The following is a 144,179-nucleotide window of genomic DNA, read 5'->3' as shown; positions in this document are numbered from 1 at the left end:
CAGCATTACTGTATGATTAAATGATGATGGTGTCCTCTTGGGTAAAATATTCCGGAGGTAAAATAGTCCCCCATTCGGATCTCCGGGCGGGGACTACTCAAGAGGACGTCATTATCAGGAGAAAGAAAACTGGCATTCTACGGATCGGAGCGTGGAATGTCAGATCCCTTAATCGGGCAGGTAGGTTAGAAAATTTAAAAAGGGAAATGGATAGGTTAAAGTTAGATATAGTTGGAATTAGTGAAGTTCGGTGGCAGGAGGAACAAGACTTTTGGTCAGGTGAATACAAGGTTATAAATACAAATTCAAATAGGGGTAATGCAGGAGTACGTTTAATAATGAATAAAAAAATAGGAGTGCGGGTAAGCTACTACAAACAGCATTGTGAACGCATTATTGTGGCCAAGATAGACACGAAGCCCACGCCTACTACAGTAGTACAAGTTTATATGCCAACTAGCTCTGCAGATGATGAAGAAATTGATGAAATGTATGATGAGACAAAAGAAATTATTCAGGTAGTGAAGGGAGACAAAAATTTAATAGTCATGGGTGACTGAATTCGACAGTAGGAAACGGAAGAGAAGGAAACGTAGTAGGTGAACATGGATTGGGGCTAAGACATGAAAGAGGAAACCACCTGGTAGAATTTTGCACAGAGCATAACTTAATCATAGCTAACACTTGGTTCAAGAATCATGAAAGAAGGTTGTTTACATGGAAGAACCCTGGAGATACTAAAAGGTTTCAGATAGATTATATAATGGTAAGACAGAGATTTAGGAACCAGGTTTCAAATTGTAAGACATTTCGGGGGGCAGATGTGGACTCTGACCACAATCTATTGGTTATGAACTGTAGATTAAAACTGAAGAAACTGCAAAAAGGTGGGAATTTAAGGAGATGGGATCTGGATAAACTGATTAAACCAGAGGTTGTACAAAGTTTCAGGGAGAGCGTAAGGGAACAATTGACATGAATGGGGGAAAGAAATACAGTAGAAGAAGAATGGGTAGCTTTGAGGAATGAAATAGTGAAGGCAGCAGAGGATCAAGTAGGTAAAAAGGCGAGGGCTAGTAGACATCCTTGGGTAACAGAAGAGATACTGAATTTAATTGATGAAAGGAGAAAATACAAAAATGCAGTAACTGAAGCAGGCAAAAAGGAATACAAACGTCTCAAAAATGAGATCGACAGGAAGTGCAAAATGGCTAAGCAGGGATGGCTAGAGGACAAATGTAAGGATGTAGAGGCTTATCTCACGAGGGGGAAGATAGATACTGCCTACCGGAAAATTAAAGAGACCTTTGGAGAAAAGAGAACCACTTGCATGAATATCAAGAGCTCAGATGGAAACCCAGTTCTAAGCAAAGAAGGGAAAGCAGAAAGGTGGAAGGGGTATATAGAGGGTCTATACAGGGGCGATGTTCTTGAGGACAGTATTATGGAAATGGAAGAGGATGTAGATGAAGATAAAATGGGAGGTATGATACTGCGTGAAGAGTTTGACAGAGCACTGAAATACCTGAGTTGAAACAAGGCCCCGGGACTAGACAACATTCCATTAGAACTACTGACAGCCTTGGGAGAGCCAGTCATGACAAAACTCTACCATCTGGTGAGCAAGATGTATGAGAGAGGCGAAATACCCACAGACTTCAAGAAGAATATAATAATTCCAATCCCAAAGAAAGCAGGTGTTGACAGATGTGAAAATTACAGAACTATCAGTTTAATAAGTCACAGCTGCAAAATACTAACGCGAATTCTTTACAGACGAATGGAAAAACTGGTAGAAGCGGACCCCGGGGAGGATCAGTTTGGATTCCGTAGAAAGGTTGGAACACGTGAGGCAATACTAACCTTACGACTTATGTTAGAAGAAAGATTAAGAAAAGGCAAACCTACGTTTCTAGCATTTGTAGACTTAGAGAAAGCTTTTGACAACGTTAACTGGAATACTCTCTTTCAAATTCTGAAGGTGGTAGGGGTAAAATACAGGGAGCGCAAGGCTATTTAGAATTTGTGCAGAAACCAGATGGCAGTTACAAGAGTCGAGGGGCATGAAAGGGAAGCAGTGGTTGGGAAAGGAGTGAGACAGGGTTGTAGCCTCTCCCCGATGTTATTCAATCTGTATATTGAGCAAGCAGTAAAGGAAACAAAAGAAAAATTCGGAGTAGGTATTAAAATTCATGGAGAAGAAGTATAAATTTTGAGGTTTGCCGATGACATTGTAATTCTGTCAGAGACAGCAAAGGACTTGGAAGAGCAGTTGAACGGAATGGACAGTGTCTTGAAAGGAGGATATAAGATGAACATCAACAAAAGCAAAACGAGGATAATGGAATGTAGTCAAATTAAATCGGGTGATGCTGAGGGGATTAGATTAGGAAATGAGACACTTAAAGTAGTAAAGGAGTTTTGCTATTTAGGGAGTAAAATAACTGATGATGGTCGAAGTAGAGAGGATATAAAATGTAGACTGGCAATGGCAAGGAAATCGTTTCTGAGGAAGAGAAATTTGTTAACATTGAGTATAGATTTAAGTGTCGGGAAATCGTTTCTGAAAGTATTTGTATGGAGTGTAGCCATGTATGGAAGTGAAACATGGACGATAACCAGTTTGGGCAAGAAGAGAATAGAAGCTTTCGAAATGTGGTGCTACAGAAGAATGCTGAAGATAAGGTGGGTAGATCACGTAACTAATGAAGAGGTATTGAATAGGATTGGGGAGAAGAGAAGTTTGTGGCACAACTTGACTAGAAGAAGGGATCGGTTGGTAGGACATGTTTTGAGGCATCAAGGGATCACAAATTTAGCATTGGAGGGCAGCGTGGAGGGTAAAAATCGTAGAGGGAGACCAAGAGATCAATACACTAAGCAGATTCAGAAGGATGTAGGTTGTAGCAGGTACTGGGAGATGAAGAAGCTTGCACAGGATAGAGTAGCATGGAGAGCTGCATCAAACCAGTCTCAGGACTGAAGACCACAACAACAACAACAAGCATTTTGTCATATTTTATTGTCAATCTAATAAGGTTTCTATTACTTTCTAAATTAAATTACAGGTCTGATGATGGTCATGTGATATGACCGAAACCGGTCACCTGTGTTCTTGTAGCATATGTGGTACGATCAAGACTGAATTTTTAAAAAGAAAATATCTCAGTGAACGTCAGAGAAATCTCAGACCGATGACTTTGTGACCGTCAGTCCTGGCACTCGTGCTGTTGCACCAGCCAGCCAGGCGCACGTGGTAACGTAGTCACATATGATTGCGGGGCTGGCTTCTGAACGCACGGCGAGAGTAAAGCGACAGGGCGGTGATTCCCACGAGTGCGTCATCCATCAGGCGGCTGACGGCCGCGTGAGTAGCCATGTTTGCAGTGTGGGGTGTGGGCGGCGCGCCCGCATGGCGGCGACCGTGGCGGCAGCAAACACGCGCCACTGCCGGCAGAACTCAACTCGCAGCCGACGCCAGCTGGGTGAAAGCCGAGTTTGCTCTGCATTTTGCGCGAACCACCAGGACAGCACAGCCCACACCCAACTCACTTCCATTCTCTTCTTCTCAGCTCGAACATATGGCTCTGAGCACTATGGGACTCAACTGCTGTGGTCATAAGTCCCCTAGAACTTAGAACTACTTAAACCTAACTAACCTAAGGACATCACACACAGCCATGCCCGAGGCAGGATTCGAACCTGCGGCCGTAGCGGTCGTGCGGTTCCAGACTGTAGCGCCTTTAACCGGCTCGAACATAATGAGCTACCTCGAACAGAACGAGTTCCAGTGCCAATCAGCCTGCTCTGAGGCAAGTACCTAAATTATGACCCCCTCTCCCATACCCAAATCACCAAAACATCACCCACACTTCCTCTGTCATAGCCAGAGGATTCCCCGTTTATCCCTTTTGCCCCTTTCCCTCTCCTGATTCACTCAAAGTAGCCATCACCCGTGTGCTGTCGTTCAACTTGGGAAAAATTGGAAATTTGTGGTAGATTCCTATGGGACCAAACTGCTGAGGTCCCGAAGCGTACGCGCTACTTACTCGAACCTCTGACGGGTCGGGGTGGGGGTGGGGGTGAGGTCATAGGTCCATAGGCTTACGCGCTACTTACTTGAACCTCTGACGGGTGGGGGTTGGTGGTGGGGGGTAGGCGAGAACCGTGGCAAGGCGCATGAGACCGCGCAACTACCCAGCGAGGCTTCAACTTTGGTCGAGAAGTATAATACGCCTGAACAACTTTTACCACTGACTGCTTATTTTGTGTGTTAATCAATCTAATATGGGCACATAAATTGGCTTTGGAGTTATAAAATTGATTCTTAATCTCCCTGCAGAAAAATATAATGGCTGAGAGATAGTACAAGTGTTTTCAAATATAGATTAAAGATTTTTCTCCTTATAACTCCTTCTACACCATATAGAAATCCTTCAACAAAAATAATTAGTCATCTTTATAGAAAAAGCGTTAAATGACCAGCATGTAGCCTTAAAAATATTTTTTTTGTTCTTTAAATATACAGAGGGCCGAGAAAATATTTCATGCACCTTAAAATATTTTTATTTATCTGTTCTTCATAATTGCAGCACATTATCTCAAAAGCTAAAATAGACCATACAATTCACATTTTCTTGGATAGTAATAAATTATGTATTAATTATTTATTTCTGATAATTAAAATATATATAAAAAACTACAACTACTTCTACTATTACAAAACTCTATTAAACCCTTAACCAATTACTCAGCGTCTAATCTACTTTAAACACTACAGAATTTGTTCTCTGTTTGTTGATTTATTTTGGTGCATTTAACTTGTAGATGGTTGTCTCCGCTTCTGGACCCGCCCTCATATTAACCCGGTCAACAGCCATAGTCTGCTGAATTCCTTGGGCGTCGGGCATCACGCCAGCAGCTTTTTCGCTATAGCAAGTAATTCCACCCAGCCTGTTACTTCTTAAAGTCCACACTTCCGTGATCACTTGCACAGATGCAATGTAGATTCTTGGGACAGTATTTCACTCGATGGTCGCCGACCTCAGTTGTCTTATCTCCGTCTGCAGATTATGTTGTCTAGCCTGGATGGCAGCATGCTGACTGATGGTTGAATGCCTCGTGAAGTCTTCCTTGGTCTTCCTAGATACTGCAGCTGCTGGATCGTCGAAGATGCGCCAGGTCCACTTGCTCCTTAGTGCTGCTTTGGGACCCAATATCCTTGATACATGACCTCCATTCCCCGCTGCATCTTAACCGACTGTGCAGTCCAGCTATGTGTGTTCTGCCACAAGCGCAGGTATCATTCAACTGTCTTCTGATGTTGTACAGTTACGTGGAATAAGGGCCATGGCCAGTCGGGTGATGTATCAATACACTCGACGGGTTAATAAATCTCATTTTTAATTTCTCCCTGATGTTAAGGAGAAATTCGTATTCTCCTGCCTGTGCCTGAAGTGTCCGATTCTTTTTGCCGTAGTTGTAATACGTATACCTCTTATTGCCTTTTTTCCAATTGGCCTCAGTTCCAAGCACTCTTCGTACTTCCATTTGACTGCCTTTCTGTAACCAGTAAAAAGCTCCCCTTTTTCCTAATTCAAAGTTTAGTGGGCACATTGCTAGAATTATTATCAAACCATCAGGGTTGATGACGTAAGTTGGGTTGGGTATCTTAAGCTGCATGAAACATTGTCTGGGTCCGTCTTAGTTTTCCCGCCCTCTGTGTATGTGTTCTGTCTTCATTCCATTGACACCTTCCACATCGTAATGTTTATCGTGACTAAGTAAGTGACTAAATTTGTTCTTAAGTTACTGTATGCTACTCGAGTCCAATTCTTACTAACTGTAGGTTGGAAAAGGAACGCTCAGGTCTCTCAACAGCCACAGGTATTGTTAGATACACGAGGACATCTGGGTAGCTCTCTGTCAGTGGACTATGTTTTACTAATAAACTGCTAAGCTTGTCTTGCACAGTCTTTTACATTATCCAGGTGCGATAAGCATGCTTAAAATTAAGCTCTTGTCAACAGAGTTATGGAAGAAGGGAGGTGGACCCCAAAATAATTACTTGTGAAGTCGATTGATTGAGAGTACAATGCAAGGTCAAATTTATTGATCATCAAACAGCTACTAAAATTTGGATTACGACTATGGAAATTTACGGACCTAGACTTGCTGCAGTAAAATATCTAGAAAACCCGCCCAGTAATTCAGCAGGCTAGAACATGCATATGGTGTGTTTTCCTTTTATAGAAGCAACATTACACGGAGTTCATCGGCACAGGTCGTGTTTTCATGTACACATCACTTAGACCCTTGGATCATTAATCTGCAACAGGCAAAGGTTACCCTCCGGAAACAATAACATTTCATCAGTGAGCCGTGTGCTGCTCGCGGTCATGCCGTTTATTGCTCGTCATCTTGTTTTTTTGTGGTTCTCTCGACTCGTTTTTCTTTTAATTCGATTACTGGCGTCACTAGGTTGCTGGTTTGCTTGCCCGTGAGTGGCAGCAGCAGCGCTTATCGATAAGGGCACTGTCGTACCATATCTGGAACGACCGCTAGTATTTCCGGGTCGTCGTGTGTCTGGAGTTCAGTCGGGGACGGAGCGCCAGTGAGGCGCGGACGGCCAGTACTCGCTGACCGGCTGCGGTTCACATGCACTGTCAGACGGAAGGAGACTGGAGCGGGAACGACTGTTGGTTGGTCGTTCGGTCGGTCGTCTCATTGGGCGACGTGTATTTGGTCGCCGACCGCTGATGGAAACTCTGTGTGTGTGTGACTTGTCAATTCTCCATGTTGTTCCATGGTGATTGGTTTTAGGATTGTCGGAGTTCTTGGTGCAACTGTTTACGTGGAACTGTGCGCAGCTTCTGCGATTTACACTGAGCAGATGAATGCTGTCTGCGTACTGGAGTAGTCTGTCGGTCCGTTGTGCAGAGGGCGGAAGGGAATTTATTATCTTGTTGGATGGTTCTTCAGCCGTCCCTAGGTCGTGCTGCAACCAGATTGTTTAGTGTTACGCTTGGCTGCCTGTCTCACCTAAACTGTGATTAGAATTCCTCCCCAGGCCGACCCTTGGAACACTTCTGAGCACCACTGTTTGTTGTTTGTGATTGCCATTTTATTTGGTCGCAGGTACTGTGCCAGGCCTCCAGCCATGTATCAGTATTGTCTGTTTTATGTTTAGTATATGGCCTTCAGCCGAACTTCATAACAACTTTAAGATTAGGCCTTCAGCCGTGTATCAATTGAAATTCTTGTTGCTCTGTATTTAGGCCTTCAGCCTCGTTTGTTTCAGAATATGTGGCTTTGATAAATAAATCCTTGTCTGTAACGTTTCTCTTTAAATACCTTGAATTCTTGGAACGACCTTCAGCCGTGTTCTGTAAATATCTACCTTAAGGTTCTCTTCTATTATTATTGAGTAATTGTTTGGGCCTTCAGCAGACAAGATACTTCAAGTTTTCTTAAGATGTTTTTCTGTTGTACTGTGTAAAAGCTTATCTTAAAGCCTCTCTTTTATTATATAAAGAAAATTTCTTCATTGGGCCTTCAGCCAAAGAATTAACTTGAATTTGCCTTGAATGAAATTTTCACTCTACAGCGGAGTGTGCGCTGGTATGAAACTTCCTAGCTGATTAAAACTGTGTGCCGGACCGAGACTCGAACTCGGGACCTTTGCCTTTTGCGGGCAAGTGCTCATTCTAGAAATATCCCCCAGGCTGTGGCTAAGCCATGTCTCCGCAATTCTTTCAGGAGTGCTTTTGCAAGGTTGGCAGGAGAGCTTCTGTTAAGTTTGGAAGGTAGGAGACGAGGTACTGGCAGTAGTAAAGTTGTGAGGACGGGGCGTGAGTCGTGGTTGGGTAGATCAGTTGCCGGCAACGGCCTTGCCGCAGTGGATACATGGATATACCGGTTCCCGTGAGATCACCGAAGTTAAGCGCTGCCGGGCGTGGGCGGCACTTGGATGGGTGACCATCCGGGTCGCCATGCGCTGTTGGCATTTAAAAAAGTCGAACGCTCGGCTACGGCAGTTGTAGGATCCTTCTTTGTAATGAAACAAAAATAAATCTATAAATATAATACAAAATGAAAATGTAAAAAAGAATTAAAAATGTTCTAAAAATTAAAGAAATAAATAAATAAAACAACATCGACAAACCCACTACATCCTCTTCCTGATCCTTCGATCCTCGAACTCAAAAAAAGTTGGTAGAGCACTTGCCCGCGAAAGGCAAAGGTCCCCAGTTCGAGTCTCGGTCCGGCACACAGTTTTAATCTGCTAGGAAGTTTTGAATTTTCCTTAATATGGCCTTTAGCCGTAATTTGTAAATGCTTGGCTCTTAAAGAATTTCCTTAGCTGCTCTGAAATATTATTTCGGCCTTTAGCCGAGAAGATATTGTAATTATGCTCAAGTAAGGCCTTCAGCCGTTATTTTAAATTATGGTGTTTTAAAAGCAATCATCTGAATCTATTCTGGAGAAGTTACTTGGGTCCTCAGCCGTGAACTGATCTTTGTTGTTTTAAAGGGAAAACAGTGCATTGTTTTGAGGAATAAAGCTGTGTATGTTCTTGTATAACTAACAGTAATTGATCTTGGCCCCTTTCCACAACCTGATCCGCTCTGTCCCGCGAAACCAGATTTCCAGTCAGTTTACAAATAATATGCAAGCACCCGTAACGAGGTCAGTAGCGTCAGACTGCCATGAAAACTATTAGAAAACCCCTGTCTATTACTCTGGCACCTTGTAAGGGTGGCTTTTAGTGTTGCTTTTAAAATAGCATTGACACATTGCAAAAGACTGTCCACTGTTAACATTAGCACCTAGTCTCTGAATCACAAAAAGTACCTGGTATTTCACTCTAGATGGACCATGGCAAACAGCGGTGAACAGTTCCAACACGCTTCATTAGTAAACTCTCAGCAGGGGCACAGTACAATCATACCATAATGCAAACGTCCGCTTCGTACGTGCTTACATCGCCATAAAATCCACTTATCACATTTTCCGGCCAAGTCCGGATAGTTGTACAATAACACTGCTTCAGCAAGGCACCCATCACACCACTTGTTCCTGGCTAGTATTCCCGGATCAAATGGTTCAAATGGCTCAAATGGCTCTGAGCACTATGGGACTTAACATCTGAGGTCATCAGTCCCCTAGAACTTAGAACTACTTAAACCGAACTAACCTAAGGACATCACACACATCCATGCCCGAGGCAGGATTCGAATCTGCGACCGTAGCGGTCACGCGGTTCCAGACTGTAGCGCCTAGAACCGCTCGGCCACCACGGCCGGCGTTCTCGGATGACCAACCATTCCTCGCCCGCTACGCTTCCGGCTTGCCTCCCCGCTAGTTCCCAACCTCCCACCGGCCCACACGCCATGTAAGCTCCGGAGCTTCGCAGATCGAAGAGTTCGAAGAGTTCATGGCTCCTTGATGCCACTATCGATAAGTGCCACCTTGGTACATCACTTCTACTGGAAACAGACCACGAACTTCAGTAGCAAACATCATAACAAACTTCAATGCCTCATCTGTATCATCATCGTTTCAAGTAGCAGATGTGAACAGAAGTTGGGTCCCTTTGTACGTGCCTGTAACTTCCTTCATTCCTTGAAACTGCGTAGGTCCTTGTGAATAACAAAAGTTGTGACACAAAATCTAGGTACTGGCTCTGTCAGCCTCTAGACCTCCCAAAGAACTTCTTTGCTATTTTCATTTGTATCTTTACAGAATTTGCACTCGATGACCCGTCTGCTACTCATGTTGACAGGTTTGGCACTGATATTGTCGAATGATTATCTGTTGCTTGGTATTTTAGATAGCGACGTTCCTAATAGGTCATATGCAGCTACAATGTCTACATGCTTATTCTCTTAAGCTGCAAGATCTTAGATGCTGCACAAGTATGTTTCTAAGACTTTTCACGGAATGATTAAAATCTTAAAAAAAACTGTAGGATTCAACTTACTAGTTAAGTCTAGTAATTTCTACAGTTCTTCCATTGCATATCCTTATGACGACAATTATGATTGTCAGGGCATCAAAAAAGTTAACTAATTTTTCTGGAAATGCATAGAGGACTTCATAACTTCCAGCTCAACGCATAGTTAGCGTTAACTTTGAAGCGGCCTAGGAACATGTTTTTAAACCATACCAACGTCACATTCCGTGTCCAAAAAAATTTTAGGTGTTCGTAGCGCTGGCGCACTTTCTCTCTATAGCCAAGAGCCGCTTGTTATCACAATTAACAATTTTCTCTTTTGAATAAAATTACTGGCGTCTTTAATACACTGTGCTGCGTCTGTGTGAAATTGCCATCGTATCCGCTGATGGCTTCCAGGATTTGGGTCTCACCAAACAGAATCCTGTTAAGTTCTCCTTGCAAATAGAGTTCCACTACAACTGATTTATTCGTTCCCTCCCTCAGACAGTTGCGTCTATGCCTCTCGATTCCTTCTACCAACGTTCTCTTTGTACATTAAATATTCAGTGTTTCCATGCAAGATATAGGTCAAGGATAGAGTAAGCTTGTAAATACATGTAATACCGTTTACCTGTTGGCAGGTGTATAACGTACTTTTTCCTAAGGGGCCCCAGGGGTACTGCTACGGTTGTCCCACGCTAGTTACACCCCTGCAATCACAATGGATTCCGAAAAAAGTCGCTCATGCCGTAACCTACTGTAATTGAAAATGTGATCATTTGGAGTATTAAATGAAATTTGTAAATGGACTGAGGATTTTTTAATTGGGGCATACTACCTTGGATGGAGAGTGATCGATACATATGGAAGTAATTTGAGGAGTGGCCCAGAGCAGTGGGTTGAGAGCCGTATTGTTCACGTTGTAGATTAATGATCTGGCATAGTATGCCAATACTAATCACAGACTTTTTCAAGTGATGCAGTTATTTGTAATGAAGGAGTGTCTGCAAGAAGATTCACAAATAGTCAGTTCGTGACTAGGTTTCAAAGTCTTCCAAAGACTGGAAACAAGCTTTAAATCAAAACTGTAAATTTTGCACATAATAACACATAGTATTTTATGCATACAGTGTCAGTGACAGTTGGAATCAGTGGACTTGTACAAATACGTGAGTGCAAAAATTTGTAGAAATATGAAGTGGATCGATCTCGAAGGCTCAGTCGTAAGTAGCAGATTTCGGTTCATTGACAGCACACTTGGGAAATGCAGTGAGTGTACATAGGAGATTGCTCAGAAAACTCTAATGAGACCTATCCTAGAATGTCTCTCAAGTGTGAATGGGACTAATAGAGTATGTACACTGTTCACTCACATTAATATGACCACCTACCAAAAGCGTGAATAACGACGCTTTGCAGGGCGGACAACTGAGAGACGTGCAGGAAGGGTCACTGAAGTTCTGGTAGGTACCGACAGATATGTGGATCCATGCCTTGGCCACTGCGTTAGGTTTCTCGGCTGAAGATCCGTGGTGCGAAAAGCCCGATCGAGGTGGTCCCACAGGTTCCTGAATGGGTTTAAATTCGGGAAGTTTGGTAAACTCATCCCGGTGATCTTCGAAGAACGCCCGTACAATGCGAGCTGTGTGACACGTTGAATTGTCCTGGTGGTAGGTGCCATGGCGACAAGGACAAAAAAAAAAAGCTGCATACAGAGGTAGACATGGTCCCCGAGGATAGATGCGTACTTGTGTTGACCCATTGTGCCTTCCAGAGTGACGAGACCATTCAAGGAATTCCACGAAAACATTCCCCAGACCATAACGCTTCCTCCTCCGCCCTGGATCCTTCCGACGGTTCTACCACGGTGCTTGCTTTCACACGTTTCACGCCGTACATGCCAACTACCATCTGTCCGATGGAGCACGAAACGTGACGTCGCAACTCAGTGGACCTTCAGTTGCGGTGCTGCCCTGCAAATTCCAGCTTTGTCTCCGATGAACAGCAGTCACGATATGTGCAAAGACCAAATGCCAGCTGCGAAAGCCCATAAGCAGAAATGTTCGCAGAACGGTCGTTGAGGAGACACTGTTAGTAGCCCTTTGATTCATCTGGGCCGTCAGTTGCTCTACAGTTGCACGTCTATTCGCCTGTACACATCACTGCAGCCGTCATTCTCTCCTGTCAACTATGGCCCGTGGTGCACCGTAGTGGTCTGGGTGCCTGATGTCCGATTTGGACAACGCCATTTTGCCATGAAAGGTGTACTTTAATCACGGCAGCACGCGAATAGTTTAGAAACTTAGCCGTTTCGGCAATGTTTCCACCCTTGGCTTGAATCCAATAATCGTACCCTTTTTGGACGTTAGATAAACATCTACATCTACATCTACATTTATACTCCGCAAGCCACCCAACGGTGTGTGGCGGAGGGCACCTTACGTGCCACTGTCATTACCTCCCGTTTCTGTTCCAGTCGCGTATGGTTCGCGGGAAGAACGACTGTCGGAAAGCCTCCGTGTGCGCTCGAATCTCTCTAATTTTACATTCATGATCTCCTCGGGAGGTATAAGTAGGGGGAAGCAATATATTCGATACCTCATCCCTAAACGCACCCTCGAGAAACCTGGCGAGCAAGCTACACCGCGATGCAGAGCGCCTCTCTTGCAGAGTCTGCCACTTGTTTGCTAAACATCTCCGTAACGCTATCACGGTTACCAAATAACCCTGTGACGAAACGCGCCGCTCTTCTTTGGATCTTCTCTATCCCCTCCGTCAACCCGATCTGGCACGGATCCCAAACTGATGAGCAATACTCAAGTATAGGTCGAACGAGTGTTTTGTAAGCCACCTCCTTGTTGATGGACTACATTTTCTAAGGACTCTCCCAATGAATCTCAACCTGGTACCCGCCTTACCAACAATTAATTTTATATGATCATTGCACTTCAAATCGTACCGTACGCATACTCCCAGATATTTTACAGAAGTAACTGCTACCAGTGTTTGTTCCGCTATCATATAATCATACAATGAAGGATCCTTCTTTCTATGTATTCGCAATACATTACATTTGTCTATGTTAAGGGTCAGTTGCCACTCCCTGCACCAAGTCCTATCTGCTGCAGATCTTCTGCATTTCGCTACAATTTTCTAATGCTGCAACTTCTCTGTATACTACAGCATCATCCGCGAAAAGCCGCATGGAACTTCCGACACTATCTACTAGGTCATTTATATATATTGTGAAAAGCAATGGTCCCATAACACTCCCCTGTGGCACGCCAGAGGTTACTTTAACGTCAGTAGACGTCTCTCCATTGATAACAACATGCTGCGCTCTGTTTGCTAAAAACTCTTCAATCCAGCCACGCAGCTGGTCCGATATTCCGTAGGCTCTTACTTTGTTTATCAGGCGACAGTGCGGAACTGTATCGAACGCCTTCCGGAAGTCAAGGAAAATAGCATATACCTGGGAGCCTGTATCTAATATTTTCTGGGTCTCATGAACAAATAAAGCGAGTTGGGTCTCACACGATCGCTGTTTCCGGAATCCATGTTGATTCCTACAGAGTAGATTCTGGGCTGGGCGGTGACTCAGATAAATGGCTACGTGTCCGCGTTATCTTCATCCCCCCCCCCCCCCCCCCGACACACTTTACATACCTCGACTGTTAGTGCTGGCACCTGCCGTCTGTGAGTGGTTGTTTTGCAAATTGATGTCGAACATAGGCGGTGGTGGCATCAATATGACTGGACCATATAGAACGTATACAAAGAAGGGCATCACGAATTGTCACAAATGTTTGAAAAATTTCATATTACAGTCTTGATCTGCTCGTAAAATTGTTTGTTTACAGAACCAGTTTCAGTCGTCTGACCATCATCGTAAAAGTATTCACACCAACATGACTGGCGAAATATGAACCTGATGATCGTCGGATGACTGAAACTGCTTATTATTTCGCCAAATATGATGCCATGAATACTTTTATGAAGCTGCTGGTGGTCAGAAGACTGAAAATGGTTCTGTTAATCAAGAATTTTACCAGCAGCTTAAAGGCGGTAATACAGGGTGTTGCAAAATGAACACATCAGTTTTAAGGCGTTGTAGCATTTATTACGTTCAACTTAACAATTGTAAATAATACACCAAATGAAAGAGTAACGCAAACAGTTTTTTAGTGTACCTGTGCGCAGTGGGAAGAGTATAGAATGACAAAGATTGACCGAAAAACGTGTTGAACACTTAGCCCCAAGAAATATCCCCGCGGAAAGTTTATGGGCCTTTGTTTTTCGGTGAATCAACTGTAACTGATGTTTCTTATCTTGATGTGCTACAGCTATGGCCCGTGCCTCAATGAGAGGAAGCTGAATAACACATCTTTATTTGAGAGCAAGATGGTGCGCAGCCTCACTGGCATAATTCAGTACGCGAATGGTTAAACGACGTTGTATCCGGCCGGTGGATTGGGCGCAAGGGGCCGGTTGACTCGGCATTTTATGCATGACCTACACGTTCATGCACGATCTGACACTGTCATGTGTATGTGCCTCCGATACCAGCTAACCTATCCGACCTTAGAAACAGTGTTATTGCAACAGTTACTCAAGACACATTGATCAAGGTTTCGGAACAACTCGCCTGCCGAATCGATGTGTGATCGGTGTTCACGCTGAATAACTGTACGAAAAACTGTTTGTGTTTCTTTTTCATTTGGTGCATTATTTATGCCTGTAAGGTGAATGTAATGTGTGCTACAAAGCCTTTTGAAACATCCCGTATCATATTTTTCAAAAGCATGAGAGCTACCGACACCACCTCCTGAAAATATTTTGCCACAGGTATGTTTCGCCAACGGAAGGACGTCACGCAAATGTTGAAAGAAATTAAATTGGCAGACGGCTGAAGAAAGACGCCATTTACTTGGCAGTTCCATCTCAATCGTTTTCGAGAAAACACTGCGAAGAGAAAAGAATACAGTGGACATTTAGAGTCGGGCGCATCGAGAAGTGTCTTCGCTCATAGCAGCACTTGAAATATGCACGTCTTTAATGGGCCAAATAACGCAAAAACAGGACGGTAGGTGGCGGGAGGCGTATAGTGTGGTCCCTTGGGCTGCTATTTTGCATCTTTTCGAGTGGTGTAAGGTGCCGGGTGTACCGCAGAGCCAGTTAGGAGTTTAACCCATATTATGTGGGCAGTGTAGCTTAGCCAGAAGGTGGTTCCCTGATGTTGTAGGGATGTTTTTCGTACGACGGCTCGGTAACTATGTATTGTTTTTTTTTTTCTTCACATCTTCATCGTGAGTATTCTGTGGGCACTACTGCCTTCCCAGATGAAAAGAGCAGGAGTTCACATGGGTATAGGCGTATGTTTTTGGTACGACGGCCACTCAGCCATCCTCACACCTCGATTGCCCTCTGAATCGCCTGATCTTAATCTCACTGAAAATGTCTGCGACTTTTTGGAACAACAGGTGAAACATAACCAGTCAACATCGTCGCAGTCTAGTCGCCATGTCGGATTTAATCATCAATGAGTTGCTTCAGCTGGATATCATTAATCTGTAGAAACTTGTGTATTCACTTTCTCACCGAACTAGCGCCATTATCAAATCCAGAGACAGTATATTAGCGTAAGGAGAGCCATGCATAAAGAATTCAGCTATCGAAACCATCCATCCAGACACTCTTGTGTTCATAATGACAGTAAACAGAGGACGACACAGAAAAGGCCAAAATACTAAACGTCTTTTTCCAAAACTGTTTCACAGAGGAGTGCGCACTGTAGTGCCTCCTTTAAATCTTCGCACAAACGACACAGTGGCTGATACTGAAATAAGTGACCATGGGGCAAAAAAGTAACTGACATCAGTCAACAGAGGAAAGGCCACTGGACCTTATATCGTCCCTCTCTTTTCTTTGCTTTTAAAATGTTTTGATTTTAATGTAAAATGTGGTCGGGATTGTTGGTAAAAGGTAAAGGATATTTAATACATGGTTGGCGTTGCGTATATATGGCACACTCGTAAAAACGGCTTATATATACGCCGACGATAATCAAGGTTGATACGCAGCTTAAATATTAGTAAAAATGGGTACAGTTTCCAGAAGGAGATTTTCACTCTGCCGCGAAGCGTGCGCTGATATGAAACTTACTGGCAGATTAAAACTGTGTGACGGACCAAGACTCGAACTCGGGACCTTTGCCTTTTGCGGCAAGTGCTGGGTACTGCTTGCTTGTAATGGTTTAATTACGTTATCTAAACTCGCTGCTAGCTCAAAGATAATCAGAAGTAGTTAGAAACTATTACTGTTTCGTCCGTTAAATTAATTGTTGCGAAGAGAGAGGCGATATAACTTCCAACGTAGCATAAGGATTTGTACTCACGATAAATAATTTCATTGATACCACACTGGCTTGATTTTAGGTTACGCATTACCTCGGCGGGAATAAATTTAAGAGCAAACTCAAAGATATCGTGAAGGAAACGTAGCCTTCCTTGTTGCCCACTGCAGTTAAATCTATCCATGCAATTCCGTAAAAATTCTGATAAAAAAAATTTCACAAATATTAACGTTTGAAAGTTATGATCAGTGTTCAAAGTATTTATTTTGTTAACTCGAGGGCGAAGCCCAATACTAAATATTTTAATTAAATTCTACGTAATGGCAGCCTCTGCGCCATTACAACAAAAGAAAGACAGATGGGATCACTCTAAATAATTACATTTCACTCAAATATTTCCACAGGGAGGCCGACGTTTTGAATAAGAACAGGAGAAATTCACTTTTTACCGTATATTGTAACAGAAAATACGTACATAAAATACTTATTGCGTCTGAATAACTAACCTACTTAATTCAGCAGACGAAAGTAGTATTCCATCTTTGAACCAACTCTTTTTTAACCTCAATCAGATAAGATGTCATGGTTACAAAGAATAACTTTACATTGTATAGTTACTTTGTAATACTAACATACATATTTTATTAACTTCTTTAACACAATAATATCATATTAACGAGTTATGGGTTTTATAGCTATCTCTCGTCTTAGCTACGGTTTTTATCGACAGAAATGCACTGAGTTTTGTACTTTCTGTACGCTCCACATTTACGCATATGGTATACGTTTAGTTTAACATAAACAATGCGGTACAATCATTGGGAGCAGCTACTTCCACAAAATACCAAGGAGTACGCGTACAGAGCGTTTTGAAATGGAACGACAGCAAAAAATAATCACGAATAAGGCAGATGCCGGATTGAGATTAGTCGGACGAATCCTCAGAAATGTAGACCGCCGACAGAGGAAGTGGCTTGCAAAACACTCGTTGAACTAGTATCTGAATACTGCTTGTCAGTATGGGATCCGTACCATATAGGACTGATAGGAGAAGTAGGGAAGGTCCAAAGAAGAGCGACGCGTTTCGTTACGGGTTCCTTTATTAAGCACGAAAGCGTCACGGTGAAGATCAACGAACTCCAGTTGCAGACGCTGCAAAAGAGGCGTTCTGCATCACGGTGCGGCTTATTGTTAAAAGTTACGAGAGGGGACGTTCCTAGAAGAGTCAACAAGTATGTTTCTTCCTCCTACGTACATCTCGCTAGACGCCGATGAAAATAAAATGAGGGAGAGAGAACCCACACAGAGGCTTTCCGGCAATCGCTCTTCCCGCGAACTGTTCGCGACTGGAACAGGAAAAAGGAGCAGTCACAGTTTTACACAAAGTACCCTCAGCCAAATTCCACAAGGTGGCTTGCAGAGTATAGTTGTAGATGTATAGGTAGATGTAGATGCAGATGTCTCCACTGTGTGTGTGTGTGTGTGTGTGTTAGGTTAGGTTAGGTTAGTGTGTGTGTGTGTGTGTGTGTGTGTGTGTGTGTGTGTGTGTGTGTGTGTGTGCGCGCGCGTGTGTGTGTATGTGTGGGTGGGTGCTTGTTTCCTTTATTGAAGGAGTGTGATCACGGGATGACTATGGTACACTTTCTTTCGTCAGTAATTACAAATCAAAAACAGAAAAATAACGTCAAATGAGGAAACACAATTTTAGTGCCATACGCGTTTCGCCTTTATTTTCTGCAAGGCATCAGCAGTGGCCTGGAATATGTACATATGTTAGCTATTTTATTTACATTTTTGTCACTGTGCCTATAGGTTATAAACAGTTCTGGTGGTTGGTATTTCCTATTAAGTAGTAATGTTTTGAACTGTACTTACAGGTTGCGTAGACAGTTTCTTACATATTACACTCCTGTTGCATTTTCGGTGTTGTTCTTCTTTCTATGAGCGCCAATTTGCTGTTTTTTCCACGTTCCACAGCACTATGCACTGAACGCTTGTTTTAATGCAATGTTTTGGTTTCTGTCGCCGACTGTCAAATGTTTTTGCCAAAGATCGAATATTACTGCCAAACTTATGAGTGTAACTATTGAAGTATCTGTGGTCTGTTCTTGTATGAATTTGTGTGTGCGTTTGTGTATGTATGTGTGTGTGTGTGTGTGTGTGTGTGTGCGTGCGTGTGTGTGTGTGTGTTTTTTGGAGTGGTATTAAGTTAATTTTATTGTATTTATTTATTTATTTTTGTTTTTGTCCTGTGTATGTGTGTGTGTTTGTTTTGGTGTGATATGTATTTTTTTGTGCTGTGTGTGTGTGTGTGTGTGTGTGTGTGTGTTATGTATTTTTTTTTTTTTTTTTTTTTTTTGAGGGGGGGGTGTCTTTGTATGTGTGTGTGTGTGTGTGTGTGTGTCTGTCTGTAGTTTGGTGTTATATATATATATATATATATATATATATATATATATATATATTTTATGTTATCATTTCCTTTATTAAGTGTAGTAGGGAGCCTGTGCTGATGTGTGTTTGTTCATTTATCACATGTTTGTTTTCTGCTATGGCTTTCTGGATGTGGAAGTTTTCTTGCATTTGTATAAGATGTTTGTCATGGTTCAATAGTTACACTCATAAGTTTGGCAGTAATATTCGATCTTTGGCAAAAACATTTGACAGTCGGCAACAGAAACCAAAACATTGCATTAAAACAAGCGTTCAGTGCATAGTGCTGTGGAACGTGGAAAAAACAGCAAATTGGCGCTCATAGAAAGAAGAACAACACCAAAAATGCAACAGGAGTGTAATATGTAAGAAACTGTCTACGCAACCTGTAAGTGCAGTTCAAAACATTACTACTTAATAGGAAATACCAACCACCAGAACTGTTTATAACCTATAGGCACAGTGACAAAAATGTAAATAAAATAGCTAACATATGTACATATTCCAGGCCACTGCTGATGCCTTGCAGAAAATAAAGGCGAAACGCGTATGGCACTAAAATTGTGTTTTATTCAGTTGCTGTCAGACGGTCCATAAGTGAAAATTATCAATATACCGTAGTATTACGCGCAACTGAGGAGGACAGGACCATAAAAGTTGAAGATGTCAAATGAGGATGTCATTCCTTTCTGACTATTGATTCTTCGATGAGTGCCGACATTTTCAACTACATGGACTTCCAGCTTGAGATACTTGCGGACAGCAGGATGTCGCTGCCAGGAGAACCCGCTGTAACATTAATGACCGCTCGCATTTCGGGAATGCATAACATTAATCTTAAAAAAATAAATGTACGTGTAATTTGTATATTTAACACATACACGAACAGGTTATTTTTCAAAAAACTGAATATTTTGTTTACACAGAAAGTTCACCTATAGTCTTGGAAACTAAGTCTTACAAATTTGCAGAAACGTGTGGGTGTCATGGGTCAATCGATATACACATCTCTAGAAGGCACATTCTAGTCACACGACGAGCACACTGAAACACTTCGCCGACCGCCTGCCAGGAAGCAGTACGTGCAGGGAACGTAACAAGTTGGACCCCAAACACCTTCGGATAGTAAAATTATTTTAAGGCATCTGAGATATATAACTTTCATGAGATCTGTATTACTACTATTTTAATATGATCACTCCTTAGTTCACTATTGCTGTATATTATACCGATTACTTTCAGCGCATATGTACTGAATGGTCTAGTGGTACGTTCTGTGTTCATGTGTCATCGACATAGAGACGGAAAGGAATAGATGTAAAGAAAATACAACGAATTGTGAAATCTGTGTCGTGTGGCTGATAGTATTGAGCCCTAGGCCAGTGTAGTGTTGCGATTCTGTTGTAGTGGATGGACGCGGATCAGGAGAAAAAAAAGAGAGAGCATCGAAAATCGATGCCATATAAGGCATACTCTCCACTCGTAGCAGCAGGAGGCCGCTCAGCTTAAAGTTAAGTTTGCGTCTGCCAGTCATATCGCACCTCCTCATCCAGGCACTGCCGATATACTTGAACATTAACGCAGTACGTGTGTCCCATGCTAAGTGACCAAGAACATCATAAGCTGCTTCATAGTCTCGAATAAAGAAAGTGATTCAAGAAGCACAGGATTTGTTTCTTTAATTCCAGCCGATTATCGCAAAAATATCATCGTCAGGTTATCAGTTTTGGTTTAGGTATAATAATTTAGCGTTCAACAACGCCAAGCTAATGGTGTTTATATGTTTTGACGATACGGCTGTGAATTAATCACATTGGGATAACGTAAGGCTTCGACTGCTCCCTCAGATATAATGATAGCGTTTATGGACTAACGTCCATATTCTTAAGACAGTTTTTTGTGGTAGCCGATTGGAATTAAAGAAATTCTCCAAGAACCTTATCTCCATTCCTCCCTTTAAGGGGAGCCGGAGGTGGTCAAATCCAAAAAATTACGATTTTATTTTTGCTACCGAAAATTAGTTGGAACATTCCTCTTTAATGTAAACTTTGAATTATTGTTCTACTCGCCCTAGAAGTGGAGCTATTGCCATTTTCCCCCACGCCTGCAGAGGATATGGGCGGCCGCTGAGTGCATCTAACACCCTCTCGTGACTTCCTGGCGAACTGCTTGGGATTTTATCGGCCTGTTACGCATACAGCGCCTTATGTTACGCATACAGCGAGTGTGCAAGGGTTGGGCTACATTGTTTTCTGCGACAAATGAAGCGCTAAGAGCGCGGAACATCGTATCTTTGCTGTTTACCGTTTCGAATTAGTTCAGTGTTGCGCCAGTTGTTGGTAGTATTATACTTCTTGCGTAAAGCGTTGTTCTGGTTACGATGCCACGTTTTAGTAACCGTGTATATAAGAAGAGGAAGAACGTAGGGAAAACAAAATTAACACTAATACCAAGTTGCGATACTACAATTACTGAAACAGTGCGTTCTTCTGCTAAGCAACACATGGCCGGCCATAGCCCTGTGACATCTTCTAGCAAGAAGCTGACTGGTGGAAGTAACAGATTTCGTGAGTATGTTAGTGACAGTGATGATATTAACGAAGTACTGAATATTGGATTATTATCTTCTGTGCTGAAAGAAAGTGTTCTGTGCAAAATGTGTTCAAGTGTAGAAGTGGGACTAGAGATAACAAAGCACTTTGGTTTAGCTTGTGAGATGAAGATAATCTCTGCATGTTGCACATATCAAGTGACTTTCTACAATTCACATGCCAGTCTCTTTGGTGAAAATGGACGATCTAGAGTGTTTGATGTGAATGTTCGACTTGTGTATGGTCTTCGATCCATTGGAAAAGGGTCTGCTGCTGGTAAACTGTTTTGTGGTATCATGAACTTGTCATCGCCTCCAAGCAAATTTGGGTACTACTGTGAACTGGTAGGATCCTCTGTTGAAGATGTGGCTCTGAAAATCATGAAGGAAGCAGTGGAGGAATCTGTAGAAATGAACAGTGGTTCTAGGGATTTGGTAGTGGCATTAGATGGTTCCTGGCAAAAGAGGGGTCATAAAACCCTGAATGGGGTTGTAACTGCTACTTGTGGTGATAGTGCAAAAGTGATAGATGTTGAAATATTATCAAAACATTGTAGGTGCAAAAATAAAATCAAAGGAGAGCACGGTGGAACCTGTGAGGCAAATATTAGTGGATCAAGTGGAGCAATGGAAGTGGATGGAGTGAAACAAATTTTTGAACGTTCAGTTCCCAGATACAACGTTAGGTACAAATACTACCTTGGGGATGGTGACTCCAAAGGTTTCAAGACTATAGAGGAACTGAAACCATATGGAAATGAATTTGTAGTTGAAAAGTTGGAATGCATTGGGCATGTGCAAAAGCGTATGGGTGTACGGCTTCGAAGGCTCAAACAAACTTTGGGTTCAAGTAAGCTCAGTGATGGAAAGACAATAGGAGGGAGAGGCAGGCTTACTGATGAGGTGATTGAACGTCTACAGAGATACTATGGGTATGCTATAAGGCAAAATACTTGTAATGTTAGTGACATGTGAAAAGCAGTGTGGGCATTGTTCCTTCATACTGCCTCTTCCAATGAATTCCCTCAACACAGCCTGTGCCCAAAAGATTCCTGATGCAAATATAATGCAAAAAAGAACTATGATCACAAACATGGTTTGCCAGCACCTGTGATAAATGCAATAAAACCAATTTTTCATGACTTAGCACAGCCAGAATTGTTACACAAAAGTCTACACAGAAAGACGCAGAATCCTAATGAGAGCATAAACAATTTGATTTGGAAAGTGATTCCTAAAAGGGTGTTTGTAAGCATAAAAACACTGCACTTTGGCATTTATGATGCAATAGCAACCTACAACCAAGGGAACAGTGTGAAGTGCAAAGTTCTGAAGGCATTAGGATTTACAGCTGGGGTGAACACTGTACGAGCACTAAGAAATATTGACAGAGAAAGGATAAGAGGAGCAGAAAGAAGAGAAAGGCATATGAAGTATGATGGAACAACAGGCCAGAAAAGAAAACAGAAGAGGAAGCTTTTGGAGGATGAAGAAGAAGATCCTGATAATCCATCCTATAGTGCAGGAATGTATTGAGAAACTTTGATAGCCATTTCCCGTAAATTAGAATTTTTCGAATATAAGGAACATTTTCTCAAAATCCACTCATGCTAGAGAGATGAAATTTTTATACAGCACTCCTAGTGGTCAAACTTACATTGTAACACAGCCATTTGGCAATATGTTCAATAGTTTCATTTCATTTTAATTATAAAGCAATTATTTGTAAAAAAATTTGGGTCATTAATAAAAAAAATAATTGGAAGGAAACTAGAAAAGATACTCCAAAATCCCTCTGTCATAACTGCAATACTAAACCACTCTATATGTACAAAAAAATTCAAATTTTTCTATTTTGTAGTTTATTCATAAATGTTCCTCAAGCTTAGTGATTTTAACATGGGCAGCATAGGCACCTCCGGCTCCCCTTAATGGCAAACTAGTTACGACAATTTGTGCCACCAACAGCATTCGAAATGCACTGTCGTTCAAGAACCACATCGACAACAGTGTCAGCTTGACAGGTAGTGATGGCATACTTTGGCACCAAAAATTTATTCCAGCACAAAGATACCAAATCACTACCGGTGGGTCGAACGTCAGAGGATAACATTGGGTGGTTATAAGTAAAGTGCAGCTACTCACAGATATCAAGTGTGGGTTGTAAATATTCTGACAGCTAAACTTGCTAGGTATGCAAATATGTTAGTGTAGAACCGATCTATGCTGGATAAAATGACTTCCATTTTTGGCCACCAGTTGCAAATCTGGCCCTGCGAATGCATAAAAGACGTATAGAAATGTTTCCTTATGGCCGGCCGCTGTGGCAGATTGGTTCTAGGCCCTTCAGTCCTTAACCGTGCAGCTGCTTCGGTCGCAGGTTCGAATCCTGCCTCGGGCATGGATGTGTGTGATGCCCTTAGGTTAGTTAGGTTTAAGTAGTTCTAAGTCTAGGGGACTGATGACGTCAGATGTTAAGTCCCATAGTGCTTAGAGCCATTTGAACAATTTGTTTCCATATGTAATGTATTAAGAATGGGGCGTGAGCAGGAAAGGCCAAAAAAGTGAAAAAGGGACAGTGCTGATTTTATTATTAACCGGCACTTACACAGTTTGTTCAAAATGAGCACCAGACACGAAAAAATGGCTCTGAGCACTATGGGTCTTAACTTCAAAGGCCATGAGTCCCCTTGAACTTAGAACTATTTAAACGTAACTAACGTAAGGAGATCACACACATCCATGCCCGAGGCAGGATTCGAACCTGCGACCGTAGCGGTCGCGCAGTTCTAGACTGAAGCGCTTAGAACCGCTCGGCCACCCCGGCCGGCTAGCACCAGACACGTCGACGAGATGCTGTGCAGAGTCAGATTTGTCATTTGGTGATCAGAACTGGAACCAGTTCTTGTACAGCCCACAGCCGGTTCCGCATTAACGCTTGTGCGTATGTACCAAGTTTCCCTGGCATACAATAATTACAGGGTCCTGGCGGAGGTTCGAGTCCTCCCTCGGGCATGGTTGTGTGTGTTTGTTCTTAGGATAATTTAGGTTTAAGTAGTGTGTAAGCTCAGGGACTGATGAAAAATGGTTCAAATGGCTCTGAGCACTATGGGACTTAACATCTATGGTCATCAGTCCCCTAGAACTTCGAACTACTTAAACCTAACTAACCTAAGGACACACACAACACCCAGCCATCACGAGGCAGAGAAAATCCCTGACCCCGCCGGGAATCGAACCCGGGAACCCGGGCGCAGGGACTGATGACCTTAGCAGTTAAGTCCCATAAGATTTCACACACATCTGAACATTTTTGATAATTACAGCCTAAACTGGACCTCCACGAGAAGCTGCACTTTAATTATAACCGATTTTAGTGAACTCGACATCAGAGGTATAATAAGAAACTATGTCTCAAACATGTTTAAGGGGATTTCCTCTCGCATCTACGCCACATATTTTCTAATTTTCCATTGTGGCTATTGGCTCACGCCAGGCACGTAAATACTGTCACGCAGTTTGTATGCGTCGCTTGTGGGTGTCTGAGAAAAGTTGGTTAGCGTCTGAAGTGATGGGGCGATGAAGAGTGGCGGAGCTAAGTGCGGCGAGGGTAGAGCAGAGGAAAGTAAATGAAGTCTAACGGGGCTTTATTTGTGGGCAGACGACGGGGGCTATCGGAGAGGGACTGCAGAGAGAATGGGGCGAGACAGGTGGCGTGGAGTGGAGCGGAAAACGACGGCGGAATTACGGGAGACAATAGAGTGTGACGCTGCGGACAAGGGCTGTGGTGATCACGGTGGGGACGGGCGCCTGCAGGGAACACGCCATCCAGAGGCGGACGACAGCCTAGAGGTCGCGCTTCGTTCTCGTTGTCTGCCGACTGGTTTCACCGCGGCTCTGTCCCAACACCGCTCGCGAAACTATCGCAGTACACTATCTGATCAAAATCATCCGGACACCCCTATGTAATGCTGATGCGCCTAGCAATTAGGCTTAAGTCGGCGCCAGCAAATGCTGTTGAGTGGAAGGTCAGAACTTCGGGTAGTTTAAATCATCGTTAACCATTAAAAGGAACAACACATTTATTTCACGCTCAGAATTTAAAAATAAAGATTGACAATAAACATTTCGGACTTTAAGAAGTTAAAAACTTTTCTTCTTGCATTACTGTCCAAATAAACATTGAGTCGGCTCAAATTTTAGCATCCACAAATAATATGAGCAACTTTTTGACTGTCGAAGTGAACAAAGGATGGCCTTAGATTTGTAAGAACACGAAATTACATAAAGCAATAACTGTACTCGAGGTGAAGCCGCAGTAAAATCAGTTAACAACATTGTATGAGGTCCATGACTAAGGAATTTATTTCAAGCGCACTCGAGCAGATGTAATTTCGATGAATTGCTCAGGCGCTGCCTGTGATATGTAAGCTGTAAGAGAGTCTCAGACCAGAGAGCATTGTTGTCAGTGGTAGGAACTGTGTAGCAGTAGGAGTAAGTAGTAGCTAGCAGTCTGGTGTGTGGAGTTGGCTGGGCTGGTTGTGGGGAGCGATGGTTGTACCTGAGCGATGTAATATAAGGTAAAAGCAGCCGCACGCATATATGATTTGTTACAACAAAATTTGTACTATTGTTATATCAAGTCCCATGTAAATGTTTCAAAAAATCTTTTAATAATAATCCTTTTATAAAATTAACTTTTTGACACTCATTCATCTGAATTTAAAGAATTTACTAATTTCTGCAATACATGGTCAGCACGATTATCGTAAAGAAAAATCAGTCGATTCCTTTTATACATGACAAATCTAGCGGCCAGCATGGCACTGGGCTGTGCCAGAAAATTTCTTATAGGAGCAGATATATACGCGTTATCCAGCGACTTCATTGAAGTAAGAATTTTCAATTTATTCAGAATGATATTTCAGGGCCACGACGCAGCATTGCTGACGTCCAAAATTTACCAGGTTAAATTCATAGTCAATTATTGAAAGCTTATATATGAGTCACAATTTTTTTTTGAGAGGTTAGTCGGATTTTATCGGCAGGTTACGTGAGTAAACTGTTGGGAGGTTACACTTAATGTGAATGATATATACATATTTTAACTGTTGGGAGGTTACAACATTAAACTATCAAAATACTAATCCATGGAGATAAGCAGATTTTAAGATTCAAAGAAATGAAAGAACCACAGAAACAGTCGAAAAATTACAAGAGGTTTAAGATTACAAAAACATTTAACTCGTTCTCTGGCCATGACAATAGCGCAGCCAAAAAATACTTATTTTGCAGAACACACGCAGTTAAAGCCGCCTGAAATGATGGCTGTTTCTTCTAATGAATTTGCTGCATCCACTCAAACATGAAGGTACTATCCTAAACTGGCTGGTAACAATAACGCTGGCCGTGATTGCAAAACAAGATCCAGTGCTGTGACGGGTCAAAACACAGCAACAGTATAACCTTTACCAAGCCTCTAAATAACAAACGAATGACAGGCGCACTTGCAGTACAGACAAAAGACTATTACTTTACACGTTATGGTAATTCAGGACCAGATACGGTACGAAATTGCCTTAGCGACACAATAAACCAATGAAAGTGATTTCGCATAATAGATAATCATGCACCCTGTGAGGGCTGCCTATTGAAAAGGTAGATACTCAAAAGAAACACCTCTAATTATATTAGCGCTACGAACTAGCATTAGCCTTCAGAGGAGCTCAACTGAAATAGCCAAAGGAACATAGAGGCGTGCCACTTTTAATACCAATATTAGTTTTCAACCTGCTTTCTTTCACCCAGTAAACAGTCGGGTACAAACACATGCCCTAAATGTCAGATGCAACAATCGGACCGTACCCTACTACGCAACAACTCATAGCGGCACTCGAAGCAACACAACTAAAACACGCTAATGGTTTAATATCAGAAAATAGGAAAATGGGTGCAAATATTTTAGAAAGAGCTCCTTTATTAACAAGATAAAGTATACGGCAGTTCAGCAGTCAGCTGAAATACCACTCACAGGGGAAATTACATGAGCAATCTTTTAACTGTTCAAGTAACCAATAGATGGCCTCAAACTCATAACAACTCGAAAGTAATAAAGCAATAACCGCGTCCAACGTAAAGCCGCAGTAAAGTGAGTTAACAGTATCAAACAGTCAAAATACTTATCTATGGAACAAAGGAGACTTCAGGGTCAAACAAATGAAAGGACCGCAGAAACAGTCGTAAAATTACGAAAGCTTTAAAATTGGAAAAACACTTAACGCCTTTTCGGTCATGACAATAGGTCAACTAATTTTTAAGAAAACGGAGGTAGCGTACAATATATCGAGGCTCGGATCTCATATAACAGCTTAAAAGATGAAACCTTCCCGTCTGCTCTATATCTCTTTTGTTACGCAACCTTCCCTTCTACAATAACCTATGTAACTTTCCCTTAGGATATCTATCTCTTGCTTAATAATAACAAATGAAATCTTCCCTTTGAAATTAATTCTCTTTCTCAGTCTTCGCATACAAATTTAAATGCTGCTCATTAAAAGTGATTTTCTAATTATTTCGACGAAACATAGAATGTGTCGTCGTCGTGGCCCTCAGTCGTTACCTTCAATAACCAAAACTGTTCCTTACCTTTTTTACTGTTACTGGATCGCCATCTGACTGCTACATCGAACTGCGACATGAATATACTTACTCTGTTTTACTATACTCTATTAGCTGCTGGTGGGATGTCATAATAAGTGACTGTATTTATTACCAAAGCTGACGTTATACTTCAATAGCAAAGCTGACGTTATTCACTAATTAATTTGACTGAAGTTACGTAATACATAGTTAAACTTTTTCTTGACAACAATAAAATTTTGCAAAGTTTTACGTTGATGGTTTTTGGGATGGATTATAATCAGTAATGCAATACTGCTGGCAAAAATTAATTATATTCTGAATGAAATGATTTTAGAAACGTTCGAATGGGACTTACTTTTTACAATAATCTTACAACTAGCACTGCGCAAACATGCCTTCAGTAGTCTTGAGTTTCTCAAAAAAATAATTCAATAATATTAGTTCCTCTTATGATAATAGTTAGCTGATGTCTCTGTACATCCGTTTATAATCTCTTGTAAATCATAGCTGGTGGCTGGCAGGCACACCGCTCTTCTCAACCTCTCGCTTCAGACCTGCTACCGACTCGCTTCACATCTCGCTTCCTACGAACGCTAAAGTGCGGTCTCTCCCGCCAACAACGCTTTCTGGTGCAGGCAATCCCTGCTACCATTACAAAATGTATCAATGCGCGATCTTTCCCTCTCTTTTCTCAAAATGTATCCATACGCGGTCTCTCCCGCCCTTTTTAAAATTGTATCAATGTGCGTTCTCTCCTGCCAACAATACTTTGGTGCAGACATTCCCTGCTACCGCAATTATTTCCAACATGAAAAATACTAATTATTCCTACTTAATCGTATTAATAAAATACAAAGATCTTTCATAAATTGTGGTTTGACAATAGAAAATAGAAATATACACGTCGTACAAAGGTACTTTCTAAATCACACAATTAACAACGCCACACGTAAAAGCAGAAGAGATTGGAAAGCGTGAAGTGAGAAATTACCCACATATAATCAGCCAACTTACCAATACGAAACACGTGACTTTCTGACTAGGCAAAATGTAGATCATTGGCCAAAGGGAAGGCGGTACCAAACCGAACTCCACTGGATGTGAAAGCTCAAGAAGGCGCTATGACAAAACTACGAAGAGCCTGGGCACATAACACTACAGCCAAATAAATGCCAAATCCAACAGCCCGGCCGTACGGAGAAACCGTCTGTTTCACTACCCCGCGCCCACTTTATCACTCGCCGCCCGTACTCGCCACGACACTCCTGCTAGAGAGGCTGAAACCAAAGGGCGCGAGTCTTGTCGAAAACGAAAACGATACGACCCCCCCATTGCTCAGCGGTTTGACCATAATCGATACGAGTCCCCACGGCTTCGCGGTTTCACTATAAATGATACGAGTCCCCACGGCTCAGTGGAGCTGACCACTAAATGTCACGAGTGGACCCGCATGTGTAAAAGGAGTCGCGGAGTATTGTGTCATCAGTAGAAAAGCGGTAACAGCTCAGTGAGTTCGAATACGGACTACTCATTGGATATCACCAGAGTAACATACCCATCAAAGACATTTCAACCCTTCGAAATCCACTAGTTGACTGTTACTGATGTAATTTTGCAGTGCAAGCAAGGAGGTGCTACCATAGCTAAGCAGAGACCATGAAGACTTCACTCCCTGACGGACAGGGAACGTCGAGCGGATGATGACTGTAAAGAATGCATAAAATTAGCTGAAGGAATCTACTCTTGATTTCCGAGGTACTGCCAAAAATCAAAGCTTGCACAACGACTGTGTATGGGGAGTTAAAAACAACGGGGCACAATGGTCGAACAGCTGCTCACAAGGCACGCATTTCTGTAGACAGAGCTAAGGGATACTTGAGGCGGTGTAAAGAGCGACGCCACTGCACAGTGCATGACGGGAAACGAGGGATTTAAAGTGGCAATTAAAACTGTACCCTACGACAATCCAGTGAAACAGTTTGGAGTTGATAAATGCCTGGAAAATCATGCCTGCCATCAAGTGTCTTGCCAATATTGAAGTGCAGAGTAGATGGTGATATAGTATGAGAACGTTCTTCATGATTAGAGTGTCGGCTCGCTATTGCACCTAAGGAAACGCTAAATGTGGAAGGATATGAATACATTTTACAGCACTGTGTACTGTGTACAGTACAAGAACGACTCGGATACGGATATTGCTTGTATCGGGATGACAATGCAGCCTGCCATAAAACAGCATCTTTAAGCTCATGTTTTGTGGATAATATTCCTGAAATAGAATGCCCTGTCCAGAGTCCCAACATTAACGTAATGGAACACTTTTGGGATGAGTCAGAACGTCGACTCCGCTCCATACCCTGGCATCAACATCACTACCTCCTCTGGTTTGTGTTCTTGAGGAAAAATGGGTTGTGATTCCACCACAGACGTTCAGAAACCTTGTTGGAAGTGTTCCCAGCAGAGTTAAAGACTTCATAAAAGAGAAGAGTGTATACATCCCATATTAATCTCGACTAATAGATGTTTGGACAGTTTTGAGCAGATAGTGTACGTTAATTATAACTGCTGAAGTAGAAGACGAGTGATTGGCAGAACGACTGGAGCAACAGTGAAACGGGAAGAAGAATTCACAGATTTTCCCCATACATTCACAAATACCTAGACCTTGGTCATATATGCCCCAGCCACACCAAGTTACATTAGTTAATAAGAGACGGTCAATAGCCACTGTATCAAGCCTTTCGACTATTTAAATTCTTCCACAAAAGCTGTTCCCTTAAACATGAGTAGATATAGAATTTGTTTTCTTACGCTAAAATTTAGAACATGGTTCCACTTACAACACTCCCAGGTAATCCTAATCTATGACGTGCAAAGCAGGGCCCAGAGAAACTACGTATATTTTTAGCACTGTAGACCGACATACACGGTCCAGTAACATAACGTGAGCACCTCTTATGTTCGATGTCAACGTGCAATAACCCACCACAGTTCGCAGGTGGCAGCACTAGCAGTGGAGGGTATATACTAGCATGCTGCGGGACACGGATAACAGTGCAGTCGTTGTAATGCGGAGATTGAGCCATTTCTCTGTCGTCCAAAAGGACAAGACCATTGGCTTTCGGGGGTAACGTTGAACCATATCTGAAACGTCAAAGTTTGTAAACTGTTCGCGTGCTGCCATGGTTAAAGCATACCATGCATGGCAAAATGACGCTATCCAAAACCGGCCAGAGGCAACTGGTGGTGCACCATGGGCCATAGATGACAGGGACGAACGACAGCTGCGGAGATGTGTACTAGTGAACAGACGTTCAGCTGTTGAGCAACTAACCTCCCAGATGAATCAAGGGGCTACCAGCAGTGTTTCCTCAACGACCGCTCACCTACATTGCTGCATAATGGCGGCAGCAGCAGGCTCCTGGTTTGTGCACCCATGCTGACCGCTGGTCATCGGTGACGAAGGATGGAATTAGCACGCTAGTACCGCAACTGGAAATCCATAGAGTGGGCTCTTCCGATGAATCACTTTTATGGTCCACCAGACAGATCGTCTATGGCAAATACAATCCTTCAACAGTCGTCAGAAGTGTCCAGGCTGGAGGGGGGAGCGTTGTGATCTGAGGATTGCTTTCGTGGCGTTCCCTGGATGATTTCGTCATTCTAGAAGGCAGAATGAATCAAAAGAAGTGAGCATCTATCATTGGGGATCATGTCCACATCTGTATACGGTTTGGTTTTCCTTGGCACGATGGCTTCTACCAGCAGGACAATGCAACATGTTATACAGCTCGCAGTGTATGTGTGTCGTACGAAGAACACAAGGATGAGTTTACCGTGCTCCACTAGCCATCGAACTCGAATTTAGACTCAGTCGAAAATCTGTGTAACCATCTCTATTGGGCTGTACGCTCCATAGATCGTCAACCGAGAAACTTAGTGCAACTGACCACGGCGCTGGAATCCGAATGCCTCTATATCCCTGTCTGTACCTTCCAGAAACTCACTGACTCTCTTTCTGCACGCCCGCGCTGTAAAAGGTGGTCTTTCAGGTTTTTGACAGGTGCTCACATTAATGTGACTGAGCCGCGTACTTCGTGAACATAGCGACGAAGTTTGGCATGGAAGTCAGTCTTGACGATGTTGTCGCCGCATAAGCCGATTAAGGTCGCGTTATTTTTCAACACGTTACTGGGATACTTTTCAGTGCCAACTTAACGAGCTTTATATCACTATATTCGCCTTTTCAATAGCTTTCAAGTGCCATTAGGTAACATTGTAACTTAACCAAAAAAATGGCTCTGAGCACTATGGAACTTAACTTCTGAGGTCATCAGTCCCCTAGATCTTAGAACTACTGGAACCTAACTAACCTAAGGACATCACACACATCCATGCCCGAGGCAGGATTCGAACCTGCGACCGTAGCGGTCGCGCGGTTCCAGACTGTAGCGCCTAGAACCGCTCGGCCACACCGACCAGCCTGTAACTTAACAGCACGACTATACAATCACAGTATCCACAATTACTACATATTGAACAAATGTCTTTTTGTTTGCATAACACAGTCAGTGTGCGTGTGTCCGCAGCTCGTGGTCTAGTGCCTAGAGGGTTGTTACCTCTGGCTCACTAGGTCCGGGGTTCGGTTTCCGGCTGGGTTGGGGATTTTCCTCTGCCCGGGGACTGGGTGTTTGTGTTGTGTTATCCTCCTCATTTCATCATCATCTTCTTCCTTGGTCCTTTAATGTGTACTTTTCGTAACCATGCCGACACTGCGCCGATGCGGGAAAAAGGCCTACGAAAAGAAGAACACACTCAGTGTGCGTAACTAGTATTTATCAAATCTGTATAATTATTCTGACTTCATTTCGTTATTGTTTTTCGAATTAATTAAGTAGACTGTTTAGTGAACGTATGAAGGAGAATGTATACAGCAGAGTGCGTGTATTCTCACCCTAGTTAGCCTTGTGCTGTAGGAATTGTTATCGGAAAAGACAAGCTACGGAACCACCTGTGTAGCTGAATCATGCTGCAGCTGTGCACAGCAATCGAACTGTTTGCATAAATGAGTGCCCATGGTAAGACGCGACTGGTCGGCGAAGCTAGCGATGGTGGACGTAAGCACTGGGCAGATAAAAATGGAGCTGGGTCCTGCTTATTCCAGTGCATATTAGCCTCAGACGGACGCAGTTTGATGTATACGGCTTTCTGGAATAATGTCGTTGCACGTAATGAGACATGGATCCAAGAAGAAAGTGTGGACGATATTTATACTGTACAAGGATACGTATTGGTCCTGAGCACTGGCAGAGTGAACGTGAATAATCCATCCGCCGACATCATAAGAACCGTCATTTATTTAGATTATATATTGTAATAAGTGAAGGCTAAAGTTTTTAAATAGTTGATCTCAATACATCTCGTTAAATGTATCCCCATGATGGACTGTCTTAGAACGGCCATGAATTCAGTTATTTACTGTATATCACGTTATGCGTGGATAATCTTCCTTGAGAAACATCCTAAATTCACAGTAATTCTAAAGACACAATTATCAGTACTGCTTCACGCCTTTGATGTTTTGAGAGTAACGGTGAAATAGCAACTTTCACAAAATTTGTCATCAACATGTAATTTTTAAGGTCTACAGCCATGAATTGCTGTTACTGCATATTTAGAGTTACGTACAACTAATGACACAGTTTCGATTAAGGGGAGAGACTGTACCCAGAGGATAGTATAACTAGAAAAGCATGATGTTTTCGGTCGGTACTTCAGTCGAGTGGCTGTTTTTAGAATCACATGAAGGAATTCGCACCAGATATCGGCATTAGCAGTTGCTGCCATTTTCTACAGTTTCAATTGTTATTAGATATAAGGGTGTGTTCTGTGTAGCATTTTTAAATGTTTCGCGTTCTACGCATTTAAGTGCTGTATGATATACGACTATTAAAGCTATCTGGAATATATTGTTAATTCTTCAGCTGCAGAATTTTTTGAAGAGTAAAATGCCATACGTTTTTGGAATTATTTATATATCTTTTGGGCAGCTAAACCATACTTCGTCGGTTGTGCACCACTGTGTTTCTTGGAAGAGAAAAGAGTCTTTTACCGTGGAAGATGTCGTACTTGCAAATAATTTGACTTTATTTAATATTTGAACAGTTTTACGGATCTCGAAAATGGAAGTTTTATGTTAGCTTCAAATAGCTTCAAAACTGGCGACTGGTCTGTAATAATACTGAAGCTTAATTTGATTCCATTACTGATAACTGCTGTACACTAAAGTACTGAAGCTTAATTTGATTCCATTACTGATAACTGCTGTACACTAAAGTAGTAATGCAACAGATAGATGTGTAAATACAGCACTGACAAGATTATCTCGACGACAAAGCTTTTAAATTTCAGTGGAATATTTATCGCTGGGTAGATTTACCATGCTGTACCTTGGAACCACATTTAGAAGAACCTTAATTTTCCAGCTTTATTTTCGTAATTTGAGAAACAGACTGCAGCATATATAAAGTAAATGCCATAAATGAAAATGTAATAAGACAGTATATTAAACTTCTATTACAGGGCAGGGTAGAGCCTGAAATCATAGAAGAGAACCAAGGTACTCCACTCTTCCCTGTATCGTTACCTTAGTGCAACAATTACGTAGCTTAAAATAACTGTTATTGAAAGAAATGCGTTTAAAATTTTTTCGTAATTTTAAAGCTTCGCTATATGCAAAACGTTTGAAATAATTGTGATGTGATGTGCTTATTTAGTTTGAAAAAGTCAGTACTTTCAAGTATGTTTTGAATTCTTTTGGCTAATAAAGTGATTTATACTTGTTGCACTGGTTCAGATGGTGAGTTACCTACTTGTGATTTCCAGAATAAACCAACTATTAACTATTATAAGCATATTTATTTGCAAAGATATACGCAGTTTGTTGGAATACGCAAGAACTATTTTCATCATAGGCTAAAATGGCGAATTTTCAGAAATGGATTGTTGTTAATCCACTTTTTCACCTTCAAAAATACTACAAAATTTCAGAAACAATAGTCACTGTCAGAAGTTATTCACTGCATCCTCAGATGATAATTTACATCTTTCTGGATGTCCTTGATGTGGTAGGTTTTCGCAAACTGGCCGATATACCGATCCTAATGGGGAAGGCACTTACTTGACCAAGGACATCAAATCATTGTATTTTTCCTTTGTTATAAGCAGCACGGATGTGTACAAAGAATTGATGTCTGGTAATGAGAGCTGGTTGATTTAGCTTGCTTTCTTGTTAGAGCCTAAAGACTCCAAACTTCTCATCAAAGTGTTTTTAAAATGCATAACAACTGGACGCTGTTTTGTGAAGTTCAGCCAGCACATCCTCTGCTATGCGATTGCTTTTCCATTCACATCTTCTTTCCTAACTGTCATGTGGCGATTCAAAAGATAATTCCAGTCGATAATCTCATGGGTTATCTCGTGAACAACATAAGCTGTGTCAGTCTTTTTTCGTGCACTTCTGGCAGTAATCTTCCAGTCAGCTGGCAGGTTCATTTCTGCAGTGATTGCAAATACATTGAGTCACATTCCATTTTATTATCACAAACGACCATGAATTTTAAATCAACTGTTCCTAGGTTCCTGAACAGCGGTCAAGCACATTGCTGCAACAAATTCGTTTAGATTCTGACCTCCACAACGTTAGCTAAAACAGAAAATGTGGTTTACCGTTATAGAGAGAGAGATTTGAAGTATTCGCGCAAACAGGTTACTATCTCACAATTTCCTCATTTTCCCTGTATTTCTGACCACATGAAATAATCTCCTTGTTTTGACTTCGTGTCGTACACTGTGAAATTAAAAGATGTCAATCATTGCTCATAAAATAAAGGGTTGTTGATGGGATCAGTTTTGCCAACAAAACTAGCAGGAGATCGAAGTTTTAGTTTAAAAAAGTACCAACTGAGTTTTGTGCTCTCTCCTTGCCTTGTTTCTCCTCCCCCTCGAGCGCTGTCTTTTGGTAATAGGTGAGAGTTACAATTAGGTGTAAGTTCATAATTTTTGACCCAGAAGTATTGTAGGTCTGTGTTAGACGACACTGGTCTTTTATCTTCGTTCGATTCCCGGCGGGCTCAGGGATTTTCTCTGCCTCGTGATGACTGGATGTTGTGTGATGTCCTTAGGTTAGTTAGGTTTAAGTAGTTCTAAGTTCTATGGGACTGATGACCATCGATGTTAAGTCCCATAGTGCTCAGAGCCATTTGATCCATTTTATCTTCATGTAAATATGAGCTTTCGCTGATTCAGGACCATGGTATCAGTGTGTCATGTGTCTGTACAACTACAATAGCGTTCGCAATAAAAGGTGATATAAATATGCCACGCTAAGGTCACGCTGCAAGTTTGTTTGGAACGACGTTAGTTACTGTAAATATATGTGAATAGTTTAGTTGTGGATCAATTTACAGTAAGAGGGTGGTTGTTAAATTGAATTCCAAAGTAATAATAGATGACAGAAAAAATAAAACAATAAATAACTAAACTTATGAAATTCATAACTCGGTACTGGAATGTTCAGATGAGTAATAATAAATCTGTAAATAAATCATTACCATACCTGTAGTCGAGGTATATTAAGAGAGACGTTACGCAATACACAAGTCCATTTAAAACATAATTCTTGCTTCAGTATCTTTGTTGACACAAGAATAAAAAATATTAATTATGCAATAACGACTTAATTACGCAACAACACTACGTGCCCTTCGTACTATGATTTGCCGCAAACGTTATTGCGATATCTTGAACCGTTCACAAAATAAAAGGTCTGCACGTTTTAGGTGATTCATCCTGCATAAGTTCGCTTACAAGTTTCTAAGGTGAAGGTATTTCTGGTCGTTCCTCTCTGCGCTTATTTAGACCCATGTTTAAAATGTCTCATATTGTTGAATTTGATCTGATAGTATTCGTTCTTACTTTAAATTTTAATTTTCTTATTTTGGCCAGTACATAATAAATATATTCTCTGAATTCATGTATCTACTACACCTGAATAATTTTACGATTACATATCATTATTATTGTTTCCAGAACGAGATTTTCACTCTGCAGCGGAGTGTGCGCTGATATGAAACTTCCTGGCAGATTAAAATTGTGTGCCCGACCGAGACTCGAACTCGGGACCTTTGCCTTTCGTGGGCAAGTGCTCTACCATCTGAGCCACCGAAGCACGACTACCAACCGGTACTCACAACTTTACTTCTGCCAGTACCTCGTCTCCTACCTTCCAAACTTTACAGAAGCTTGTAAGACGTATGCTTTGCCGGCGATGGGCGAAGCATGACAGAATCTCTGACCAGAGAGTAGTTTGTCGTTAGTTGTTGCTTGTCGCTAGTCTGCGCCCGTCTGCGCGAGTCGACAGTAGTAGTCTGGTGTAGTCTGCGTGAGTCGGCTGGAGTCGGCATGCGTCGGCTGTGTGTGCTCTGCTCGCGACTCTGGTCAGGACTCTGGAGGATGAGTGTTGTTGTAGAAGGTAAAGAAGAAGCCTTGCGCATATTTAATAATGTTTGTTAATTGTAATTTAATTTGTTCAAAAAAATGCCCCAATAATAATTTTTATAACATAAAGTAACTCGTTTAAAGAAAAGCATTCATTTCAATTTAAAGAATATTTCCAATGCATGATCATTCCTTTCAAGAATAAAAAAAAAATATACGCCAGCATTGCACGAAGCTGTGTCGAAAAATATCTAATTAAGAGCAGATGTAATTGCAGCTTTTATTGAGGTAAGAATTTTTGCTTTTTTATTCAGAATACAGGGCCGAAGGTCAGCACTGCTGTCCTCATAAAATTTATCAGGTTACTAAACTTTTTTATTATTTTTGGTGTTTAGGAATTTTTCTGTTTCGAACTTGACATTAAATGAGAAAAGAATTTTGTGGGAACATTAAATGTGAATGCATTTCTGCGCACAGACTATAAATGGGAGCCAATTTTGTTCAGAGGTTACAATATTTAAAATTCATTTAACTATTATTTTATGGGGAGTTTACGAATCGTTCATATTTTAAATATAAACAATTCTTTGGGGAGGTTACACATGGCGACCCTGCCAGGATCGTATTTCTGAATCTTCTGAGAAGTAGTCTTATATCTGCTCTTATTTACTTAAACGTAGTTTGCATCTGTCCAATGCATTTACTAATTTGTCACTCTTTCTTTCACAGATCATAGGCAATTTGTTGCTCTTTGTTGTAATAGTGTTTGTTGCATTTTGCATTGTCTTTGTTTCATTTGTGAATAATTTTGATTTGTGAAAAATGCCGCAAAAAACTGTTAACAGTACATCGCGATGTGTAATGAACGAAATAGCCGACTCTAATAATTTGACCGATAATACTTGCGACACTCAGTGTAATGTTGACAATCCTCCATTTACAGACAATGAGTGCGTACTGACCACTAGCAATGATTTTGATCCTAATGATGAACAAATAAATTCAATTGTGTCCTCTGTTAATTTAACGACAATTGATGATGCAGGACGTTCTGCTACAATGAACGCTGCCCAGCTTGACACACCCGGTTTGCAAAATTTACGTAACAAACAGACAAATTTTTCTAATGAAAATGAACAGTGTATCCAGAATACGACAGATTTATTTAATTCCGAGGTAGTGACTAACAGTGCACATCCGATTGGCAAACATTTTCAAGAATCACAGAATATCCAAATGGATACAGAAAATGTGACAAATGCACATAGACCAACACACAACAGAGAAAGTAGAGCCGCTACTTTTGGCATGGATCAAGTTATGGCAGTATTGCTACAACATGAGGAAACACTCAGACAGTCGAGTGAAAAACAAGACAACAATCACAAACAACTTAATGAAAGTCTTAAACAGTCGAAAAAAGAACTAGACAACAACCACAAACAACTTAGTGAAAATCTCAAACAACAACTTAATGAAAATAATGAAAATCTCAAACAACAGCTTAATGAAAAATTAGACAACAATTCCAGACAGCTTAGTGAACAGATTACAGCTATTGCCGCTCAGTGTCATGATACTAAGGAACAATTGCGTGAGGAAATTGAGGCTTGTGCTAGGAAAAGTAGTGAAGAAATTAGATCTGTTGCTCAAGAATTAAGGGATATGCAAGCAGCCACAACAGAATCACTTAGACACGAAATTAGTGCAGTCGCTAAACAATGCTCTGAAAACACAACACAGTTACGCGAGGAGTTTAAATTAATGACAGCAGAACTTTCGCGCACACTGGATGCAAAAGTAGACGCGAAATTCGACCAACAAAGCAGTCAAATTGACGAACGTTTTAATCATCACCTACAAAACAGTGAAACGCGTTTCCGTAAATTTATACAGGAACAGAATAAAGTAAAGCGACAAGTCATGGAAACAATTACCGCACAGAGGCAGGAAGATAAACGTAAATTGTTTACGAAAGCAAAAGCATACGTAGACAACAATATTGCTACAGTATCAGACGAAATTAATACTATCAAACAGCAGAACACCGAATTGCGTGATGAAATTTCCGATCTTAAAACAAAAACAGACACACACACAGTAGACTTTCAAACAGTGACCGACAGGCTTGAACAATTAGAACTAATTCGGGATCCCGATGTCATCAAAGCTGACATTAAAAAATTGAACGAAACCACACGTAAAACACAAAAACAAATTAATGCTTGTGACACTAAAAACGATGAACAGGTAAAAATATTGACTGAAAAATATGATGAATTGGCCAGTTGTATTGACGTTATTGAAAGTAATAATGACAGCAAATCAGGCGATACTTCACCGATTTCGTTGATTCAAACACCTGAATTCCAAAATTTACAGCAGACGATCAGTGAGATAGATTCATCTAATAATACATTACGTAGAAAATTGTCAACTTTACAGCAAGAAGTAACAGAGATAAAAAATATTTCAGTTTATAACACGTCACAGCATACGGCACATTCCGAACATTTCTCACGCTCACACAGCCAGTATAATTTGGGTAATTTACAGAGAGTACGTGACTTAGATTCCGAACAGTCACAGACAAATAGATTCTCATACAATCCTGAACCTGTTCAGATGTACAGAGACGATAATTTTGATTACAAACATTTTCTATCAGTGAGAAAATTTAAAGTATATAAAAATGACAGAACACAGGTTCACCCCTTGGATTGGATACAACAATTTAGCTTTGCTTTTCCACCGACTTGGCCCGTAACACATAAACTTGAATTTATTTGCAGTTTTTTGGAAGGCGAACCGGCAACTCATATGAGACAGATCGCGAGACAATGCTACTCGGTAGAAGAATTTCAGAATGCTTTTCTGTCAGCGTATTGGTCGAAGACGACACAGTCCGGAATTAAGGATCAATTAATTAGCTTACCGATATATGAGAACTCAAATTTTTCCACTGTCACGCAATTTTTTGAGCACATGGTCTAACAAAACCAGTACTTAAGTGAACCATACAGTGAATCTGCACTTATTCAATTATGTATTTCTAAATTACCATGATCATTAAGAGTGTCACTTTTAATGGGTCAGCAGAAAGAGAATATTTCGGCATTCAGAGATCTGTTACAACTTTTGGAAGTGCAGCAATCGGATTATTCCTTTATAAACAGAAATTTTTCATATAATAACCAAGGTCAACAAACATACAGCAATTACGATCAGCCACGAAATTTCAATAGCAAAGCTAATAGACGCTTCAGGAACGACAACCACCAGAACTTTAATAACAGACACAATTTTAATTATCAGTATCGACAAAATTATCAGCAACAGGAACCACATTTTGGTAACAATAGACGTTTTTCACTGCAACAGCATGTAAGCCAGCCGGTTAGCATACCTAACCAACAATGTAATGTACAAGGTCAACCAAGCTTTAATGTTTCGCCGCGTACGCGTATAGCGTCGGCCCCAACAAATAGTAACGCACAGCAACAAGGGAATCAGTACGTACAGAAAACACACATTTCTATTCCTATCGCACTGCACCGTATAGAAATGACTATCATGACAGACGTAAAAATAATGAGCACAATTTTCAGCGTACATTTAATAACAGTCGATCTTATCAGCAGCAAGAAGATCAGCAACAACATATTATCATGAATGAACCAGACAGTAGGTATCATCCAGAACGTAATACGTCTGGAAGAAATAATAGAACAGTACAAATAGTGGAAATGCCGCAGCATCCTCCTGAAAATAATAACACGTCAGATAGAATTTGACTAGATACAGTACAGGTTGCATCTTCCAGCAACGTAAGCAATACTTCAGGTACACGGAATCTTGTTCACGAAAATGTTATTACTTTTGACGACATCTGAGACACTCTTTTGCAGGAAAGACCAGTTGTTCAAAAAACCATTTCACACCCTGTCATCGAAGTTAAAATTGGATCATCGAAATTTTCAGCAGTAATCGATTCTGGATGACCTATGTCAGTTATAAATGAAGAAACTTTCAACGAGTGTAACAAAGAGAATACCTATCCTACGTTACCATTAGGCAAAACGAAAGTAAAAGGAGCAGTATCGAGTAAAGGAGTAGATGTTAAATTACAGACACATTTATCATTTTGTATTGCAGGTCATACATTTCACTCAAATTTTTGGATTGTTCCCCTATTGACAACAGACGTTATTTTAGGTACGAATTTTCTGGTACAACACGATGCAATTATTGACTTTCAAAACTCATATTTAATGTTAAAGGATGAAAATGTACAACTGGCTTTAGAATTTCAGCACACTTTGTCTGCGGAAGAACAAACAATTAATCATACAGAGGTCATTTCCGCATCACGTAACATAGACTGTAATTCCACATTGTTCTCAGATACGTACGTACACAACTGTAATACTCCAGACGAAGCCGACTAAGACGTTATACAGACGATTTCTGATAAAGTTAGAGTAGTGCAAATACAGACGACGAACGCACGCAACTACACAAAATTCTTTTATAGCAAGTTCAAGTTTTTGACAACGTTCTTGGTACTACGTCCGGTTTTATGCATGAATTTCAAGTTAAACATCACTACACATTTAAAGCCAAGCATTATCTCATTCCGCATATTCATAGAGAACAAGTTAAGAAAGAATTGCAAGCTATGCTTGACCAAGGAATTATTGAACCGGCAGTTAGTCCGTACATAAACCCGCTCCATATTGTTAAGAAAAAGGATGGTTCACTTCGCCTCGTACTTGATTCGCGTCACATCAATGACATTATTATTAATGAAACAGATCGCCCACAGACACTAGAAGAACTTCTACAGAAATTTCATGGTACTGCTATTTATTCCACATTAGATTTGAAATCGGGATTTTGGCAAATTCAGCTCCATCCTAACTGCAGAAAGTACATAGTATTTCTCTGTTTTGGTGACTGTTATCAATTTTGTAAATTACCGTTCGGTTTAACAATTTCTTCAGCAGCTTTTATTCGCGGTTTGAATACAATACTTCCGACAGAACTTAAAGACAGAATCACAACGTACGTAGACGACGTTCTTATTGCAGAAGCTAACTGGTCTGAACGCAATCTGATTCTTGAACAACTGTCGCAAACTTTTCGTGCACAAGGACTCACAGTTAATCTCAGTAAATCGCACTTTGGTAAAACGTCTATAAAATTTGTTGGACATGTAATTTCAGCAGAAGGCATTGCGCCTGACCCGGAAAAACTTCAAGCTTTACGTGACATTACTGTTCCTACGACGAAGCAACAACTACGTAGCTTTTTGGGTTTAATTAACTTTTTTCGTAAATTTATTCATTATTCTGCTTTAGACACCCCTAGATTAAGTCAATTGAGAGGTAAAAACACTATTTGGTCCTGGGATAAGCAAGCACATTCTGAATTTATGAACCTGAAACATGCTTTGTTGAATGCACCACTTTTATCACATCCAGATCTTACTAAAAAAATTTCCATTGCCACCGACAGTTCTAACACCGCTTTAGGCGTACACTTTTTTCAAGAAATTGAAGAAGATGGTTCTACAATAATTAAAAACATCGCCTTTGCGAGTCGCATTCTGTCACCTGCTGAACGCAATTATTCTGTTACAGAACTTGAAACATTATGTGTTGTATGGGCATTTACGAGATTTCGGCATTTTCTTTATGGAAGACATACCACCGTTTATACAGACCATAAAGCGATACAGTTTTTACTTTCGGCTAAATTTACACACGACAGATTAAGCAGATGGAAGCTTTATTTGCAGGAATTTAATTTTACAATTGTTCACATTCCCGGTACACAGAATATTGTAGCAGACGCACTATCCCGTTCTCTTAACAACAATCAGCAAGACATCGCAACCAACTTCAGCAAAGCAAATTTCAGCGTCATGTACATTCAACAAGTTGCATTTGAAAATTTCATTTCGTCGTCATTACAAGACATAGCACGAGAGCAGAGTAAAGACAGCGTATGGAAAGAAATTAAACACCTTTGGCAAGATAGGAATAATGTTACCATTAGAAACCATTACACTGTACGCAATGACATTCTGTTTCGCCGCTCTCATCCTGACAGCAACAATTTTTTATTATGCATTCCTGACGAACTTGTTAACAAATTAATCTGGTATACTCATTTAAGTTACGCACATTACGGAGCCAGAAAATGTTTTCTTATACTGAGACAGAACTGTTATTTTACCAACATGGAGAAACGTATACGACGAGTTTTAGTGTCATGTAAAATCTGCCAGAAAGCTAAATCAGACACGACTTCACATGTTCCTCTATTACATCCCATTGTACCTGTTAAATTGAGACATATGGCCGCTGTAGACATTTTTGGTCCGATTCCCAGAACTAATAGATGTTTTTGCTACATCTTTGTCGCTGTTGAACTCACTTCAAAATTTGTTACCTTCACTCCGTTACGCAAAGCTACTGATAAAACTGTTTCGAAAGCATTTATAAAACATTTTCTATTTCATGTAGGGCATGTGTTGAAAGTAATTTCCGACAATGGATTACAGTTGCGATCTGCTATATGGAAACACGTTACGAGCTAGAAACATTTCTCCGATCTATATATCCAGGTACCATGCTTCTTCGAACCCTTGTGAACTATTAATGAAAGAAATTGGTAAACTGTGTAGAATATACTGCCATAAAATACATATTGATTGGGACACATACATACTCTAATTCCAGGATGTAATTAATTCCATACCAAATGAATCTACTATGCTATCTCCGTCTGTTATACTGAAAAATGTTGAACCACCTAACAAAATTAAAGAATTAGTAACCTTTCCTACATCTCGTCGACTACGACACCATGAAATAATTGACATTGCGCTGAACAACATCAAACGTGCCGCAGAGCGCCGGAGAAGACAGCAAAAACAGGTTTGTACACGCCGTGACTTTTACATTGGACAGAAGATATTAGAATGTACACACTGTTTATCCAGCAGAGGAAAGAGTAGATGCAGTAAATTCGAGCTTCTATACGCAGGTCCATATCGGATTCGCAGCATTCCTCACCGCAATGTAGTACACGTCGAAACTTTGAGAACCAGAAAAACCAAAGGGAACCACCACGTGTCCAACATCAAATCTTTTATTGAATGAACATACTTTATGATTTATCACACTGTAATGCCATTTACTAATTTTTTTATGACCACTTATGCAATTATATTCACATGAACACTTACTCATGATTGTCGTATTTTTTCTTGGCAAGTGCCCGGCAAGGTAAGGTTAGCAGGTCAGACCATGTATATTTTTCTGGATGAACTTACACATTTTATGACCACTTATGCAATTATATTTATGTGACTACTTACTGACGATTGTCGTATTTTTTCCTGGCAAGTGTCCGGCAAGGTAAGGTTAGCAGGTCGCTTTTCTTGTCGTTACACATCAGACCGTGCACATTTTTCCAGATAAACTTACGTATCTTATGAATAATTATGCAATTTTATCTAGTGACATATTAATTTTATTAAATTCTCTCTCCATTAAAGTCTTCAATTCTCGCCTCTATTAACTACACAACATACAAGCTGAACACAAAGAAGGTCACATTTCTTGTCATCATATACCAGACCGTGCATATTTTCCATTTTTCATGTATGTATGATTGTTTTCCTGTTTTGTTTGTATGCACTATGAAATGTTTAAGATATAACAAACACCAGTTGACTTTAACATTTTGCCTTATGATATCTCAACATCGTGAATACTTTTTTGTTTTTGCTGCTACATTGTGATACACTTTGTACATTTTTGCCTCTGTCTATGTTTTGTCCATATTACATTTTCTGTCATGCTATGCTGTATGCTCAATTATGTTACTAGAAACCAGTTTTTATTTAATGGGTATATGAATTAAATGTAAGACATTAATCTTTGTTCATCATTTTCAGAAAGAAATAACGTGTAAAAGAAATAAATTAAACAGAAATGGGAATTTCACCTTCAGAATGAACGAAAGAAGATGCAATACCTCGTCACGAAGAATAGATGGATCAGAATTAACAAGTATTAACAAGAATATACTATACACATCGTAGAATAGCAGTCTTAACTAATTTTTTCTTTCAGAATACGATGCGATTGATGCAGGCTGTCAGACAGAACTACACATCTTAGTTTTAGTAATGAAATATGCTAGAAATAAGGAATAGTTGTATAATGAATAATGAAGTGACTTTTTTGCAGATGATAATGAATGGTGATGAATAATGAAGAAGAATATGCTATTATGGATAATGAAGTTTTTCTTTATAGGTGATGATAATAATGGAGTTATGATAATATGGATAATGAAGTTTTTCCTTTGCAGATGAGGATAACGTTGAAGTTTATGTATTTATGCTATGTAGTTATTTAAGTATTTGTTGCAGTTCGTTTTGACAGTATGTCTTATATCGCATGGTATGATGACTGAAGGTTTTGGAAAGGACAGCTAGAGAACATATATATTTTTTATACACATTTCACTACCTGTTAATTCGAAGTTCACTACCTTTCAGCATTATATGTGTTTCTTGTTTCAGTTGGCCGGCTGCGGTGGTCTAGCGGTTCTAGGCGCTCAGTCCGGAACCGCGCGACTGCTACGGTCGCAGGTTCGAATCCTGCCTCGGGCATTGATGTGTGTGATGTCCTTAGGTTAGTTAGGTTTAAGTAGTTCTAAGTTCTAGGGGACTGCTGACCACAGATGTTAAGTCCCATAGTGCTCAGAGCCACTTTCAGTTTAATAATCCATCTTTGTATTTTTGCAGGAGAAATTATTCATGAAATTAATGTGCTATAAGTAGTTGTTCATTAAACCTATGTCATTTATGACTGTGATCACATATACTCTACTTGTTTCATAACCTTGCTACAGTTGACTCATGACGAATGACGTTACATATCTTCATTTCCAGCAATAAGTCAAAAGCAAATATTTTCATGCCCCAGCAATTAATTATCGATCCCAACGCAATGCATTGCTAGCGAAAAAAAAAAGTGTATTACTTGTCCCAAATAATGCTACCAGTTTAAAAGAGTTCTGAGGAATACTGAATGATGTTTTCTAGTCACTGACGTTGAATAACAGTTACAGTATGTTACATTTTGAATATGTCCTATGTCACTTGAATAATCAGTTCTGAGTAATACCGAATAATGTTTTCTAACCACAGACCCTGAGTAATAGTTACAGTGTGTTACATTTTGAATATGTCCTATGTCACTGGAATGATCAGTTCTGAGTAATACTGAATGATGCTTTGTAATAATGCATGTATGCTATGCCAATAATTTCTGTAAATAATATTTTGTTATAATCTATAAATGCTATGCCAATAATTGCCTCTCATTTTGAATGATAACTTCTGAATAATACTGAATAAGGTTTTATAAAAATATAAGAATACTTTGTAACTGGCCAATGAGTGCCAATAATTATTTTAAATATGTTGTATGTCACTTGAATGATGAAAAATGTTTTGTACTATTCAATACTTGCTATATGGTTTGTAACTGGCCAATGATGCCAATGATTACTATAATTAGATGAATTATGTATAAATGCTATGCCAATAATTAGCTCCTGTTTTGAATGATGACTTCTGATGGTTTGTAACTGGCCAATGAGTGCCAATGTTCTCTGTAAACAGACAATTTATGAACATTATTCTGTAATACTACATATATGGTACAGAAATGTTCAGTAACTGGGCGATGAGTGCCACCAATTACACAAATCAGTTGTTAGACTAGTGTAATTCTCAATGAAGGCTAGTATGTGACTTAATGTCCTTCACCTTCTGACCTAATTACCAGAAATTACTGCAATATCCGTTTGTCCTGTCTATCCTCATGATCATGGAGCACTATATTTGGTTTTTGCACTAATTCTACGTTGATGTACTTTACAAGAACGTGGTGTTGACATGACATGCTGTCCACCACCTTGAGCGATGGAGATGTTATTATGGTCCCACTAATTGGTGTACCTAGTGTAATACCAAATTTATAGCATGGAATATTATTACGACAATTCAGTGTCTTGGCTACACTGATTAATACTTCAAGGAAAAGAACTTCAGATTGTCTCACTTGGTGTTGTGGCTCTATAGAAAGATATGGACTTTCAGTGCAGCTGCGTGCAAACTAAAGTGCTACAACCATGACGCAATCCTTCCCATTCCTTCCTAGTTCTTGAAAAATGGTAAACACTTATACAATGCGTTTAAATTCTTGTAAAATGATAAAGACTTCTACAGTGCATGTGCACTTTATTTCATTCCATGATATGTTATGTAAAAATGCTAAAGACTTACACAGTGCGTGTGCACTTTATTTCACTCCTTGATATGTTTATTTGTTGTAAAAATGCTAAAGAGTTTTACAGTGCATGTGCACTTTATGCCATTTGTTAATATGATTTGTACTCATTACGTATAGATTTTGCGATTCCCAGATATGTTCTGTACTACAGTGCGTGTGCACTTTCGTCATTTTGTTAACATGATTTGTATTCATTGCATATACATTTTTGTGATTTGCTGATATGTTCTGAACTACAGTGCGTGTGCACTTTTGTCATTTGTCAATATGATTTGTACTCGTTATGTTTATTTGTTGTAAAAATGCTAAAGAGTTTTACAGTATGTGTGCACTTTTGCCATTTGTTAATATGTTTTGTACTCATTGTGTATACATTTTGTCATTGCCTGATATGTTCTGTACTCAGTGCATGTGCACTATATTTTATTTCATGTTCAGCACCTATATATATGTATATATTCTGTGATTGTAAAGTTTGTTAATTAAGAAAAATTTGTTGCTCATGGCAAGTCCAATTGACTCACCATCGCTGCCAAATTTTTGCCCCCCCCCAGTGGAGGGTTATGTAAGACGTATGCTTTGCCGGCGATGGGCGAGGCATGACAGAATCTCTGACCAGAGAGTAGTTTGTCGTTAGTTGTTGCTTGTCGCTAGCCTGCGCTTGTCTGCGCGAGTCGACAGTAGTAGTCTGGTGTAGTCTGCGTGAGTCGGCGGGAGTCGGCATGCGTCGGCTGTGTGTGCTCTGCTCGCGACTCTGGTCAGGACTCTGGAGGATGAGTATAGTTGTAGAAGGTAAAGAAGCAGCCTTGCGCATATTTAATAATGTATGTTAATTGTAATTTAATTTGTTCAAAAAAATGCCCCAATAATAATTTTTATAATATAAAGTAACTCTTTTAAAGAAAGCATTCATTTCAATTTAAAGAATATTTCCAATGCATGATCATTCCTTCCAAGAATCAAAAAAAAAAAAAAAATGTACGCTAGCATTGCACGAAGCTGTGTCGAAAAATATCTAATTAAGAGCAGATATAATTGCGGTTTTTTTTGAGGTAAGAATTTTTGCTTTTTTTATTCAGAATACAGGGCCGAAGGGCAGCGCTGCTGTCCTCATAAAATTTATCAGGTTACTAAACTTTTTTATTATTTTTGGTGTTTAGTAATTTTTCTGTTTCGAACTTGACATTAAATGAGAAAAGAATTTTGTGGGAACATTAAATGTGAATGCATTTCTGCGCACAGACTATAAATGAGAGCCAATTTTGTTCAGAGGTTACAATATTTAAAATTCATTTAATTATTATTTTGTGGGGAGTTTACGAATCGTTCATATTTTAAATATAAACGATTCTTTTGGGAGGTTACAAGCTCTCCTGCGAACCTTGCAGAACTAGCACTCCTGAAAGAAAGGATATTGCGGAGACAGGTTCGCAGGAGAGCTTCTGTAAAGTTTGGAAGGTAGGAGACGAGGTACTGGCAGAAGTAAAGTTGTGAGTACCGGTCGTGAGTCGTGCTTCGGTGGCTCAGATGGTAGAGCACTTGCCCGCGAAAGGCAAAGGTCCCGTGTTCGAGTCTCGGTCGGGCACACAGTTTTAATCTGCCAGTAAGTTTCATTATTATTGATATTGTTATTTCATTACAATTATCTCTGTGCGTAACATATCTTTATCAGTTACTATATGTAACAAGTTCTTAAAAAGTCTAAATGCTACCTACATCATAAGTATAGACAACTGGTCCGTAGGAAGCAATAAATAAATAAACGAGTATTAACTACACATTGCTACTACGAACTATCTGCAGCGCTGTTAGTTACACTATTCAAAGTGAACTGCCACCAGACGACCTTGAACGTTTTACACCATGAAGCCATTACACACCCAGATAACGTAAGTGAACCTGGCAAAGGGTGTGGAAGCCTATGCTCATTTTCTTTGTTTCTGTATCTGTTATTTAGTCTTACCTGATCTTCAAGGACTTATTTACGTCATGTGAGCAAGTACGCTAATCACGAATTTCAAGAACACAGTTATTGAAATTTATGACTTTCATCCTTTTTACTGCTTCAGTTACTACTTACCGGGCGTGTATTTCAGTTGACACTACGATCAGGCACAATGCAATGGAACATTTATCTGTGTTTGTGACACGCTAACAAATCCATTTGCCGTGGTGTTGATTTCCGGAGCCTTGTACGAGAGGCGTTTGAAAAGTCCATGCAAAGTCCTAGAGATGGCACCACCGGCCCGTATAGAGGTCATGTTTAGTTAGTAGCTTCTTTGGAAAGAACGCACACCAAATTTCAGCCGTATTGGTCTATTTCTTTGTGTTTGGCATTCGTGTGAATCAAGGAAGTCTAGTAATTGTCAAGAAATGGACGAAAAATATTTCGTGTGGGGATTAAACATTACTTTATGAATGGCAAAACACCTCAGGAGAGTAACGAGAAGCTTGGTAAACATTAAGGTGACTCTGCGCCTTCGATTAGAACAGTTTATAACTGGTTTCAAAATTTTTGGAGTGACCATATGGGCACAAGTGATGCTGAACGTTCTGGACGCCCTGTGGAGGTTACAACTCCAGAAATCATTGATAAAATCCGTGATATGGTGATGGATGACAGAAGAGTTAAGGTGCGTGAGATTGCTAGTACTGTGGACATCTCAAAGGAACGGGTATATAATATTTTGCATAAGCATCTGGATATGAGGAAACTATCCGCAAGATGGGTTCCGCGATTGCTCACTCCTGATCAAAAACGGAATCGTGTGAAGTGTTGCAAGGATGGTTTGCAGCTGTTCAGGAAGAATCCGCAGGGCTTTGAGCGTCGTTTCGTCACTGTTGATGAAAGATGGATATATTACTATACTCCTGAGACCAAAGAACAATCTAAAAAATGGGTTACCAAGGGAGAATCTGCACCAAAAAAGGCGAAGACCATGCCTTCAGCCGGAAAGGTTATGGCGACTGTCTTATGGGATTCGCAAGGGATAATCTTCATCGACTATCTGGAAAAAGGTAATACTATCGTAGGTGCATATTATACATCGTTATTGGACCGTCTGAAAATCGAGCTGCAAGGAAAACGCCGGCGATTGAACCGCAAAATAGTCCTTTTCCATCACGACAATGCACCAGCACACACCTCAGCAGTTGTGGTCGCAAAATTAATGGAAATAGGATTCCAACTCGTGTCACAATCCCCCTATTCTCCAGACGTGGCTCCCTCGGACTATTATTTGTTCCCCATTTTTGAAGAAATGCCTGGCGGGACAAAGAATTTATTCAAACGAGGAGGTGATTGCAGCAACTAATAGCTATTTTGCACACTTGGACAATTCGTATTATTCGTAAGGTATCAACAAATTAGAACAGCGTTGGACGAAGTGTATAAGTCTAAAAGGAGACTATGTCGAAAAATAAAAAAGGTTTACCCCAAACACGCAAGTAGTTTTTATTTTGACATGTACTTTTCAAAAGCCCCTCGTAGCTGACACCAGCGACAGTTTTCACGGCTACTGCAAAGAGACTTTTAGTAGCGTTCTGATTATGCTGAAATTCTTATCGTATGGCCAGGTATCTACAGTAAGTAATCCGATGATGCTATGGGTTACAGAGATCAGAATAATTTACGGTTGGAAAGGAAATTGCCAATAAAATGAAAACTGCAACTCACCACATTTGTTTGTACTTTTTTTATTGTTGAAATGTTGTGACCCACTTGGGAAATACGAGCATATTTACTTATTTGTGGTGCTTCTTGCCGTAAACCCTCTTCAGAGGCGTTTGCTCAACCAGAAATTGTTGCAGCAGTGTTCTAGAAATGTTTATGTCTGTCAATACGATTTGTCATTGTTCTTGTTCATAAACTTAAGTTCAGAGCAATTACTTAGCCGACGCACAAAACTGTAACACTTTCCCCTACGAAGCTAAAGTCTCTTGCTCTCTCTGTCTCTCTATCAAGTAGTGCGCCAAATGGTTCTAACACTCCTGCGCTGTTTTCCATCCTCTGCTGACTATTCTTTTTCTACGCAGTCACTTCATGTTTCACGTACAAACTTTTTGGATTTATAAATCACTGGATTCTTGTAACAAATTAGGATATCAGCTACAAGTAAACGCGAGGAAAAGCTGTTACGTGGAGTATAAGCTGAAGCAAAGCACGTGTTACTCATGGTATGTTAGCATTCCAGAGCAGCAATATGAATCAATAAAGAAGTGGACTGAAGCAAGACAAGTGGGGAAATTAACTATGAAATACTTGTAAAGCAATTTTTGATCTAATGTTACGCAACAATGCCTCTACTTGACAAAGAGAAACACATAATTTTTTAAAAGAATTGTTTTGTAAGAAGTCGATTATTTCTTAAAGCGCTCTACAGAATCCTGGCAGTAATGATGCAGGGATAAAGTAAGACTTACCTCCGGTTTATTGGTTGTGTAAGACGACATAGACAGATGAATGTTATTTAGCCTCAGGTGTGTCTTCCTTTTAAATTTAAGAACATGCAGCTCACTGGACTTTTTTCTCCTTTAGGGGGGTAAAGTTTCTTCTCACAATATACTGTCAGTCCCTAGTGAAATACGCTTTGAAACGGATTTTCGTGAAAGATTAATAATGTGTGCTGATGCAGATGATTAAGACATTTATAACGGCACGCATAGAGCCGCGTAAATAATCTTTCGTCTGACGCTGCACACGTGACTGGAACGGAAAACATCTTAATGTATGTGGGACGATAAAAAGTATTGCACATTACTGTGACTCCCAGGCTTCTGATATATATGTAGAGACACTACACATAGATTAGAATTCAAGTTGATGTGTGGCACACACTTTCCATTATCTCAAGGGCTTTGAATTTTCTCCGAGAAAAGGTTACAATATGTTATTTGTATGAGATTATTAGTTTACTACACCGATAAACAACTTCTTAAGAAACAGAAAGGTTTACGCCAGTATGATCACGCCGGCATGATAGGTCCGAAGGCTTTTTGTGCTTAGATTGAGGATAAAAGACGTCAGATATCAAACATTTCATTTATGCAAACGGCACGACTTTGACTAAGAGTGATTGGGGTTTGAGGTCGGTGGAGTGCATATTAAAGGTACGGATATTTGCAGCTGGGGACATTCAGCCACCAAATAATTGTTAAAATTCATGGCGAAATCTTCAGCTGTCATTTGCGAGTGTAGCCCAGAAAGTAATGCACCGCATTTTTTTCTTCGACGACTCTTTATTTAACACAATGAAAATAACACACGCGAAATAATGGTGTTTTAAGTACACATCCTATTTTTTCAAGTAATCTCCATCCCTTTCTATGGGCTTCCTCCAGCGCGAAACAAGGGCGAGTATGCCCTGTCGGTACTAATCCTCGTCTTGCTGGCTGTGTGAATCACCTCCCCATCGTCCTCAAAATGTCTCCCACGAATGCTTCTGTTCTCGCGAATGACATCAGCTCTCTACAACATGTCAGGTGTGACAGCCGTGTCATGGACTATGCGGCTGATCCCGGCGGAGGTTCGAGTCCTCCCTCCGGCATGGGTGTGTGTGTTTGTCCTTAGGATAATTTAGGTTAAACAGTGTGTAAGCTTAGGGACTGATGATCTTAGCAGTTAATCCCCATAAGATTTCACACACATTTGAACATTTTTTGTGACAGCCGTGGATAGTCTCTCCTACCGCTGCAAATCGTGGAGCTCCGCCGAACCGGCTTCTGATGACCTCACCCTCCGTGCCCAGTTACTAACTGTACTTATGTCCACAGCAGATGCTCCACAGACTTTGCCCAAGTGTTTGTGAATATTTCCCACAGTTTCTTTCTCTGCAGTGAGACAGTCAATGACGGCACGTTGCTTGTAACGTACATCACCTACAGACGCCATTTTTAAACGGTCTTGCATTTGCGCTATCTGTCGGAAGTGACGGAACCTTGGTGCGCTCACTCAGGAGACTTCAAATAGTACGTACTATACGTAGCGTTTCGCATTTGTAGCATTGTTTTCTGCTGAGAAAATATGCTTTGCCTTACTTTCTGGAGAACCCCCGTATTTTGCACAATTCACTACTAGTTTCGGTCAATGACCATTATCAAGTTTAGCTGGCATAAACAACAGGAAAGTTAAACCATGATTGAACAAAAGGAATTTGCTCTTTCAAGCCCACCACAGTACGTAAAAATTTCTCACAATAATAACTGTGTACGATAAGTTCCGTCAAGAAGCAAGTCCACAATGACAGCTAGTAACCCACTGGTTCAGTGTATTACTATGATAGCTGGAACTTTCAACATGAAATTTAACAATATTAAAAGTGTTGTCGTCTTGTTCGTCTCAGTCAGTGTTTTTGCAATAACCGACAGGGATCGGGGTCTCCATTCTCATCTCGCTTTGGAGTTCTGAATTAAATACCTTAAGGTTCTTGGTTGCAGCTGATCGTAGCTAGTGAAAAAGTTGAGTCGTCATTACAGTTTTGGTTTCTTGTCAGTGATATGTTCTTTTCTAGGCATGAGGGAAAGTACTGTGTGCTCTTACTTGTTTTGTCTTAAGGCACTGTAATACTCCATTCCAATTAGTATGCGACAAAGTTTAACATCAAGTAAAGTAAGTGGTTGTTATGTATAATTATTCACCATTCTTGCACTGCTTATGATTGGGAAGAAATAATTACAAACAAAATACGTCCCGCTGATCTTTCTGTCTTATTTCCTGCAAGCTGCTTAAGATCATGTTTGTTATAATATGATGGAAACATATTTCTTCGCTTTTTTCATCATTTACTAACATCAGATCAGCTGTCCACGACACAACAGACAAGTGAGGCAAATGATAAACATCTTCAAATGAGAGGCATAACAGTTTTCAAGTAGTAAGTTATTCACAGACGACTGGTATACTAATTTTATAATTCAAAAACTAAACACAGACTCTCAGAATTGGCGTGCAACAGCCATATTTGTAATCATGCGTCTCCTGTGAGAGTTTCTCGAAACAAAAACTTTGTAATTTTAATCATTTTATAAATAATACATAAACTTTGACAAAGTATAGATTTTTAGAAATCTGAATATTACAGTTACAAGAACATAGTACCGGTTATTCGAATCTTATTCAGTTGTACGAAAAAGTATTCTAGGATGCGAGAGTTTTTATCATCAATAACTTTTCAATGAAGTGTTTTTGGAAAAAAAGTTGTTCTTTCAAAGTGGTTAAATGGAACTTTCACCTGGACATGTTAAGGCTGACGCAAATAATTTTTAGCTGTACTGAAATTTTAGGTATTACATATTTTGTATATTTCGTAATTTTATCATTCTTTTCTTTAAAAAAAGCTTTTAATAAAGCTAACTGCACTGCTAACTAAGCACTAAATAAGGAAGGTTAATGTGAAAAATCTTTAGTAAAATTTCGACAGTTTCTGGAATGCATTGATTATGCAATGTGCGTTTAACCTCTTTGTATTTTATTACTTTCCTTATTTTAAAATAAGTGATATGGCGACGAACATTAATTGCTATATCTTTATGATATCTGTTGTACTTGACTGTACATCAGAAGAAATGCTTTCGTTGATTGCAATACATGGTGAAAGAAATAATTACTTATATAGGATCACACGTATCGCTTCATTCAGATATAACTTAGTATCCAGGGTTTATAACATTGCTATCGACTACTACAGCAAAGAAAATTTACCTACCTGCCTGTTGCATTTCAGCACTCAAGCACTGAAGATGAACGTGGCGTACCTCCAAAGGAAAATAATTAGGGGACATTCCAAGAATTCTCTGTGGTTACCGGAACAAACCCGGGTTCTAGAACTGATCGCCGTGTTGTAGTATGGTGTTGATAGGGGTGGTGGTGAGCACCGCCCTAATCTTCTCACGTCGGCGGTGGATCCAGGTCTGCCTGACATTTGAATGCGAGTGAGCAGCAGCCTTCACCATCACTGCCTGATGCAATGCTTAGCCTTATGTATCTTCGTTTCTCCACACCGGCTAGAACTCGGCAATAGGCACCATACTTGCTAAATGTTGAAACTGCTGGAAATAGAGTCCTTCACGTACTTGCAGGCATTACGATTTTGCTCCAGAAATGACTGTAGCTGGGCTAAGTGCATAGCAGAAGGGAAGGGAGTATAAGGATAGATGTTTCTACAAACTTGCGTTTTAATTAAAGGAAGAAGGAAGGAAGATTAGGATTCGACGCCCCCTCTAGCTCGAGGTCATTGAGGATGGAAAGTAACTATACATATGGAAAGAAATGCTTTTGTGTTCTTCAGTGAACAATGGGCTTGAAACAGGAACGGAAACACTGGCAAAACTGTACGAAATAGGTAATAATACATTCTAAGACTGCATGGGAATCTTTTAACAGAAAAATAAAACCAGATGGAAACTAGGATCTGTCACCAACGCAAGCAAGATAGTGTGACCAAGAATTATAGCTCGTAACTATAGCCTATCTCTGGCTTGAAGAAAACTCGAACACACAGAAATTATTTATAAGTTGCTGGCAAGAGCAGGCGTGGGACTAGTAAGGAGAAAAATTCACAAGGGGACGAAACTCCCGACGTAGGTTCTTCACCTGACTTTGTCTCAAAGATACCGGGAAAGGTTTCCGCGTTGCGGCGGGTTCGACGGCGGTGCACGACTACTAAAATCGCATTGTGGTTGTTAAAATTAATGTTCTGAAAATCGTGGCTTAACGTGCAAAGGAATGCTTGAATTACTGTGATAGCTACACTTAACAGACATGCACATCTGTCTGTACGGCATCAGAAGAGAGACAGGGGGCAGGGAAGCCTCAGTGAAGTAGCCACGTTCAAACGAGATACAGCTGCTATATTGTAGATTTTAATTAATCGTTTAACAATAATGCCATTCAGACGAAACATCGGTACAGTAACTCCTGTACCTGACAATGTTATTGACAGTCGCCGTTGTTCTGTCCAAAGCGAGTAAATATGTAAAATTCTTGTACCTGAAGTACACTGAAGCGCCAAAGAAACTGGCATTGGCGTGCGTATTCAAATAGAGAGAAATGTTAACAGGAAGAATACGGGACTGTGGTCGGCAACGCCTGTATAAGACAACAAGTGTCTAGGTCGGTTACTGATGCTACAATGGCGGGTTATCAAGATTTAAGTGAGTTTGAACGTGGTGTTGCAGTCGGCGCATGAGCGATGGGGCACAGCATCTCCGAGGTAGTGATGAAGTAGGGATTTTCCCGTGCGAGCATTTCACGAGTGTACCGTGAATATCAGGAATCCGGTAAAGCATCAAATCTTCGACATCACTGCGGCCGGAAAAAGATCCTACAAGAACGGGACCAACGACGACTGAAGAGAATCGTTCAACGTGACAGAAGTGAAACCCTTCCTCAAATTGGTGCAGATTTCAATACTGGGCCATCAATAACTGTCAGCGTGCAAACTATTCAACGATATATCATCGATAAGGGCATTCAGAGCCGAAGGCCCACTCGTGTACCCTTGATGTCGGCACGACAGAAAGCTTTACGCCTCGCCTGGGCCCGTCGACACCGAAATTGGAATGTTGATGATGGAAACATGTTGCCTGGGCGGACGAGTATCGTTTCAAATTTTATCGAGCGGATGGACGTGCACGGATATTCAGGCACCTTCATGAATCCATGGACTCTGCATGTCAGCAGGGGACTGTTAAAGTTGGTGCAGGCTCTATAATGGTGTGAGGCGTGTAGAGTTGGAGTGATATGGGACACCTGATACGTCTAGATACGACTCTGATAGGTGATACGTAGGTAAACATCCTGTTTGATCACCTGCATCCATTCATGTCCATTGTGCATTCCGACAGTCTTGGGCAATTCCAGCAGGACAATGCGATACCCCATACGACCAGAATTGTTACAGAGTGCCTCCAGGAACACTTTTCTGAGTTAAACACTTCCGCTGGCCATTAAACTCCCCATGCATGAACATTATTCAGCATATCTGGAATGCCTTGCAACGTCCTGTCCTGAAGAGATCTCCACCTCTTCGTACTCTAACGGATTTGTGGGCAGCCCTGCAGGTGTCAGTTCCCTGCAGCACTACGTCAGACATTAGTCGAGTCCATGCCACATTGTTTTGCGCCACTTCTGCGTGCTCGCGGAGGCTCTACACGATTTTAGGCAGGTGTACCAGTTTCTTTGTCTCTTCAGTGTAATTAACATATCAAAATTTCAATTAGTTGACTATATCACTTTAATTTTTATTAGTTAAATGATACCATTATTCAAAAGGAAAGTTGTTGTTATTTGAGATACCACAGTAGATTTTACTTTCTAAAATTTTATTTCTGTTTCTTTCCACACTTCGTTGCCTAGTATTTTGCATACTGTACCACGCATCACGTGTCATCTATTTTATTTATTGCGTATGTCATTTTCATGCAGGGAATTAAGAATTTGAAATGTGGAACTTGTTCTAAAGCATGAAATGACTGTTTTGAAACGTGCGTGGTCTTCCTCTTTAAAAGCCATAATCTTAATCATTATTTGAGAAATACGAAAATCATAGCCGTTGCATATTTGGTCTAGAAGATGTACTGACATTTGCTGATTGTCCTCACTCCCTTGTGAAACAGTCTGGTCGTCAGCTCTTATCAAGATATTTATCCATTTATCTGGTACTATTTTAATGTCTCATTTAACCTTTAATGTCGTGAAAATAGCTAATGAAAAGAATGTCCGATGTGCTACTCCCTTGTCACCGACTTCTTGTCTCCGACTTCTTGGTCTTCTCTCTGTCCGTATTACTATGAATTCTCTTTCTTGATGTTGGCTTTAAATGACTTGTACTGAGTGTCTTTCTGTAACACTCCATAAAATGTCTCTTCTGAGTAGGCCGAAAGCTTTCTCGTACTCTACAAAACCAATGTGTTTTTCCACAATAAACTCTCTCTTTCTTCTGTGATATGTCTGACTGCTGTAATACTGTCACTGCAAGATCTCCCCAGTCTGCTCTTCCAATAGTAGTGAATCGGCAGTGTTATTAAGACGCTATATTATCTGTGCTTATAGCTTGTAACTGTGTTTTAAGAAGATTTAGTAAACGATATTTTTCTCAATTACTGCCTTCTTCTTTTTTTATAAAGCTGTATTACTGCAACTGTTGCCTGGGAATGTGGTGTTTACTTTTGTTTTTTAATAAATGTTCACTGTTTCCAGTAAGTGTAGTTCTGGCAGTGGTGCTCCCTATTCTATTGATTTGTTAACTTGAGTTTAACGATTTGTAATCAGTTTGGAGACAACCTACATTAGTCATCACCTGAAATGGCGAGCTACTATCATTTCCGCATGCCGTTAATTCTAGCGAGGGTAAAAATCTCCAAAAATAGTTACTTTACACTACCGATTTAACGAAAATAAGTTAGTCAGTTTCGGAGTGTACACGGCCCAATTAGCTAGGGATCTAACAATGCGATGTCATTATTATGTTATTCGATAATAATTCAAAATCAAATGCATAACACTTATTGTTGCTTAAATTATTTTTAATTAGTTTTATTAAACCTCACCTCCACATATTACATCGGATTAACATAATACATTTAAAGATATGTGAGTAGACAGGACTGTAGCTTTGAGAGATAAAATAGTGAAGGCAGCAGAGTATCAAATAAGCTGACAGACAAAGCACACAACACACGAAGTACTAATTTCGTTGATGGAAGGAGAAAACATAAAACTGCAGCAAGTTAAGCGGGGAAAGGGGAATACAGATGCCTAAAAAATGAGAAGAACAGAAAGTTCAATATGCTTAAGCAGGAGTGACTACGAGACAAATGAAAGGGTTTAGAAGCATTTATGACAAGTGTGAAGATAGATACCACCTATAGGAAAATTAAACAGACTTATGGAGCAAATAGAATCATCTGTATTCATATCGACTGCTCAGTGTATAGAAGGGATATATAAAGGAAATGAACTGAAAATTATAAAAAATGAAGAGGAAATGGGGCGTATGATATTGTGAGAAGAATTTTGTGGAGCACTGAAAACGTAAGTCGAAATAAGGCATTTGGAGTAGATGATATTCTATCAGAATTATTCAGATCCTTGGGGAAACTATTCCATGTGGCGTGCAAGACATATGAGACGGGTGAAATACCATCAGCCTTCAAGAAGAATGTAATAATTTCATTTCCAGCAATGGCAGGTGCTGACAGGTGTGAGTATTATCAAACTGTCAATTTAATAAATTATGCTCAAGATATTACAAGAATTATTTTCAGAACAATGGAAAAACTGGTGGAAGCCGACCTTAGGTACGATTGGTTTGGATTCCGGAGAAATGTAGGACCACTCAAAGCAATGCTGACACTGCGACTTACCGTAGAAAAAAGGCCCAAAAAAGGCAAACCTACTTACCTTTGTAAATTTAAGGAAAGCTTTGACAGTGTTAACTCAAAAACAATTTTTGAAATTGTGAAGATTGCAAGTATAAAATGAAGGTAGAGAAGGGATATTTACAGTTTGTACAGAAACCAAACTGCACTTGTAGCACTCAAAGAACAAAAATGGGATGGGGTAGTTGAGAAGGGGGAGAGACTAGATTGCAGCCTGTTAGTTGATATCTGCATTCAACAAACTCTGAAGGAAACTATGGAGAAATTTGATAATGAATTAAAATTCAGGGAGAAGAAATAAAAACTGGGAGTTTCGCAGATGGCATTGAAATTCTGTCAGAGATGGCAAAACACTTGGAAGAGCAGTTGAACAGAATGGATTGTGTTTTGAAAAGAGATTTTACGTCAACAAAAGCAAAACAAGGGTAACTGAATGTAGTTCAATTAAAACAGGCGATGCTGAGGGACGTAGATAAGGAAATAAGACACTAAAATAGTAAATTAGTTTTGCTAGTTGGGCAACAAAACAATTGATGAAGGCTAAGGTATATAAAATGCAAACTGCTATTAGCAAGGAAAACGTTTTTAAAAATGAAAAATTTGTTAACATCCAATATCAATAAAAGTGGCAGAAACTATTTTTTGAAGTTATTTGTATGGAAAGTAGCCATGGTCAGAAATAGATATAGATGATAAATAATTCCGACAAGAAAAGAGTAGAAGCTTTTGAATTTTTGTGCTACAGAAGAATACTGACGATTACATGGCTAGGTCAGCTCATGAATGGAGAGGTACTGAATCGTACTGAGAAGAAATGAAATTTATGGCACAAGCTAACTAAAAGGAGCGTTCAGTTGATAGGACAACACAACGCGACACATTACTGAATGGCATGCCAACTCGGAAAAAAGACGATTGTGGTTTAAAGGTCTGAAAAGTTTATTGCAGTTAACACCTCCACATTTTAAACCGGAGACATGGCTATATGGAAATGTGATTGCAATGATGTCTCAAGTACAAGCAGTTCCATGCGTAAACTTGGCGCAATTACAAAGTTGTATAATGTGCCACACAGTGTAGCTCTGCACAGCTTTGTACGACTGTGTAGAAGCGAACGAAAAGTGTTACATCATAATCTCTGTGTTTATATGCGTGGTGATAGTATTCTACAACTTTGCTATAACTAAAATATGTTACCTTCGTAAAGTAACAATTTCTGAAATTTGTTGTGGAGAACAGCCTTGAAAATTGTTTGAGTGTGAGCGCCAAGTTATTTATGCAATAAAGGCGTTCGAAATAGTAACAGGGAGATGAGTCAGTACTGAGCAATCAAACGAATAAGAAATTCGAGACAGACTCTTGATACAGCTGTTGAGGACTCTACACTTTTTCCAGCTACCAAACAAATCAATCTGGTTGTTTTACGTAACGTCGAATCAATACGCAAAGAAGTGGGATGCGGAAGTACTAAGGAATGTCGAGAAACGCTTGAATTTCTCTAAGACCATAGATACAGCTATAAGTAATAGCTCAGTAGGTAGTACAGTTGAAGAGGAATGGACATATCTAAAAAGGGCCGTCACAGAAGCTGGAAAGAAAAACTTAGGTACGAAGAGGGTAACTGCGAAAAACTGTTGATAACAGAAGAAATACTTCGCTTGATTGATAAAAGGAGGAAGTACAAAAATGTTTTGGGAAACTCTGGAATACAGAAATACAAGTCGCTGAGGAATGAAATAAATAGGAAGTGCAGGGAAGCGAAGATGAAATGACTCCATGAAAAATGTGAAGAAACTGAAAAAGAAATGTTGGTCGGAAGGACTGACTCAGCATACAGGAAAGTCTAAACAACCTTCGGTGACATTAAAAGCGAAGGTGGTAACGTTAAGAGTACACGGGAATTCCACTATTAAATGCAGAGGAGAGAACGGGTAGGTGGAAAGAATACATTGAAAGAAAAAATGGCTCTGAGCACTACGGGACTTAACATCTAAGGTCATCAGTCCCCTAGAACTAAGAACTACTTAAACCTAACTAACCTAAGGACATCACACACATCCATGCCCGAGGTAGGATTCGAACCTGCGACCGTAGCGGTCGCGCGGTTCCAGGCTGTAGCGCCTAGAACCGTTCGGCCACACTGGCCGGCAATACATTGAAAGCCTCTGTGTGGAGGAAGATTGGTCTGATGCGATAGAAGAAGAAACAGGAGTCGATTTAGAAGAGATAGGGGATCCAGTAATAGAATCAGAATTTAAAAGAGCTTTGGAGGATTTAGTCAAATATGGCAGAAGAGATAGGTAACATTCCATCAGAATTTCTAAAATCACTGGGAGAATGGCACCAAAACGACTATTCACGTTGATGTGCAGAATGTATGATTCTGTTGCCATAGTATCTCGCTTTCGGAAAGATATCATCCACACAATTTCGAAGACTGCAATAGCTGACAAGTGCTGAATTACTGAGGATGTGCTAGATGACGATCAGTTTGGCATTAGGAAAGGTAAAGGCACCACGAGAGAGGCAATTCTAACGTTGAGATTGATAATGGAAGCAAGACTAATGAAAAATCAAGACACGTTCATATGATTTGTCGACCTTGAAAAAGCGTTCGATAATGTAAAATGGCGCAAGATGTTCGAAATTCTGAGACAAGTAGGAGTAAGCTATAGGGAGAGAAGGTTAATATACAATATGTTCAAGAACCAAGAGAGAATAATTAGAGTGGACGACCAAGAACATCGAAGAAGCAATGATGGAAATAAAAGAAAGGTTCAGGAGTGTAATTAAATTTCAAGGAGAAGCTATATCAATGATACGATTCACACGTTGATGGGCACGGTCATGAAAGATCTACCCGTCATTTAAAAGACTATATCAGGATGACTTGGCTTCTGTGGTTTCGTCCAGTGCACAAATTCATAATTCTTGAGCTACTTACAAACTAGTGAAGCTACATTATTTTATGCTGCTACAGTGCAAATAAGTGAAATAATATTAACAGTTGAAATGTCCCCTTTTGAACAATTATACATGACTGTGCTTAAACTGACACACAATATTTTGTTAGCGCAACGCAATCTGACTTTCAAAATTCCCTACAAAAGAATGGCCCTGACTAACATTAAACTATACCTTTCACAAATCACTTACCTCACAAAAATCTTCGCTGCTCAAGCTACTGCAATACAGCGAGCGCCACTACTGCCAGCTAAATAAAAGATTCAAACTATGGAAGGCACTAACTACTGATAGGGATAGTTAGCAAATGAAAGATATTAATAGAGAACAAACAATGTATTTACCTTGATATCATCATATATAAATATAGCAGTTCATGACAAATTTCAAAACTCCGCCATCTCTCTCCCCACATCCACCACTGCTGGCGGCTCACCTCCAACTGCGCAACGCTACGCGCTGTTCACATCCAGCTGCCGCTGCCAAACACTACAATGGCAGACAACAATGCAAACTACCCACAGACTGCACACAGCACAGCCAGTGATTTTTCAGACAGAGGTGGCGTTACCAATAAAAAAACCTAAACAGCCTACTTACACAGTGTACTGTAAGCCGAATAAATTAGTTGCTATCCTGAGTCAAAGTGAAGAAGAATTACATGAACTGCTGAACGGAATGGACAGTGTAATGAGTACAGAATACGGATTGAGAGTATATCGAAGAAAGACGAAAGTAATGAGAAGCAGCACAAATGAGAGCAGTGAGAAACTTAACATCACGACTGGTGGTCATGAGGTAGATGAAATTAAGGAATTACGCTACGTAGGCAATAAAATAATTAATGGCGGATGGAGTAAGGAGGACATCAAAAGCAAACTAGCAATGGCAATAAGGGCATTCCTGGCAAAGAAGTCTACTAGTACCAAACGTAGGGCTTAAATTGAGGAAGAAAATTCTGAGAATGTACGTCTAGAGTACAGAATTTTATGATAGTGAAACATGGATTGTGGGTAAACCGGAACAGAAGAGAAACGGGGAATTTGAGGTATGGTGCTACAGACGAATGATGAAAATTAGATGGACTGATAAGGCAAGGACTGAGGGGGTTCTGAGCAGAATCGGAGAGGGAAGGAATATGTGGAAAACACTGATAAGGAGAAGGGACGGGATGATAGGACGTCTGTTAAGACGTTAGGGAGTGACTTTCATGCTACTAGAGGGAGCTGTAGTGGCCAAAAGCTGTAGAGGAAGACAGAGATTGGAATACATCCAGCAAATAATGGAGGACACAAGTTGCAAGTGCTACTCTGAGATGAAGAGGTTAGCGCAGGAGAGAAATTAGTGGCGGACCACATCAGACCAGTCAGAAGACTGATGCCCCCCCCCCCCCCCCCCCCAAAAAAAAAAAAAAAAGATGAGGAAGGAGCTAATAGAGTATATATTCGTTCTTCATGGAAGCTGGGCTTGGCCACTATTAATGATTTGCTGTGAGGCCTTAAACTGCGATTTCCGCACTGACTTGTGTTAGGATTGTAACAGCCGGCACTAATCTCATTGAGTTTGAATGGCTTGCGAATACGAACTTTTTGGTTATCATTCCTCAACCAAACAATTTTTCCGGTTCATTTTGACCTACGAGTTTTGCGCCACGTGAAAGCTGTTTAACAGCACATTATCAAATTTTCTCGCAGTAATTTTGAGCATCGTAACATTTTATGCTTATCGTTACGCGCCATACTGTATGTTTCATGGAATGAAGATTTTAATGAGTGTAGAATATGGAATGGGAGTAAACCGGAATAAGACGAGAGGAAGGAGAAACAGCAGAAATGAGAATACTGAGAAACTTAGCATCAAAATGATCACAGAGTAAAGGAATTCTGTTATCTTGGAAACAAAATAACCCATGACGGAAGAAGCATAGCAGACATAAAAAGCAGACTTGCACAGAGAAAGAGGATTTTCCTGGGCAAGAGAAGTCTCTTGGCATTAAAAATAGACCTTGTTTTGAGGAAGAAATTTCTGGAAACGTACTTGTGTGATAGTGAATCATGGACAGTGAAAAAACTGTAACAGAAGACGATTGAAGCGTTTGAGATGTGGTGCTACAGAAAAGTGTTCAAAATGGGGTACACTGACAAGAAATGAAGAGGTTCTCTGTAAAATCGACAAAGAAAGGAACAATTAGAAAGCACTAAGACGAGGAAGGGACAGAACAACAGGACATGTGCATCAGGAAATGACCTCCCTGGTACTACAGGGAACGGTAGAGAGTAAAAGCTATTGGCGAAGACAGAGATTGTACACTACAGTGTATCGCCGTAGGGAAATTTCATCCAGTAAAGCTTATCTGCAGCTAGACTGAGACTTTTTTTAAAATTGGAAGCTTGGGTGGAGGATCTACGGTGATGGGCACGGTCATGAAAGACTATACCAGAATGATTTGGCTTCTGTGGTTTCGTCCAGTGCACAAATTCATAAATCTTGAACTACTTACAAACCAGTGAAGATACATTATTTTATGTTGCTACAGTGCAAATTAGTGAAATAATATTAACAGTGTACTGTAAGCCGAATAACTTATTTCTTCTTCAGTTGACAAAAATTAATATCTCAACCGTTACAGTACTTTCTCTTTTAGCTGATATCAGCATTCTCGTACACTCTTACTTTGCAACATTCCATACGATCTACATTCATAATGATTTCCTGTATGGCTAGAGGTACTGTGCTCCAGCTAACATACGTGAACTCACTATTAGAGAAACAAAAGTAAGTAATTGCCAGAGTGCGCCCATATGAAATTATAGTAACTCGGTTTGATCTACGCAGCTGTTGAATACATCAACTGAAGACGGTTAGTAACAGCACAAAACTCCTTTTGTGCATTTTTAGCGTCTCTTAATAACCAGTTCATTTGGCTGTCAACTAACAAAAGCATTTTTATGTGTATTCAGAGCCACCAAAATGCTACTAATTTCGACGATATGTTGTGTTTGGACTACGCGACGTCATGCCATTCTCCATGTCCGCCAGAAGGTGGGATACTCTCGGTACTAGTTATAGACCAATACAGAGGTTAGCAGGTTTGTGGTGGTTACATACAAAAATGTCTCTTATGATAGCTGTGGAATATAAGCTTATACGCATATATCAACCGTTCTGAAGTGTTAACAAAGCCGTTTCTAGAATCTTGCTGTCCAGTATGGACAATGTTTTGCTTTTTGACATAGTGTTATAGCTCGTGTCATATTGAGAGGCGGCCCTATTTTCAGCCCTCCTGCGCATCCCCCACCATCAGCTGCTAGTAACCAATAAGATTCATTCTCTTTCCGAGCGGCTAGCAGCGAGTTACAACCTGGATTGCGAGAATCTCTCTCCCACGTTGTTCGCCGTTGCCGTATTTTGCGACAATGCACTTTCATTCACGGAGCGACCGAATTATTCATTCAGATGTCGATGTTACTTTCTTGTGACGATATAGCTGCGAATGTGTATCTGTAAACGGTGTAGTGTGAATTCCAAATGAAAATGACATGTGGCGCAATGACCGTGAAGTTCCTCACATGCAACTTTAATTATGCTGCTCTCCTACAGAATTATTCATAGCGAAAACGTTCTCTTGTAGGTGAAAGGAAAACTTTGTCGGAGACATTTAGCTACAGTGAGTAATTTCTCAGCTAAGAATCCCTTCAGAGTTATAAGCTATTCTCTTTTATCTGCATATTATCGCGAAATGGATGGAGGGGGTTCTGTTTCAGGAACGCGGGCGAAAGACATTTTTTTCCTTATGTCACTCTTTTATGAGGGAAGCAAAAAAGAAAACTTTCTAATCTCTCGACATCAAACGAAGGAGGTCACACCCTTTCGTCGAGTCGATAGAACGAGCTGTTCTCCACTGTTCATCCGCGGACCACGGCTCCACCTAGACGCTCACCCTTTCTCGCGGCTTCCCAGCTCACAGATTTCTTTTTTCCTCTCAGTTTTCGTTTCTGCTTTTCTCTCCTCTCAGCCTTCCTCACGAGCCCGGCCGGCTCCGAACTACGTCATTTCCGCGATCTTTTTTTTCCCCCGCTTTCTCCCTCGCGCCTCCGATTCGGCCGCAGCGCCCATCTGTTCGTCGCCCCGGCTGCCTCCTTCACTCCCGCCCCCCACCCCCTCCCCCACCACCACCATAGCTCGCGTAAAGGGCCCCTAATGAAACAACGTGCGGCGACATCGCCTTGTCGCTGGCCCACCGGCGGAATTAGATTGGGTGTCGTAATGAGCCGTCGGGCGGATCAACAGCCCAGGGTGTCTGTCGATTGCGTTCCGGGCTCGGAATCGCCGATTTCAAGGAGGGGGGAGGGGGGCTCTTCTGTTTTCAGCAAGCACGTTCCAACAGTGACAAAAAAATGCAACAATTCGCTGCTCAGTGGGAAGGAAAATGGGGTTAGAATGTAAAATCGCACGGAGATACGATTTAACAGAGATACTGTTGAGTATTTGGATACGTAAAGTGATGCAGCTCCACAGGTTTCCGCCTCAAGGTTCCACGCCCGTTGACAAGCAGTTGCACAGACTGCCGTCGTAGCACTTTGTTTCGACACGGATGGCTGAAAGCGGGCTCATTTCACTTAACATCCCTATGTGGACTGTGCGCTTTCATCATTTAGCTATTTTGACACATCATGGAGCTGAAATTAAGTTCGTAGTACATCTACATCTACATCGATACTCTGCAAAACACATTTAAGTGCCTGGCAGAGGCTTCATCGTACCACCTTCACAATTCTCTATTATTCCAATCTCGTATAGCGCGCGGAAAGAATAAACACCTATATCTTTCCTTACGAGATTTGATTTCCCCTATTTTATCTTGGTGGTCGTTCCTCCCTATGTAAGTCAGTGTCAACAAAATGTTTTTGCATTTTGAGGAGAAAGTTGGTGATTCGAATTTCGTGAGAAGATTCCGTCGAAACGAAAAGCGCCTTTCTTTTAATGATGTCCGTCCCAAATCCTGTATCATTTATGTGACACTCTCCCCCATATTTCGCGATAACGCAAAACGTGCTGCCTTTCTCTGAACTTTTTCGATGTACTCAGTCAGTCCTATCTGGTAAGGATCCCACACCGCGCAACAGTATCCTAAAGGTGGACGGACAAGCGTAGTGTAGGTAGTCTCCTTAGCAGGTCTGTTACATTTTCTAAGTGTCCTGCCACAAAATACGCAGTCTTTGGTTAGCCTTCGCCACAACATTTTCTGTGTGTTCCTTCCAACTTAAATTGTTCGTAATTGTAATACCTAGGTATTTAGTTGAATTTACGTCTTTTAGATTAGACTGATTTATCGTGTAACCTAAGTTTAACGAGTTCCTTTTAGCACTCTTATGGATGACCTCACAATTTAAGGTCAGCTACCATTTTTCGCACCATTCCGACATTTCTTCTACATCGTTTTGCAGTTTGTTTTGATCTTCTGATGACTTTATTAGTCAATAAACGACAGCGTCATCTGCAAACAACCGAAGACGGCTGCTCAGATTGTCTCCCAAATACGAGTAGTTTATATACCGAGTGATCAAAAAGTCAGTATAAATTTGAAAACTTAATAAACCAATGAATAATGTAGATAGAGAGGTAAAAATTGACACACATGCTTGGAATGACATGGGGTTTTATTAGAACAAAAAAAAAAAGGATTGCTAGAAGCGTGAAAGAACTCTTGCGCTCGTCGTTTGGTGATGATCGTGTGCTCAGCCGCCACTTTCGTCATGCTTGGCCTCCCAGGTCCCCAGACCTCAGTCCGTGCGATTATGGGCGTTGGGGTTACCTGAAGTCGCAAGTGTATCGTGATCGACCGACATCTCTAGGAATGCTGAAAGACAACATCCGACGCCAATGCCTCACCATAACTCCGGACATGCTTTACAGCGTTGTTCACAACATTATTCCTCGACTACAGCTATTGTTGAGGAATGATGGTGGAAGTATTGAGCATTTCCTGTAAAGAACATGATCTGTGCTTTGTCTTACTGTGTTATGCTAATTCTTGCTATTCTGATCAGATGAAGCGTCATCTGTCGGACATTTTTTGAACGTTTGTATTTTTTTTGGTTCTAATAAAACCCCATGTCATTCCAACCATGTGTGTCAATTTGTACCTCTCTATCTACATTATTCCGTGATTTATTCAGTTTTCAAATTTATAACGACTTTCTGATCACCCGGTAGATAACAGCAAGGGGTCTAAACACTACCTTGGGGAACGCCAGAAATGACTTCTGTTTTACTCGATGACTTTCCGTCAATTACAACGAACTGTGACCTCTCTGACAGGAAATCACAGATCCAGTCACATAACTGAGACGATATTCCATAAGCACGCAATTTCACTGCGAGCCGCTTGTGTGGTACAGTGTCAAAAGCCTTCTGGAAATCCATAAATACGGAATCGATCTGAAATCCCTTGTCAGTAGCACTCAGCATTTCATGTGAATAAAGAACTAGTTGTGTTTCACATGAACGATGTTTTCTAAACCCATGTTGACTGTGTGACAATAGACCGTTTTCTTCGAGGTAGTTCATTATGTTCGAACACAATATATGTTCTAAAATCCTGCTGCATATCGACGTTAACTATATGGGCCTGTAATTTAGTGGATTATTCCTACTACCTTTCTTGAATATTGGTGTGACCGGTGCAACTTTCTAGTCTTTGCGTACGGATCTTCCGTCGAGCGAACGGTTGTGTATGATTCATATGATGTAGCAATAACAGTTCTTCTTGTTCTGCCTCGTAATTCAAAATGATTGTTTCTAGGGTCAGAACTTTATAAAGACGTACTTAATAGCATTTTGATTCACCTTCAAAACGCAAAGCAGCTGCGGTTATGTGCGACGTAGTCACTATACGCCCTTGATAGCTTTCCAGACTTATGTGACGGCAGATGTCTACGGACAGGTCACCCATCTGCAAGTTACCTGATGGTGTCTGACGGAAGGTACTTTTGGAACCACTAACTGAGCCCCCCTTCCCTGTTCCACTTGTGAATGGCGCGTGGGGAAAATGATTCCCTGTAAACCTCTCTCTCACACTCACTCTGCTTCTTCTTCTTTTTTTTTTTTTTTCGAGCCATCAGTCATCTGACAGGTTTGATGCGGCCAGCCACGAATTCCGCTCCTGTGCCTTCCACTTCATCTCAGAGCAGCGCTTTCAACCTACGTCCTCAATTATTTTATGGGTGTATTCCAATCTCTGTCTTCCTTTACAGTTTTTGCCCTCTACAGTTTCCTCTAGTACCATGGAAGTCATTAACTAATGTCTTAACAGATGTCCTGTCATCCTGTCCCTTCTCTTCGTCAGGGTTTTCCACATTTTCCTTTCCTCTCCGATCCTTTTCAGAACCACCTCATTCCTTACTTTGTCAGTAGACCGAATTTCCAACATTCACCTACAGCACCACATCTCAAATGCTTCCGTTTTTTTCTTTACCGGTTTTCCCACAGTCCATGTTTCACTATCATACAATGCTCTGCTTCAGAAGTATATTCTCAGAATTTTCTTCCTCAAATTAAGGTCTATGTTTGATACTAGTAGACTTCTATTGGCCAGAAATGCCCTTTTTGCCAGGGCTAGACTGCTTTCGAGGTCCTCCATGCGCCGTCTGTCACTGGTTATCTTGCTGCCCAGGTAGCAGAATTCCTTAACTCCGGGGGAGAAAGGTGGTGATTGGTGACTGAAATTTCGTGATAGGACGCGTCCGCAGCGAGCAACACCGTAGTTTTAATGACGTCCACCCCGAATCTTGTATCATGTCCGTAGCACTCTCTCCCCTATTGCTCGATAATACAAAACGTGCTGCTCTTCTTTGAACGTTCTCGATGTACGCCGTTAATCCTATTTGGCAAGGATCGAACACCTCGTAGCACTACTCTAAAAGAGGACGGACAAGAACAGTGTAGGCTGCCTCTTTAGTAGATGTGTTGCATATTTTAAAAGTTCTGTCAATAAAACGCAGTCTTTGCTTCGCCTTCCTCAGAACATTGTCTATGTGTTATTTGCAATTTAGCTCTTTCGTATTTGTTATTCCTAGGTATTTAGTTGCATTTACAGTGCTTGGATTTGATTGATTTTATCGTGTAACTGACGTTTAAGGGATTCCTTTAGCTGTAATGTTGATGAGCGCACACTTTTCATTATTTAGAGTCAATAGCCAATTTTCGCACGATACAGATATCTTTTCTAAATCGTTTTGTAATTTGTTTTCATCTTCTGATGACTTTACTAGAAAATGAACGACAGCATCACCTGCAAACAACCTAAGACGGCTGTTCAGCTTGTCTCCTCAATCATTTATATGGATAAGGATCAGCAGAGGGCCTGTAACAGTACCTTGTGGAACGCCAGAAATCAGGTCCCTTTTACTCGATGACTTTCCGTCAGTCGCTACGAACTGCCACCTCGCTGACAGGAAATCAAGAATACAGTCACGTAACTGAGACGATATTCCGTAAGCACTCTATTTGATAACAAGCAACTTGTGAGGTGTATGAAGTATGACAGGATGCATGTGGTACGCAATAATGTCTACCACAACTGTCGAGGTGCCTCCCATTACTACCACACGCCCCAAGGAAGCCCATGTGAATGTCTCCCATAAGATAATATTGCTGCGCTGGCCTACGTCGTTGGCTCGGAGCATGGTTCGAGCAGCCGCTCACCTGCACGATGGCGTATTGGAACACGACCATCGACCTGCTGCATCAAGAAACTAGGATCCTCCAACCAGGTGACACGTTTTCACTGAACCTGGGTCCAGTCTCGATTGTCCTGTTCCCATTGCAGTCGTAACTGGCTATGTCGCTGAATCGTCTCCTGTGATGTCCCTTGAGCGCTAATCGGTGTGCTCCGAAACACTTGTGCTCTGTCGTCAGGCCTGTCATATATTGCGAGCTATCCTGCTGTACAGAGCCAGAATTCCACGTTTTGTGAGGAAGCATGGACGTCTACCATGTAGACAGAGATATCCAGCTAGAAATGATTTTAGAGTGTATGGGTACCACATGCTCCCAGCCAAAATCACAAAAATATGCGAGCGGCCATATGTGCACTCTGCTTGCTCGTCATCAATTGGCTCGTGAACAACACCGGTCATTCCTGTTCTGTATCATTGTTAGTGACTTGAGCTGGTGTCCTCATGCTAACATAAGAAAAAGATAGTAATAGTTGAGCCCAAACAAAGCACCATCTCCCCGTGCAAATACCTGCGCGCATCCGAAAAAATTAATGTTACTTCGTGGAACAGCGACGGTGTGGTATACAACCAGTTGCTTCCCCGACGTGTAACCACCATTGCTGAAATACAACTGAGAAGTCTTGCGGCACGGTCCAAGAACAACGTCCAGGAACACTGCATGAAGTCATGCTACTCCACGATAACGCCTGCCCGCATTCTGCTACACTAACAAAAAACACTGTACTGGAGTTGGGTTGGGAAGTCATTCCACACCCACGTTATTCATCTGATCTTGTGCCCTGAGATTTTCATATTCTCCGCTCGATTTCGAACAATCTTCAAGAAACTTCCTTACCGGATTCAAATGCTCTCCGAAGACGGCTCGACGAGTTGTTCACCTCAAAACCACTTGACTTCTACAGTCGCTTAGTTGAAAAGTTACCCAATCGCTAGCAGACTATTGTAAATAGTGAAGGAGAATGTACTCGTATTACTGATGACTAAAGTCTCTGTTATGTGTATCTCTTGTGTTTATTAAACTTGCGGAGAAACGTTACGAAATTATGCAGCAAATCAGTACTTTTTTTAACATAATTTTATTTAATAAACTATATTCACACAATTACATCACATTAATAGGAAACAAAACTCAATTTATAATTAACTGTGAAGGGTTATAAGACAATCACACTTTATAGTGGAAACTGTTGAAGTACTCTAGCAATTATTATGCAACTTGTTTTAGTTTGAACGACGGACTTTACGCATTTCTAGGAGACAATCTACAGCTTTATTTCTCGGCGCCTTGTTTTAAACCCTCATTACAAATAACGTCCAGGTATATTTTGAATTTGATTTTGTAGTTTCATTATTGTCAACGTAGTACTTTAAGTTTCTCTTTGATATACGTCCGGAAGCATGTGACTATTATTCTTTTTATTTTAACCTTTTCTGGTGCTAAAATGTTCCAAATTTGGTTTCAGCAAGTATACTACATTATTCTTGGGCTAGGTTGACATCTGCTTCGAGTCTGAACAGCTCCTTATTTACAAATGTTGGATGGGTTTGTTCATTGCAGTATCCATGACTTATTTTGAGTGCATAAAGACTAACTTGTGAGCTAGGCTATCTGCCAAGTTACAATTTTAGAATTGTTTACTGAGTGTCAGAAGTATTTTATTTAGCCGTTGCTTTGTTGCTATTATCTTATTGATAACTTTATACCAGGAGGTCTTCATACCACTAGTGAGGAATTTAAGGTGATGATTATTTCAGATGATATCCTACTGAGGAGTCGGATTCGGTTTGGTCTTACTCCCTTTATTAGGCGACTGTAAATCTTTTTTTTTTTTTTTTTTTTTTTACTTCTTATCTGGAAAATTTATTTTACTGTAAACGTAACTTACCCCTTGAGTGAGAACTTAAATGTGGTTTAATGAATGTGGTATAACATAACTGGCTCCTAGATACATGATAGTAACCAGAATCCACTTTTAATTTTCGTATCTTATTTCTTTGCACTGCGTTCGCTTTATGTCTTAATTAAATTTTGCCTTCCTCTTTCTATGGGTAAATACTGCGGCTTGCTTCTTACTCTGATTACGTACCTTTCTCTGGAAAAACCATCCCAAAACTGAAATGATAATTTCAGCTGTGGATTATATTACTGGAAATATCTGAGTAATGTATCAAACTGTTGACAGTGTGAAAGACTTCGTTAGTTTCTTTTTTATATAGTGCATCGTTCTCTATGACTATGAGTTTTTAGTGTTGCTTCAGAGTTGATCATTAATAGTGCGCCAACCGGTTAATTTTGTTCGGGGGGAAGAGCGTTAACATTCAGTTCTCAATATTGTTATCATTTCTGCTCACTGGATGGCAGATCCGCGTACTATGCAAGCAACTGTTGTCTATAAATGTCCAAACATGTTTCAGCACCTTTGTGCCATCCTAAGAGGGTACTTTTATTCACATCTTTAAAACGTAAACATGTTTTAAGTTATAATAAGAAGCACCTTTGAGCTATTATCATAGGGTACTCTTATTCAGATTTGTGAAATAAAAACGTGTTTTAAGTAATAATTATACTTACGAAATTAGGCGTAATGCAGTTTATGTCTGTTAGTGTTATTACCTTAATTTTTCTACACTGTTAGATTCTGTTGGAGTCTCTTTACGTCGCTATACGCTGGTATTTCGTCATCTGTAACAGCATTATGTTACTGCAAGTTCGTTTGCGACTGTATATTGCGATTATGTTGAGTTAGTTTCGAAATGTTCGTTGGCATCTGCATTCTCATTTGTCGTGAACATGCAGACACAAACACGAACCTGTTTTTAAGGAAGTCCACTTGCAAGCTACACTTCTTCACGTCACGGAACGCTGTTAATGTTACTGCTGTGTTTTCAGCCCTGTTGATGTTCACTTCTTTTCATATCAATTTGCCGCCAAATCTGAACTTTGTTTACTTTCTCTGCCCCTCTGCACCGCGCGGTTGTCTCACTCTCTCTGTCTCTCTTTTGAGTGTGCTCGCGTTATTTTATTAGTTTATGTTATCTTTTCTCTGTAGTTCCTTTGGTATGTTAAATACTACGCCATTTCACAGTGCAATGTAATAGTTTATAGTCCTTTTCTTTCCGCTAATGCCTTATGTATTTCGATTTTTTCTTCTATTATAAATTTATGATATAGGCTGTCGCTGGATTTCAGTATTTTTAAATCTGTATTTATTTCAGCTGGTTGACTGTTGTGGGCTATAAAATGGTCAGTAAATGTGCTATGGCAACTCTTTCTTTTTAGTACTTGTTTTAAAGTTCCTGCATGTTTGCCCTTTGTATATTGACCGACAAAGTTGCAGTATGTCTGTAAATGCCTGATCTGTTGAAAACGTCTGTGGGTGTTTCCTGTATTCTGTGTTTTTTTTATGTTTTTATGTTTGCTCTATATCCAATTTCAAGTCCTTGTTTCTTTAAAATGTTGCTTCTCCTTTCAAATATTTTGATATTGTAGCTGGTTATGAGCCGTTTTGTTTTGTGCAAAGTATCCAGCTCTGTTGTGTCCTGTGTGAGGTCATTGTGTTGAGTGTTCTGTGTTGTTGTGAAAGGTCTTGTGTGCGGATAGCTTATTCATTCCCTTTCTTCTTGAATGTTTTTTGGTTTAATTTCTCTGTCATATGGGTATCATAAGCATTGTCCACTTCAGTGGAGATTTACAGTAAACGTTTGGGCTGATATACACTACTGGCCATTAAAATTGCTACACCACGTAGATGACGTGCTACAGACGCGAAATTTAACCGACAGGAAGAAGATGCTATGATATGCAAATGATTAGCTTTTCAGAGCATTCACACAAGGTTGGCGTCGGTGGCGACACCTACAACATGCTGACATGGGGAAAGTTTCCAACCAATTTTTCTCATACACAAACAGCAGTTGACCGGCGTTGCCTGGTGAAACGTCGTTGTGATGCCTCGTGTAAGGAGGAGAATGCGTACCATCACGTTTCCGACTTTGATAAAGGTCGGATTGTAGCCTATCCCGATTGCGGTTTATCGTATCGCGACATTGCTGCTCGCGTTGGTCGAGATCCAGTCACTGTTAGCAGAATATGGAATCAGTGGGTTCAGGAGGGTAATACGGAACGCCGTGCTGGATCCCAACGGCCTCGTATCACTAGCAGTCGACATGACAGGCATCTTATCCGCATGGCTGTAACGGATCGTGCAGCCACGTCTCGATCCCTGAGTCAACAGATGGGGACGTTTGCAAGACAACAACCATCTGCACGAACCGTTAGACGACGTTTGCAGCAGCATAGACTATCAGCTCGGAGACCATGGCTGCGGTTACCCTTGACGCTGCATCACAGACAGGAGCGCCTGCGATGGTGTACTCAACGACGAACCTGGGTGCACGAATAGCAAAACGTCATTTTTTCGGATGAATCCAGGTTCTATTTACAACATCATGATGGTCGCATCTCTGTTTGGGGACATCGCGGTGAACACACATTGGAAGCGTGTATTCGTCATCGCCATACTGGCGTATCACGCGGTGAGATGGTGTGGGGTGTCATTGGTTACACGTCTCGGTCACCTCTTGTGCGCATTGACGGCACTTTGAACAGTGGACGTTACATTTCAGATGTGTTACGACCCGTGGCTCTACCCTTCATTCGATCCCTGCGAAACCCTACATTTCAGCAGGATAATGCGCGACCGCATGTTGCAGGTCCTGTACGGATCTTTCTGGATACAGAAAATGTTCGACTGCTGCTATAGCCAGCACATTCTCCAGATGTCTCACCAACTGAAAACGTCTGGTCAATCGTGGCCGAGCAACTGGCTCGTCACTATACGCCAATCACTACTCTTGATGAACTGTGGTATCGTGTTGAAGCTGCATGGGCAGCTGTACCTGTACACACCATCCAAGCCCTGTTTAACTCATTGCCCAGGCGTATCAAGGTCGTTATTATGGCCAGAGGTGGTTGTACTGGCTACTGATTTCTCAGGATCTATGCACCCAAATTGAGTGAAAATGTAATCATATGTCAGTTCTAGTGTAATATATTTGTCCAATGAATACCCGTTTATCACCTGCATTTCTTCTTGGTGTAACAATTTTGATGGCCAGTAGTGTAGTTAATGACCGGTTAATATACGTGTTACCTGCTTCTTACCCACTGCTGTATACTTCCTGCGAGAGATACTCTCCATGTTATTAAAGGTATTCCAGTTGACCTATTCGCGTGTTTTTGGTTCCAAAACTATGTAGCTGCGATTCACTTTACACATATCGGATTCTCTGCCTCGTAATGACTGGGTGTTGTGTGATGCCCTTAGGTTAGTTAGGTTTAAGTAGTTCTAAGTTCTAGGGGACTGATGACCATAGATGTTAAGTCCCACAGTGCTCAGAGCCATTTGAACCATTTGAACACATATTGGACGTCAAACTTTCCGTAAGATGACCTCTGCGACACGGAAAGAAAGAAAAACTTCCTCTTCACTGTTACAGAAGTGTGTCTACTTGGGTTCTTATTGTCATTACTTATTAAAAACTCTCACACTCACCCCCTTAATTTTCAACTCAGCCATTTTCTGGAGCAAGGTTCTCCGACCTCAAATTGACACGTTAACTCTTCTTCGTTATCCCTAGACGTCTGTATCATCATAGTCTAAACCTCTTATATGGTTGCTTACTGTGGGCGGGTTTCAGTTGAATATACTGTTAGAAGTAGCTCGCTGGAAATAGGGACCTGCTCCGAAAAATGGCATCTTCAGTGGGTAGGTCATAAATGATAACCGTGAGAACTGTGATGCATCAGTTTTTATTTAGCATTTTTTTGTGTACATAATACGAATCTGATGGCATGTACAGGTCAAGATATTATAACTGAGGTGGATTTCTAGTGGCCATATTTCCCGTAGCCACCGAGTCCTCCAAAACCACCGCCGTATCCACCACCGAAGCCGCCGCTGTAGCCTCCACCGAACTTTCCTCCGAAGCCTCCTCCGAGGCCTCCTCCGAGACCTCCTCCGAGACCTCCGCCGAGACCTCCGCCGAGTCCTCCGTGGCCGGCGCTGACGACGTAGGGCACTGGACGCTTAACGACGTAGGGCTGAGGAACTGGGACGGACACTGGGGTGGGGACCTTGACGGGGACGGGCACAGGGTTGTCTACGGGGACAGGGTATGGCTGCGGTACGTGGACAGGAACAGGCCGCTCCACAGGGACTGTGACTGGGACCCTCACTGGAACCGGGATGGTCCTCTCCACAGGTACTGGGACAGGGACGGGGACTCTGTTGACAGTCACCTGCGGGGCTCCACCACCGATGCCAGCTCCAATGCCGCCTCCAAGACCGCCTCCGAGTCCACCAGCGTAGCCACCTCCGTAGCCGCCTCCATAGCCGCCTCCATACCCGCCTCCATAGCCACCACCGTAGCCGCCTCCATAGCCTCCACCGAAGCCGCCACCAAATCCACCAAGAGAGCCAGTCAGTCCTCGCTTCTCCTTCACCTGCTGCTCCTCAGCCAGGACTGACAGGGCCAGACCGCACAGGTACACGCACACCTTATGGACAGATGCAAATCGGATTACAACAGTGCAGAAATAGCTCTGCAGACTTTCCTCTAAACTGCAAATAAATTTACTGTAGCATAATGTGTATTAGGTCACTAAACCATTACGTATAAAATTCTCATGACAGCTAGATGACTCAAGAAAATAGTGGAATACCTATAAAAATGTGATGACCACACACAAAAAGAAATTCGAATTAAGACGCACAAAAAGTTTGACATAAACGACTCACTAATCGTATTGTTGACTACTGTTCACTTTTCATCATCTATGTTTTGATTTTATAAATGACACATTATGCTCTCTTTTTATTAGTACTGTATGTACAGTCAGCTTTCACATTCGTAAGACCCACTGAAAAACCTATTTAAGAAATGACAGAAAGACTAAATCTTGATCTAAAGCCTATTAGAACAAAACACGCCGGCCGTTGTGGCCGAGCGGTTCTAGGCGCTTCAGTCTGGAACCGCGCGACCGCTACGGTCGCAAGTTCGAATCCTGCCTCGGGCATGGATGTCTGTGATGTCCTTAGGTTAGTTAGGTTTATGTAGTTCTAAGGTCTAGGGGACTGATGACCTCAAATGTTAACTCCTGTAGTGCTCAGAGCCATTTGAACCATATGAAAAACACGGTTTTTTGAGTGATTTGTGTGTACTCTGAAGATTACTGTCAAGTCAGAGTCGTCAGAAAAGAACTGACAACGAAATACTGTGAATAAGGATGTAGTCTGTTTGGGCCGTTTCAGTACTGTTCTTCATGGTGTGTGACTGTATCACTATGTGGTAAAAATACCATCATTTTGGCTGCAATTGGATGCTTCCTTCATTAGTGTGACTGTGCAATTTGTGATTCGCGTGGAAGACACTTCGAGAATATTGAGACGAAGTAATATTCTGTGTGAGATGACACTAGAAATGTGCTTTTCTCACAGCAATTCTTTCGATAATGTATAAATCTTCGACGAACCAAGAATGGATGCATACTGCCCTGATGTCATACATCTCATGGAAGGGTGTTACAGAAGAAAAAAGCTAGATAACGTTTCCACTCTGCCTGACCCTTAGTCTTTTTTCACTGGTATAGTAAGCGAAGGAATCACTAATTCTCGAGTATTTGCTAGTCAGTGAAATTTGGAGTGTAAATCTGCAAGTAATTAATATATTGCATGAGAGTGTTGCTCCAACAATGTGCTGAAATTGATTTACAGAGTGTAAAATTTTTAAATAGGACTGTCGAAAGTATTTACAGAGTAAACGGCGTGTGTGTTACGCCTTTGGAGCAAACCTCTTTGGTGACACGCAGAACAAGGTTAAAAGACATGGAGGAGCAATAATGTGCCTGTAGATCTGTATAGAATCTATCCGCGGTAACAGCATTAGTTTGCCAAAGGAAGCACGCTGATCTTTGACCCTGCCGTCACCATAGAGACGTAGTCAATGAAAAGCACGCACATTAACATAGGAAACCGAAAATTAAATCTATAGGTAATACTTAATTTGACCTCTGCGAATGTCTATAATGAAACAAATAATGTAAGACTACATACACTAAATCACTTCTGTTATTAAACTTAATTCGAATGAAAAACTACAAAACTAATTGTCTACATCTGATAATAATGTTACTCTATTGAATGAGAAACAAGAGCATCAATTTTCTTTTTCTAGAAGGGTTTCGACCGCTGAAGGCATTACAGTTGTATTCACCGACACGTTTTTCTTTGCTTCAGAATAATTGAAACGATCGTATTCCTTCGGCAAACCAAGTACATGAAAGTTAAATAGAGTAAAATCAGTATTGCAGTTAGATGTTGAGGTCGTAAATCCAGACGGGCAGCGTTTGCAGTATTCAGAGTCTCTGGCATTGATGCCGGTCACATTTTGGAATTGATAGGAGGTAAGTGCTACAAAACATTTCAGAGAAACCCTTACAAAGAGCCACCGGTGTAGAACTTCACTTATTTTGTAAACTGGTGGAAGATTTTCGTGGACGCTGTTCAGTAACCGTCGAGTGTGTGTTACTGTCTTAAGTAATCTCACGACAATCTATATTCCTAAACGGTTATCCCGATTCATGGTTAGTGGTTCAGCAATCTCAGTTGCAGGTTGTCTACCTAACGGCTTCCAGGGGCAATAAAAATTAGTTTTTCAATATTTCGCGTAACTGATGACCGAATTTAAAAATTTAAAATGCTAACGTAATCTACTCATTAAGAGCTGTAATCTTATGTTAAAGGTGTAACACAATACGGCAAATGTTACAGTTAGAAACTGTGGATTTGTCTTGGGGCAGCGTAACCCAGCGCTCACAAACTACCAGAATAAACGAAACTTCCTGGTAGATTAAAACTGTGTGCCCGACCGAGACTCGAACTCGGGACCTTTGCCTTTCGCGGGCAAGTGCTCTACCATCTGAGCTACCGAAGCACGACTCACGCCCGGTCTCACAGCTTTACTTCTGCCAATATCTCGTCTACTACCTACCCAGAATAAATTTTTCCAGTGTTTGAGAATGAGAGCATTCTGTGACTTGCAGAAAATTTTAGTCATAATTTCAAATCTTTACGAAAATTTTTGTCGCTGATGTTCCCACAAAATAACGAAAAGAAAAAGTCGCTGACAACTTTTTCACTGTTCGTGCTGTAAAACTGACACATCATGACGATTTGATTTATAACTTCTTTACTACTAACTCTATTCGCAACTCATCCACATATACCACTGAGTAAAAGCTTGTAATTGTGCGACACATAGTTTACGAAATATGACGTCATTGACATTAAGATGCGTGAAAATTACCTTTTGCTTAAAACGGAGCGCAAATCACGCAGAATATAGTCATCCAGTGTTTGATAATTTGAGCATTTAGCGACTTCCAACAAACTTTAATCATAATTTCAAAGATTTTCTAACTTACCTTTCGTTTACAAGCTTAACGTTAAGTATTTAACCCATTAACTCATTTGTAAAGTAAGCAGCGATTTGAGGGTGTTTTATATATGGGAATTCCATTCTTTAAGGGAGTCTCCACACTGAAACTTAAATTTTTTTCAAAACGATTTTAAAACTGTTTCAAACCTTTGGAGTGTTTAGTGCTATATCTCAAAATGATTTGGCGGCTTTTGAAGTACTGTTTGCCTGAGAAATATTTGAAATGTGGACTACATAAGGGACTGTGGTACACTAATAGCTACCAAAGTGGTTAAGATAGTACCAGTCTGAGACTTTTGTCTGATGCATAGCTGGCAAGATGCATAAACGACAAAACACAAACTCCAGGGATGTTGCCTGTGGGTGTGGAACGACTTCGCCTTCCTTTGACATGAAAGCTGGTGCTCCAAGAGTTTGAAGACGGTGCAGTTTAACTTCGAATGCGAATCACGCTGCCGCTTTGCATATTCTGTACATAAAATGCATTACCAGACGAAAACCTGTCTTGAAGTGTCAAGAAAATCTCTAGACCTGTACACGATGGACTCACGATGCAATGGACGTACAGCACGATACTTATTAGAGACATCACCAAAGTGTATTCTGTAAAAAGTAATAAGTGAAGTGGCTGAAACCTTCTCTGCTGAAGAAGTAGCTAAGTAGCTATATGGGAGAGCCTTTCGCTTGCAAATGTGCGAAAAAGCTTAAGGCAGTATGCTGACATTTCTCGCGAGCACGAAAGAAAATTTGAGTACATTATGCCTAGGGCACAAAAGTTTTTTAGATATCATACCACGTCATAATGTAACAAAACTATACTGAAGAAACAAACGTTTCGGCCACGGTTACAGTGGCCTTCTTCTGAGGCTGTGTTCAGGGCTTGGACCCAGAAGAACGCCATTGCAGCACCGAGGCCGAAACATTGGTTCCTCCAGTGTAGATTTTTAATTTAATTTATTTTTTTGTACTTTATAACGCGGTAACATACTTAGAAAACTTTTATGTCAACTGACTCTGGCCACGGAACTCTACGCAGTTGTAATACATATATGAATTTATTACACACGAACAACGTCTAGATACGGTACATAAAGTAGCAAACGATTTGTGGCTGTCCTTACCAGGATCCTCATTGCTGCTGCTGCGGTGTTCTGCTGTTAGCAAGCAATGACTGATGCCTTCCCTGCCGCTTCGGGCGGCTTATATACCATTCTGCGTTGGCCCCCACCTTGCACTGCGTCCATTAGCCGCTGCTTCTGCTGCGTCCACTCCTCGGAGCGTAACCGTCTGGCTTCCTGAACACGGGGAGCAGTTGCAGCACGCGGCAGGCAATTGTCTCACGTAATACACCTTCACTTCACACTGCTTTTAATTCAAATGCTCACTTGTGCAGTATTTACGCAGTAAGAAGTGGCTTGCTTCGTACTATCAGTTTCAACTCAAAATTTCTTTAGAACTGACATTTTAGCAGCAAGGTGTGGTGTTATTTTTCGTTCGACTAATTCAAATTCTTTCGGAAGTGGTATGTGTTAAGGCAGGGGTGTATTATGTTTTCATTTTAGTGGTAGTTCCCGAAACGAGTTTACAAGACAACATACTAAAAGTTTACATACATACATTTCTGAATGACTTACCAGGTTTTCAACACGCTGGAAATTTTTCAGTCTTAGGACCTAAGAAAATACATAATGTGAGGAGATATTTTCTACTTCATACTGGAATTCCTCAGATAATTTTAGTACGAAATGTTTTGAATTAACTATGACACACATGCTGCATTTTCGCGTTTTTTAATTGGGTGGATGCGTTTTCTATTTCTTTTCATCACTAGGTATATAACTAACCATTTATCATGTTTCCTAATCTATCTTATTATTTTTAACCCAACAGATATTATATTAAAGTTTATGTTGTCTGGGCACGGAAACGGAAGAACTATATATTGTTTATATTATAAACTGTACAGACCTTATAGGAACATTGATCCGAGTCTTTTAAAGGGTGTAAAAAAGGCCAGTTTCAGAACGCTGTAGAAAGAGAACCACTGCTCAGAATGTCAAATTTGAACTCGACATTATTGACGCAGAGGAAACGCCATAAAAAGTAGATTGCGCTGTAAGCGACAGAATACGCACACAAACAGACGTGCGGCACACTGCTGTTCCGTAGTTTACGTCGGAGACATCCAACATGACCGTCTCCATGAAAGATCGCACGCTACTGGTAAAACTCTTTTACAAGAAAGCTGACTGTGCGCCGGCAGACCTGCAGAAGTTCTGGACACTGAAGGGTATGATAAAAAGGCACTGGTCCGATGCCTGCTAAGGGTCTGGAGAAAATGATTACAAAATTACACTACTGGCCATTAAAATTGCTACACCAAGAAGAAATGCAGATGATGAACGGGTATTCATTGGACAAATATATTATACTAGAACTGACATGTGATTACATTTTCACGCAACTTGGGTGCATAGATCCTGAGAAATCAGTACCCAGAACAACCACCTCTGGCCGTAATAATGGCCTTGATCCGCCTGGGCATTGAGTCAGAGCTTGGATGGCGTGTACAGCTGCCCATGCAGCTTCAACACGATACCACAGTTCATCAAGAGTAGTGACGGGCGTATTGTGACGAGCCAGTTGCTCGGCCACCATTCATCAGACGTTTTCAATTGGTGAGAGATATGGAGAATGCGCTGGCCAGGACAGCAGACGAATATTTTCTGTGTCCAGAAAGGCCCGTGCTGGACCTGAAATGTAGGGTTTCAAAGTGACGTCAATGCGAACAAGAGGTGACCGAGACGTGTAACCAATGGCACCCCATACCATCACGCCGGGTGATACGCCAATATGGCGATGACGAATACACGCTTCCAATGTGCGTTCACCGCGACGTCGCCAAACACGGATGCGACCATCATGATGCTGTAAACAGAACTTGGATTTATCCGAATAAATGACGTTTTGCCATTCGTGCACCCAGGTCCGTCGTTGAATACACCATCCACACGCGCTCCTGTCTGTGATGCAGCGTCAAGGGTAACCGCAGCCATGGTCTCCGAGCTGATAGTCCATGCTGCTGCAGACGTCGTCGAACTGTTCGTGCAGATGGTTGTTGTCTTGCAAATTTCCCCATCTGTTGACTCAGGGATCGAGACGTCGCTGCACGATCCGTTACAGCCATGCGGATAAGATGCCTGTCATCCTGACTGCTGGTGATACGAGGCTGTTGGGGTCCAGCACGGCGTTCCGTATTACCCTCCTGAACCCATCATTGCATATTCTGCTAACAGTCATTGGATCTCGACCAACGCGAGCAGCAATGTCGCGATACGATACACCGCAGTCGCGATAGACTACAATCCGACCTTTATCAAAGTCGGAAACGTGATGGTACGCATTGGTCCTCCTTACACGAGGCATCACAACAACATTTCACCAGGCAACGCCGGTCAACTGCAATTTGTGTATGAGAAATCGGTTGGAAACTTTCCTCATGTCAGCACGTTGTAGGTGTCGCCACCGACGCCAACCTTGTGTGAATGCTCTGAAAAGCTGGTCATTTGCATATTACAGCATCTTCTTCCTGTCGGTTAAATTTCGCGTCTGTAGCACGCCATCTTCGGGATGTAGCAAATTTTAATGGCCAGTAGTGCATAAAAGACAGGTTCTTTTGAAGTGCTGTGTTGAAGGCAGCTGATCCGACGTCTGTCAGAGATGCGGCCACAACATTGCAGGAGGGGTCGAACGGGGGTGTGCAAACACACAGTGCAGGGGTAACTGCCCGAACGTTGGACATGCCTGCGAGAATGATGCGTAAGACCCCACGAAACTTCCTGCATTGCTATCCATGCAAAACCACGCATGTTCAGCAGCTGCTTCTTGCTGACAGGTCAGCAAGACAAGCGATCGCTCTGAAATTTCTTGCTCGCATGGAAATGGACAATGAATGGCCATGCAACATTCTGTGGGAAGTCCATTTTCATCTCCAATGACAAGTCAATGCGCAGAACTGCAGAATATGGTAACGGAAAATTCATAAGCACGTCAACCAGTGCCATTTCATTCTGCAAAGATGACTGTGAAGTGCGGTTTGGCGGCATCGCTTATCGTAGCGCAGTAGTTTTTTGAGGGGATGAGTCCTGCGACTCCTGTTACCTGTACCATCACTGGTAAACAATATGAGAGGCTTTTGCACTGTTCAGATTTGAAATTCTGAGCAGTCGTTCTCCTTCTACAGCGCTTTAGAACTAGAACTTTAATTATGGACGTCCTCTATATACATGGTGCTTATAAATGAGTGGTGCAGTTTTAAAATTTAATAATCAATAGATTTATTACTTCATACGGGCAAACCTTACAGCGTAGGCAACAGAAACTGTTAAAGTTTTTGTTGCATTAATCGCAATCCTTCTATATGTGCACCCTTGGTCACGTGACACACATCTACATGGTAATCAAATTCCTCCCATATTTGGTGTAGCATGTTCCCCGCAGTGGTCTGCGGTGCATGCTTTTCCGATCATACGCTTCCCCAAAAGACATGGGCATTGGCGGTACATAAACTCGGTATTTCATAAACCACTACAGAAAGAAATCGTAGGGTGTCAAACCTGGCGAACGGGATACCTATGGGAGAAGGTTGTTGTCTACTTCTGCACCTTGTTGGTGAAGAACACGATTAAGAAGCTCTCGTACATCCCTGTGAAAATTGGGCGGAGCACCGTCCAGTTGCAAAATATAATAACGATAACTGAGGTAACAACCAGGTTTGCAACATGTCTCGAGACGAGTTAGCCCATAACCGTTCGTTTTTCGAAGAAAAATGGGCCGTGCACTTTCTCACATGAAACTGCACAGAAAACGTTCACTTTTTGAGAGTCAGTCTGATGCTTTATCGATGTATTTCGTTTCTCGCTCCCACTGATACAGACATTATGTGTGTTTACCTTGCCCCTTTCATGGAATGTGGCTTCACCGCCAATGATGAGTCTTTCTACAAACCCATCTTTGTCCATTTTTAACTACAACTCTTCACAAAACTCACTCTTTTTCACTTTGTGTGCTGGCACCAGAGCCTGCTCTAACCCATTTTGTACTCTTTAAAACATAGCCGCTTAAGCATTACCATCCACATCGTAATATGTAGCATGATTCCCTTCTTGCCTTCTTAGCTTATTATGTGACTTGAGAGGATTTGGGTGAAATGCATATCGAACTCTTTCGACGTCTGCATCAGGCGCACGGTGTTGACTATGATTCTTCCACTTAAAAAGGCATCCGGTTTCGACAGACTGCCGGTACCACCTGCCTATGTTTTCCTTGTGTGGTGGGTCTTACCGTTCGCGAAACTCAGGCTGCACTGCAACCACCGATCTGGAGACTTCAAAGTGGAGTACGCACAAAAGTTTTTCCTGTTGTGACGCCGTCTTGGAAAGGGACCCTAATCCTGCACACGAAGTATGACAAACGAACAGCGGGTAGCGAATCAAAAAATTGGACAGTTGCCGCTGCTTATGCTCTAACGTTTGCCCATAGAAAGAGATAAATCTATTTATTTTTATTTTTTAAAGCCGCACTATTCATTTGTAAACACTTTGCACTTTTATTTATTTTTTTTTTTTCTATCTTCCGACTGGCTTAACGAGGCCCATCACGACTTCTTTGCGAACCCCTTCCTCTCAGAATAGCACGTACACCAAATATCATCAATTTCTTGCTGGATACATACCAGTTTCAAACCGCAGCCGGTCCTTCGCCTCACTCATTCCAGTCTTCCGCATCTTGCTTCTTCATCACCCAGGCCCAGTATCTACATATCTCCCATGGTATTATCCTTCCATCTCGTTCTCGGCCGTCCTATTGGTCTCGTTCCTTTGGCCACCCCATCCATCACTGCCTTTATTAGCATGTATGCCCCCCCTCCTGCTCACATGTCCATACCACCTGAGTCTTTTAGTTTTCACACTCGCTATGATGTCAGTTAGTGTGTATAATTGTCTGAGTTCGTTGTTTTTCCTTATTTTCCACTGTTAATTTTCTGTCACTTGTCGATATATTTTTCTCAGTACTTTATTATCAAAAGTGATGAGTTCTTTTTGTAACCCGTCAGGTTAGCCGAGGGCGCTAACGCGCTGCTTCCTCGACTCGGGTAGGCGTGCCGGCCCCGGATCGAGTTCGCCCGGCGTACTAACGACGAGGGCCGGTATGCTGGCCAGCCTGGATGTTTTTAGGCGATTTCCCACATTATAACAATACGTTTACTTTTGTGCGTTAACATACAGCTATAATCGGCGGTCGAAATATATTTGCAGAGAAAAGCACATAATGATATATATATTTTATTTTAGACCAATAGACGTAACTAGTTATCGTAGTGGTTTTGAGTACCTTTACTGGTCAGGGCTAAATGACTATTGAAAATGTAATTGTTTTTGGATAGCTCAACATGAATCTCCTAAGGGACCGAAGTTTATCATGCAGTTACCAGTAGAATAAGGTGCAGAGAAAATATTTCGCCGTATGCGACTTCCGCCCGATTTCGACGAAACAATTTGTGACTGTGAACCATCAAAATTTGCAGAAACATAAAAGAAAATTAAATACGTATGGTCATGAAGTAGTGAGACAAAGGCTCTATACTAAATAATTAGTCCATACACAAGTTCCATTTAACTTTGAATTTATGGCAGTCGATATATAATGAACTCACGTCTTTTAACGTTTCCCAGTACACGTCGCACAATATAGCTTCTCACATGAATGTACTGCTATGCAGTATGGCACCTTCACATTACACTAAAATAATATTTTTTAAACAATAATAATACGGTGGCAAAACATGCGTCTCGGACACAAATCAGCAGAGACAGAAGAGTGAGTAAATGTTCATCTAGAATATCTCGTACATCAAAAGAATGTGTAAAAAATGATCTTCTTTTGCCCGCCTTTCGCTCAGCGGCTTTCAAAGTCAATAGCCCGCAGCACCTTCGTAAGAAGATTCCGTCGCAACGAAAAACACCTTTCTTTTAATGATTTCCATCCCAAATCCTGTATCATCTCTGTGACACTCTCTCCCAGGTTTAGCGATAGTACTAAGGAGACTGCCTACTCTACGCTTGGCCGTCATTTTCTAAGTGTCCTGCCAATAAAACGCAGTCTTTCGTTAACCTTCCCCTCAACATTTTCTATGTGTTCCTTCCAATTTAAGTTGTTCGTGACTGTAATACCTAGGTATTTAGATTAGACTGATTTATCGTGTTACCGAAGTTTAACGAGTTCCTTTTACCCTCATGTGGATGACCTCAAACTTTTCGTCATTTAAGGTCAACTGCCACTTTTCGCACCATTCCGATATTTCTTGTAAATCTTTTGCAGTTTGTTTTGATCTTCTGATGACTTTATTAGTCGATAAACGACGGCGTCATCTGAAAACAACCGAAGACGGCTGCTCAGATTGTCTCACAAATCGTTTACATAGATGAGGAACAGCAAAGGGCCTATAACACTACCTTGGGGAACGCCGTCAATTAATACGAACTGTGACCTCTCTGAAAGGAAATCGCAAACCCAGTCACATACCTGAAACGATATTCCATAAGCATGCAATTTCACTACGAGCCGCTTGTGTGGTACAGTGTCCAAAGCCTTAGCCGGCCGGTGTGGCCGTGCGGTTCTAAGCGCTTCAGTTTGGAACCGCGTGACCGCTACTGTCGCAGGTTCGAATCCTGCCTCGGGCATGGATGTGTGTGATGTCCTTAGGTTAGTTAGGTTTAAGTAGTTCTAAGTTGTAGGGGACTGATGACCTCAGTAGTTAAGTCCCATAGTGCTCAGAGCCATTTGAACCATTTGAATCCAAAGCCTTCCGAAAATCCAGAAATACGGAATCGATCTTAAATCCCTTGTCAATAGCACTCTGCACTTCATGTGAATAATGAGCTAGTTGTGTTTCACAAGAACGATGTTTTCTAAATCCATGTTAACTGTGTGACAATAGACCGTTTTCGTCGAGGTAATTCATTACGTTCGAACACAAATGGTTCAAATGGCTCTTAGCACTATGGTACTTAACTTCTGAGGTCGTCAGTCCCCTAGAACTTAGAACTACTTAAACCTTACTAACCTAAGGACATCACACACATCAATGCCCGAGGCAGGATTCGAACCTGCAACCGTAGTGGTCGCACGGTTCCAGACTGTAGCGCCTAGAACAAAATATATGTTCTAAAATCCTGCTGCATATCGACGTTAACGATATGGGCCTGTAATTTAGTGGATTACTCCTACTACATTGCTTGAATATTGGTGTGACCTGTGCCACTTTCCAGTCTTTGGATACGGATCTTTCGTCGAGTGAACGGTTGTATACGATTGTTAAGTATGGAGCTAATGCATCAGCATATTCCGAAAGGAACCTAATTGGTATAGAGCTGGACCAGAAGATTTGCTTTTATTAAGTGATTTAAGTTGCTTCACTACTCCGAGGATATTTACTTCTACGTTACTGAAGTTGGCAGCTGTTCTCGATTCGGATTTTGGAATATTTACTTCGTCTTCTTTTCTTTTCTCCAGATATTCCATACTCTTCCCTATCACCACAATATCATCCCCGAAAACCAGAGAATCTATTTGTTCTTCCTATGGTAAATCTTGCACATTTTTGTGTTACTATCCTCAGGGCGTTGTTGACTGTCAAATTGAACAAGGTTGGTGACGTGGTATCTCCCAGTCTCACTCTCCATCTTAACGTTTTCCACATTTCCCTCTCTTCGCCCATTCTGCGGAGAATCTCCTCATTTGCTATCTTATCACTCCACTTAATTTTCAGCATCCTTCATCTCAAACACTTCGAATCTCCCCTTCTGGTTTACTCACAATCCGTATAGCGCATTGCTCGAAACGTACATTCTCAAAAATTTCTTCCTAAAATTAAGGCCTATGTTTGATACAAATACACTCTGGTCAAAAGTATAGGGATACCCTATCTAATTCTGAACTGACCGCGATAGATCACGAGGGACGAACCCGCTAATTAAAATGAGGGGGGGGGGGGGGGGTATCGCGTTGTCAGTGGAAAAGCGGAAACAAAAGAATGGGTCCGTAAGGAGTAGTCATTAACGTCAAACGTGGACTAGTCAGTTGATGCCACCTGAGTAACAAATCTATCAGGGACAATTCAGTCCTTCTAAAGCTGCTGAAGTCGACTGTTGGTGATCGATTGTGAAGTGAAAACGCGAAGGAGGAACCACAGTTAAGCAAAGATCAGGCAGGCCCTGTGAACTGAAAGGGGCCGGCCGCGGTGGTCTAGCGGTTCTAGGCGCTCAGTCCGGAACCGCGCGACTGTTACGGTCGTAGTTTCGAATCCTGCCTCTTGTATGGATGTGTATGATGTCCTATGGTTAGTTAGGTTTAGGTAGTTCTAAGTCTAGGGGACTGATGACCACAGATGTTAAGTCCCACAGTGCTCAAAGCCATTTGAACCATTTTTGAACTGAAAGGGGACGTCGAGTATTGTAGAGGATGATTGTAAAAAATCGGACGAAATCAGCGGAAAGAATCACTTGGGAGCTGCAAAGTGCTGCCACCTGTCCATCTAGCACCACGGCGGTACTTGAAGTTTGAAAGAGTGGGTTAGAATGGTCTAGCAGCTCCTCATAAGCCACACATTTATGGATGGTGCAAATAGCGACGCAATTGGACAGTGGATGAATGGAAACAAATAATTTGGAGTGATGAATCCCTCAATACCCTTTGGCAATCCGATGGAAGGGTGTGAGTTTGACGAATGATGTCATGTGTGGGATCAACAATGGAGTGTAGAGGAGGCAGTACTACGGCAGAAGGGCGCTTTCTGTGGTTAGGGTGTGATCACTTTATTGTACTTACGAAAACGATAAATGCTGAAGGAACGTGTTTTGCAGTATTGAGTATTGCATACGGTACTGTAACAGTTCGGAGGCAGTGACTGTATGAGCATGAAATAGCACCCTGTTGTAAAGCACCATCTGTGAGGAAATGCTTTGTGAACAATACCATTCCTGAAAGTGATTGGTCATCCGAAAATGGCGACCCGAACTCGACAGAACCCTTTGGGATGACTTAGAGCGTTGACTTCGCACCAGGGCCCGACGTCCGACATCACTACCTTCCCTGGTTTCAGTTGTTGAGGGAGAACGGTCGGATATTACTCCGCATTCAGACACGTCATGGGAAGTGTCCCCTTCAGATTTCAAGCCGTTGTAATGGTGAAGGGTAAATAATCTCATACTGGCGTCCACTAAAAGGTGTCTCGGTACTTTTGATCAGATAGTGTAGAATAATTTCAGGTCCACCGTAAATAGTGCCTTTTCAGCTTTGATTTGCTTAAAAAGCGATGTCAGGAGATTGCAGTCAATGGTTGCAGTTACGGCTGTTACTAAATTTGGATAAGTATCTTTGAAAAAAAAACCTTCAAAATACCAAAATGTGAAGCATTTGTGGCGCTACGTGGACGAAATGACTTAGGAGAAATGACATTTTGACAACGGCGTGTTATACAGTAACAGGCCAACCCAAAGGCTTCTTCTCGTAGGCAGGGGTATCTCCCTCAATTAATTCATGCTATCTTTCTTGTTTTTTTCTGATCAGTTTTTGCGCCCCCTCTGAGCTGCGACTCTGGAGGGGTCTTATCTCGTTATGTCCCCAATTCTAACTCAAATTTAAAAAGAATGTTATTCAGCCCATCCCGTGCTGCGCAGTGTCAATGCATTTTTTTCTCGAACGCACAATGAATTCCAGATCAAGATTAAACTGTAGTTTCTCCTTCAACTGGCTGGGTAGCCATAGTGGTTTGCCTACTGGACGGTAAAAAATATCCCTCTGTTACGTTCCCATTGCTGTACAGTTCCCGTTGTGAAGTAATTTTCAAGTGTATGCTTCAGTACGACCCATGAGAAGGGTCATTCTTAGGTCAGAATTCATCTGTTCACGTGCGTGATAGTATAATCGTAAAAAGCTGGCCTCATTATCAGACTTGACAGTCAAGGACGTGGTAACGACATCGTGTCTAGTACAGCAGTTGTTCGGCGTACCATGTAGAAACCTCTCAGGGAGAGGTGGAGAAGTTTTCTCCTTGTTAAAAGATATCTTGCATCAGCTAAGAATGCAGCTTTTGGGCGCCTCCCGCCAGCGGCAACGCTCTGTTTCCAGTGGACGATGGCGTCTCCAGATCTTGATTTCAAGATGTGGACGTTCTGCCTTTCCTGTAAACCTAAAGGTTACGTGTGCGTAAATTCGTGCTGAGTGAAGGTTGCTTCGCAGACAGAGTGGATGACGCCCTGTAAAATACAAGCAGAATTCGAACTCCACTGATAAAAATTCGGTGGCTGTTGACGGTTTTCCCCACTATTTTGCTCTTCGGTGGCTCGTTCTAGAGTAATTTCATTTCGTTTGACTTCTTATACCATTTATCTTTGTATGAAATTGCAGTTATTCCGAATCACGATGCGAAGTACCTTCAGAAGTACGTGTAAGTTCAAAGGAACAGGCACTGCGGCGACTACACCCGTTATGAAATAAATGAAATGTATTCGCAGTTGCGAATATGGAAAACCGTCGGCTGTATAATGGAACGACGACAGTGAAAATTTGTGTCGGACCGACACTCGAATCCGGATTTCCCGCTTATCGCGAGCGGTCGCCTTACCCTGTAGCTATCCTAGCACGACCCACAGCCGGACTCAAACTTCCGCTTGTCGTCAACCATCTGTCTACAACCTGGAATCGGACATCCGTTATGTATATTCCGATACAGGGGAGACATTTCACTTGAAAGTCGCTTGCCCGGCGTCGGCAAATAAATACGATATTCCAGCGCTGTGATATCCGAATTACGATACAACGGCACTGGGCAACCGACTTTCAAGTAAAATGTCTCCCCTGTGTGGGCATATACATAATGGACGTACGAGTACGGGTTGTAGACACATGATTGACGACAGATGGAAGTTGGGGCTGGTAGCGAGTCGTATTTCAATAGCCAAATGATAGGTCGCCTTTCGGCACGCTAGCAGCACGGACGTCTTGTTTACGTCCTCGTCGCGCAGCTCGCTCGCGGAGTTGTTTACGTGATTCTGCCGCCTTAGCGCACATTATTTCCTTTGAATGGTTTATGCCCACATAAAATTGACACTCAAGATTAGCTTTTCCGCAGATCGACCGGCGCCTTCTAGCGAATTGCGGCCAGCACGGATCTTAGCGCACCATTCCATAGCAGTGTTTTCGGCAGACATACTGCACGGTACATTATTCAGTTTCCAGTGCAGAGCCACCAATGTTTGTCTTTTGACAGACAAGAAAATAATAACAGCACTTTGGTCTTGTATGGACGCATTTGGTAATAAGGTAGCCACCGTTCATGTTTCCACATTTACCACACGCGCGATGAAACAACACGATTGCCACACTAATCCCTCCCCTACATTTCGGTGCTTATATAACTTCATCATAGTTGCGGTACATTGCATGTACGCTGCAGCAACGCCCTCAAGCGGAAACTTTTTGATCGCCTCTTACAGTAAGTATTTTGTCGACCCTTACCTTATGGGTTCTAGAAGAAGGTATTAGCGACCATAATGTCGCTGTGGCTTCTATGTCAGTGGAAGGTGCAAAGAAACCAAAGAAACAGCTTAGAGTTTTCATGTTTGGGAAAGCAAATAAAAGCGACATTAATGAATATCTTCATAGTCAGATACAATCATTCACCGCGGGACGCGAAGATATCGAGCATCTTTGGTCGGCATTTAAAAGTGTTGTCCACCACGCGCAAGAGAAATATGTGCCTAGCAAAAATACGGGGGAGGAAAAGGATCCACCTTGGTTCAACAAACATATCAAGAAGTTGCTGAGAAAGCAGAGAATTTTGCTCATTCGTTTTAAACGTAGTCACTGCCAAGCTCACAAACAGAAATTAAGCGAAATGTAAGTAGCTGTCGAAAAGTCAATGAGAGATTATTTTAATGAATTTGAAAGCAATATTTTATCTGTAGATTCTAAAAAAAACGCAAAAAAATTTGGTTGTACGTAACGTCTATGAACACTACAAATACTTCGATACCTTCTCTTGCCGACACTACGGGCAATGCAACGAATGATGATAAACAGAAGGCCCAAATTCTAAACCTAGCTTTCAAAAACTCGTGTACGGTAGAAGACTGCAGCACCATTCCCCCTTTCAACTATCGAACAAACGCAACGATGGCTGACATAGTGTTTAGTGTATCAGGTTTTGTAAAACAGTTAAGATCCTTAGACGCCAGGAAGGAATCTGGCCCAGACGGTACCCCTGTAAGATTTTATGTTGACTATGCTACAAATATAGCACCGTTCTTATCCATCATCTATCAAAGATCATTGGAACAGCGGAAAGATCCACGGGAATGGAAGAAGGCCCAAGACATAGCAATCTATAAAAAGGGTAGAAAATCGGATGCACGTAACTACCGGCCAATTTCACTGACATCGATTTGTTGTAAAATCATGGAATGAGAAGCTCATCTGCAGAAAGCAGCACGGTTTTAGGTAACAGCCATCATTCGAGACACAGCTGGCCCTCTTTGTGCATTATATAAAACAGGCTCCCAGATTGATGTCATATTCTTCGACTTTCGAAAGGCGTTCGACTCAGTTCCACTCTGTCGCTTGCTCCAAAAAGTGCGCGCTTACGGTCTATCCGATGACATATGCGATTGGATAGAAAGTTTTCTAACAGAGAGAGAGAGAGAGCAGTATGTCGTTCTGAATGGGGATACTTCAACAGAAACAAGCATAACATCAGGTGTGCCTCAGGGCAGCGTAATAGGTCCGCTGCTTTACATGATTTACATAAACGATGTGGTTGATGGTATTGACAGCGGCATTAGACTGTTTGCCGATGATGCTGTAGTCTACAGGATAGTAGTATCATACGAAAGTTGTGATCAAATCGATGATGATTTGCAGAAAATAAATGAGTGGTGTAATGACTGACAGTTATCTCTCAATATTATTAATTGTAACCTACTGCGTATAACAAAGCGAAAATGAACGAGTACAAAATAAATGCCCAGTTTTTGGAAGCGGTAACATCCGTCAAGTATCTTGGTGTGACTATTCGAAATGATCTCAAATGAAACGATCAGATTACACAAGTAGCGGGTAAGGCGAACTCTAGATTGCAGTTTATTGGTAGACTCCTGAAGCAATGCAGTCCTTCAACAAAGGATATTGCTTACAATACTTTAGTTCGTCCAGTCTTAGAGCATTGTTCGTTTGTATGGGACCCTTACCAATTGGGTCTCATTCAAGAGATTGAGAAGGTCCGAAGAAGAGAGGCAAGATTCGTGACTGATACATTTACCCATCGCGAGAACCTTACAAATCTCATTAGGAAGTTTGAAGTGGGACACACTTGCAGATAGATGAAGCGCGAAACGGAAGGGGCTGCTCACTAAATTCCAAAATCCGATCTTCACCGACGATGTTAGAGATATATTATTACCACCAATTTTCAAATCGCGCAATAATCACCATTCAAAGATAAGGGAATTTAGAGCTCGTACTGAGGCGTTCAGACAGTTGTTTTTATCTCGCGCGATCCGCTAGTGGAACAGAGGGGAGGAAGAAATATGACTTTGGCGCGAATAGTGCCCTCCGCCACTCACAGCTTGGTGGCTAGCGGACTACCGTGTGATATAATTACAAATTAATAAGTTTCTGAATTTTCCTTTTATTTGTACTGTGGAACCTTGCTTCTTGCCACATTTCATGATTCTATGTCAACCAGCAGTACCTTATAGGTTTTTGTGAGTGAATTCCCAAGTATCACAATATGTGACGTAAATGGCCATACATTTTGATTACATTGACTTACTAGGTTACATTTGTTACACCGCCAGGGAACCGTAGACCTTAGTATAGCACATAAATTTTAATATGATGCGTCTACCTGTTCCTGAGAAAAAGACGTCTTAACGGATGGACGGACAGACACAAGGTCAGATAACAAATTACAAAACTTTTTTTTTGTTCGAAAGAAATTCACGGTTTTCAGATTTTCTCATTTACTTGTACTGTGAAATCTTCCTTCTTGCCAAATTTCAGAGTTCTAGGGCAGCGGAAGTTCCCTATAGTTTTTGATGAGTGAGTTTGCCAAGTATTAAAATATGTGGCATAAATCGCCGAATCTTTTGACTGCATTGACTTAGAACCTTACATTTATTACACCACCAAGAAAATGGCTCTGAGCACTATGGGACTTAACTTCTAAGGTCATCAGTCCCCTAGAACTTAGAACTACTTAAACCTAACTAACCTAAGGACATCACACACATCCATGAACGAGGCAGGATTCGAACCTGCGACCGTAGCGGTCACGCGGTGCCAGACTGTAGCGCCTTTAACCGCTTGGCCACACCGGCCGGCACACCACCAAGAGACAGTACATATTATCAGGGATCATAAATTTAAACTTGGTACATATACACGTCCCTGAGAACACGGGTTTTTAAAAATCGTGCTGACAGCCGGATAACAAAGTGATCCTATAAGGGTTACGTTTTTGCCAATTGAAGTACATAACCCTAAAAATCGAGACAGTTTCCTTATTTTGCAAACAAATGGCTCTGAGCTGTATGGGACTTGACATCTTAGGTCATCAGTCCCCTAGAACTTATAACTACTTAAACCTAACTAACCTAAGGACAACACACACGTCCATGCCCGAGGCAGGATTCAAACCTGCGACCATAGCAGTCGCGCGGTTCCGGACTGAAACGCCTGGAACCGCTCGACCACCGAGGCCGGCTCCTTGTTTTGCAGTCATTATCTAAAACACATTAAAAACATTAGTAGTTGTAGCACTAAAGCGATAAACGTTAAGTTATAAGGCGAATACAGAGCTGGTCACTTTAAATCTCCCACTTCATGGTACGCACACTTTGGAAACACTGATCTATTACCTGCGTGCGCTACAGGATCCTGCTGTTCGTTTCACAAGGTCTGTTAGCGATGCATGCTCTCATATACACGGTCCACAAATCCTGGTGCGTATAGTGGAATACAAGTCAACCCACCTAATTGTAAACGTACCAATTTCTCGCAGCCATTGTTGTAGCTGGATTTTAGAACATATATTGTGCTCTAACGTAATGAATTACCTCGAAGAAAACGGTCTATTGACACACAGTCAACATGGGTTTAGAAAACATCGTTCCTGTGAAACACAACTAGTTCTTTATTCACGTGAAATGCTGAGTGCTATTGACAAGGCATTTCAGATCGATTCCGTATTTCTGGATTTCCGGAAGGCTTTTGACACTGTACCACATAAGCGGCTCGTAGTGAAATTGCGTGCTCACGGAATATCGTCTCAGTTATGTGACTGGATTTGTGATTTCCTGTCAGGGAGGTCACAGTTCCCTGTAATTGACGGAAAGTAATCGAGTAAAACAGAAGTGATTTCTGGCGTTCCCCAAGGTAGAATTACAGGCCCTTGCCGTTCCTTATCCATATAAACGATTTGGGAGACAATCTCATTAACCGTCTTCGGTTGTTTGCAGATGACACTGTCGTTTATCGACTAATAAAGTCATCAGAAGATCAAAACAAACTGCAAAACGATTTAGAAGAAATATCGGAATGGTGCGAAAAGCGGCAGTTGACCTTAAATAACGAAAAGTGTGAGGTCATCCACATGAGTGCTAAAAAGAACGCGTTAAACTTCGGTTACACGATAAATAAGGCTAATCTAAAAGCCGTAAATTCAACTAAATAAGCTAGGAATTACAATTTCGAACAATTTCAATTCGAAGAAACACATAGAAAATGTTGTGGGGAAGGCCAACCAAAGACTGCGTTTCACTGGCAGGACACTTAGAAAATGTAACAGACCTACTAAGGAGACTGCCTACACTACGCTTGTCCGTCCGCTTTTAGAATACTGTTGCGCGGTGTGGGATCCTTACCAGATAGGACTGACCGAGTACATCGAAAAAGTTCAAAGAAAGTCAGTACGTTTTGTATTATCGCGATATATGGGAGACAGTGTAACAGAAATGATACAGGATTTGGGATGGACATCATTAAAAGAAAGGTGTTTTTCGTTGGGACGGAATCTTCTCACGAAATTCCAATGAATGCAAAAATATTTTGTTGACACCGACCTACATAGGGGGGAACGATCTCAAAGAATAAGCGAAATCAGCGCTCGTACGGAAAGATATAGGTGTTCATTCTTCCCGCGCGCTGTACGAGATTGGAATAATAGAGAACTGTGAAGGTAGTTCGATGAACCCTCTGCCAGGCACTTAAATGTGATTTGCAGAGTATCCATGTAGATGTATATGTAGCGGGTCGATAATGGTAAGTGGTGGACTGAGGCGATCCGGAAATGTTCCAGATACACGTATTTTGTTGCTCTACCATGTTGTACAGTAACTTGAAGTGAGAGATTTGAATATGGTGCGAGCTTCAAACTTATTTTACACTCAAACGGTGCATTTCCGCAACAGTTCCTTGTCAAAACGTCTTCTACTGGGTCTTCTCTACAACTCCCAGAAGCCTGTAATAACAAATATGAAACACCCTGTGTACACTGATCAGCCATAACATTATGACCACCGATCTATTATCGATAGCCGACCGGAGTGGCCGTGCGATTCTAGGCGCTGCAGTCGGGAACCGAGCGACCGCTACGGTCGCAGGTTCGAATCGTGCCCCGGGCATGGATGTGTGTGATGTCCTTAGGTTAGTTAGGTTTAATTAGTTCTAAGTTCTAGGCGACTGATGACCTCAGAAGTTAAGTCGCATAGTGCTCAGAGCCATTTGAACCATTTTTATTATCGATATAAATCCATCCAGGGGGTAACAGCGTCACCTGGTGAGGAATGACTGCTAGTATGACACATGCAGGGAGCTTGCTGTCCGTGTATAGAAGGGAAGGCGCGCGATCTATCTGACTTAAACCGAGGGCTCGGCACGACCATTTATGAAGCTGCATGACTTGTCGGGTGTTCGAGGAATGCTATGGTGAGTGTCTTCAACATGTGGCGAAACCACATCCAGACGTCGTGGGGTTGGGCGACTTTTCCTTATTACAGATGTTGGACGTCGTAGGCTGGGCAGACTGATAAAACATGGCAGGTGGCGAACTGTGCCACATTAACATCAGACTTTAGTGCTGGGCAGAGTAAACGCACAGTGAACCGAACACTCCAAATGATGGGCCTATGCAGCTGAAGATCCATATACCTGCCAATGTTAACACCACGACACCGGAAACTATGACTGAAATTGGCACGTGACTGGATGTTGGCGAAATGTCGGAGCGTTACATGGTTTGATGAATCCCGATACCTTCTTCATCATGCCGATGGGAGGGCGCGAATCAGTCTCCTTCCACTGGAACAGCTCCTTGACACCTGTACTACAGGATGGAGAAAAGGACACGTGGGCTCCATTATGAACTGGGGAACACTCACGTGGGCATCCATGGGTCCTGTGGAGCTTGTGCAAGGCACCGTGAGGGCCAAGATATATCGTACACTGGTTGCAGATCACGTACACACTTTCATGACGATCATGTTTCCCGACAGTACTGGCAATTTTCAACAAGGTAATGTGCCATGTCAAAAGGCCAAAAGGTTGATGAATTGGTTCGAGAAACACAGTGGCGAATTCCAATTGGTGTGCTGGCTCCGCAGCTCGCCAGATGTGAAACCGATCGAACATACCTGGGGTGTGATTAAAGAAAGCGTCAGAGGTCATCGCCCCCCTGCCCGGAATTTACGGGGATTAGGCGACTTGTGCGTGCAGATGTGGTGCCAACTCCCTCCAGTGACCTATCAAGGCCTCGCTGTTACGATGCCAGGATGCATCGACACTGCTATCCATGTCAAAGGTGGACATTCCGGCTATGAGGCAGATGTTCACAATGTAACGAGCGATCAGTGTATGTGATACTAACCAATTTGGAAATTCTGTTATAAGTGGTAAGTAACGGAGAAGGGCAAATGATAACAATGAATATTTAAAATTCATCTTTATAGGGTATGGAAATACTGATAGCGATTAGACTTTGGCATAAACACAACAACCACCATGTTTCCAGTTTAATCTTAACCGTGTATCTTGTTTTGTTTCACCACTACCGAAACAGGCGAAGGCCCAACCATCAACGGGCAAGGTATAGCGCACACAAGACTTTGCACAGAAGGAACGCGCTCTCGTTTTTCACACTGGGCGAGTCCACCCCTCTTCTCCGATGGGGCGGCAGCCTTAGTGTGATGTCACCTACTGAGCTGTGAGCTTCATCTGTTACAAACAAGCCCGCATCTCGTGGTCGTGCGGTAGCGTTCTCGCTTCCCACCCGGTTCCCGGGTTCGATTCCCAGCGGGGTCAGGGATTTTCTCTGCCTCGTGATGGCTGGGTGTTGTGTGATGTCCTTAGGTTAGTTAGGTTTAAGTAGTTCTAAGTTCTAGGGGACTGATGACCATAGATGTTAAGTCCCATAGTGCTCAGAGCCATTTGAACCATTTTTGTTACAAACAAAACACTCTCATCCAGCCTTGGCTACACTGTGGAACTGGAAGTGAGTGCACTTCAGCTGCACTGCAATCTTTTCCAAATGATTTTGAATAAACTGTTCAGTAAATAAATTTATTCTCTCATATCTCATATCCTCATTCGTCAGCTACGTGATGAACTGCCTATCATTTCGTTTATAGTAATTGGTATTGTGAGATTTCTATGTTAAGTAAGACACTGCGCGAAATTCGAGTAGTTTGAAATGGAAAAATATCGGTCGGCATGATTTTGCATTTGGTAGGAATTAGGTCACATACATTGCTGCATACAAAAGCTAGATATCATATTGAATTTTTCTTTAAGCTTGAGACGAGATCTCAAGAAAATGGGTTATATGAAGTGCACACACTTCCGATCCATGCGCAAACATTAGAGTAAAAATCAAATATAGATGATATTCTTCGTACCTCGTAAAGTCTAAAGATATTGAGTTTTTGGCATATACGAGCACGCAAAACGAAGAGTATTTTTCCATATAGTTAAGTAGTGAAACTTTCCCATCTACTGTGATATACGAGTAAATACAGATTTTCTTCAATGAAAAAATGTTGTTATCTTAAGTACCATCGATACCTGGTGAATTGACTGTTAGTTTGGGTTTGTGATAACAATAGTGAAGGAGTCACACATTTATTTTTTATGCTGAGCATGAGTTTTACTTAAGATGTTGACCTGATTTTTCCTCAACTGCTCGTTTAATAAGGTAATGTTTCAGGATTCTCTAGCAGCTGCAACTACATTAGCATATTACAGAGGCGAAAGATGCTAATTTTAACAAGGCAACAAGAGAAAGAAGAAAAAGTTTACAGCTCGGGCGAAAATAAATCGTTCCTTCTGTTGAGATTTCAGCGTAATCTTGTAATCCATTGTGTTTTTAATAATAACTGTTTGACTTGTTGAATTACTGTTCGGCCTGGCATAAACTGTTAATACAATTATTCAAAGACTCGCTAGCTGTAACTTGGAAATCCCCTAAGGTAAGCATTTGTTTGGAAGCTTAAGATACAGAACTACACCTCCCCCAACCCCCCACCACGCTCTCCAACCATGTATCTACGGGCCATGCAGTACGCACTCTATCACATGTGTCATTTACCTTAGGATATTTTCTTAATAGCTCGTATATGCAGGCTTCTTGTCATTCCAAAAGAGAATTGTTAGAAATAGAGAGTGGTATATTTTGCATTATTAGATTATTAATTAGTTTTTGTTGAATTCCTAGTGGTTAGCAACCAGAAGGAAGCTACTTAACGTCGTTCCACTCACTGTAGGATGTTTCTCGAAATTCGAGACAGTGCAGATAACTTCGGAAGTCACTACAGAATACCTTCGTTCTTATTTAGTTTGAGGTACATGGGGCAACCAAAAAATTTCCGTTTGAGGGCGTCGCTGCAGCGTGTATGCAACGTAGCCTGACTCCGATGCGGGTATAGAAGCACTGACATGTTGGCAATCGATTAGTGTGGCATTCGTGTCTTTCCCATGGGAGTGCGGTAAATGCGGAAGTATGGACTATGACCACGTTATTTCCAAATGCGTCCAAACAGGTTCACTACGCTCTTATTCTCTTTCTAGCTGCCGGAGAACGAACACGGTAGATATACAACGCAGAATGAATAATGTGTATGGGGCAGCAAGTCTGTAGAAAACCACCTTTGTGGAATGGTGCATCAAAGGCTGCTGCTGCTTCGTGATAACGCACGTGGCCACATCGAAAATGTCGCGACACAGAAGTTACGCCACCTTAATGGGACTCACTCGAGCGCCAGCCCTGGACACGGATATCTTCAACCTGGAACGGGGTTGCGATGTTTGCCTCGGTGCCTAGGTGATTTACCCAGATTTCCATACCGGTTCTGGGCAGTACGGCCTTCAGACGAATACTTTTTGATGGCCCCCAACACCTTTTCTATTGGTTTTGTTGAACGTAGTTTAAAAAGAAAAACATTCCATTTCCTTGGAGTCATCTCGTGGAATCGGGTGTACTGGCAGTGGTCTACGTCTTCCGTCACAATATTTCGACGTCGTAACTCAACGTTCCCTCGAACAGTTGCTTATTATCTGCGTTATAAGTGTCTTGGAATGTTCCAAGCTTCTTCCCGAAGCCAATTAATATGAAGAAATTATCTTCAAGTAATCTTATTCCTCAAATTAATACTGTGTCCTTCCCAAGAACATCCGTATCTTCATTGCCCTTGAATACACAGAATACTTTAACGAAAATCATTCAGTGTAACAGATGGAAAACACTTAGAAATGAGTTCCGTTCTTTTACTAGCATATTTTGCTGCCATTTTCAGTATACAGACAGAAAGATTATCAACATTTTAATTTGAGACTTATAATAATTTTTTACTAATTATTTTATATATCTGAAAAAACTTTGAAGGCTGTTAGTCATTCGTGATGTATTTACTTTTTCTTCGAATGCAGGAGCTTATTACATCCAGCGACTGGTACAGAGGTGAAAGTTGCGCAATACTGAGTCTTATTGATCGACTGGTGGTTGTAATAACTGTCGTTCAAATAATTAATAGCCACGAATGAATGAAAATCGTCACCTAAGTTTCAGGAGGCTCTACTACTTTTCCCTACACCACATAAACATTTGCATAACCTGACGCAAGATCAATGGTAACTACTAATCGAGATGAACACCAAAGATAAATTTTGTATTATCTCACCATAAAGGATGACGACCATTTATCAATCTCTTGCAGTAATTAATCGTACAGTTATGGATTGCATATTAACAAAATTGCGTACTTTCTCTCTCCACTGCAAGTTCACATCTTCACAGAACGACCTACAACATTTGGGTTCTAGATCAATGCGTTCCAAGGATAGTAAATAAGTTTGTTCATACTTTACATCTTTCTCTTCCTCAGTTATAATCCGGACAACAGAGTGGAGTCAGAGGTTACAATGCACGGCTGGCACTTAATACCTCGACCTCAACACAATAACTAACTATTCTGGAATACAAGTACGTAATCTGTGTATGATATACTGTAGGCTACGATATTAGCGCACATCAGTGATTCGGAAATAATTCCGTATCTAGCTATTAGAAACGGAAATCCTCTTTTCTCTGCCGGCCTAGGTGGCAGAGCGATTGTAGGCGCTACAGTCTGGAACCGCGCGACCGCTACTGTCACAGGTTCGAATCCTTCCTCGGGCATGGATGTGTGTGATGTCCTTAGGTTATTTAGGTTTAAGTAGCTCTAGGTTCTAGGGAACTGATGACCTCAGACGTTAAGTCCCATAGTGCTCAGAGACATTTTGAGCCTGTTTTCTCCGTTGACTGTAAGCAACGAATGACATATCTCACCCAGCCGTTGAGAATCGTGTGGAGCCGTCAGTGCAGACGAAATAAGAGAATGTTCATGTTGTTGCTGTTGTCTTCAGTCCTGAGACTGGTTTGAGGCAGCTCTCCATGCTACTCTATCCTGTGCAAGCTTCTTCATCTCCCAGTACCTACTGCAACCTACATCCTTCTGAATCTGTTTAGTGTATTCATCTCTTGGTATCCCTCTACGATTTTTACCTCCTCGCTGCCCTCCAATACTAAATAGGTGATCCCTTGATGATCAGAGTATACCCCACCAACCGATCCCTTCTTCTAGTCAACTTGTGCCACAAATTTCTCTTCTCTCCAATTGTATTCAATACCCCCTCATTAGATATGTGATCTACCCATCTAATCTTAATATTGAGAAGTAAATCTAATTATATGAATGTGTATACTAATTTATGGGTATAATTCGTTGTGTAGTGTTGTTATATAAACGTTTAAGCTTGTTACATAAATTGGTTAATGTTTCTTGTGTACTGTATTTGGCTAATTGAAAGATCGGTGATTTAAGAATTAGATCTCACGAAGCTACGTGTTTCGTTTGAAATGATAGACAATAACTGACAGCAACGTGAAGTCAATGTACAAGCCTGGAACGTCCACATACGAAAACAAAACGAAACAACCATTTGTGGGAATATCGCGCAAAATAAAAACGTATAATAATCTTTTTTTGTGGTTTGCCCCTTCTTACTTAACGTGTTTGGCAGGAAAGATTGAAGAGAAATAACTCCTTATGCAAGTCACTATACAACACGATTTCATGAACCGATGCATGGCCAACATTTTTGTGATTTAAATGATATACGTTCGTTCTCGTCACAGTCTACCAAAATATGCTTGCATGAATTAGAAATGTCAGCGGTAATTAAACTGCTGGAATGGGTGGGAGAGAAACGAAAACGCTTATACATAATTACCGGTAATTGAGTTTTACATTTGTGGTACTGCTTTTAAATTGCGCGAGACCTCAGCTAATTGTTCCTGTACACAACAAATAATGTGGTCGATGCTGCTGGTCGCCCGGCGTTCTCTTTCCTGACCGCAACCATTTCATCTGCAGCTGTGCATTGCTTAAGTGTTGAGCGGTCAGGTATCAGCTGTTGTCATGTGCAGAAATGATTGATTTGTACAGTTCGTACAACAGTGCATGTTTTCGGTGGTGGAATCAGCAACAACATTCTTCAGCTTGGATTACCGTATCGTGATGCACCAAGTGATACAAAATTAAAAGAAAAAGTTAAAAAAATAATAATTAGAATAGTGTTCGCAGCAGTGTGAACGGATTTTAAAGAACTACATACAACGACAATCGTTTCCGCTACATTAGTTATATTTTTCACCAACAGGTCGCGCTTCTGTGATCAAGGAACTGGCATACGTATTTACATATATTTGAATGTGTTCTGGCTTTATAACTGAAAGATAATGAAGACTTGCTCTGAACTGCCCTGTAGATGTCGAATTCGTCTTTCCACTAAATGGAACTCAAATGCAGGCAACTGTTCTGCTGCATTACACCAATTGTGGCTCATCATACTGTAAATACCAACTATGAGCGAAATCTGGTTGTTGTTGTTGTTGTTGTTGTTGTTGTGGTCTTCGGTCCTGAGGCTGGTCTGATGCAGCTCTCCATGCTACTCTATCCTGTGCAAGCTTCTTCATCTCCCAGTACCTACTGCAGCCTACATCCTTCTGAATCCCGCTTAGTGTATTCATCTCTTGGTCTCCCTCTACGAATTTTACGCTCCACGCTGCCCTCCAGTACCAAATTGGTGATCCCTTGATGCCTCAGAATATCTCTTACCAACCGATCCCTTCTTCTAGTCAAGTTGTGCCACAAACTCCTGTTCTCCCCAATTCTATTCAATACCTCCTCATCGGTTATGTGATCTACCCATCTAATCTTCAACATTCTTCTGTAGCACCACATTTCGAAAGCTTCTATTCTCATCTTGTCTAAACTATTTATCGTCCACGTTTCACTTCCGTATATGGCTACACTCCATACAAATACTTTCAGAAACGACTTCCTGACACTTAAATCAATACTCGATGTTAACAAATTTCTCTTCTTCAGAAACGCTTTCTTTGGCATTGCCAGTCTACATTTTATATCCTCTCTACTTCGATCATCAGCAGTTATTTTGCTCCCCAAATAGCAAAACACCTTTACTACTTTAAGTGTCTCATTTCGTAATCTAATTCTCTCAGCATCACCCGATGTAATTTTACTACATTCCATTCACCCCGTTTTGCTTTTGTTGATGTTCATCTTATACCCTCCTTTCAAGACACTGTACATTCCGTTCAACTGCTCTTCCACGTCCTTTGCTGTCTCTGACAGAATTACAATGTCATCGGCAAACCGCAGCCTTTAACAATTTTTTTTGTTGCCTTATTAAAGAAAATTCCCATAGCATTCTGAGCATTCCTTTAAATATCACATCGCGCTAACAGGCATATTTCACGAATTTGTGTTTCCATTTCATACTATTGTTTGCAGTAGACAGTATAATAAAAGGGCTGAAGGTTAGGGCTTTGTGTCCACTTCGAGATCGTTAGAAACGAGTAACAAGAGCCAAAGCTTGGGTCACATACAACGTTACCCGAAATGTAGACACTATCATAGCTTAATTATGAATTACTGCGATAATAAGTACCACATCTTTACCGCACAGCATTCACTTTCCACAACGGTAACTAACTGGATCATCTGTTTCTACCAGAACATACGAGGTCATTAGTGATTTTCGTTTTATGAGCATTAGACTGTCGTCCAAGAACAAGTTTCTGTGCCTAAAGTGGAGGTTTTAGTTTCAAACTTAAACAAGTTGAGCAAGCCAATCTGTTTATACGAGGGTGAGTCAAATGAAAAACTTAAATTTGTAATAACAAATCGAAATTTCGAGACGTTATCCTGTAAGTTGGCAAGCGTGCTAAAAACAGCGTGCAGAATGGCCTGTAGGTGGCAGCATAGTGCAGATGCACACATACCGTCGCAGTATCAGTATAAAGAAGGCCGCCCCACTTGCGACTTGCACCAGGGAAGAACAGCATTCTGTTATTCGGTTTTTGCGTAGTGAAGGTGTGAAACCTATTGAAATTCATCGACGAATGAAGATTCAGTACGGTGATGCATGTTTGTCACAGCAGCAAGTTTACGAATGGAGTAGGAAGTTCGCAAATGGTGAGACTTCAGTGGAAGATGCTTCTTGTCCAGGTCAGGCACAACGAGCTGTGACTCCACAGAACATTGTAGCAGTTAAAGCCATAGTGAAGGAAACCGCCGAGTGACACTGAATGACATTGCAGCATGTTTACAGATTAGTCGTGGGTCAGCACACCACATTGTGCATGAAGTGCTCTAGTTTCACAAAGTGTCTGCAAGATGGATGCCACGGCAGCTCACTCCTGAAATGAGAGAACGATGTGTTGATGCTTGTAAAGAACTTCTTCGGCGCTTTGAACGAGAAGGTGACGGCTTCCTTGCAAGAATCTCTACTGGGGACGAAACGTGGGTTCACCTCCACCAACCGGAAACGAAGAGAGCGAGCAAGGAATGGCGCCAATCCTCATCACCAAAACCGAAGAAGTTTCGAATAGAACCATCAGCAGGGAAGGTTATGCCGACTCTCTTTTGGGACGAAAAAGGTGTCGTTTTGGAGCATTACATGCCTAGAGGGACCACTGTTACCAGTGCATCATACACAGATCTGCTAAAAAATCATCTGCGGCCTGCAATCAAATCAAAGCGACGTGGATTGCTGTCAGCAGGTGTCCTTTAGCAACATGACAGTGCAAGGCCCCACACTGCCCGTACAACAGTTGCAACAATCACAGACCAGCGTTTTGAGTGTCTTCCTCATACACCATACTCACCAGACCTTGCCCCAAGTGATTTCCATATGTTTGGACCACTCAAAGACGCACTAGGAGGAAAGAAATTCCGTTCTGATGAAGAGATACGCCACGCGGTGCGTGAGTGGATGCGCGGACTACCAAAAGAATTTTTTTCTAAGGGAATTTATGCACTTTGTAAGCGCTGGCGGACTTGCATTGAGCGCGGGGGAGATTATGTTGAAAAGTGATACAGCTTTGTACCACTTTTGCACAATAAATAATATTTAAATAAATATTTATGGTTTTCATTTGATTCACCCTCGTACGTATGTGCATAACGGTCACTTCGTGACGTCCAGCAGAAAACGTTGGTGGACCACGCTAAAAGAATCTACCTGGAAGAAGAGCTCAATTGTTTAAGGATTACTTTTGGGAAGAGATAACTACTCTGACAAAGGGACAAATATTGCACTACCTCCTAAAATATCAGGAACTCCTATCGAAAAAGAACTGACTGAAGGGGAAGTTTTCCTTCCGTTCACAAAAACAGTCACATGTCGCATCAACAGAATGCCAAGAAGACAGGGTACTGACACAGTCTTTAAACCAACGAGAAATGTACGAGAGTATTTGAACACTGAGAAGGACCTACGGCCGCGATTTTCCACAGCAGAATTATATTAAATTCTTTACAGGTACTCTCAAGTGCACCGAAGAAATACAAAGAAGCGGTAACACTCGTCTTGAAAAACACAAAAGCAATTGTCGTCCTGGAAACTCGGATAAATCTGCAGTAGAAAATCGTGTCCTACGACCAATGAACCACCAAATTTATTTCTCCGATACTACAGTTTTATCGAAGTCCAGTCTTTGTTATGTAGGGCTACAGAGAGGCCATAGGCGTTCAAAAGTTCAAAAGGAAAAAACACGCTATATAATTCAGATAAACAATCTTTGGACGATGGCCTAAGGCCCAAAAAACAAAAATTTTGAGGGATGCAAAAACGAGCCTTGGAAGCCTCTATTGTATTATTATACGAGGTCCTTTTCAAGAGAACGGAGTCTGCATTCACTGTATCGTACTGGTATGTGACTGTTTCTCAACCTTGAAATTACTCCTTGCATCAAAATTTAATAAACTGGATCAATTCATTGGCAACGGTCGATCAGTTTCCTACAGACTTGCTCTTTCGCTCCGCTACATGACTAAAACGGGGAATCTTCCACTTCCTCCTGAAAAATGCCATGCAGAGGCTTCGTGAACAGTGAAAGGTTCAAATGCAAACGTATGGGTACTTAACTATGCCCTACTTTAAAATCGACCACTACTAGTTTAGCATATTTGGTAACTTGAGTCCAAAAATTTGTGGGATCAGGCATATTTCTTTTATATCAGACCTCTCACACGTTTTGGTGAGGAAAATTATTGCGACAATTTCCCACTGCAATTTCAATTGCCTTCCCCTCCCACACTCATTTCAAAAACGTACGCGTCTTCCCAACCACAGCATACTCTACACATTCCAAATGAATGTTTTTTTCAATTCACCCTATTCTTACCCAGCCGGTATGCCACTCATTTCCTAGCATCCACATCCAACCCATCAGCCCCATCCCACATAAACATTTCACATCATATTCATAGTCATGTCTTAATGTCTTAACTCATATCTTCCTGCACCTTCTTCTTGTCAGTGTTTCCAACATATTCCTCTTCCCACGTAAACATCCGATATCCTAATAACAGTTATTTTCTTCATATCTTCACGTGTGCTGTATCACCATGTTTCGTCTTCTTGCCAATGTTTCCCATTTTTTCCTCTTTCCACCGAGTCTGCAGAAAAGATCCTCAATAATTTGCAAAATCCTTCTATAGCATTGCGTCTGAAACATTTCGACCTCTTCCTTCCCAGTGTTTCCTACAGTCCATAATTCACTTCCATACAATGCTGCGCTCCAAACGCACCTTCTCAGAAGTTTTGACATTAGCATTTTTTTTTTTTGACCAGGGATTCCGTCTTTGTCCATGCTAGTTTTTCATGTCCTCCTTGCCGACCGGGGTGGCCGAGCGGTTCTAGGCGCTACAGTCTGGAACCGAGCGACCGCTACGGTCGCAGGTTCGAATCCTGCCTCGGGCATGGGTGTGTGTGATGTCCTTAGGTTAGTTAGGTTTAAGTAGTTCTAAGTTCTAGGGGACTGATGACCTCAGAAGTTAAGTCCCATAGTGCTCAGAGCCATCTGAACCATCTGAACCATGTCCTCCTTGCTTCGTGCTACGTTTACAATTTTTCTTCGAACGAAGGGAGTTCCTTCGCTTCGTCTGCTTCGATATCCCCAACTTTGATATTAAGTTGATCGATGATCTCACTTACGCTACTCGTCTTCATTTTCTCTGCCGTGCATGAGCTCATATCAAGGGAATTCAAAAAAAGTGTCTAATACTTTGAGAGGTGGTAGTACTCATCGAAACAAGGAAAATCAGTCGAATGAACACGGGTCTGGAAACGCATGTTTTTCGGGATAAACGCATGTTTATGGGGAGCAAAAAAATGGTTCAAATGGCTCTGAGCACTAGGGGATTCAACTGCTGAGGTCATTAGTCCCCTAGAACTTAGAACTAGTTAAAACTAACTAACCTAAGGACATCACAAACATCCATGCCCGAGGCAGGATTCGAACCTGCGACCGTAGCGGTTTTGCGGTTCCAGACTGCAGCGCCTTTAACCGCACGGCTATGGGGCGCACTGTGCGACCCTTGGTTGCGGATATTAGCACAGTCGTTGCATTGGCACGTATCGGCAAGGTACTGTGATGTCGTGCTCACAGTACTCTACCTACCATTCTCCAGTCAATTGTGTGGTTCGAGTCGTGTTGTAGGTTCGTTAGTTTTCGTCGTGTTTGTGTGCCTTATTGTACAGTACTATCAACCCTGGATACGTATCATGGTGTTTTACCTCCCTCCAAACGCTGATTCACTTATATGTTTGCTGTTATTGCCCTGTTTGTACATACAAATTGTGTAGCACATTTATGCTTTGTGTCTTCCACCACTAGTTACCAATGGAAGACTGCTACTCGACAAGTGAAATGGCGGATACGATACTCTGCTATCGTTTAGAAAATGGACGTAGCCTGCGAGCCCGTGCCTTCTACGCTGAAAGGTATCCACAGGGCAGACTGCCCTGTGATAAGCTGTTTGTCAGACTTTGCCAGCGTCTGAGGGCACAGGTACCCTTGCATCTCGGAAGACTGACGGTGGAAGGCCATTTACAGTCCGCAAGCCTGACCTGGAGAAGCGTGGGTGGAAGGAATCTCTGGGACCAGTGTGCGGCTATTAGCAGCAGCAGAAGGCGTGCCTCACACTCTTATCTGGGAGGGGGGGGGGGGGTACTTCATGAAAAGTTGCTGTGCCCATTTACCCATTTCATCTGCAGCATGCCAGACTTTTTCTGTCAATGTCTTCTGCAGAAGTATGCCGCAGATCCACTGTTCACATCAAAGATTTTATTTGCCGATGAGACAGGGTTCACAAGAGATGGTGTTGTGAACGTCCATTACCAGCATGTATGGACAGATGTAAAGCTCCAAGCAATTCAGGAAAGAGGACACCAACACCGATTCTCAACAAAGTATGGGCAGGCGTACTTGGGGATAGGTTAATAGGGTCATACGTGCTACAACACGCGTCAACTACAGCGTGTTATCTGTACAATGTCATTAATGTATTGTCTACCTTGCTGGAGGCTGTGCCCTTGCAGCAAAGAATACAAACGTGGTTCACGCCTGATGGCGCGCCAGCACTCTTTCGTCACAATGTGTTCGAACATGTGACGCAGGCATTTCAGGACCGCTGGGTTGGTCGGAGGAGCCCCACACATTGGCCTGCTCGTTCCCCAGACCACAATACGCTAGAGTTTCGGTTATGGGGACACTTGAAGGAATTGATCGGCGTCACGCCAATCAACGATGTGCGGACACTACAGCGTCGCGTCTTCAATGCGTGCCAGCAGGTACAATAACAACAACGAGTATACTTCAAAGGGTGCTCAAATGGCTCTGAGCACTATGCGACTTGACTTCTGAGGTCATCAATCGCCGAGAACTAATTAAACCTAACCAACCTAAGGACATGACACACATCCATGCCCGAGGCAGGATTCGAACCTGCGACCGTAGCGGTCGCTCGGCTCCAGACTGTAGCGCCTAGAACCGCACGGCCACTCCGGCCGGCTTCGAAGGGTGCGTTATTCTTTACGCCGGAGGGCAGAAGCGGGCACTGTCATGAAAGGAAGTCACATTGAACATCTCCTATAAACATGTGTTTATCGCAGAAAGTATGCATTTCCTGGCCGACGTTTATTGGACTTATTTTTTCTTGTTTCGTTGAGTACTACCGCCTCTCAAAGTATTCGACACTTTTTTAACACATTGTATATACTTGTAGAACCTCTTTGGGGTTCGTTACCTAACTATAGTTTGCCTGGCGTGTCATGAGGTGGCGCCTTTGCAGCGTCTCGAACGGCATATACGTGCACGCGCAGCTCACGCTAGTGTAGGCAACAGACGGAAGGGCCAAAAGGCAGTCCAAATCAGAAGACCACATTCATCACGTGCATGGGAGGCAAAACACTTTGTGTTGCGAATTTCACCAAGATCCTCTGTGAAGTTGCAATAGCGACAATAATGTAAGTCTGATGGGGGTCTGAGTGACTCGGAAGGAGTCTTGCGGCATAGCGGTCTGGGCTTGCTAGCCGTGGACGTCTGCTCGCCGAACTTTCTTAGGGTGTGTACTTTGGACAGAGTAGGCGGTTCCATCAGTCTGTGCAGCGCCGAACCATACGCTGTAGTTTGACTGTTTCCTGCTGCCTTGGCTGTTGGCCATGGCCACGTACACTGTAGATTGTTCTTCTGGGCCCGACACAGGAACAACGGTGAGCACGATACAGTTAAATGTTCCCTGTGTGCTTCGCTACTGAATTTCGTTTGATATTCTTGCTGTATGGTGATTTGTCTTGCACTGTCTGCGCCTGTTTAGTCGAAGTTCTTAAGGAGGATCAGCACCTCGGTAGTAAGAACGTTCCCTAGTTAAGCATTTACTTGAGAGTAAGCGAGCTTACATATTAAACTGTTGCGTTTATAATTTTTGACCTTTAACTTCACTGCGGACGCACGTGTTTTGCTAGCTTTAAATTTTTAAAATTTTTATATTGCTTCTTAATTTGTATCTTACCTGGACTACTGGAGCCTGAAGTTCTCCGAATTTAAGCTCTTCTTGATGTTTTATCGTTGTCAGATAACTTTAAAAAGGTCGATGTCGGCGCTGTAATTTATGTGGCTATGTAAATTCTGCTCTTTTAAGAACAAGTACATGTAGGTGAAACAGACTCAGGTTCCTATCCTCATTTCCTCTGTCATGGTTGGCCTCCTGTCCGATTTTCCACTTAAGTAATGTAAATTTAGATGTATTTTTCTGTGTGTATTTTAGAATCAACACTAAATCGGGCAGCTGTCTGGGGCGACAGCTGAAACTGATCTGGTTTCCGTGTCTTGCCTAATTTGTGTGCTTCAGCACCTTTGCTTGCCTTGAATTTCGTTGCTCGTGTAAAGTAATTGATAATGCCTGATGATTTGTCAACGCTCCTTTCCATAATTATAGAAGTTATATAATCATTTGTCTTGAGCTCTTTGACGTTTTATATTTATTGTAAAACCGCTGTTTAATTCAGTAAGTACCTCTGTGGTGGTTTTCTAATGCTTGTGAGGTCTGAAGAGTTGGTTCAGGTTTGATTAAAGAAAAGGAATCTTGTTCTAGTATAGAAACTGATTTTTTAAATTTTTGCGAACTTACGTGGGGCATTCGCCTAACGTTAGTAATTAGTAATTATTGTATTTAACTTTTCTTCTGCAGCGAATAAATATTGCTTGCCTTTGTAAACTAAAGTCTGACCTCTGTGACAGATAAATAACTATGTTTAAGGGTTATTTTCTTTATGTTCAGAGCTTTTCCACTCCTGTATGCTATCTCCATACCATTTCACTTTCGTTTGTTTTTGGTTTACCCTCAATTCATATTCTTTAATCATCAGACTGTTCATTCCATTCAACAAACCTTGCAGATGGTTCCCAATTTTACTGAGGATAACAGTGTCATCAGCTAATCTAATAACTGGTATTTTTTCGCCCCAGGTGTTAATCCCACTCCTGAAATTTTATTTCCGCCATTACTTCTTACTGAGGATAATAGTGTCATCAGCTAATCTAATAACTGGTATTTTTTCGCCCCAGGTGTTAATCCCACTCCTGAAATTTTATTTCCGCCATTACTTCTTACTGAGGATAACAGTGTCATCAGCTAATCTAATAACTGGTATTTTTTCGCCCCAGGTGCTTCGGATAGTAACTAGCATTCTCAATACACTATTTTTTTTATTTTCAGTGCATGTAAGTTCCTGTCGTTCGGGCGTCAGTCATAGTTCTTTTGAAAGAACGGTAACTGATGCCGGAACAACAGAGACTAACGTGCACTGAGAATAAAAAATAGTGCATTGAGAATGGCTAGCTACCAGCCGAAATCTGGATTTGCGTAATGAAATCTAAAAAGGACGACTGATTGGTGCACTTTACAATTTATAAGTATATAATAAATATCTGAAGAGAGGAAATATGGTCACTGCCAGTCTAAACAGTCAGGCCCGAAAACCAGCCGCCCATAAAGACGCACTGATATTGGTTCCTTAGTAACAGGAGCAGTCTCGTTTCTTTTGTGGAACCTCGTATAGTGGAAATGTGCTCACGTTATAGTTTACCTGCAATATCGTATTATCCGCGTTACTATCCATTGTGCAATATTCCTAAGTTTACAAGCACAAAACGAAAAAAAAAATACTGTGCTATCAAAATATTACTTTTTTACGGTGTTTTGCAAATTCTGAAATATGTCAGGACAGCGGTTATATCCGGCAGGTGTGGCCGAACGGTTCTAGGCGTTACAGTCTGGAACCACGCGACCGCTAAGGTCGCAGGTTCGAATCCTGCCTCGGGCATGGATGTGTGTGATGTCCTTAGGTTAGTTAGGTTTAAGTAGTTCTAAGCTCTAGGGGACTGATGACCTCAGAAGTTAAGTCCCATAGTGCTCAGAGCCATTTGAACCTTTTTTGCACAGCGGTTACATTTGGTAGTACTGTGGAAGCAGGACCATGACCAAAGACTATCTCCCCATTTACAAATTAGGGAGCAGGTACCATAACTAGCAAGACCATAAAGAAATGTAAACATAAGCTTTCGCAGCCGTTGTCACAGTCAATAAAATTCTTCTGGGTGTGATGCCGCATTGTCAACTATAAAATTCCGACGTTTCGGCGACTGTTGCAAGGCGCCTTCCTCAGGGTGTATTACTAACTGCTGAATGATCACTAGTTTGGTTAATTTGGTTACTTATATACTGTGGAGGAGTGCTGTCATTGGATATGAGGGTGAGGAGGAAGGGTATTAATTCATTTTATTGGTCTTTGCATGGCGTGTTGTCATTGGCGGAAATAGGCGTTTTCCATTCGAGTTTCCTTTATTGCTTGCCGTTGGTGGAAATCGGCGAATAGGAAACTGAACGGTGACTACAGCGCAGCTTTGTTTACGAACTGCCTAGTATCGACTAGGGTGCGTCAGCACTCTGTTTACCCTCCGCCGCTGTGTCCTACCGCGCGCCTGTGGCTTTGCGAGAGCTGTCCTTCCGCAAAGCTGTCACTGCTGGCAGCCAAGACGCTGGAAGTCGGTACCCGTCATCTGTATTCATATTGTCGGCTCGCTTGGCTGTATCTATAGCCTCTCTAAACTTCCTCCTCAAACTAAACGGCTGTTTCGCCAGCACGTGAGCCTCTCGAAATTCGATCTTCATTCTGCACTGTTCCTGATGTTCTGTCACCGGTGATTTGTTGTTTAAGGCGGATATACCTCTCGTGTTCAATTTACCTTGCGCTTATTGGACGCCCAGTTTCACCTACATACACCAGTCCTCATTCAACTCCCGATTTCATAAACTCCGGCGGCATGAAACTTGTCAATTGTATCTTTAATCCAGCCCAGAACGTCTTTTGGTGGACGCTCTGTAATGGTGTGGGGAGTGTGTAGTTGGATTGATATGGGACACCTGATACGTCTAGATACGACTCTGAGAGGTGACACGTACGTAAGCATCCTGTCTGACCACTTGCATCCATTCATGTCCACTGTGCATTCCGAAGGACTTGGGAAATTCCGGTAGGACAATGTGACACCCCACACGTCCAGGATCGCTACAGAGTGGCTCCAGGAACACTGTTCTGAGCTGAAACGTCTCCGCTGGCCACCAAACTCCCCAGACGTGAACAATATTGAGCATATGTGGGATGTCTTGCAACGTGCTGTTCAGAAAAGATCTCCACCCCCTCGTACTCTTTCGGATTTATGGACGGCCCTGTAGGATTCATGGTGTAAATTCCCTCCAGCAGTACTTCAGACATTAGCCGAGTCCATTCCATGTCGTGTTGTGGCACTTCTGCGTGCTCGCGGTAGCCCTACACGATATTAGACACACGTACCAGTTTGTTTGGCTCTTGAGTGTATCAGGTTCTTCATACATCGTATTTGCGTATTGTAATATCGGAAAAGGAGGGGTAACACTAAGAGCCGAAAGATAACACTGTAAATATTTATTTTGACGGTTTCAGATGCAAATTGTGACACATGATTACTGGTTTCGATTATTTAACGATCAATTTCAGACATATAAAGAAAAATAAAACGTAAGTAATGATCTGTTCGGTTAGCTAACGTGGACTTAAGTATTTAAAGTTTTTAATTTATACCTGAGTAATCACTAGTTCTGAAAAGTAAAAAAGAAATTCTAGAAGAGCTCATTCATAAACTGTTAAATAAGAGGAATAACTCTATTCCAGACTGGTAACAGCATTTACTGGTATCCAGCATATTACTAATCCCATTCTGCATCGTTCAGATCCATCTGTCAAGAATGACTAGCAGTGAGAGGCTGATGGAACTGCCAGGGGGGGGGGGGGGGGGGGGGGGAGGGAGGGGGGAACTTCGGAGGGAGAGTGATTAAACAGCCAATAATGTATGTAAATGTAAAAGAAGATATTATGTAAATCATATATTAACATTAGTTTAAAAGTAATAAGCTACTTGGATAGTTGCATCTAACATTCAAAGTAGCACCATCAACGTCGGCACAGAAACAACTGCCGGCACACAAATACCTCACATGCGTTACTTGCTCTTGGTCTCATACTGGATCACGTATTTGTTTCCAAGAATGGACTCCCTATCTAAAAGCAGCTCAAGATCCTCTATCGTCTGTATTAGTTTGATCCTTCAGATTGGGACACCCTCTGTAGAGCTTCGTTTATACAAGCTGAAGAGTGACATAACTCCCGGGGTCGTGAATGAAAATGAAGGTACCAGTCATCGTAATTTAAGTGCAGCTACTCACGGAGTTCCAGTGTGGGGTATAACTTGGCAGAATTCTAATGCGTTAATGCTGAACCGATTTACGCTGGGAAAAAATTAGTTCCAGTAGTGGCCACCAAGTGTGAATCTGGCATTGTACAGCATCTCGTCGACGTCTCCAGTGCTCTTATTAGACAAACTGTATAAGCTGCTTTCTCGTTTGTTTGTCTCTTTTTCTTCAGAATCTGTTCCTAACCCATTACATGAAGAAACATTTCTATACATCACAAGCTGCGACATTGTCACGAATAAAGCAGTGACTCGTATATACAATAAGTTTCCTTTAATTTACGTCTATGGTCACAAACTTTTTGTTAGCAAATTACCGGTTTCGGTCTATAATGACCATCCTCAGATCTGCAGCAAAAAATGGGAAAAAAACGTAAATACACTCGAAGATTGTCTACAGCTTAAAAACAATAAATATACCATAATGAAAAGTACTATTGACATGTATGCGTCTGTGCGCTTTAAGTTTTATAAAAAACAAAGTCCTAATGTACTGCAGTCATAGTGGCATCTTCAAATGTTAAATACAAAATCAGCACCAGCATCGTCAAATATGTGTAAATAACGTCATATGCGCGAGCCATGTTGTCAGTAGCACTACTGTTCAAAACAAGCTGCCGTACAGTAGCCACAAGATGTTTGTGTTGTAAGTTCACCAGATGTCGCTAATGTAGGCCTACACTAGTTTTCAATGATTAATTGAACAGCGTAAAATATAGTGGTATACAATAGTTGAAGTCTGTAATGATCTTATAACGTATAAAAGGCAATGCAGTAATAAAAAGCGATGAAATAGAACACGACAAAAGTCAGATTGTTAAAAATCTGTTAACAAGTTTGTGACCAGAGACGTAAATTAAAGGAAACTTATTTCTATACATTTTTCTTGCATTTACAGCGCCAGATTTGCACCTCGTAGCCAAAACTGGAATTTAATTTTTCCAGCGTAAATCGATTCTACGTTATCGCATTAGATTATCTGTTAAGATTCGCTGACATACGATAATTACAACCCACACTGAACTTCGGTGATTACCTGCACTTTAATTATAACGACCTGGTACCTACTCTAAAATGAATAATTTGAGGGCCATTCATTAGATGGTGATGCTATCGCACATTCTTTTTGGCATCACCATTCTCTAGTCATAAAGACTAGCTGTACATGTTCACTGCATGCGGCAAGCTAGACTGCGTAACCTTTCATTTATGAGAATGAAGCAAATCATTGATCGCGTAAATAAATTCTCCATTAAATGCACACAGCATTTTCTTTTAAAAATGTTCAAGGCGAATGTGTAACAATAACTGATCAGCAGACATGGGAGTTTCATAGAATTTGTAAATAAATTGATTTTAAAATTATAATGTTGTTTATACACAACTTGTAATTTCCCATATTTACATTGATTAGCACAGATATTTCTAGAAGCAGGAGAAATATGATCACTACCTGCAGGGAGACTACATACCGCCTGACAACGTTGCGGCTACGTGATCGAGTAAGAAATACACTCCTGGAAATTGAAATAAGAACACCGTGAATTCATTGTCCCAGGAAGGGGAAACTTTATTGACACATTCCTGGGGTCAGATACATCACATGATCACACTGACAGAACCACAGGCACATAGACACAGGCAACAGAGCATGCACAATGTCGGCACTAGTACAGTGTATATCCATCTTTCGCAGCAATGCAGGCTGCTGTTCTCCCATGGAGACGATCGTAGAGATGCTGGATGTAGTCCTGTGGAACGGCTTGCCATGCCATTTCCACCTGGCGCCTCAGTTGGACCAGCGTTCGTGCTGGACGTGCACACCGCGTGAGACGACGCTTCATCCAGTCCCAAACATGCTCAATGGGGGACAGATCCGGAGATCTTGCTGGCCAGGGTAGTTGACTTACACCTTCTAGAGCACGTTGGGTGGCACGGGATACATGCGGACGTGCATTGTCCTGTTGGAACAGCAAGTTCCCTTGCCGGTCTAGGAATGGCAGAACGATGGGTTCGATGACGGTTTGGATGTACCGTGCACTATTCAGTGTCCCCTCGACGATCACCAGTGGTGTACGGCCAGTGTAGGAGATCGCTCCCCACACCATGATGCCGGGTGTTGGCCCTGTGTGCCTCGGTCGTATGCAGTCCTGATTGTGGCGCTCACCTGCACGGCGCCAAACACGCGTACGACCATCATTGGCACCAAGGCAGAAGCGACTCTCATCGCTGAAGACGACACGTCTCCATTCGTCCCTCCATTCACGCCTGTCGCGACACCATTGGAGGCGGGCTGCACGATGTTGGGGCGTGAGCGGAAGACGGCCTAACGGTGTGCAGGACCGTAGCCCAGCTTCATGGAGACGGTTGCGAATGGTCCTCGCCGATACCCCAGGAGCAACAGTGTCCCTAATTTGCTGGGAAGTGGCGGTGCGGTCCCCTACAGCACTGCGTAGGATCCTACGGTCTTGGCGTGCATCCGTGCGTCGCTGCGGTCCGATCCCAGGTCGACGGGCACGTGCACCTTCCGCCGACCACTTGCGACAACATCGATGTACTGTGGAGACCTCACGCCCCACGTGTTGAGCAATTCGGCGGTACGTCCACCCGGCCTCCCGCATGCCCACTATACGCCCTCGCTCAAAGTCCGTCAACTGCACATACGGTTCACGTCCACGCTGTCGCGGCATGCTACCAGTGTTAAAGACTGCGATGGAGCTCCGTATGCCACGGCAAACTGGCTGACACTGACGGCGGCGGTGCACAAATGCTGCGCAGCTAGCGCCATTCGACGGCCAAACCGCGGTTCCTGGTGTGTCCGCTGTGCCATGCGTGTGATCATTGCTTGTTCAGCCCTCTCGCAGTGTCCGGAGCAAGTATGGTGGGTCTGACACACCGGTGTCAATGTGTTCTTTTTTCCATTTCCAGGAGTGTATAAGCGGAGCTGAGACGACTGGGGAATTCTTCTACAACTGATATGGGACACAAATGGGGAAAGCCGTTGACACGAGTGTAAGTGTCTTTCAAAACGGCAGATTGTTAAAGCCCGCATGTTAGCGGGCCACCTGTTAGCGTGTTTGCTGTCTTGAGGATCTGTGGAAAATGGTTGGAGGAAGGTGAAATCATGAGTAGACGACAGGGTGTTATATGCCCACGCCTTGTCTCAAAACATGGAGGTAGGAAGCTTGGCCACTCTGTGGAGCAGAACAACGGGAAATCTGTGTCAGATCCGACGACAAAGTACAGTGATGGTGCAAACAAATGTGTTATATTGCATACTGTTTAGCCCACCGCACACCGTTGAACAACTCCGCAAGCAATCGACCGTTACGTTCTCCCATGTTGACTCAACGACTTCGTAAATTAAAACTGTAGGGAGCACGGGATCATCGAGATCGGACTGTGGATCAATGTAAACGTGCCAACTGTTCAGCTGAGTCACGTGTCTTCTTATACCAGATGGATGATCGTGTTCAGATACACCGTTATTCAGGCGAACGGCTGTCATCGTAGCCGGCCATTGGGGGCAATTTTACGCTACGGGGAGCATTCACTTCGGCTCCTATGGGACTTGTAATAACCAAAGGCACCATGACTGTTATGAACTGCGTAAAATTTGTTATGGACCACCTGGATTCCTTCATGCTTGTCTTCCCCGATGGCCATGGAATCTTCCAGCAGGGTAACGCTACGAATCACAAGGTCCAAATAGTGCTAAAGTGTTTTGCGGAGCATGATAGCGAAGAGACTTTGCTGTTTTTACACCGGGATATCTGATACGCTATCAGGCGTCAGATCCGCGTCTAGAAACCACCGGCCCGTAATTTACAGGAATCACATGACCTGTGCGAGGACATACGGCATCACATACCTGTGGACACCTATCAAGAATGTGTCGAATGCATGCCATGAAGGATCGCTGCTGTATTGTCTTCCAAAATGAGACAAGACTCTGTTGAGCAAGTGATCATAATGTTTTGTCTTGTAAGGGAGTGTGGCAGCAATTTTGTTGTGGTGACGCTTTTGACTCGTCAGCAGTTTAGATCGCCGTGACATGTAGCTGTGATAGAGTGAGATGTTGTAATGATCATACGATTCAGTAGCGCTCAGGATAGCAAGAATAAGCTACCTAAAAATCGCAGCACCAAAAAACAGTTAAGGAAGAGTAATGAAATTTCGGGTATACATTTGTCCAGGTAACAAATTTAAGTGATTAAGATCGCAAGGTTAATGTAAGCGCGAGATAAGCTATTGCAAATGTGAAATGCTGGTACACTAATAACTGGTGTAACTGCCAGAATGTTGACTACAAGCATGCATCGTGTTGTGTAGGTGCCGGATGTCAGTTTGTGGGATGGAGTTCCATGCCTGTTGCGCTTGATCAATACAGGGATGATTAATGCTGTTTGTGGATGACGCTGGAATATTCGTCCGATGATGTCCCATACGTGCTCGTTTGGAGACAGATCTGGTGTTCGAGAAGGCCAAGGCAACAAGACGGCACTCTGTAGAGAATGCTGGGTTACAACAGCAGTATGTGGACGAGCGTTATCCTGCTGGAAAAGGCAGCATAGCTGGTCGAATCTCCAGACTGACGTACAAATTTGCAATCAGTATGTGTGGGATAACCACGAGAGAGCTCCTGCTGTCATATGAAATCGCATCCCACATCATAACTCCATGTGTAGGTCCAGTGTGTCTAGCACGCAAGATAGGTTTGTTGCAGGCTCTCAGCTGCCATCCTCCTAACCAAAACACGGTCATTACTGGCACTAAGGCAGAAACGGCTTTCCAGAACAAAAACCGTCTGGGTGGGGAAATTATTTATTGTCAATGACAAGTTTCACCCTTTTGGGGCATCGTCACTGTCTACAAAGAGAAGAAATGGAAGAACAGTTTATTCATTCAAAATGCATACGCTATGAATGTACTCCAAAATTCAGCTGTCTTACTCCCTTGCAATAACATATTTTGATTAGCTTTTCGTGTAATAATTTTACCTATTATTTATATGGGGGTACTTTTATTTTATTCTTGGGTTTTATCTTTCTGCATTGGTTTCCTTATACGTATTTTAATTTACTAATTTACGCACGTTTATTTTTCGAAAATGTGCCTTACGCCAGTCTTGCGTGCCACCTGTGTACTTCTAGCTGCACTATACGCGACACCTGTATCTCGACTTGCATACTGTTTGTGTGCGCGACAATACAGACACTGTGCCATGTGCTGCTTCTACCGCGGTTTTGTAAGCGTCGCTCTATCTTATACTACCACTGTGGGGCCAGCTGGTGTGCTCAAGGTAATATGCCACAAACGTTGTAAATTTTTCCGTTACATATTTCTGCTTCCTCGGTATTATTCTGTTTCTCTCTTTTCACTAGGTCCACTACATGGTTTAGACGTTTCATGACGGATGGATTATGTATCCGCTTACCTTGGTGTTTATCTCGCATTATATGTGGTTTTATGACTGATGGGCCACGTATCCAGCTAATTTCGGGTAAGTTTTTAGTACTTGAGACGCCCCACTAAACTCGCAGGACAGGACAAGTAGTTTAAATTGTGGAAAGGGGCCAAAATAAGGGGCTGTCAGTTACATTCCAATATACATAATTTTTTTTAAAAACACACAGCTTTATTCTTTGGGACTTAATTACCGGCTGAGAGCCATTTTAATTTAAAAACGGCTGAAGGCCAATAACTTAAAACGCATTCATAATTAGAAATTTAAAAGGCAAGCCTTATCTTACAATAGTTCTTTATTTAAGCTGAAGGCCCAAAGAACCTGAGATTTTCAGAGCAAACAATTTGAATTCAAAATCGGCTGAAAGCCTAACACTTAAAACTCCGTAACATTAACTTTTTTTAAATACCAAAGGCCTTGCATGAAACAGTTCTATAAATTAGGCTGAAGGCCTTATGAGCAAAACTACTCAAACTCAAAATCTGCTGAAAGCCCAACACTTAAAATTCAACAACATTAAATTTTTTTAAAATGCCAACGGCCTTACGTGAAACAGTTCTTTAAATTAGGCGGAAGGCCTAAAGAATCTTACGCCTTAAGTGCAAAAAAACATTAATTTAACAATCGGCTAGAAGCCGTACAAGTAACGACAACAAAAACAAAAAAAGAAAAAGGCAGTACACCGAAGGGCGCTCAGATGTTTGAGGGTAGGCCTGGCATTCAAACACTAACGCTCGCTTAGGTGAGACAGGCAGTCGGGCTAATCATTCACGATCCGACGACAACACAATCGGCCGACAGTCAACGTACTAAGCGACAGTATAACTAATTCAAACGACACAATGTGACCAGTTCGGGCTGGCTGCCGGATTAAGTAAAAACTCAACCTTCGTGACTGGGATCGGTGAGCCACGGACCTCATAGCAATGGGAACAGCCCCTCACACTCCGACAGCGCGTGGACGCCGCAAGGCCACAGCCAGACACCCGCCACGGAGACTTCCCCGCTGCTCCACGGCAACCGACCAACTGCCCAGGCCCGGAAACGGTGACAGGACCAAATATACGTTGGCCGATGAGACGACAAACCGAATGACCAACCAACGGTCGTCCCGCTCCAATCTCCCGCCGTCGGACAGTTCACGTGTATCGCCAGCGGTCGGCGAGCACTGGCTGTCGGCGCCTCACCGGCGCTCCGTCCCCGACTTCACTGCTGCTGCGTCCCGACTGCACTGCTGGTCCAACTCACTCGCAGACACGCGACGACCCGGAAATACTATCGGTCGCTCCTGGGATGGTACGACAGTGCACTTATCGATACGCGCTGCTGCTGCCGCTCACCGGCAAGTAAGGGAGGAAGTTAGTGGCGCCAGTAAATGGAATAAGAAAACGAGCCGGCAGTATCGTGATAGAATATGACAAACAATAGTTGGGACAAAGGCTAGCCGTGCGCGGCTCATTACCTTTAGTTCACATTGTCTGCGTAACCGCGCAAGATAGCACCACGCCCCTTTTCTCCATTTGTATCTAATTCATTGGTTTCTTCTTGTTGTAAACAATCTGATGATGCCCGAAACGGGGAGGGGGGGGGGGGGGGGAAGACGTCATTGAAAACAAATAATTTCACAACCGAGACTGCCGGCCGCGGTGGTCTAGCGGTTCTGGCGCTGCAGTCAGGAACCGCGAGACTGCTACGGTCGCAGATTCGAATCCTGCCTCGGGCATGGGTGTGTGTGATGTCCTTAGGTTAGTTAGGTTTAAGTAGTTCTAAGTTCTAGGGGACTTATGATCTAAGATGTTGAGTCCCATAGTGCTCAGAACCATTTGAGCCACAACCGAGACTGTTTTTGTTCTGTAACACTTCTAAACCGGTTGCTGTAACAGCCTGCTACAATGGTATGGCACAATGTTCACAGAAACAGCTTTCATCAGAAAACGCAACAGACCTCCACTCTGACCTCCAGTGACGTCTCGCTGGACACCAGTGAAGTCGCAAATGGAGGTGGTTTGCGGTCAGCGGAATCCACGTTACGAGGTTACATGGCGGTTGGTTCGCAGCTACTCTTGAAATAACCGATTTGTAACAGTCCGTTGTGTCCCTGTGGTGCCAACTGGTGCTCAAATTGCTGTTGCAATAAGATTCGCCAGAACCATACGCCGAACACGATGGACTTCCCCCTCGGTAGTGCCGCGTGGCCGTTCGGAGCCTGATCTTCATGCTATCGTATATTCTCATACCCACCGCTGCCAGCAGTCATCTGCAGTCGTCTGCAGTTCCTACCAAGTTTTTCTGCAATATCGCCGAAGGAACATTCAACTTCTCGTAGCCTTATTACACGACCTCCTTAAAACTCAGTGAAGTGCTGACAACGGCGTCTTTTATGTCTCCTCAAACGCATTCTTAATTAACATCAACTCATCATGTCCAGACTCGAAGTAACTAACTCTCGACCTTTACATTACGTATTTAAATCAAACCTGATTTCCGTTCTAGTGCTAGTAGTGCCATTGTTATACCACTGGGGGGAAATTTGCATCTTTCAGATGTACAAAAATGCCTACAAACTTTCCTTTATGTGGCACATCTCCTTCTTAGTGTTACAATTTTTTTGGGTCAATGTATGTTTCCGAGCTCCTTATCCAGGCCTTGAAGGCCCAAGAGATGTCTTCCGGCTGCCGTCTGACGCTCTGCCTTCAGGCGTCATGCTGTTGTGATATGGAGGATCATGTGGTCAGCACACAGTTCTCCCGCTCGCCATACAGATTTTCCAGACTGTGGATCCGCTACTGCTGAGTCAAGTAGCTCCTAAATTGGCATCACGAGGCTGAGTGTACCCCGTACAAGAATCCCTATGAGGAAAAAATCTTTGATGGTACCAGAAATCCAACTCAAGTCCTCCGCATGGCAGACATCTACGTTGAACACTCAGCTATGGAGGCGGACACCTACGTATGTACATGACTTAAAACGAGTTTTGAGCTATTTTGTAGCAATATCTTTTGTAGTGAAGAGAGCAAAAACTGATAACCTAAATGTGTAAAATAGCTGTACATGCCACAGGTCCAAATGTTTTCCTTATGTAACTTAGTGTTGAATGTATAAGCTAAGTGTACAATGTACAGAGGATCTCAAAAACTTTATTAGTTGTATTCACAGGACATGTGGCCTGTAACTGAAGAAGTGTCATGATGATCTCTCCATTGGCAAAAGTTTCCGGAATAGTCCCCCATTCGGATCTCCGGGAGGGGACTGCCAAGGGGGAGGTTACCATGAGAAAAAGATTGAATAATCTACGAAAGGATAACTTTCTACGAGTCGGGGCGTGGAATGTCAGAAGCTTGAACGTGGTAGGGAAACTAGAAAATCTGAAAAGGGAAATGCAAAGGCTCAATCTAGATATAGTAGGGGTCAGTGAAGTGAAGTGGAAGGAAGACAAGGATTTCTGGTCAGATGAGTATCGCGTAATATCAACAGCAGCAGAAAATGGTATAACAGGTGTAGGATTCGTTATGAACAGGAAGGTAGGGCAGAGGGTGTGTTACTGTGAACAGTTCAGTGACTGGGTTGTTCTAATCAGAATCGACAGCAGACCAACACCGACAACGATAGTTCAGGTATACATGCCGACGTCGCAAGCTGGAGGTGAACAGATAGAGAAAGTGTATGAGGATATTGAAAGAGTAATGCAGTATGTAAAGGGGGACGAAAATCTAATAGTCATGGGCGACTGGAATGCAGTTGTAGGGGAAGGAGTAGAAGAAAAGGTTACAGGAGAATATGGGCTTGGGACAAGGAATGAAAGAGGAGATGGACTAATTGAGTTCTGTAACAAGTTTCAGCTAGTAATAGCGAATACCCTGTTCAAAAATCACAAGAGGAGGAGGTATACTTGGAAAAGGCCGGGAGATACGGGAAGATTTCAATTAGATTACATTATGGTCACACAGAGATTCCGAAATCAGATACTGGATTGTAAGGCGTACCCAGGAGCAGATATAGACTCAGATCACAATATAGTAGTGATGAAGAGTAGGCTGAAGTTCAAGACATTAGTCAGGAAGAATCAATACGCAAAGAAGTGGGATACGGAAGTACTAAGGAATGACGAGATACGTTTGAAGCTCTCTAACGCTATAGATACAGCAATAAGGAATAGCGCAATAGGCAGTACAGTTGAAGAGGAATGGACATCTCTAAAAAGGGCCATCACAGAAGTTGGGAAGGAAAACATAGGTACAAAGAAGGTAGCTGCGAAGAAACCATGGGTAACAGAAGAAATACTTCAGTTGATCGATGAAAGGAGGAAGTACAAACATGTTCCGGGAAAATCAGGAATACAGAAATACAAGTCGCCGAGGAATGAAATAAATAGGAAGTGCAGGGAAGCTAAGACGAAATGGCTGCAGGAAAAATGTGAAGACATCGAAAAAGATATGATTGTCGGAAGGACAGACTCAGCATACAGGAAAGTCAAAACAACCTTTGGTGACATTAAAAGCAACGGGAATTCCACTGTTAAATGCAGAGGAGAGAGCAGATAGGTGGAAAGAATACATTGAAAGCCTCGATGAGGGTGAAGATTTGTCTGATGTGATAGAAGAAGAAACAGGAGTCGATTTAGAAGAGATAGGGGATCCAGTATTAGTATCGGAATTTAAAAGAGCTTTTGAGGACTTACGGTCAAATAAGGCAGAAGGAATAGATAACATTTCATCAGAATTTCTAAAATCATTCGGGGAAGTGGCAACAAAACGACTATTCACGTTGGTGTGTAGAATATATGAGTCTGGCGATACACCATCTGACTTTCGGAAAAGCATCATCCACACAATTCCGAAGACGGCAAGAGCTGACAAGTGCGAGAATTATCGCACAATCAGCTTAACAGCTCATGCATCGAAGCTGCTTACAAGAATAATATACAGAAGAATAGAAAAGAAAATTGAGAATGCGCTAGGTGACGATCAGTTTGGCTTTAGGAAAAGTAAAGGGCAATTCTGACGTTACTGCTAATAATGGAAGCAAGGCTAAAGAAAAATCAAGTTACTTTCATAGGATTTGTCGACCTGGAAAACGCGTTCGACAATATAAAATGGTGCAAGCTGTTCGAGATTCTGAAAAAAGTAGGGGTAAGCTATAGGAAGAGACGGGTCATATACAATATGTACAACAACCAAGAGGGAATAATAAGAGTGGACGATCAAGAACGAAGTGCTCGTATTAAGAAGGGTGTAAGACAAGGCTGTAGCCTTTCGCCCCTACTTTTCAATCTGTATATCGAGGAAGCAATGATGGAAATAAAAGAAAGGTTCAGGAGTGGAATTAAAATACAAGGTGAAAGGATATCAATGATACGATTCGCTGATGACATTGCTATCCTGAGTGAAAGTGAAGAAGAATTAAATGATCTGCTGAATGGAATGAACAGTCTAATGAGTACACAGTATGGTTTGAGAGTAAATCGGAGAAAGACGAAGGTAATGAGAAGTAGTAGAAGTGAGAACAGTGAGAAACTTAACATCAGGATTGATGGTCACGAAGTCAATGAAGTTAAGGAATTCTGCTACCTAGGCAGTAAAATAACCAATGACGGACGGAGCAAGGAGGACATCAAAAGCAGACTAGCTATGGCAAAAAAGGTATTTCTGGCCAAGAGAAGTCTACTAATGTCAAATACCGGCCTTAATTTGAGGAAGAAATTTCTGAGGATGTACTTCTGGAGTACAGCATTGTATGGTAGTGAAATATGGGCTGTGAGAAAACCGGAACAGAAAAGAATCGAAGCATTTGAGATGTGGTGCTATAGACAAATATTGAAAATTAGGTGGACTGATAAGGTAAGGAATGAGGAGGTTCTACGCAGAATCGGAGAGGAAAAGAATATGTGGAAAACACTGATAAGGAGAAGAAACAGGATGATAGGACATCTGCTAAGACATGAGAGAATGACTTCCATGGTACTAGAGGGAGCTGTAGAGGGCAAAAACTGTAGAGGAAGACAGAGATTGGAATACGTCAAGCAAATAATTGAGGATGTAGGTTGCAAGTGCTACTCTGAGATGAAGAGGTTAGCACAGGAAAGGAATTCGTGGCGGGCCGCATCAAACCAGTCTGTAGACTGATGACCAAAAAAAAAAAAAAAAAGTTGTAGACAGTCTTTTGGCTACAAAACTGTACACACTCGTTTAACCCTAATAGTCCTTCCTTTGAAAAACATTTGTGTTACTGCTTGTTTCTGTCAACAAGACAGTTCCAGTTGTACTTCTATGTCATGGCAACTTTCGTCGAACCTGTACTTGTATCTCAGAAACAGGCTCCAGCTTTGACAGTTATGAAGAATTAGTAGAAAGTCTAGCTGCAATTGCTATACCAGTTTCATACTCCTATGTCAGTTATGAAAGTCAGTCTTGTGCGGTTGAGATAAGAAAATAAACTGGTAAAAAGGAGTGATTTAAACTATATTTCATGAGGAGTTTGAAGCACTATTATATGACATAAAATATTCTTGCTATAGTACATATGCACTTACTCACTTGTGGCTCTTCTGGTAGATTTAAAGTCTGTTTCATTCATTAATCATCTGTGTATCTGTGACTCAGGTGGTTATGTGTCAAGTCGATCCCTGGATGGCTTGGAATTAGAGTTACAGAGTTTTCCATGCCATTCTGTGCAACTTCGACTGTTAATATTTCGTGTAAGCAATATGTAGCAAATTATGCTTGAGACACTACACTTTAGATCATAAAAAAACAGGCCAGATGAGTAGGTTACTAGATCTAAGGAAGCAACGACGTGGATCATAGATGGTGCTGCACTATTATTTATAGTCTTTCATCCTGCAATTGATTTACTTGTTACATGCTTGGTTAGGTAATCATACGATATTCACTCATTTTTGAAGTTGGAAAGAAAAAAAGGGATATTTATACAAATCAGTTTATTTCTGTTTTACATTTCATGTATGCAGGACACGTCCTGGTAGCGTGTACAGGTCAAGGTGTTGGGCTCAGCCATAGGTTTCAGTGGCCGTATTTTCCGTAGCCCCCGAGTCCTCCAAAGCTACCGCCGTAGCTTCCACCGAAGCCGCCGCCGTAGCCTCCGCCGAATTTGCCTCCGAGGCCTCCTCCGAGACCACCGCCCAGGCCTCCTCCGAGACCACCGCCGAGACCTCCGCCAAGGCCGCCGTGGCCAGCGCTGACGACGTAGGGCACTGGACGCTTAACGACGTAGGGCTGAGGTACTGGGACGGACACTGGGGTGGGGACCTTGACGGGGACGGGCACAGGGTTGTCTACGGGGACAGGGTATGGCTGCGGTACGTGGACAGGAACAGGCCGCTCCACAGGGACTGTGACTGGGACGCGCACTGGAACTGGGATGGTATTCTCCACAGGCACTGGGACAGGGACGGGGACTCTGTTGACAGTCACCTGCGGTGCTCCACCACCGATGCCAGCTCCAATGCCGCCTCCAAGTCCGCCGCCGAGTCCACCAGCGTAGCCGCCTCCGTAACCGCCTCCGTAACCACCTCCATAGCCGCCTCCAAAGCCACCACCATAGCCGCCTCCGTAGCCACCACCGAAGCCACCTCCATAGCCTCCCAGGGAGCCGGTGAGACCGCGCTTCTCCTTCACCTGCTGCTCCTCAGCCAGGACTGACAGGGCCAGACCGCACAGGTACACGCACACCTGTTGAGGAAAACACCATGTTCTGTACAACTGTGTGTACTGGCTATGCAAGCGTGTTGCGTTAATTCTGAAACAGCGCAAGATGTCATTACAGATCAGATAATGGCTGTTTTGAAAAACAATAGGAACAGCACCTCCTTCAAACAGTAATTCCTTGCGCTGCAATAAAACAGCAGATTTGAAGGGTACTGACAGTCAGATTATGCATGGTCGACAGATGTGTGCTACACAGGAAAGAAATAATTACTAATTTTTTTGTATTACTGCTTTTTGGATGTCTGAACTCCACTTTTCAATGAAAAGGTTGCGTAATTTCCTTGTGATATAGAAATGAAATGCATTATTGCTTTCTGGATGTCTGAACTCCACTTCTCAATAAAAAGGTTGAGTGATTTCATTGTCATATGGAAATGAAATGTAGTTGATATGCAGAGCATGTAAACCTCATTGTGAGTACACAAGTGTACAATGGAAACAGATTATAATTACAAAGTTTCTCAGTGTCAAACAAAAAATTAACTAACTCACTATGAATAGTGAAAACATTCATTTTTTTTACTTACTACACGAATATGTAATAAAAAGTGGGTGTTCCTATCTACAAAAACGCAGTTGATATCCGTTTGACCTATGGAAGCGCCATCTAGCGGGCCAACCATAGCGCCATCTGGTTTCCCCCTTCAAGCTAGACGAGTTTCGTGCTTTGTAGTTTTTTCGTTTGATGCTTATTTCATGAGATATTTGGCCCCGTCGCTATCAGTGGACCACGCTGTATATTCATGTGGCTAGTGACGTCACTTCTGTGTCGTCAAAAAAGCACTACATCAGGATTACGGCATGTTTTATGAATCAAATTATTTTTCGTATAGTTCTCTGTTACTCCAGAAACTAATCTTCCATATGATTTATTAAATCAGTGTAGTATCCAGAGATGCTCACAGACAGCCGGTTCTGTTTGCAAGCAAATCATGTTTGGAAGATGTTGATTGAACCTGACTGAAAGGGGCTGGAAAAGCTAAAAACATACAAAAAGAAGAATCACAAGGATAATACCAACACCAAAATGAAACAGAACCTTATTGTGGTGTGTACCAAACTTTTGTTTTATCAGATGATTTATGAAACTATTTCTTTCTTGGCAAAAAGTTACAAGGCTTAGTGGAGTATATTGGACGATGTAATTAATTACAGGTTAGATGACAGTTAGGTAAAGGTGCCAAAGAGGTAGTTCTGACGTTGAGCTTGATAATGGAAGCAAGACTGAAGAAAAATCAAGGCACGCTCATAGGATCTGCGACGCACAAAAAGAATGTAAAATAGTACAAACTGCTCGGAATTCTGAGGAAAAATATGAGTAAGTATAGTGGAAGTCAGTAGTACAAAATCCAAGAGAGAACAGTAAGACTGGAGGACCAAGAACCTAGTGCTCGGATTAAATAGGGTATAAGGCAGGGATGCAGTCTTCCGCCCCTACCGTCAAATCAAGCAGGAAAGAAGGTTCAAGAGTGGAATTAAAATACAAGGTGAAAGGATATCAATGATAAGATTCGCTGATGACATTTCTGTCCTCAGGGAAGGAGAAGAAGATTTACTATGGCTGTTGAATGGAATGAACAATCTAATAAGTACAGGATATGGATTTAGAAGAAATCGGAAAAAGACAAAAGGAATGAGAAACAGCAGAAAAGAGAACAGTGACAAACTTAACATCAAAATTCTTGATCATGAAGTAGACGAAGTTAAGAAATTCTGCTACGTTGGAAGCAAAATAACTCGTGACGGCCGAAGCAAGGAAGACCTAAAAAGCAGACTAGCTCAGCCAAAGATGGCATTCGTGGTCAAGAGAAGTTACTGACATCAAACATAGGCATTAATTTGAGGAAGAAATTTCTAGGAACTTGTGTTTGGAACACAGCATTGTATGGCGTGCCATAGGAGAACGTTGAAAATTAGGTGGACTGATAAGGTGTTACGAGGATTTCGGAAGGATCCGAGAAGAAAGGAACATATGGGAAACACTGACAAGAAGAAGGAACTGGATGATAGCACATGTTTTAAGAAGTCAGGGAATAAGCTCCGTGGTACTAGAGGGAGCTGCAGAGCATAAAAACTGCAGAGAAAGTCAAAGAGTGAAATACGTCCGACAAATAACTGAGGACCTTAGGGAGCAAGTGGTGCTGTGAGATGAAGAGCTTAGCGCAGAAGAGGAAATCGTGGTGGGAGGCATCAAACCAGTCAGAAGACTGACAGCTCAAAAGAAGAAAATAACTAGTTATCAGAATGGAGTTATTTTGATCTCTCACGTCGAATGAAATACTTCAAAAGGGTTTTTAAAAATTTGCCAGTAAATTGATGAACTGTGCTATTGTATCAGGCTTTGCACAGTTCGCACGTGGAAGCCATCCACAACAAAATCTGTTATGTCACTGCGAATAAGAGATGGTTCTGACTTCCAGTACATGTAAGTAAACGTGGGGACAGTTTCTAAAAGAGAAACCAAGTAAGATAACTTGAACCACGCGAACGACGCTGGCAAACTAAATACAGGTGAACGATAGATACGAAAAAGGATGGGTAATCTCAGGCGGTATAGTGGCCGAAAGTGTCTGTCGCTTTACATCAGAACCAAATTTTACTATGTGGAATTTTATTTCATAGTTTCCAAAGGAGTCTGAAATGAGCTTTGTCGCACTTTATCTCTGATTTATAAAAAAGAATGCATAGTTGGATAGAATTACAGTATTTTAGAACAATATACGTGAACGGTTACAGGAATATGTGGTTGTTACAACACCCTCAGACAGAAACGCGGGAGGTTGAGCAACTGAGATAAAGTAAATGCACATAAATATTGTATGAGACGCAAGCAGAAAGAGTGTCACCTCTGAAATGAGTACCCATTTACTGTAGAGTGTAATACCATTGGATAGAAATCCCACTAAATATCCAATTTGTGACTGAAATACTCATCAGTGCGATATAACAGCTGGTCGGCGGGCACTACAATGTTTTGAATGTCAAATCAAACACCTTTCAGCCGTCTAAATTTCCAATTTATTTTATTTTGTTGGGCTACCAGTGTCAGCGATATATTACACCATTTTCATGTCCATTGATCGATGCGCAGGAAGATTCCAACCCGGTTCCGGTCAAAATAGGGGCCACTATTCAAAGGCTGGTGTCTGTAGATTTCTGAGACAGCTATCACTTCAAACATCACCTGCCGACTGTTCAGTGCTGTACACTGTTCGAACTGTCGGCAGGTGACGCCTGAAGTGATCACTGTCTCAAAATACTACAGGCACCAGTCTTTGAATGATGCTCCCTATTTTGAGCGTAACCGAGGTTGGAGGGGACCTGAAGATGGCGCACAATATCGCCGAAACTGGTAGCTCAATAAAATAACAATCTGGATATTTAGACTGCGAAAGGTGTTTGATTTGCCTTTCTGTACTTAACAGCCGAGGTTCCAAACCATCTCTGAATCGATGGACATGCAGAATAAAAATGTCCTGTTGGGCAAGTGTGGTACCCACTACTGTGTCTACTTTGGGGAACTGATATGAGGAGTAATCTCTTTCCGTCCCGATAATTTTATAGTGTGTTCAGAACTGTGATTACTGAGTTACTCAATGTACTCACCAGGATCCTCATTGCTGCTTGTGTGTCCTGCTGGGAGCGAGCAATGACTGATGCTGCTGCCAGGCGCTGGTGAGCTCTTTATACAGGGCTCTCCCACCTTCACTCTGAGCAATTACCATCTCCTGACTCGTTGGAGCTCCAGCGCAGCGCAACGGTTTCGCTACGCGAGTAAGCTGTACCGGCTTAATGGGACACCGAAAGTATTTCTGAGAATGACGACTGGAATAACTGGTGTGTTGCAAACCCCGTGGTTGCTGAGTCATCTGTGGCACCACGTACGTCGATGAAACCCTCTCCTGTCGATCCCCTATCTTCTTTATCAAAAATTGAGTTACATTATTCGTAGAAAATTATCACCTGTTAGGTATAGTTCCCACTCTACAATCCGTTCCTTTAGTTTGTGAAAAAACGACGTTCTGTCAATGGGGGAGAGTGACTGACGTATTATACACGTCTTTTCATTTTAGACACAATCATATTTATAATATGAAAACAATTATTACTGGCGTGTTTTACTGTAAAAAAAATCTCCTACTTAGTATTTAACACTTTTGTTATGTCTAAAACAACATAATTTTTTTAAAGAAGTACTGAAACGTAATTGTTTATATCACTTTGAAGTTCTATTACGATTTTTACATTTATATGTGAGGAACGGCTAGTTTTAAGTCACTTGAACATGTCTGAAGACAGATAGAAACGCTACAATACTTGAATGAAATGTATTTTTTTTCTACTAATCTAATTAACTGTAACTATTTGTATTTTTTAAGTTTACTTCTTTGTACTCCGGTGTTATTTTCAGATTTATATGACAACGCATCGTTCAGGAACAACACCTACGACCTATAGAAATTCACTTGATGTATTTCCTTTATGTTAATTATGAAAAGAACTGGCAAAAAAGTTTTCAGATTTAAGTTTGTAACATAGATTTTTTCTTGTTCTATTGTAGGAGCTTATGACGGATAATGTATGACAGGCACTTGTAATAATTGTTGTCATATCATAAATGTGCTTGTGTCTAAAATAAAAAGTTAAGTATGGTGTAATTTGTTTTTAACACTTTGATTATAAAGTGCACTGACAATGTCATTTAATGTATACGAAAAACCTCTTGGGTGTTCAGGTATTTAGTGATTTTTGTCCAAATCGCATCCGGAATTCAGACGCTCTGTGTAAACAATTCATCCGTAAGTATCTTGCAAACTCCGGTGCAACGTTACCTTTGTGTTGAAGATCTGTTGTAATGAAGTATGTTGTACAGTAAATATTCAGTAAATCTTCGAGCTGAAGTGAGACAAGACCGTAACATCTAACTGATATTAGACGCATATTCCTTCTCGTAAGACAACAGAATTGATCATTGTTCTTATTGAGGGCCAAACAAAAAATTGTGACACCTTTAGTATTATTTTGTCTCGTCGTGGAGCGTCAATAATTATGAAAGGCACAAGAAAGTAGCTGACAGTTCCAAAATAAACGATTTGCATGGACCATTATTTTAACAAATTATTGTACGGGGGTCGTTCCGAAAGTACTGCTTCCTGTTTTTATTCATGGAAACTACAGGAGATACAGAAATCACAACAGCCCAGCTAAATAGAGCAATATTTCAGTTACAGACTGCCATTTTTCCAAATGGTTCAAATGGCTCTGAGCACTATGGGACTTAACATCTGAGGTCATCAGTCCCCTAGAGCTTCGAACTACTTAAACCTAACTAACCTAAGGAAATGACACAAATCCCTGCCCGAGGCAGGATTCGAACCTGCGACCGTAGCGGTCGCGCGGTTCCAGACTGTAGCGCCTAGAACCGCTTGGCCACTCCGGCCGGTGCCATTTTTCCACTTAGTCACCATCATTCGTTATGCGCTTTTGCCAACGATGAACCAGAGCCTACGTGCCACGCATGTAAAAATCGGAACCAGCTGAGGTTGACCACTTCGTTACAGCTTTGACAACAGCATCCGAGCCTTGAAAATGTTCGCCATGTAGTCCATCTTTCAGAGGCCCAAAGAGATGGAAGTCTGAAGGCGCTATATCGGGACTGTACTGTAGATTTGGTAAGTAAGTCCAGCTGAATTTTACCATTTACAGTTGTGTGACCGCAAAACTGGTGTGGGGCCTGACGTTATCATGTTCCAGGTGATAGTTGGTCTTCTGCTCCGGCCTTATCCTGGAAATTCGGGTTTTCAGCTTAGTCAGTGGCGTCTTGTAGCGTGCTGAACTGAAAGTTTCTCCAGCCTCCAATACATGCAGAAGAACCATACCCCGGCTATCACAGAAGACTGTGCACATCATTTTGTCTGCAGACGGCTGTGTCTTGAATTTATTCTTTGACGGAGAATTCACATGTCGCCATTCCATGGACTGTCTTTTGGCGATGGTAAGAGCTTACGGGACCAAACTTCTGAGGTCATCGGTCCCTAAGCTTACACACTACTTAACCTAACTTTAAGTAACTTACTCTAAGGACGACACACACACACCCTGTAAGAGGTCCATGACTAAGGAATTTGTTGCTAGCGTACTCGAGTAGATGTAATTTCGATGGATTGCTCACGCGCTGCCTGCGATATGTAAGCTATAAGAGAATCTCAGACAAAAGAGCAGTGTTGGCTGCAGCAGGAACTGTGTGGCAGTGGGAGTAAGTAGTAGCTAGCAGTCGTGTGTACGGAGTTGGCTGGGCCGGTCGTGGGGAGCGATGGCGGTGCCTGAGCGATGTAGTATAAGGTAAAAGCAGCCTCGTACATATGTACTATTGTAATATCAAGTCCCATGTAAATGCTTTTAAAAATCTTTTAATAATAATCTTTCTTATAAAAATTAACTTTTTGACAATCATTCATCTCAATTTAAAGAATTTACTAATTTCTCCAATCCATGGTCATCCCGATTATTGTAAAGAAAAATCAGTTGTTTCCTTTTATACATGAGAAATCTATCGGCCAGCATTTCACTGGGCTGTGCCAGAAAAATTTCTTATAGGAGCAGATGCATACGCGTTATCCGGCGACTTTATTGAGGTAAGAATTTTAAATTTATTCAGAATGAATTTTCAAGGCCATAATGCAGAAAGATTAAGGAAAGGCAAACCTACGTTTCTAGCATTTGTAGACTTAGAGAAAGCTTTTGACAATGTTGACTGGAATAATCTCTTTCAAATTCTAAAGGTGGCAGGGGTAAAATACAGGGAGCGAAAGGCTATTTACAACTTGTACAGAAACCAGATGGCAGTTATAAGAGTTGAGGGACATGAAAGGGAAGCAGTGGTTGGGAAGGGAGTAAGACAGGATTGTAGCCTCTCCCCGATGTTATTCAATCTCTATATTGAGCAAGCAGTAAAGGAAACAAAAGAAAAATTTGGAGTAGGTATTAAAATCCATGGAGAAGAAATAAAAACTTTGAGGTTCGCCGATGACATTGTAATTCTGTCAGAGACAGCAAAGGACTTGGAAGAGCAGTTGAACGGAATGGATGGTGTCTTGAAGGGAAGATGTAAGATGAACGTCAACAAAAGCAAAACGACGATAATGGAATGTAGTCGAGTTAAGTCGGGTGATGCTGAAGGTATTAGATTAGGAAATGAGACACTTAAAGTAGTAAAGGAGTTTTGCTATTTGGGGAGCAAAATGACTGATGATGGACGAAGTAGAGAGGATATAAAATGTAGACTGGCAATGGCAAGAAAAGCGTTTCTGAAGAAGAGAAATCTTTTAGCATCGAGTATAGATTTAAGTGTTAGGAAGTCGTTTCTGAAAGTATTTGTATGGAGTGTAGCCATGTATGGAAGTGAAACATGGACGGTAAATAGTTTGGACAAGAAGAGAATAGAAGCTTTTGAAATGTGGTGCTACAGAAGAATGCTGAAGATTAGATGGGTAGATCACATAACTAATGAGGAAGTATTGAATAGGATTGGGGAGAAGAGAAGTTTGTGGCACAACTTGACCAGAAGAAGGGATCGGTTGGTAGGACATGTTCTGAGGCATCACCAGTTTAGTATTGGAGGGCAACGTGGAGGGTAAAAATCATAGGGGGAGACCAAGAGATGAATACACTAAGCAGATTCAGAAGGATGTAGGTTGCAGTAGGTACTGGGAGATGAAGAAACTTGCACAGGATAGAGTAGCATGGAGAGCTGCATCAAACCAGTCTCAGGACTGAAGACCACAACAACAACAACAACAACAATGCAGCACAGCTGACGTCCAAAATTTCACAGTAAATTACTAAAAGAGTATAAGTGAGCCACAATTTTATTGAGGGGTTAGTCACGATATTATTGTGAGGTTACGGAATAATAATCTGTTGGTAGGTTACGAAATTTATGTGCTGGTAGGATACGTATTTAAACTATTGGGGAGAATGTGATTTGGGAGGTTACACTGAATGTGAATGTTATACATAAATTATTTTTGACTGTGCTAAATTACACTAAATGTGAATGTTATATAAATATTTTTACTGTTGAGAGGCTACAACCCATGCCCGAGGGAGGCTCGAACCTCCGACGGGGGGAGCCACGTGGACCACAAGACGCCTCAGACCGCGCGGCTACCCCGCGCCGTAACTGTCTTTAAGTTTCCGGCTCGTAATGTGACACTGCGTCTGATCTCCGGTGATGGTGCTACTCAGAAAATTGTCACCGACAGCTTCATATTGGTTCAGCATGTCCCGAGAAATTTCCATTCGGTGAGTTTTTTTGTTCTTCTGTAAGCATGCGTGGGACCCACCTCGCACCGAATTTACGATAACCGAGACGATCCAACATTGTTTCCAAAGCGTTAGAGCTGACATTCAGCGTTGCACACAATTCTCTGGTCGTTATCCGCCGGTCAGCACGGATGAGTTGATCAAGACGCTCTTCATTGCGAGGGATGACGGCTGGGCTGGGTCGATCGAGCCGTGGCTTTCCATGCACACCCTTTTCACCACCTTGACAAGTCAACCCCAATCGCCTCACATTGCTCACGTCTATTGCATAGTCTCCATATACATAGATAGATTTCAATTGTGGCAATTTCTTCAGTGGTGAGGAATTCAATCACACATTGCTGTTTTATACGCGCGTCCATATCAGACTCCATTGCGAAACACTCTTCTGCTGGCACCAACTACCGCACAACTACTGAACCATCTACAAGTGAAAGAGGACGGGTCAAACACTAGCACTTCACCAACGACATCTGATGCGGACATCCAAAATCATCATAAAAAAAGGAGGCATTACTTTCGGAACGACCCTCGTAGTATCGAAACAGATAAAATAAATCGTGCAGTCACCATTTAGCAGCGAGGATTCCACTATACACGCTGAGTCACAAATGCCCATTGCGTTCTTTACACATTCATTTTCGCAGAGCAAGTGAATGATCTTACAGCATATTTAATCTATGTCCCGCATATTACACTTTTTAAAATCTAGAGGTATGCTAATTTTTTGTTTAAGGAAATCATTTTCTCTCTATCACTTTCAGGCGAATAGATGTTTTGGAAACAGCTTTGTTTTTATCACGCAGTTTTACAATACCGGCAACCGCTGCACACTTGCACTTGGCGCACGACTCTGAGGTAGTGAGTTCGGTTCCTAGTTGTGGAAGACTTTAGCACCGCCACTTGTTGGCGATAGCGTGAAATTCATAATTACCTTTCTTTACCACAGTACCCTTGATAAAACTCCAAAATCCCTGTGTGAGGGCATGTGGCACCGTCAGCAGCGGTGTGTTCAGTGGATAACGTTAAGATTTTCTCCTCGCGGAGACTAGGTGTGTTGTCGTTACGTTCGTATCGTTATAATTGACATTCCATTATTAAGATATCTGAATGGGTGCGTCCCGAAAGCCACTACAAAGTACAAGCACACGTCACAGGCAACCACTTGACAGAAATACACATTCAAACTTCGTAACTGCAAGAGCAGGTAAGTGTGAAAGCTATCCTATAATTAGCCTAACAGCTCTTGTATCAACGTTACTGACTAGAATAATATGCAGACGAATGGAGAATTGAGGCTCTCTTGGGTGGCGATCAGTCTGGTTTTAGGAAAGGTGAAGGCTACTGTGAGGCAGCTCTGACATTACCTTGTTAATGGAAGCAAGAGTTAAGAAATATCGAGACAGGTTCCTAGCATCCGCGTATCTTGACGACGTAAAATGGTGCAGTATATTCGAAGTTCTAAGAAGTAGGGCTATAAGCTGTAGGGAAATACAGAAAATAAACATTATGAACGAGAATGAGCAGAGAATGGAAGGAATGCCCGACCAAGAGCGAAACGCTCGGAATCAAAAACGTGCGGGGCTGAAGTCTTTCGCTATTGCTGCCCTGTCTACACGACGAAGAAACAATGGCGGAAACATAAGAAACGTTCACGAATGAGGTTAAAATTCACGGTGACAGTTTATCAATGACAAGATTCACTGATAATGTTGCTGTCCTCTGTGAAAACGAAGAGAAGAAAACGATGGATGAAATGAACAGTCTAATGAGTACAGAATATGGATTATCGATAAGTCCAAGACATCTGAAAGTAACGGGGAGTACCAGAAATGATATTAGCGAGAAACTTATCGAGTGACCACGAGGTGGATGAAGAAAAGGAATTTTGCTAACAAGGAGGACCTAAAAGGCTGATTAGCACATGCAAACAGGGCGTTGCTGGCCAAAAGAAGTCTACTAGTATCAAATATCGGCCTTAATTCGAGGGAGATATTTTCGAGAGTGTACATTTGAAGCACAGCATCGTATGGAAATGAATTGTGAACTGTGAAAGCCGGGAAAGAAGAGAATCGAAGCGGTTGAGATCTGGGGCTGTAGAAGGATGTTAAAAATTGGGCGGACTGAGGAGGAACTCTAGAAAATCGGCAAGGGAAGGAACACATGTTGAACACTAAGAAGAAGAAAAGGACCAGGGTTATAGGACATCTGTTAATACATCACGGAATAACTTCCATGGCTCCAGAGGGAATTGTAGCGGGTTACATCTGTAGGGAAGACAGAGGTTGAAATATATGCACAAGTAATTGAGGATGTTGGGTGAAAGTGACACTTTGAAATAACGTGGTTTGGCATATGATACGAAATGGTGGAGGGCAGCATCAAACCAGTCAGGAGACTTACGGGGAAAAAAAATGCTCAAGGAAGAGATTGCAAATCACCTTGGCGTTGTACAGAAGGCCACTGCGAGATTCTCACATTTGCTGCCAAAACTCTTTTCCTAAGACTGTGACTTTTCCACTGAAAGCGCTCTGCGACATTCGGCCCTTTACTTTTCTGCACTGTAAGGGAAATCTCGCACGTTCATCCTTGATTTAAAACGCTATCAATCACTCGGTACTCAGTACAGTGCCACCGCCACCTACAGTGGCAACTACAGTTTCGAGTGGCGTCGTGAATAGGCGTCTTACTTCATCTTTCGGAGTTGGAGCTCTTGTATTTCTTCTGTGCTTGCAGTTAAAAATGATGGATATAGCTTCCGCCCTTTATGCAAAACACTGTTTTTCTTGATACGCAAAGATTTTTCAGCACCTCAGTGCCATCATTAGTGGGTTTTGTTTATTGGACAACAGTAAAAGTGAACATATGTTAGGTTTCAAATGATCTAACAAAATGAGGTCTAAGGACAGTTTTTGTTCGATTTTGTTCCTACCTTGAGGATAACATTATATCGTTTTTCAGGACCATCTGTATGGTGCCTGCACTGATAGCTTGTCATTTGGAAACCAAACATTGAGAATGTTAATTTATCAGCGAGTTAACCTATCCTTTGATTTTTTAAAAACGTGATTTTGGTGTGGCAACCGTACAGATGGGCCTGCAAACCCATAAAATGTAAAATAAAGGTAAGAGCAAAGGCCTCATTTTATTAGCTCAGTTGCAACCTAAAATATGTTCTCTTTTACTGTTGTCCAATAAACAAAACCCACTAATGATGATATAGATGTGCTGAACCTTTTTCGAGTAACAATAAAAAGCAGCGTTTTGCATAAAACGCTGAACCTATGTCCAATAATGAGTCTTATTGTTTTTTAGATAGTTGAAAAAATAACGTAAGTTACAGTAATCACACAGGGTAAAATGTTAGTCAGTCCCTTAAAAGACAGCCGGCCGAAGTGGCCGTGCGGTTAAAGGCGCTGCAGTCTGGAACCGCAAGACCGCTACGGTCGCAGGTTCGAATCCTGCCTCGGGCATGGATGTTTGTGATGTCCTTAGGTTGGTTAGGTTTAAGTAGTTCTAAGTTCTAGGGGACTAATGACCTCAGCAGTTGAGTCCCATAGTGCTCAGAGCCATTTGAACCATTTGAACTTTAAAAGTCAACAGTGGTCGCCGTAAAGGGTGGAGAACTGTTAGCAAATGGCCTTGTGACTCTCCAGTACTGACACAAGTTATGGCAGTGAAGTGACGTGTATGTAGGGATGTAGGTGTGTATGTGTATGTACGTATGTATGTATGTGCGTGTGTGTGATTCTGTTGTTTGGAATCAGTCCAGAAATATGAGTTGACGTGGAGAAGTGACAGAATGGTAGTAAGTTATCGTATTCGGATGTGTCTAGCACCATATCGTGAATGAAGTTGTTCGATTTCTCTCTTTGTATCAACGCGGGCTGTTAAGTGTTTTTCTGCAAGAAATACTGCATCGCTCGCAACCATGTGAAAAACTCCGCATGCGTGAGAGAATGAAGGTAACTGAATCAGATGTAAGCGTGATACAGACACACCCTTGAGACCCAATATTGGAATAAATGTACGCAACGGAATTATCAACGCTATGAAAGATCGTGGCCCTAGCAGTGAATCTTAAGATGGAAAATGTACATTTTATCATATGAAAATATTAAATGTGATCCGGAAGGAAACATCTACTCCATTCAAAGACACGATTCAAGTGTACTCTTTAGTTTATTGCAAGAAGTCATGAGACTTCACATCCCTCGAAATAAGTCGTAAAATCACGAGAATTACAAGCATAGAATGTGAGCTGTGAGTAGTACATAAGTGAACTATTGGTTGGCAATGTTACACAGTGGGTGTTGGAATTAGCTTATAATCGTATACCTGAGTTCGTGAAATTTAACTCGTCCTGACTCATGTAATTAGCAGTGACTGTTTTTTTTTTTTTTAAATTCTTTATCCAAACGACATTTGATACATGATTAACCCACTACCTAACTACATTAGTGGGTCATAAGTTTGCATTCACAATACAGCTACTGCAGTAACATACATTATTTACTACAGGTTGTGTTTATATTTTTATTACTATTCCACTATGGGCATCCCTAGATTTTTCTACTATTTTAATTCTACATGTTGCTTCGATTTACTAAGTTACCTATGAGGTTAGTTCATTGACATTTATTTCTGTTAGTACGCTACATTGTACAAGAAACTTAAAATTCCCTGCAACGGAGAATGCACTGATGAAATGGCAAAGAGAGTCTTAACACAACTGTGGACTTTCAGTTCGCGATGGTCCTAACACGAGTGAATTGCAAGTTAAGCTCATCATTTTCGGCGGTGCGAAATGAACAGATCGGTGACACTGTGTCTGCCTGCTTTCAAGCACGTTGCTGGAACTGTTCTGCCGAGATCTTAAACGTTGGACCAACTCTACTACTGGAGGAGCCTGCTGTTCCAGTTGAGAGCAAAGTCTGTGGA

General features: G+C 41.8%; 1 protein-coding gene across 1 annotated transcript; it reads right to left on the bottom strand.

Annotated features, from left to right (window-relative positions):
* Positions 1 to 77,713: 77,713 nt before the first annotated feature.
* On the bottom strand, positions 77,714 to 134,635 carry LOC124594595 (pupal cuticle protein 36-like). Its single transcript, XM_047132968.1, has 3 exons — positions 134,520 to 134,635; positions 130,217 to 130,877; positions 77,714 to 78,535 (listed from the first exon to the last, which is right to left on the bottom strand). The coding sequence occupies exons 1-3, from the start codon at positions 134,529 to 134,531 to the stop codon at positions 77,808 to 77,810; spliced, it is 1,401 nt and encodes a 466-aa protein (XP_046988924.1). The 5' UTR covers positions 134,532 to 134,635; the 3' UTR covers positions 77,714 to 77,807.
* Positions 134,636 to 144,179: the final 9,544 nt, after the last annotated feature.

The sequence above is a fragment of the Schistocerca americana genome, chromosome 2 (assembly GCF_021461395.2).
Source record: "Schistocerca americana isolate TAMUIC-IGC-003095 chromosome 2, iqSchAmer2.1, whole genome shotgun sequence".
In the NCBI taxonomy this organism is placed as follows: Eukaryota; Metazoa; Arthropoda; class Insecta; order Orthoptera; family Acrididae; genus Schistocerca; species Schistocerca americana.
This window is presented reverse-complemented; position numbering and strand designations above follow the sequence as displayed.

What these genes read in the sequence shown, in the direction of transcription:
- LOC124594595 (XM_047132968.1), bottom strand. An exon ending in CGGGGGCTACGGAAAATACG is followed by an intron (nt 78,536 to 130,216) that starts GCCACTGAAACC and finishes TTTGCAGTTTAG; the next exon opens with AGGAAAGTCTGCAGAGCTAT.